Source organism: Arvicola amphibius, chromosome 18 (genome assembly GCF_903992535.2).
Source record: "Arvicola amphibius chromosome 18, mArvAmp1.2, whole genome shotgun sequence".
Lineage (NCBI taxonomy): Eukaryota > Metazoa > Chordata > Mammalia > Rodentia > Cricetidae > Arvicola > Arvicola amphibius.
Window position 1 is genome coordinate 1,407,316 of NC_052064.1, and position 144,179 is coordinate 1,551,494.

Here is a 144,179-nt window from a genome sequence, read left to right on the forward strand (position 1 = left end):
TGATAGACTTTGCCATCACAAAGCAGAACAGATTTTTGAAGTTCCTGCTTTGTGGGAAAGTCTGCCAGATACTATGGGCCAGTAGGCTGAAGATGGGTGCCTGCAATGTTACTGAATAACTTTGGGCGATTGTCCAGGCAGTGAGATGTCTCTGTCAATTCAAAAGTTTTGGAAGTTGCTTACAATGCACTTTCTGTCAACTTAGGTTATATTATATCCTTCTGGGGTCTTTGATGGAGTTGAAGAATAGATAGCTATAGTTATAGTTTTCTTTAGTTATGGTAAAAGATACAGTAGATATAAATGTTGTAACTGTAATTCTTGCTTGATATCTGTTTTGTTTTATGTAATCTTGTTATGTTAAAACCATCCTTTTCATTTAGACAGGAAGGTGATATGGGACGTGATGAACACTGTGAATATGTTTTATTGCTATTGGTTAATAAAGAAGCCTCTTTTGGCCAATGGCTTAACGGAATAAAGCTAGGCTGAAAGAGATATATATATAGAGAGAGAGAGTAGGCAGAGTCAGAGAGAAGCCATGTAGCCACCTGCAGGAGATAGATGCGCCGGAACCTTGCCAGTAAGCCACAGCCTTGTGATACACAGATTAATAGAAATGGGTTAATTTAAGATATAAGAACCAGAAGTACTATATGTTTTTCTTTGGGTTTACCTTCTTATTATCTTCTCAAGGATCCCGAATTATAGGCTCGATGTCCTTTAATTATGGCTAGAAACCGATTATGAGTGAGTACATCCCATGTTCATCTTTTTGGGTCTGGGTTACCTCACTCAGAATAGTGTTTTCTATTTCCATCCATTTGCATGCAAGATTCAAGATGTCATTGTTTTTTACCGCTGAGTAGTATTCTAACATGTATATATTCCACGGTTTCTTCATCCATTCTTCCATTGAAGGGCATCTAGGTTGTTTCCAGGATCTGGCTATTACAAATAATGCTGCTATGAACATAGTTGAGCAGATGCTTTTGTAGTATGATTGGGCATCTTTTGGGTAAATTCACAAGAGTGGAATTTCTGGGTCTTGGGGCAGGTTGATCCCAAATTTCCTGAGAAACAGCCACACTGCTTTCCAAATTGGTTGCACAAGTGTGTATTCCCACCAGCAATGGATGAGTGTACCCCTTACCCCACAAACTCTCCAGCAAAGGTTATCATTGGTGTTTTGATTTTAGCCAATCTGACAGGTGTAAGATGGTATCTCAAAGTTGTTTTGATTTGCATTTCCCTGATAGCTAAGGAGGTTGAGCATAACCTTAAGTGTCTTTTGGCCATTTGAACTTCTTCTGTTGAGAATTCTCGAACATATAGTAATCAATCCTCCTGGATATTGGAAGTAGACAAGATCGCCGGGCAAAAATTGGGAATTTGGGGGTGGGGTAGAACGAGGCCAAGGACCTGGGGGGAGTTGGGAGGACCTTGGACTTAACATAGAGTAGGGAACCCTGATGGCTCCTTGGCCTGGAGAGGGAGGGAGTGGGGGTATGGGTGGAGGGGAGGGGAGGGAAGGGGGAGGAAGAAGGGAGGAGATGGAAATTTTTAATAAAAAAAATGAGAAAAAAAGAACCAGAAGTATGCTTAAGCTATCGGCCAAACAGTATTGCAAATAATAGATTTCTGTGTGGTTATTTTGAGTCAGCTTGGTCAGGGTACTAACAAGCAGCCTCTAGCAAGAAATTTTAAAAATTATTTTTACTTATTTGTGAATGTTCTCGTTTGCTGTTGTGATAAACGCTATGATCTAAAGCAACTCAGAGAGGGAAAAGACTCCAGTTTCAGAGAGAGAGAGAGAGCCCATGTTGGGAAAGTCATGTCCCCGAGTGAAAAGTGGAGTTAACACATCTCCACCAAACACAGAAAATAGAAACAACTGGAAGCTGGGAAAGACTAAAACTATCAAAGCTCTCCTCAATGATGTTCTTCCTGCAACAAGGCTTGACCACGTGAACATCTTATAACTCCTCTAAATGTCCCCAACAATGGGGGGACCAGGTATTCAAATCTGTGGGGTCCCTCTGTGGACCCCGTCCCAGAATTGAACCAGCTGCCTTGGCTCTGGCCGAGGAAGGGAAGTGCACGGCTAGCCACTCAGCCCCCTGTTCCAGGAGATATCAGACGCAGGGAGTCAAGTTAAGCAGAAATTCATTTATTTCCTTACAACATACAACTTATAAAGCAAAACTCCACGAATTCCAGAAGCTGAAGGGAAATTAAACAATCCCATCAGTAGTCACGTCTGCCTTAGCTGCAGCTCCTATGGCCTCAAGTGGGGATCGTGTGGGCATCAGGCACGAAACGTCATCTTACCCCATCTCTAACTCCAATCTTCTTCTTGGGAATAAGTCAGATCTCCTCCCACTTGCTCCCTTTCAGCTCCATCTTGGCTGGGAGTGTTCTTCACGGTCTTTGCAATGTCACCTTTTCCCGTCATGCTTTCGGTGTAGCTCTTATGCTTTTGGTGCCAACTGTGCCTTTCTTAACACTCACCTTTTTTGCGATAACTTTGACACTCCAGCCTCCTCTGTGCTCACTCTGGATTGAGCCCACATGAGGACAGCCCAAGGAGGACATTCCTCATTCAAAGGATCACAGATCTCACTCTGAGTGAGTGTGCACAACATGCAATTTAAGTGCATTATTGTTCCTTTAAATGGATATATCACAATGTATCAACTTTATGTAAGCAGATATTTGGGTTGTCAGTTTATGCTGAATAAGAAAACTAAGACATTTTAGTACAGAAAAGTGTGCTAATGTTTGCATGAAATAAATATCTGGAAATGAATTGTTGATGTACATGTTAATGGATCTTTGATTTTTTTATACAAAATTCCAATAATTTTTTCAAAACACGAGTTGTTTGATTTATTTACATGAATTTTAATGTCAGGTTTAATTTTTAATTTCCAGATGTGGCAAAACAAAATTTTGCTGGGATTTTAATGTAATGATTCTGAGGTGTTATTCATCTTTTCAATAATAGACATTTGTGTTTGGGTACCATGTTTGAAGTAATACTCACACTTCTCTGTATAGTATTTGTAATATTAACTAGAGCAGCAACACAAGGGAGATAAAGGGATTCAAACAAGAGAGGAAGAAGTCAGCATGTCCTTATTCTGTTTAAAAGTCCCTAAAGACCCACAAAAAATTCTTAAGCTAATAAACACGTATCAAAGTGCCAGGAAACAAAGTTAGCATGGGAAAATCAGTAGCCTTAGTATGAAAGGCAAACATACTGAGAACAAAATCAGAGGGGAAAAAGGGTATCTCAACATTAATCCAAATACTCTGAACCTGGCGGAGGAGAAAATGAGTAAGTTTGAACATTGGCACAGGAAAGGACTTTTTTCCTCTATTGCAGGAATTAAGAAGAGAAACTAGCTGACTGTGATCCAAGTGGTGACAGAGTTATTTTAGGGACCCATGGGTATTTACTTGCTACTTTAAAAAACAACAGATAGACATCGTCTTACCACTGAGTCTGAGATGAGGAGATGATGGGAGGACAAAGATGTTCTAGGTGAGATGCTTCATTGGTATCTGTTAAAACCATTCTATACTCCACCTTGAGCTTGCCCTGAACACTGTTCTTGTGAGACCCTGGAAGAGATGAGCTTATTTTACTGATTATAAATACAAAATATGTGTCGTTAGAAAGCATAGTCACATAGTTAAAAATGTCAATGTTTTAATAGTTTCTAGGAAGCTGTTGCTTGGTCCTCTTTCCTTGTATCTAAGGGTGTTAGGGTTATTTGACTAGAAGAATACATTAAAAGTAAATTTATATTATATCTGAGGCTCTCCTAGGAGATAAAGTGCCTTGTTTCCTGGATAAATTGCTGCTGGATTATGGATTCCTAGGTCACAATGTAACACATCTCTGCACATATCTGAGGGTACCCAAGCTGGATTAAGAGCACACATGAAACACTTGGTTGATAGTTACAGATGAACTCTTCTTAGATATGCCTATCCTCAGGAATGTGAATAAAGAAACTTTCAGATTATTTTAGCTATAGACACAGTGAAGTCCTCCTTAGCATTTGGGTCTTCTCAGTTACACTGAAACAGAGCGATTCCGAGGGGAGCTTATTTGAGCTTCAACACTGCTGGACACATGGGTAAAATTGAAAGGTGACCCTTATTTACCACTGAATTTAGATTGGTTTAGAGTAGATGACTAAAGTAGAAAATCTTGCAATCACAAACTTGTATTATTTGGAGTTAAATATAACTATAAATCTAAAACTTATTTACAACCCCAAATAAAGTAATTGAAATGCCATCTAGTTTAAGTCTATGGGTTTCTTAAAAAAATCAATAATCAAAGTATGAGTTTTACATACTTTGTCATCATTTCTAGCAATTTTATTTTCTTTAATGACTTTGCCACATATAGGGCAAAAGGTCAAGGTAATTTCATTTCATTATCTACTCTGGCTGTGGTTTGTGCCTTCCTTCTTTCCTCATTGTGACTTGTACTGCTGTATTATAATACTCACAACACCAAATGAAAAGCTTTTAAGCTCTGATTCTCTTTACTGAGAAAAGGTCTTTCATTTTTAATGTTTAGAGAAACACATGCAAGTTTAATAACATGTGTGGGGTAATTGTTTTCAAGCTTATTACCATGGTGAATGCTGTGTTCCATTTCTAACAGAGTACTAACAAGATTACGAAACCACATGTAAACATAGACATGAACTTGTGTTGATCATCCTGTAACTGGTCATTCAATATCCACAGAGCGAATGGAGACAGCTGAAGGGCTCAGATGGCAAGCCGTGCTCTAAGGACTTAGCAAGCATGGCATGAAGCCCACAGCAAGTGCATTCTCTGCATCTGGGTGCATTCTATTTTTGTGGTAGTGTTGCACAGAGCACAGCATGTGCTCAACATTGAAAGTTTTCTTTTTTAATACTTGTGAAGAGGATTTAGCCTTTGTTAAATATTGACGCCGTTCCGTATCTCTGCAGTGAAAACTTTGCATAAATTCTCGCCCTTAATTCATATATTTACCAACCCTGCTCTATAGAAGTAGAAATTAAGGCTTAGAATACTCAAACAGTTTATGCAAAACATGGAAACCATAATCATGACCCATTCTGTTGGATTTTAAGCCCCACCTCAGCAGTTTTTCATTAAATTTTCCTTTCCCATCATTTTCACTAATTTTACGTATAAAATATTGCTATTTATTGATAAACTATACATTAAATTCTAATTAACTTCCATATCTAAAGCCAAGATGATGGAATTTGCTTCATAAGCTATTGCAATTATTAACTTGTACCTGCTTTGTTTTGAATCTAGTAGTTCTCAAGATCACTGTTAATTAATATAGATTCATGAATGAATTATTGTTCACCAAGGTTGGCACCTGCCAGTGAAAATGAAATATCTTAAAAAACATGAACTTTAAGAAATTGGTAAAATTTCAAATTCAACTCCTGAGGGGTCCATGAGATGGAAAAGGGGCAGGAGAACACAATTGCAATGAAACTCTCAAGGCATGTTTACTTCTCCATGCCTCTCTGTAGTATTAATTTTCCCCAAATTACATTTACATAAACAATGCTATAAGTGAGTGAGATATTAGTCATAAAGCAACTATTGCTATCTCAAATTTCTACTCTTCGTTTATCCTCTTGCGCCTTTGTTCAGGTCTCATTTTGTACGTGTTGGATCGTAATACTTATATGTTGAATCATGAATAATTCTTTATGTTGAAAATGACAAAAAACTAACTTCTCTGAAGGCTTAAGTGAATTGTTTTAAGCACTTATTGAGGGATCGAAAGGACAAATCGTCTGGATTTAAGAACCATGGCTTTCATTCGTTTAGCATGGATTGTTCTAGGATGGCTTAACTTTCTGTAGTTATTTAGTTTGACCTCATCAAGATCTTTTGATTCGATTGTTGTGATTAGTCTCCATATGCCAGATGCTGAGCCCAAGAATCCCCAGAGCTCCATGATGTCATTTATGAAAGAAAACTTGTTTGCCGTTTTCCTCATCTCAGTCTTTTTGAACCATATATTTCAGCAACAGCTTTCTAAGTTCAATACAAAGAAATGATATCACCAAAATACTGTTAGTTGAAAGTCATAGAGCTAAGGGTCCCCTGCCCTGCATCACAGAATGTACCACCATGATTTCCAATATCTGTGCTTCAGATACCCACAGAGTTCCATTTTCAACTATAGAGAGTTAAAGTTTCAGCTGGATGTTTACGAATTCCAAGTTTTAAGGGTGCATGTGTACTTATAGAAGCGGGTTGGTGCTGTTCTAGTAAGTGCAGAAGACTCAATACCCATCTCATGTGAGTCCCGGCAAACGGCAAATGAAAACCCAAGGAAAGGTTATTGATAGGCTAGTGACTTTATGAATATTTCACTTTTAGACACATATCTAAAGCACTTAAACCAAAATATACAAAGTAAATGTTCACGATAAAGTAGCAAAAACAATAAGAGAGGAGTTACTGGTGTGAGCGCCGCTGTTCTGAAATGCAGATACAAGCAAAGCAGAAGACAACTGCATTCTCTAATGTAAAATTTTGATTATTGTTTGGAAAATAAGTTGCAAGTGCTTATTTTCCTATAGTTTTAGGAATTTGAAATTATGATTAAAACAATTATGTAATAATTGTTTTAGAATCATATTGACATATTTCACATTTAAAATAAAAAAGTGAAGATGAAAGCTTTTATATGGGAGAAGTCATTTTAATTTTATGTACTAGAAAATGTACTAGGTAGTCTCTTAAGTAGGCAAAATCATGAATAATATGCTTTAATAATATGCTTTAACTCAAGACATAGCTACTGACAGGTTTTTTTTTTTTATTTTTTCTTCAAGACAGGGTTTCTCTGTAGCTTTGGGGCCTGTCCTGGAATTAGCTCTTGTAGAGCAGGCTGGCCTCGAACTCACAGAGATCTGCCTGCCTCTGCCTCCCGAGTGCTGGGATTAAAGGCGTGCGCTACCACTGCCTGGATTACTGACAGGTTTTTTAAAAGGAAAAATTATCCTTTTGATAACAATGATGACACTTGATAATAACTATAAGATGGTAAGCTTTGAAGAAAAAGTAGGGACTGTTGGGATTTTTTAAAATTAAATGTAGCATAGATCATCATTTAGCTGAAGTGGAATAATTATATTCCCTCATTGAAAATCCCAGAATGCATGCTTCATTAACTTAGGAATATCTACAACTTTTCACTATCAACCACAAATTCAATGTAACACATACTAAAAGAAAATATAAGTGGAGAAAGGCAGCCTTTTCTTTCCCAAACAACAGTAGAGAAAATGGCCACGTCCATTTCACAATGCTTCTACAGAATGCTCCTAAATTCCTATTTCCCTGGGCCAACAGCTGGTTCTAATGGGTCATCTAAACAATCTATGACTCCACTACGTTGGAAGAATGCTGTCCAACTCTGCGGTCTGGCAGAAACCAGGCTTTGCTCGTGGAATGACGCTGGGAGAAGGCACTGGAGAGACTATCACAGAGTCAGAATCTCTCAGTGTTCAGTCTAAGTGGGATCTAAGAGAAGCCTAAATCTGTCCCAAAGGTCCCTATGGCCAAGGCCAACTTCATGAACTCATGCCTTTAAAGCAGTAAAAATGTTTGGATGGCAAAAACCTAAGGAGCTGGTGAAGAAGGAAGGGTATGGTAGAGCAGTTTTTAGAGAGGACTTTTCATTGCTGAGAATGCATTGGGAAATTCAGGACAGAAGAGAGTAGTTGGCTATCTGATAAAGATTAATGTGGGAAGAAAAGCTGGACGCCATTGTTAGGAAAACCTTCCACATAGAACGGCGTCTTAGATGAAGAGCATTTGGTAGGAAAATGGGAGCAGGGGATAGAATGGCATCTGTTTCAATTCAGTAACAAAATTAATAATCATTATAGTATTTATAGTTCCCCTTACAGGATTTGAAGTTTAAAACTAACAACCATGTATCCCAGACCATGGAAGAGTTACACACAGACTGATGGAGAGAACAGTCTTCAAGGGAAACCAATAAGAACAACAACTTTGCTGTCAACAGAGTTTTGGGATTTTTCTTATTCATTTTAATATCCTAAGGCAAAGAATAAGAATTTTAAACATTTTTAAGAAGTGTCTCACAAATCATAGATTTAAATAAAAAAAGAAAATTTTTGTTGAAGAAAACTATGTGTTTTATCAGTTAAAATGCAACTCCCAGGTTCTTAAAACAAAATGATGTAACCTATTGCCAAGATCTTGCTCGTCTTTGTCATGCACACATTGGTTTGTTCCCAAAAAGGGATGAAAATATTTTTTCTGCTCTTTTTCAAAATGTTATTTAAAATCCTTGTTACTTTTCATCTTGCCATTTTCAAGTAAATTTGATAAAACACTCCCCTCTAATAGACTCTAGATAAAATCGAAAGCATCTATTTGTAGTAGCTATTGATGGCTTACCCAGAAGCTCTGCTGTCATTCTGAATAGACCCATCAGACTTATCACTGAAGAGTCAAGATCGTTCCCTAGGATCAAACATATACAGATGTTTAAGACTTATGGTACAAATTAAAGGGGAGAAATTGTTTGAAAAGAGCCAACCTATTTAACATGCAAAGTTGTCTTTAAAAAATTCTCCTTATGGAAATGCAGCTTTCACTGAAGTTTTGTCTATGCTGGTAATCATTCTCTATGAGACTTGCCAACGTTCACTGTCTATCCCCACTGGAAAGAAAGAAAATGGATGTTTTCCATCTGCACCAAACTAGAGTCAAAACAAATGTATTTAAATTGGAAACACTTGTGGCTGAAAGAACTGTTCTCCGTGCAAACATCTGGTTGTACTTTTAAGTCATTGCCAAATAAACGCACGCTGGAAAGTCTATTTTATGCCACACATGGTCACCCGTGTAGATGTAGCCTAAACCTGTTTTCCTTTGAGGTCAGCACCCTGTTTTAGGAGGAAAAGTGCAGACTGGTGAGTGTGGAGGGAGTTTTTAACAGGGCTGCTGGAGTGGCAGTTTGAACAGGTCACCTTGCTCCCAGATGGAGACCAGACAAAGGCAGAGCCCTGGCTGGTTCTCAGGTAGATGGGGCGGAGGCTGGAGTAACAACTCTTGGGGGGCAGCGCAAGCAACTACTTACTTGTGAACAAAGTCTGCCATGGTGTCTACTTTCAGCTAGCTCTGGCTGTCGCTTTTTACCTTGTTTCTCGCCATCTCCTTTTCATAGGTCCAGGGAGATATAATCCGTTGAAAAGATGTGAGCAGATAGCATTTCAGAATGTTTGGTTGCGTACCTTAGCTATGCAAAGTAACCTCGAAATACCTGTGATGTGACTTTAGTTTCATTTCTCTCCTGTTTACAGTAGACATTTCTGGGTGGGACAGTTTTCCATATGGTCACCCCGGGACCCAGGTGTATAAGATCCTGTGGCTGTCTCAGTCCGGGGGACTTTGAGATCTCTGAAGGCTTCTCTATGTTTCTTCATCAGAGAATTCGCAGGTTCATGATGGAATTTTATTATGTACAAGGCTTGAAATCGTATACAGTAATTTCTTTCACATCTCATTGGCTGCACCTAGTGAATAAAAAAGCAAAAGGAGAAAAAAACCCAACAAAGCAAAAAGGTCAAAGATGTCTTCAAGGTGTGTATGAAGGAAAACGGGAAGTTAGTGTTGGTGAATACAACGTTACTCTTCTTTTAGTCGGGAGAGTCAGGAGTGTAGAGTGACGGTTCCATCCTGCCATTCATCCCAAAGAAGCACACAGAGGCCCATATTAATTATAAACTGTTTATCCTCTTAGCTCAGGCTTATTATTAAATAGTTCTTACAACTTAAATTAACCCATAATTTTTATTTATGTTTAGCCACCTGTCTTGGTACCTTTTCTCGGTGAGGCATTCTCATCTTGTTTCCTCTGCCATCTGGCTGCTGACTGCATCTCTCTGCCTTTCCTCTTCCCAGAATTCTTAATATGTGTGCCCAGCCTATACTTCCTGCCTAGCTACTGGCCAATCAGTGTTCATTAAACTAATACAAGTGACAGATATTTACAGTGTACAAGAGCATTGTCACACAGCACAGGAGAATGAGTAGAGAGATCTTAAAATAGAAAACATTGACATATATTTTATATTGCATATATATATACATATATATATTTGGATGTTAGAGAATTTTCTGTGTGTGTGTATGTGCACACATGTGCACACACAGCATAATCACAATTATCTTATGTGACATACTCCTGATCTTTTTTCTCTTTATCACAAAGTTACCTGTATAGTAACCTCCAAGTATCCTTCTGAAAGTGTCTTATGGGCACTTATGTACATAGCTTCTATAGTCATATTAACTTCTGTGTACTAAGCAACTATAAAGTACCACTGTCTCCCCTTACTGTATACCGCTCCCTTCCATGTTTACCCCTTTTGGAATTATCCTCAATGTGCTACTGTGTACATTTCAAGGTGAGAAAGGATACACATTTCAGATGTATAAGTCACACTAAGTAGTGCTGGGACACACCCATGAAGCTGGACGTAGGCAATGCTACTCTCCAGTTCCTGTGTGGTTCAGACTTTCTCAAAACTTCATCATCTTCTGCCTGCAGGCCCCATTCTTACTGTAATTCCCAGGAACTATTAAAAATACCTATGCATGTGTAAACATGTATGAATCCTTTCTAGTCCACTGAGCCTCAATATAAATTATACATAAACATTGTACATAAATAAATGCAAGAGTTGGATGCATATTATTGTAGCTGTATTGTCCCTGCTTCTCTAGGGAGAGGACTTAGCTCCTGTCTTTCAGTTACTAGAATCTAATAAGATTCTGTCTCAGATTTATGAACCCAGAGTTCCCATGAACACTCAATGTCCTGCAGAACTTCTTTAACATCAAGATAGAACAGGTATGTACTGGATGGTTTTGTGTGTCAACTTGACAATAGCTATAGAGTCATTAGAGGAAGAAGCCTGAGTTAAAGAAATGCCTCCTTGAGATCCATCTTTAAGGCATTTTTCTCAATTAGTGATCAACAGGGGAGGTTCAAGCCCATGGCGGGTGGTGCCATCACTGGGCTGCTGTCCTGGGTTCTATAAGAAGGTGGGCTGAGGCAAGCCAGGGGAAACAAGCCAGTAAGCAGCTCCCCCTGTTTGCCACCCCCACCCCTACCGTGTCCTCTGCATCAGCTCCTGCTCTGGGATCCTTCCCTGTTTGAGTTCCTGACTCGACTTCTTCAGGGATGGCAATGTTAAAGTGTAAATCTAATAAACCCTTTCTTCCCCAACTTACTTTTTGATCATGGTTCTTTCGTTCCAGTAATAGAAACCCTAAGACAAACTATATTCTTATTTTTTTCTAAATATTTCTTAGTTTTCCATACTTCCCCATAACATTGAAATTCCCTCTACATTGAAATGCCTACTATGTCTTTCCAGTGAGACTTTCAGCGCAGTACTACGGTGGGCGCCCATAAAACTCACCGAATCGAGGTTCAACTTCACGCACTGGAAATGAATGGTGCATTGTACATGTAAAATAATAAAGCTGAGACTGCGGTGTCTTGACTCGACAATGTCACTAGGCTGAGTTAGTGACCGTCCTGTATAAGAACTGCTTTGTTGAATCATAGGCTTCTCTGAAAGAGGTTTTAGATTGGTTTCTGCAAATTAATTATCATTATTCAACTTAATTTTCTTTAAGAAAGTGGGTTTCTCATCTGCAATGCTTGAATATTATCCTTTTTGCCATTTTATTATTTTATGGCAGAAAAATTAAGGACTGTCTTATTCATGCTGGTTATATTAATGTTTAATGACCATTAAGCATTTAATAGTTTAGTCACTTTCCTTCTCTCCCTCATTCATTCATGCAATTTACACATCCATTCATTACTTGATTATCCACCAAACTGCAAATGATGTACAAGGGCACAAACTACAGAAAATGAAAATAAAATTATTCTGATTTTTAAGGCATTTATAATTTAAGACAGGAAAGAAAAATATCAATATGCAATCAAAACTTTGATAAATACAATATACTAGTCATGTCAAAGACAAAATTGGAATAAATTGAAAGATGAGGTATGTTCCCGTTTAACTCACAAAACAGAATAAACACTTGAAATGAGACTTTGCAGAAAGCTGAGAACAAGTATAATCAACTTTGATTTTTTTTTTCATAAATGTCTGTATCAGTTTGAATCCCAGTCAAACCTTTTATTTTTCTCTTTTGGGACATACTAATTAGATGTAGTCCATACAGTAATTGGTGGCATGACGAATTCAAAATCTGAATGATATGACTTTCAAAATAGCATACAAGAAAAGCAGAGAGAGGAAAATTATCATCGGCCCTCATTTCCCCCACCCAATTCATACTTGCTAACATAGCAATAGAAAGGAAAAATAAGACTGCGGAGTGCTGGGGACTCCCTTCTCCTTCTAGCAGAGTCCAATTAGCTGTTTGTTTTTTTTAACAGGGTAGGCTCCTTGAAGTATTTTTGGACATTTCAGAATAAAAGGTAATTAAAAACACACTGCACAACTAAGGAACAAATAAATACCTGCAAGATCTCCTAATCCTGCTCAAGTAAATTGTGTGGTCCTAACTAAACACATCAAGCAGGAAATGGGATGCTTCTTATTAAACATATCTTTTCGACTGATATCTTATATGAGAGGATTCATATGATGGATGGGAATTTGTCTCAGCTGTGAGATTAAACAATAATTCAAAACTAATTATAAACTGCCATTTCCTCCAAGAGTTACTAAAGCCCTTGGTTCAAAGGGCTCGTGTCCTTCACCAAGCTCTATATTTTTTCAGGCATGTAACCAGCGACTCAGAAAAGACAGCAGAGCTGGCCTGCTTCCCTTCCCTATTTCCCCTCCTCTTCTCAGCTTGGCTTTAAAATACCCTAAGTTTCCTTATCTTTGTCTTTGACTTTTAAAGATGATTTTAAAATATTATATTCCAAAGAAACTAACAGGTAATATCGAGAGGAGAGAAGGTATTTATTTGTGCTGTTGGCATAATTTATTTTTTTAATATAGTGTCTTTATTGATTCTTTGGGAATCTCACACCACGTACTCGAGCTCCACTCCTTTTCCCCCGCCCCCATATTCTCCCTTCACCCTTGCAGTGTCTCCCAGAAAAGAAAATTTAAAAATTAAAACCAAACCAAACAGACAGCCACAACAAAAACTGCCTTCATCCTCAGCCTTTCCCGTTTCTCCAACACCTCTTCATTCCCCTTGAGAATTCTCACTGAGAGCCAAGGTCGTCGGCACACATCGTACCATTTGTCCAATCAGCTTCCCTTGCGAACGTTCATGGCAACGAGACCTTGATCTGGTTCAAGGCCACTGGACTCTTGCACATCAACAATATGGGATCCTCACAAAAACTCTCGGTCATACCATAGCTGCCCCTCAGTCATGGAGATCCTGTGGGGATCATTCCTCAGGTGATATGATATGTCCTGTCACCTTGGTACTCTGTCCCTTTAAAAGACAAGTCCCACCCTCTCCCCCTTCCTCTGAGCTCTGTCTCTCCTGTTCTTCTTCTGAAGAGGTGGCTGCCGCCTCTCTCTCCTTCCCTTCCCCACTCTCTCTGCCTCTCTCTCTTCTTCCCTCCTTTCCCTTCCCCCTTTCCCTACCATGACCCACTAAATTAACTCTATACCCAATCTCCCCCGCCCCTCTCTCTTTCTCTCTCCATGGCATGTCTGTCTGTTTCTCACCAGCCACAGTCTCCCAGCCTTTGACCAACCAAGGCCTCTGGGGACCCACCAAGTGACCCACCTCCCTCGCCCCCACAACCCCTATTTCTTTAAAAGAACAACAGGCCCAGACCCTTCACACGCTCCAACATGTCATAAATGTGGTAGATGTTAGAGTGGGTCAACCCAAGGCCTGGTTGTGGGCCTGGATGGTAGCTGAGATGCTCAATCCAGGTCACTGGGACTCCTCCCCTCAGGTGAGGGGTGGAGTCAACTCTCATATGCCCATGCTATCAGGGCCAGTTCTGCCAAGCAGTCAAGAGTGGGGCCATCCTTCCAAGTGTGGGGATGGGAGTCAGGTCTCCCATGAAGATCTGGCAAGATCTTTTGCTGCAGTGTCCAGCAAAGGGGGAAGGCCATCTTTCCCAGAGTCACTGAAGGGCAGAGTTGGCTCAGCATGGCCCTCTGATTTCTTTTTTCTTTCCTTTCCATTTCTTCTTCTTCTTCTTCTTCTTCTTCTTCTTCTTCTTCTTCTTCTTCTTCTTCTTCTTCTTCTTCTTCTTCTTCTTCTTCTTCTTCTTCTTCTTCTTCTTCCTCCTCCTCCTCCTCCTCTTCCTCCTCCTCCTCCTCCTCCTCCTCCTCTTCTCTCTCCTCCTCTTCTCCCTCCTCCTCTTCTCCCTCCTCCTCTTCTACTTCTTCCTCTTAAATAAATCTATTTATTTATTTTACATCCTGGTTGCAGTTTCCTCTCCTTTCTCTCCTCTCTCAGCCACCTGTGTTCCCACCACCTAATGTACTCCTCCTCCTGCTGTTTATAAAGGGCCTGTCTCCCATGGATGTCAACAAAACATGGCATATCAAGTTGCAATAAGTGCCTCTCCATGTATTAAGGCTGGGTAAGGTGACACAATATGAGGAGTAGGGTCCCAAAAGCCAGTTAAAGAATTGTAGACAGTCCCTGATCCTACTGTGAGGAGTCCCACAAGAGGACCAAGCTGCACAACTGTCACATATCTGCAGAGTGCCTAGTTCAGTCCTATGTAGGCTCCCTGTGACCTAGGATGAAACCAAAGAAGACCAGAGTGAAAAAATGTTAATAGAATGATGCCTAACGATATTCTGTTTTACTTATAGATTGGTGCCTAGCCCAATCGTCATCAATAGGCTTTATCCAGAAACTGTTGGAAACAGAAGCTAAGATTCACAAACATTAGGCGGAGCTCTGGCATCCTGCAGAAGAGGGGGAGGAAGGATCGTAGGAGACAGAAGGGTCAAGGACACCATAAAACTCATGAAAACCACACCACAAAATCTGGATGCATAAGGGCTCAAAGAAACTGAACCAGCCCTCTGATTTCATCATGCATGATTCCTTAGGGCTCACCATGCTAACACAGACCACAGACTTCAATATAGACCCGAGCTTCAGCAGGACCATAAACCCAGACATAGGTCCTCAGCAGCAGCACAACACTTGGACAACCACAGGTCCAGAGGTAGCAGCTGAGGTCCCTGGTTAGCACTGATCCCATCTGCTGCTGGGCCACAGATCCAGACATATTCCTCAGCAGTGGCTGGGCCTGGAGGCCATCATTGCCTCAGGTGGCAGCATAGTTCACTCAGATCTTCATGGCCTCAATGGCAGCATGGCCTTTGGAAGCCAACATGGCCCCCAGGTGGGAGCCTAGACTTCAGGCCTCCATGTGTCCTTCGATGGTAACAGGAGTCATGGACAGCAGCACAGAACCTGGCTTCAGTAGGGCCTTGAGCATAATTTATTTACTTACTAATATTTCACATTTAAAATACTAAGGAGTTCGTGTACTTTTCTACTTGGTACAAATGCTCAGAACTGCATTTCACCCCTAAAATTTAACTAACCATTTCATGGGGGTGTACAAGTAGAAGATCCATAAAATTTCAGGTTAGACCTCTGAGTTATTTAAAGATGTATCCCAAGAAACTTTTATGCCATATCAAATATTTGTTGACTGTTTTCCAGAAACCCAGATATACAAACACAACTTGTGTGTTATAATTTGGGGATGAAAGATCTCCCCTGGGCTCCCGTGTGTTGAATTCCTTATTCCCAGTTGATAGCATTATTTTGGGAAGTTTGGGAAACTTCAGGAGATAGGATCCTATCTATTGAAAATGAACCGTGGTGTCAGAACCTTGAGGACAACCTGTGTCTTGTCCTTACTGTGGCTGTAAGCATTGCAGCTAGCAGGGAAAGGTATCCTGGCAGTTGGGAACCAGTGAATACCACAAAGTCACTGTAAGCATAGCAGTTTACAGCCCCGTTCCAGGGCAAGGTTTCCCCAAATACAAGTATTTGCTCTAGGAGGGGAGAGTTTCCCCAGAGACGTTATAGCTCTGCTTCGCTCAGCTCTGCTCAGAGAAGTTACAACTCTGCTCAGATCCGGCAGAGTGTTACTAGGGGAAGGTTTCCGCAGCAATAATGTTACAGTTCTGCTCTGATCTGCTTCCCAGGGAAGGGGATTACAACGAGATTGCACTCCGGTGGGATGGGGGGGAAAGGGGGGGAATGTCACAGGGCGCCGCAAACGTCACTCAAGAGATTTCCTGGGAAGGGAGAACACAGGAGGGTGACTGCTTCCGGTGACAAGCAGCAGGAAACAGAACAGAGTACACATCTTATATGGGATTTCCAGGGTAGCTTGGGATGGGTGGATTTTGTGGTCTGATTCTGGGGCAAGGAAATGTCAAGTTTAGGGATTGGTGGCATTTTGAGCTCAGGGACCTCAGAGATTGGTGGGATTCTGCAGTCTGACTCTAGGGGGATTGGTGCAATTTCAATCCCTGGTCGTGGCAGTGAGTCAGGGTCAGGGTGTTTTCCGAGGCTTGTTTCAGCCTCTAGTGTCTTCCTGTTTGCTGTGAGAATCCTGATCTCTCACAGTTCCTGTGGCGGTAATGTTCTTCATGAGTGCATGGAGCTACATGATCACTGATGTAATCTTCCGAGGCTGGGAGGCAGATGAATATGTTTCTTTGAAGTTGTTCTTCTAAGTGTTTTGTTCACAGTGATACAAAGTATTTCTACATATTACTATAATATAAAGATAAAATATCCATGATATAAACCTACAGCCAACCTATCTATCTATTTTGTCTAGCAACTATCATCTAGCTAGGTACAGGGCATGCTGAATACATTTCAGCATCATAAATCAATTTCGTTCACATTTTCCTGAATCAATCTTTATATATGACACTGAATGCATAAGAATATGGTGTGAAAATAATGTCTATAGTTTTTCTCCCAGTAATTATTTTAAATGTTTGAAAAGCTGAGGGTTCTTTCACTTCCTAAATTTACCTTCTTGGAAAGAAGAAAAAAAAATCTCTTCTTTAAAATGATTTAAATAATAAAGATTACTCACAGACCACAGATAACAAACTTTAAGCGATCATGTAGTATGTTAAAGGACGGTGGGTAATATGAAAAAAACCTGACAGTAAGAAAAATAGAAGAAGGAATCACGTGGTCTAGGTAACTTTAAGAAAAGGATAAATGACTCATACCTGAAGGAGTTCAGGAATTAAGACTTCAACACGAAAATGTTCCGAGAAAAGAAAAAGTTCAGTTTCAAAGAACCTGAGGCACTAATTTGCTGGATATGATTTCCAGGCAGTTGTAGAATTTAATATAAGATTTTATAAGAGCCTATTTCTGTATAACCCATAGTGAGAAGTTTATTGTAATAGTATTTAATTCACAGCAACAAGGTAAGATAGAGGGCTGCTGAGAAGCAAAGGACAATGGCACTGGATTTGGATCCTACTACACATACTGGCTTTGGGGGCGGGGCTAGCCTGTTTGGATGCTCACCTTCCTAGACCTGGACGGATGGGGGAGGAACTTGTACTTCCCACAGAGCAGGGGACCCTTACTGCTCTCTGGACAGGAGAGAGAGGGGGAGTGGAGGGGGGAGGGGGAGGTAAATGGGAGGCGGGGAGAAGGCAGAAAGTTTTAATAAACTAAAAAAAAAAGAAGTTGTAATGTACTCTGGAAACAAGCCCCTTGGAGGCATAAAAATATGACATGAAATTTGAAAAACAAAACAAAACAAATAGAAAGTAAACATTTCCCTTTACAAAGACATGGAAAAAAATACGTTAGACAATAACGACTCACTACTCTATACCTATGATAGGAGGAAGACGTTGTCAATACTGTGGAATCCATACTGTTATTTTTTTGGCCCACGCCCCTTTTCACGCCCACTCCCAGTGACCTCTGGTCTCTTGGAGTCATCCTAAATTTCTTCCCTCTCTCTCTTTTCACTGCCCCCTTTTGCGTGTGCACACGCGCCCTCCCTCTCTCTCTCTCTCTCCCTCCCTCCCTCTCTCTCTCTTGCTCTCTCTCTCTCTTTCTCTCTCTATCTCTCTATCTTTCTCTCTCTTTTTCCTCCCTCCCTTGACCCGCACTGTGGAGCACCCCCTTCCCTTAATAAACAATCCTACCACGCACGTGGTCGCGTCCTGGGTCTCCCTTCCTCCGGCTCCGCGATACACCCCACGCCGAAAAAAGAAGAACATCATTGGTGCCGAACCCAAAGGCTGTGTCCCCCGGATTTCCAGACTGGGGCTCCGGGCTTGGTGCCAGCCTGGTTCCTCTGGACCGTGCCGGACCGGCTGAAGAACTGGAGACCTGAGACCTGAGGACCAGAGGCCCTATGGACTAATCCACCTGCTTCACATCTCAACACCTGCCTGTGCGCGGCTCTTCATCCAACACCGGCTTCAATCGTGAGTTAGTTCCCTTCCAGCTGGTCAAACGACCCTGGCCTACCCACTGGTCGCCACTGAGCGCTCGACAGCCTGCTGGCTGTTTCTAGGGTCGGGGGGACTTCTCTGGTCCCCTTCTCCAGCCTTCAATCCGGCTTGCATTTCCAGCTCTGACAGTGATTGAGACGGCAAGAAAGCCTCTCACTCCGCTCGGGGGCCCAGGGCTCCCAGCTCTCTTTTCTTTTCTTCCTTCCCTGCTTCTGACTCTCCACGTGATCACTACGGTGTGATCTCCCGTCAAGGACGGAGGCTTGGCCTTGCTGCACCCCTCCTGTCTGAGGAACGGTCCTCGTACACTTGTGGGTTCAGCCAGCCAAGCATAACATTCCGCGCGTGGCACCGGGAAGCTGGGTCACGTGCCTGAATGTTTGTTCCATCTGCATGCATTTCACCTGCCAGGAACGGTCCTTCAGGTTTGAAGTGCTACGGTTTTTTTTTGCGGGCGTGTTCACCGTCTAGCTATGGGAGCCAAGCAGTCCAAGCCGTTTGGTTTCAGCCTTTTGTCCCTCCCCTCTGTGGCTTCTGTTATGTCATGGCGGCTCAGCAACAGAGCAGATCATGCCTTTAGGTCCCTCTCATTAAACTTAAAGTCCTTACAGCTCAAAAATTGTAACTTTTTTCCCGCAACATGTGGCTGCCGCCATCTTGGCTGAGGGCCAGGTGGATCAGGTGACTCGTCGCCATCTTGGCTGAGAGCCAGGTCAGGTGACCAAGCTCTCCCAATTTCACCCTGCCTCTTCACCAGGTCTTCACTAAAATTCTCCTGTTAACTCTGCTACATGTGTTTTGTGCAAATGGTATGTCTCTGATAGGGCCCATCGGAGTCATCCACGTTGCTCAATTCCTGTTCACTCTATGTATAATAATTGTTCATTACATCTCATTTCAGATTACAAAATCCTAAATCTCATATTTTAAACTGGTATGTACTTTTAAGTCTCTTACAAAAATGCCTTAAGCTGTTCTCTACCATTGTCAATTCTGACATTAACCTTCCATTGCCAACAGTTTCTTTCTGCCTTTTTACGAGTCTGGATCTTACCTGTTAAGAGCCAATATACTGCAGCTATATATTTAATCCAGCCCTCAACTGTTCAGAGATCTGGGAAATGTGATATTTAAATATTTAATTATTAAAAACTTTTCATAGCAAAAAGAGACAGGTTGGCTCCTAGCAGCAGCTCTCTGCTCCCTCCAAAAAAGACAGACGCGCGCAGAACAACGTCCTGCAGTTTGCTTCAACTGCCGAGCGCTGACCATTAGGCAAAACTGCCTTTCACCCAAAGACCTCCAGACGTGGACAAAATCACTAAAATTGACAGCCTAGCTGCTCAGGTCAAGGTAGGCCTGTCTTCCTACAGATTTCTTAGCCCACAGAGTCTTCTAAAACCTGGCAGGACTGCGCTAAATAAAAAAGGTCAAGCACAACCTTCAGCGACCATGGAGGACCTAAAAAGAGTAGCTCTGGGTGCCAACCAAGTAAGTTCTCTGTCATTTTTAATCGGTAACTCAAGTAAAATCTTATCCTTCTCAAAGATCTCTGACAGTTTGACAGCTGAGAGGTTTTACCAGGTTGAGGTTTTACCAGGTCACCTCACCAAACAAATTTCAAAACAAATTTATCTCTTAAAACTTCTGTTTTCACAAACCCAAGGAGTTCTTGTGAGTTCCAGGGAGTCAAATTAAAAAATCCATCTTAAACAGGTCAGATACCCACTCAATTCTCTGGTCCAAAAAAATTTTTTTTCCTTCATTTAACTTTGTTCTTTGTTCTGCCAATACCTTAGAGACACCAGACATTTCCATGCCACAGACACCAGTCAGAAGCAAAGAGACCAGCTATGCCAGGATGTGACCGGCACCCAGCCTTCTCTCGGGTTCCCCCCCCAAGACAACGCCCACAATCAGCCGGAAGCAGTCTTGAGAATTCGCCGCCCCAATTCCTTCAAACTGTGATGCCTAATTTTTTGCTTTTTATTGTAAGAAATACCCAGGAATGTTATTCTTTTGGTCCCCGCCCCTTTCCACGCCCACTCCCAGCGACCTCTGGTCTCTTGGAGTCATCCTAAATTTCTTCCCTCTCTCTCTTTTCACTGCCCCCTTTTGCTTGTGCACACGCGCCCTCCCCCCCCCCTCTCTCTCTCTCTCTCTCCCTCCCTCCCTCTCTCTCTCTTGCTCTCTCTCTCTCTCTCTCTCTCTCCCTCCCTCCCTCTCTCTCTCTTTCTCTCTCTCTCTCTTTCTCTCTCTATCTCTCTATCTTTCTCTCTCTTTTTCCTCCCTCCCTTGACCCGCACTGTGGAGCACCCCCTTCCCTTAATAAACAATCCTCCCACGCACGTGGTCGCGTCCTGGGTCTCCCTTCCTCCGGCTCCGCGATACACCCCACGCCAAAAAAGAAGAACATCACATACCTTAAGGGATAAAGTGATGTTTGATCTGTTTGATCTTGTTCCTGAAAAGATGAGTAAATTTTACAGGAGAGAAATAAAAGAGAAAAGTAGCAATTCTGTAAAACGAACCACATCTGTGATGAAGTATGTATGTGTGTGTCTCTGTGTGTGTGTGTATGTATGTATGTATATATACATACATATATTTCCAGATTTTACTGGATGCATTGTGCCTGGCGAGGTAAAAGAAGAGACAAGTGAAGAGCAGAACTCTACATTCTGGGTTGTTTGGAGTGTTTTGGAAGAAGAACATTTTAATGGAAAAGTAACATAGTCAGGTTTTCAATGTAGAACTGCTTGATGGTGGGTGCAGAGGGTGGATTGCACCGTGAAGGCAGCCACCTCCAGTTCTCAGTTGTCCATAAAAGGTTCCTGCACACACTTGTATAAAGAGCTGTTCATTCTTTACGGAATCTTTATGGCATTACATAGAAATCTCACTGCTATCGTTGATATAGAGCAGAGCATAGAATAGGGTGGGTGACTTCCGAAAATATTTAAATCATGACCTCATGGGGTATACAGTATGAAGGAATACAAAACTACACTGTAGAACTTGAGATTTTTAATGAGATACTCTAAGTAGCTCCAAAGCAATAGCTTTGGGGAATGTTTGTGGAAAGATTCCTGCATACCCTGAATTGTGCTAGCTTCTTTTATCCATGAACATCGAGGACCAGCCTTGATAAAAATACAACTTACCAGGGTAGGAGCATGGGAATTTTAGAAATTTAAGTAAAAAATATGAAGCTGCATAAAAATAATAAGATAGGCACCATAGAACGTATGGGGAAGGCATTCCAGTGACTGAAATCACCCATGTTTATTTTTCCACAGTTTTTATACCCAATGTAAACAGGTGAGGGGGGAAGGTAATAAAAGGCTTTACTAACACCATACAAAGGAGAATTCACACAGCCAATCACTTTATCTCTCTGAGACAGCAAATCATTAGCATTCTGTTGTCTAGGTAGCAAGGCTACTCTAGGTTAAGTGTCCTGAAGACCGCTCCACCCTAGGTGACCTCATAGTTCCAAAAGAAGGAGCATAAGCACATTTGCATATCCTGACCACCTGTCAGCATGGCATGGTGCTCTCTTCATTTCAAAGGAACCAAGCTGGGAGGTAGAACAATGCTTGTCAATCTCCAAACTTTCCAAACTGTCCAACAAGGTGGAAATGGGCCTGCATTTTTCTGCTTCCATGCATGACATCATATTTTCTTCATAAGCACTCTGAGGCCATGGTTTTAACTTACATATACTATAAAGAGAAAAATTGACATCAAGGGAGATTAAGCAATGAGCTCATAGATGGAGCAGTGTCTTAGACTCTGGTACTTTCCACTGCCTATGAGCTGTTATGCTACTTCTATAAAAATTTAGCCCATATTGGTGTGCATAGAATTTCACCATGAAGGCATGATGCACATCTGATATTTTCCTTTCGGCATTTAGTTTTTTTTTTTATTTTCTTGAGATTATAATTTTTCCTTTCCCCTTCTCTTTCCTCCGTCCAGTGTTTCCCATACATCCACCTTTCTGTCTTTCAAATTCATTGATTTTCTTTCCCCATTAATTGTGGTTATCTACCTACAAACATACATATTCCTAAATACATATGCACAGCCTGGTCATTCTGTACGTTACTTGTTTGTTTGTTTTCAAGACTGACCCTTGAATAAACACTTGGTATCCGCCACTAGCTCTCTAATTGGAATTACAACCTGTTGAACAAGAAGGAAATTTTGTGTGATATTGAAAACCTAGCCAACTGCCCTTGACTATTGAAGCCATAAATGAACCTTGGAGGAGAACCTACAACCATTGCTTGACTAAGCTAGAATAATCCCCAGCTACATTCTAAATATTTCTACAAATGTTTACCTGGATTTTGGTTTTGTGCTGAGATAAAAGGTTCTTGTGGTTCGAAATGTACATCGGTATCTTCATGGTAAAACCCATGAAGGGTCTGATGTCTTATCCTGTTTTCCAGCTGAGAACTTAGCTTTCCTTGGGTATTGGGAGACTCTCAGGTCCTACACAAAGGACATTGTTTCCTATGGAAACCTCAGAAGTGATAATATCAGAATTTAGCTTGACTTCCATGTTGTGTCCCATGTCCCTGAAAGCAAAACAGAGAATACCAAATGATGCATTCACATGCTATGGGGTAAGCATGGGGAACCTGCACGTTTACCAGTTGTAGCTGACAATTGGAAGTATGACCGACCATGACATATGCTGGAGACTTTCCTATTCTCGCCAATGAACATCTCCTGCCACCACGGCCAGACCAGGGCATAACACTGAATCTTATAAAGCTGTCTTACAAGACTGTCTTCAAAGAGAACTAACAACCAGAGTGGACAGGTACTTAAGTTAATAAGGTTAGTAGAGATGATAGAAGCCTGGAGAATTGCCTTCCAGCATCTCACTCAAAGTTAACCTGATCAGGATAATGGACATAGAACCATCCTTAAGTGCTCTAATTCAACAGCCCAAATCTCACACAAGACTTCCTATGCAAGTGTTCCCAAGCGCTGCTCCTGGACAGCTAGCACAAAGTTTCAGCTCACCACCAGTGCCACATACAAGTTTGTTGATTTTATTCTTGCATGGTTTTGTTGTATACATTAACAAGTTGTATTTTTTTAATTTTATCATAGAGATTTTGAGATCCTGGTTGAAGTATGACTATGTTTCAAAGGACTTACAGCACCGTGACCAGCCGAGCCACCTGTACCCGTCTCAGGTCCCAGTAGAAAGACTGACTCAGCAAATTGTTTAAACCATCGAAGAACCTTGCTCATTCTGAAGTGCTCACAGGGTCTTGTATGGAAAAATGGAAAGGCTGTTTTTATTAAATATTTTGATAAACCAAGGCGTTAAGTCAATTCAACATTGATAACCTTCAGAGGAGCTTCAGCTTGGAGTGGCAGAGCAGGAGGGAATTTCCCCCTTGATAGGGAACAACGGGGTGTAGACTCCTAATCAAGGCTGTCAGGAAAAGAGCCAACACCGAATAGAAAAAGAAATCCCTCGTACTTAGATCAGAGCTCAGAAATGGAGTTTTTTAGAGTTGCTATGACTTCACCTGGAAACCCGTACATTGATAAAATCAATTGTAATTTTAACCCGAATTAGTTTTTTTTTTTTTTTGAAGTTTATAGCACAGCTGCCCCTGTCTTGAGATTGGCCAGTTCCTTGGTCTAGCTGGGGGTTTGCTACAGTGCACAAGGGGCTGTTTCCACTTCCTTTTCTCCACCCTGAGCAGCACAGTTGCCATCCTGACAGTGCATGTTGATAGAGCTCTAAAACTAGCCAAGCACAGGCAGAGAGAGAGAGATATGCCCCAGTTGGCTGGATTTATGTTTTGGCCTGCCACTTAAGTTATTGTGTGGGTTTTGCCCACCACTGAAAACATGCAGGATTCAGTATAGCAAAAGTCTGTAGGGCAAGGGACAGTCTTAATCAATACTACCCAAAGCTCTGGCAGCATAGTAGCATACTATAGTCCATTCACAGAGGGCAGGATAAGTTTCTGAACACAAGACTTGAAGCTGGCATGTAGCACTAATGCAGCAAATAAAACTGTACCCTGGGAGATCCTGACAATGACCTCTTTGCATCAGCCTGAGCCCAGGGCATCTAGGACAGCTCAAGTGTCTGTGGAAAGCACATAGCCCCTGCTGTTAGAATTTCTACTTCAGCCAGATAATTTGTACCTGGGAGCTGTGGTCTTGGAGAAAAGTCCACTTCAGTGGGAAGGTTTTAGTATGACTCCCGTGGCAGGCTCTTCTTTATAGGTTGTTGGGCCATAGTAAAACACAGCAGAGGGACACTCATGACCAGAGGCGTGATGCTGGAGCCTGGGCTTAAGTCGTGAGAACAGAGCGTCCTCTCTAGGCACGCTCCGGATTCTTTCAGGAATAAGCACAGAGAGGGCAGAGGAGAGAAACTTGGACTCGGATTGCCCTCTAGTTCTGAAACAGTGATAATGCACCTACAGAAGACATCCAGCAAATCTGAACCCAGTGCCATTCAGGGCAAGGAAGTGAGGAAAAGGTCAGAGAAAGTTAGCAACATGCTTGGAATTTGTGGCAAATAAGGCAGAAACACACACATAAAATGCCAACAGCAAAAGAAAGAGTAGAATAAATAGTTAACTCTTCAATGTCCGTAAGATGTCAAGTCTTATATTTATTATTAAACAACCTTCTTAAATGTGAATTTAAATTATATTTTATTATTTTCCATGATATGCAAGTTTCTTGTGCATGATTATAAGAAATTACTTTGTATCCGTGATTTAAAGATAAATGTGTCATTTAGGGAGGAGTGGAAAAGCAACTGTATTGTATAAGGAAACTCATATGACAAAAAGGCATATTTGAAATAATAATATATACACAAACAATCATTCTACATATATATAAATCATTCTATTTTGTTTTATTAAATATTTTACATACAATGTATTTTGACCATATTCCTCACCTCCCCCAAATCTTCCCAAGTGCTCCCCACCTCCCTTCCCACCCAATTTCATGCTTCCCCTTTGACTCCCCCTGCCTAAAAAAAAAAAATAACAAAAAAATGGCCAAAAGAAACAAAAGGAACTAGTCAAAAGATCCCAAACCAAAACCTGACAAGAAAACCATGGGTTCTGCTTTGTGTTGGCGAAATGCTTCCTGGGTACAGAGTCTGCCCTGTAATGGGGTTGGTGTTGCTATTGACACTCCATTGGAACAAAGCAATTGTCCTTTTTTCCTAGCATTCTAGCAGGTATTAGTTGTGGGAAGTATCTTACTGGGTAGGACTTTGAGTCCACCCTCCCTTGTTCACCACAGTAAATATTCTAGACACGTAGCATATCAGGAGGGGAAGTCTGAAGGAAACATGTCAGTGAATTTTAAACGTTATCACTGTTTAACAACTGTTGCTACCCAGTTCTTCTGAGTATTGTTTGCTGTGGGTCAAACACTACAAGTCTTCCATTGTGCCTGTACTTCTGAGACATGGTTGGCACTCTTTCCAAGTGTAGTAACCTCTAAGATATACAAAACCTCAATTTTTAAATATTAATTAATTACTGTGTGAACATACATGCCCTTGCACAACTGGGTACGTCATGTTTTTGCCTGCGGAGGCCCAGAAGAAAGCACTGTATGGCTCCTATATGGCTCCCTGCCTATTATGTGAAATAAGGTCTCTGCCTACCCATGAGGCTCTCCTTCTCTAGGCTAGCCTGAAAGTCTGAAAACTCCAATGATCACATAATGTCTGTACTCTGCTTGGAGTTGAAGTTATCCATGTGAAGACACCTGGCTTGCCACATGCATAGGGATCTAAGCCCTAGTACTCCATATTGCACAGCGTGCATTCTTAACTGCCAAGCCAGCTCTCTAGCTCTAGTATATGAGCTTTGGCATCAGTTATGAAAATATAAATCTATTAAACAATTAAAATAACATTCACTTACACAGAGAATAAATGACTATTGTGCATCCAACCTGAAATTGATCATTTATATTATCATCCCCACCCTAACACGAGGCTAAGCGAGAACCCTGGAAGAATTCATGAAAGCCATGTTAAGTATAGGATGACAGGGAAGACCGCAATGACATGCTGTCTTCTGGGCATGCTCCCTGCATTCATGAACTGGCAGCTATGGTTACCTGTATAAGATCAAGCCGACAAGACCAGTCAACATTCCAACAGGCAGCATTAATTGAACTCAGTGAATTATGAGAAAAATTAGAGGCCTTGGAGGAAAGGGGATATGCAAAATGTGTTTAGGGCAAGCCAGAGTGGGAGTGGAGAGTGTGCAGTGCTCATATATTCAAGGTGAATTGTTTACATGTATTAAATTGTTAAAAATAGAAGACGTTATATTAAACATAAAAATCACACTTTTATTTAGGGTGTTTATCAATTTTTCAATCTAAGTATTTTAAGGCATGAAATGCGCTGTTATAACTTTGTATTCTATATGACAAAAATATATGCAGCTAATAAATGCTTAGTAAATAAAATTCCCTTTGAACAGTTCATGGGCAAAATAGAAATACGTTTTTTTGGAATCTTTTTTCAAGCTTTTTATTAAAAATTATCTTTTCATTTTACATCCCAACCCCAGTTCCCCCTCCCTCCCCTTCTTCTGCCTCCCACCTTCCCCACTTTCCATCCCCCATTAACTCATCTGAGGGGATAAGGCCTTCCTTGGGGAGTCAACAAGATCTAGCACACAAACTTGGGGCTGGACCAAGCAGGCCCACCCCCGTATCAAGACTGAGCATGGCATCTAACCATAGGGAATGCGCTTCAAAAAATAGTTTGTACACCTGGGATAGGTCTGGGTGTGACTGCCAGGGTACTATTAAGTCACATAATTGTCACCCACATTCAGAGGGTCTAGTTTGGTCCCATGTAGGCTCCCCAGCTGTCAGTCCATAGTCCATGAGCTCCCATTAGCTCGGGTCAGCTGTCTCTGTGGTTTTCCCCATCACGCTCTTGACCTCCTTGCTCAGATGACCCCTCCTTCCTCTCTTCAGCTGAACTCCAGGAGCTCAGCCCAGTGCTTGGCTGTGGGTCACTGCCTCTGCTTCCATCAGTTACTGGTTGTAGGTTCTGTGATGGTGATTAGGGTTGTCACTAATATGATTACAGGGGAAGGCCCTTTCAGACAGCATCTCTACTATTGCTAGGCGTCTTAGCTGGGGTAATTCTTGTAGATTTCTGAGAATTCCTCTAATACCAGGTTTCTCCCAAACCCCATGATGGCTCCCTCTATCAAGATATCTCTTTCATTGCTCTCCCCCCTCAACCCTCCTGCAACTCAGTCTTCTTGGTCTCTCATTGTTCCCATCCCTTCCCTTCTTCCCTCCCCCACAGTTTACCCAGGAAAATGGTTAAGCTCTCCTAGAAATGTATTTTTACAGAAATATTATTTGCTTTTTATTTACTTCACTTTTCAGCTCATTAATATTACAAAATGGTAATGATTCACATTATAAAATACATCATTTGCCTTAGCTGAGAGACAGAAAACATTTTAGCATGCCATATTTACATCATTTTCAATGTATTTATGGTCATAAGTGTGTAACAGTGTAATGTAATACTCGAATAATTATATAACTCTTTTACATTTATTCTAGCTTGTGTGGATAATTCTAAATTATGACAAATTGTGTATGAATAATTAAAAATATGTAAACGCTATTACTAGGACGTGTAAGTGATCCTTTTTCTAACAAGATATTACGAGTCTGTTGTTAAGTAGTGCCATCTCTCTGGGTTTTTTTTTTAAGTGTTTCTTTCTGACCTGAACTTTCATGCTTTTTTTATGAACCCCTATTTTTTCTCTGGGAGGTACAGTTATTTTTATCCATCCTTTTTGTTTTATCAGTTATGAGCTACCTAAGTATAGATCTTGTTCCTCCTAGCAACTACTCAGCAGCCATAAGTACGGAAGTGATTCTACAGCCAAGGCCGGCTGCAATGTCTCAGGCAGAGTTCAAAAGAATGCATAGCGTTTCTAGATCGTAAGGATTAACAAAGAGATCACCTGGCTTCTCACCAAAAATTCTCCTTAGGAAACCACCCCTCAACTGGAAAGGTGTACATTAAATGCGTGGCACACAACAATCCTGGCTTTGCAGATAATCTTACCAGATTTGTGTGGGAACAAACACAGGAGCTGAAATATGACCTGTGCACATAGTTACTCAGACAAACAAAGTAAAACTACTGTCATCATGGCTGAGTAACAGGTGACTGACCTGCTGGATTAACTTGTATGAAGACTGAATTTGTATAAATAGTCGGAGTTGTGCATTTGTTAGTAGCTCTTGCTGTAGACGTTGGAGAAGCTAGCATGAGCATGAATCCCTTCAAGACTGTGTTAATATGTGGAGGTGAGTTTAAGTTTGCTAACTGTTTGCCTTTAGAAGACTCTAGATATGAAGTCTTGGATCTGTGTGGGCATCCTTTTAGATCTGTCAACATTCCTTGACTTCTTACTTATTCTTGTGTACCTATGTGTGCATGAGTAAGGAGAAGAACTTCATATGGCCTTGGGTTATTGCAAGCAGAACTCCATTTGGTATTTTCCAGACTCCGCTTTTTGCCGCGGTATTTCCTTTACCCTCACGTCTACTATGTGACAGTATCGTAGGATGCATTTCTTAAGTTTATGACTAATTTTCACACTAGGCTATTTCATTGGATACTGTATATGCTCATATATTATCCTTTGTGTTGTATTTCACAATTTGGGAGTGAGTTTACAATATTTTATTTCTGCTTTTTGCTGAGGAGGAGTGTGGAGTTATGAATCTATAGTGAGTCACATGGAAAGCAAAATGGAGTCTATCTTTCTCGATGAAGAAAAACACTGAAGATAAGAAAGCAAATAAAACCAGAAAAGACATTACAATGATGTCTTGAAGTGGTGTTTCAAATAAAAATCAATACACTTTCTATTAAAATGTAATTTAAGTGAAGACACACAATTCTTTGACGGAATGATCAATAACAAGAAAGAAATTGGTGAAATTTCCTTTGGATAAGAAAAGTCATTGCGCTCGGCAATAGTTCAACAGTCGTGTTGAATGGAGATGAAATTAAAGATGAATTAAAGATGAAATAAGGCTTGAACGTCAACTTGTTCTTTAGTCAAAATAGGTTGTGCAAGGCCCAAGAGAAAAAGTGTATTAAAATCTCATGTAAAGGGAAGACCAACGCCAGTTTGGTTTTACACACGAACTTTCCTCAATTGATGCACTGCTGAGTAGAAACCGACAGAATGACCACTGGTAAAATGTTCCCGTGTCTTGCTTTCACTCAGGTCCTTCTGTCTTACAGCTCTGGTGTTTTCCAATATCGCGGCGGAAATTCAGATATTAGTCAACCCTGTGAATTTGCCTGAAAATAAGCTTCCTGGGACAGAACTAAGCCGGGCTTATGACAAAGACGTGGTTGGAAAACCAAACGCCTATCGCTTTCTGAATAAAACGAAACATTTTGTCATCGATGCAAGTAAATCAGCATTTTATGCAATTTTATTTATTTTATCATTGGTACTTTTAAGTAAGACTCTGAAGATAATGACTTAGTTCTACTTCGATGGTGCATTAGAAGGTTTGCTCAAACTTTGCTTCAGATAATTACAGTTTCCCTCTGTCTTACTCCACTTTCAAATGAGACATTGCCCCAAGTGTTCTTCCCTGAGGAAATTAAGTTCTGTCCATTAATTAGCTGGAGAGCTGCTTCTCTTTCTTCCTTTTCAGAGCAAAAAGTGAAGGGTGGAACTGGCTCAGCATGGCCCTCTGATTTCTTTTTTTTTTTTCCTTTTCTTTCTATTTTTTAAAAATAAATCTATTTACTTATTTTACATCCTGGCTGCAGTTTCCCCTCCTTTCTTGGGATAAATATAGACTTGGGATCTATATTTTGAGCCAATTTCAAGGAAAACATTTTGAACAATAATTTGAAAGTGTCTCCATGAAGAGTATTGAAGCATTGGTTAAGGCAGGGAGCACATATTGCTTCCCACACTTACAGCAACGCCCAGCTAGGTAGATTGTGTGCTTGGTAACTTGGTAATAGGAAGAGATTCTCTGTTAAACCACTGAAGAAGTAAGCAAAGTTCCTTCCTTCCGCAATTAGCCTGTGATCCAGGTCCCTAGGAATACAGGTGACATGATCCAGGTCATTGAGATAGAGGTGACGTGATCCAGGTCACGGGGATGCAGGTGACATGATCCAGGCCCCTGGGAATACAGGTGACATGCTCCAGGCCTCTGGGAAATACGCGATCCTAGTGATGATTGCTAAAAGATTATCAGCCTGTTTTTATTTATGATGCTTTTTGCTCAAAATGTGATTTTTTCGTAATTATATGATTTTATAATTATATATAAAGTAAACTTAGCGTTAATTTTAAACTGAGTTGTATCTTAGCGTAGCTCTTATTTATATTTCAGACAGTTATTAAAGTTCATGTACACATTTATTTGTACATTATACTCAAGAAACGTCGAAGCATTGCCCTAGCATAATTTTCATAATTGTAAGAAAACTGGTTTTAAAAATAGAAATTGCATTATGTCTCAGCTGCCGGCCATGTGTCTTCTTTGGAATGTTCTACTGAGACCAGCGCATGTTCTACACTGTTTAACAGCCCCATTTGCACAGAGGTCGTTCCCAACTTCTGTTCATCAGACCCTCTTTTTCTACCCAGTTTCTGAGCCTCTACATTAAACATCAAATTTAGAGTTAATTTATTCTGACTACAGTATGTCTAGAAATCTTTCTGTGGCAATAGGACCTCTGATTTACTTATTTACTTTTTTTGATCATTTGTGTGGCATTTGTAAATGTCCTTGTATAAGCCAAAGACTGACATGAGGAGTCTTTTTCAACTGCTCCCTACTTTATTCCTTTGAGATAGGCTCTCTCATTAAGTCTGGAGCTCATCTGTTTGACTAGGTTAACTGTCCAGAAAGCTCCAAGGATCCTCCTGCCTCTGCCTCTTCAGCTCTGCAATTACGAGACATGAGGCTCTGCTCATCTTTGATGTTAATCTAAATCCAGATCCTCAGGTTAGCGGAGGAAACACTTTACAGAGCCATTTTCCCAGGTGGTCTTTGACTTTTCCTAGTCAGATTGCAAGACCCTCTCCTAAGCCTCTTCAGCTGCCTGCTACTCTTTCTTATTGGACCTCTGACATTTGACCCAAGACATTCTTTTTTCCTATTTGACCTCTGCTACAGGGAGAGTGTAAATCTTGACTTGAATGACTGATGATCCCTCCCTATTTTTGTGCTCACCATTTCTTTATAACATGAATCTACCCGAATCTAATTATCAAAAACATGCACGTGTAATCTCTCATCTCCTGGTCCCTGCTATTGCCTAAGTTGGAAGTTCTTGCAAACAAGCATTTATCCTCACCCCCATGCTGGTCAGCATCCCACCCAGCTTCTTCATTAAGTTAATGCCATGCAGTCTTGTGTACCCAGATCTTTCACTTCTGCCCCCGATGTGTTCCTCTTATGAAAAGATCAATTTGGAAAAAGGAATCTTTCTTTTCTTAACCTAATCTGATGTTTTTCTGCCTCTCATCTTACCCCTAAATTTTCATTTTCAGGGACAGACGTAGCATGTCCCCTGCTGATATTACTCATACTCCCCCAGATCTGAAATCTCTGGGTCAGGAAGTGTGGCATCAGCAAACTTCTCTGGGTGGAAAACTGATGCTTGAGTGTGGCAGCAGTCCTCTTTGGAATTTCCCCTACTTATTTTCAGCTCCGGATATTTTACTTCATCCCACACCCTAGTAGTCATTTCTCTGGGGACCTGATGAAGTCACTCATACTGCTTCTTTCTACTTCATGTTCTGCCACAGCATTTCTTCTCTTTCTTTGATCTTCGGGCTATATCCTACCCAGTGTCCCAAGTGTTCAATCCCTTATGTGAGCCGGTGTAAAACCCTGTATAACTTTAAAATAAATTGCCATCCACACATCCCTGTGGTTGTAGCCAGAACATCATTAACACCCAGAACAATTTCATTTTTGAGTATATGTATGTTCACATGTTTATAGATGCACATATATATGCAACTATATGTGTTGCATATGCATAGATGCTCATGCACATGTGTTGGTGGGGGTAAGAGTTGATAGTGAGTATCTTTTTGCACTGCTTTTGACCTATTTATTGGGGGCAAAGTCTTTCACTTGAACTCATAGCTAACCAATATTGCTTATCTAGCTAACCAGTGTCTGCCAGGAAACCCTTGTATTTACTTTCCAAGACTGCGAATCTAGGGGGGCTATGTCTGCCCAGATTTAATGTGGGTTCTGGGAATCTGAACTCTGATGTTTGAGCTTGAACAAGTTATTTAACCATGGAGCAATCTTCCAGTCTTTCTTTTTTAATTTTAATTTCAGAATCTCAAACTCAAGTTATTTTTCAAACTCTTTATGCAGAATTATTAATCACTAATGCCAAAATCTATTGATTTGTGTTCTTTCTTTCTGTAAATTATCCTTTTGCTCTCTGTAGTCATTATAATCCCTCTATCCATCCCTCCCTAACCATGCAGGCATGTAGTTCTTGGAAATCATATTTGAGAGAATTCATCCATTTGACTGCCCAGTTGTTGTTGTTCTGCTGTTCCTGGGCCAAGCAATATTTGGGAAAGATCACATGAACCATCATATCAATCCTGAATTGTCCTTAGCTCAAAGGGTGTGTAGGCGATCATCCAAAATGGCACAGTCAGATCCATTTTCATTGGCTACCATGTTTCTTTCTCAGTCTTTCAAACCTCAGATATACCTACAATTTTTATTGTCAACTTAATTCACATTAAGTTGAATATAAGGGTAAAGAATATAAGTGATCAGTAGAATCCCTTGGTTCATTATAGGCAGGTGTCCTTCTCTGTTTTCTTGTCCCAGGTGTACTTTCTTTAACCTGTTACCATTCCTTTCAAATTCCTCTGTGTTCCCCTTATGTTTTTATCCCTTTCTCAGTAATTACCCTGACTGCAATTTTTTTATACTTTCTTTATCTAATCAATCTTTTCTTGTATTTTCTTTTTATATCATTCTGATCAACCTTTTCTTCTATGTTTTTTATTCTGCTTCTTCACTTTGATAAATTTCAGTCATCATTTCAGCCATTCTGAGTAAAGCCCGTGTCTCCATGAACCATCTCATACTCATTAAATTATTCAGTGTCTGTAAAGAATTCTCTCCAGCATTGTTCTGAACTCTTGCATCTGTCATATATGGTGAACAAAGTTCAGTTTGAAGCATGATTCCATCAAAATATATCATTCTACTTTAATGATAGTTTCAAGGATATAGTTTGGTTCTTACCTCATATAATCTTATTTTTGTTGTTGTAAGTAAAAGTTACCATTTGCTTTTGGAAGCACACTTATCTCTCTTTTTTTTTTCTTTTAGTTTTTCAAGATAGAGTTTCTCTGTAGCTTTGGGGCCTGTTCTGAATCTAGCTCTTGTAGACCAGACTGGCCTTGAACTCACAGAGATCCGCCTACCTCTCCCTCCTGAGTGCTGGGATTAAAGGCGTGTCCCACAACTGCCTGACTCGCACACTTATCTTTTTACAATTGCGTTTATTTTTGTTTTATGTGTATGGGTCCTTTGCCTACATATTTGTCTATGCACCATATGTGCATGTTGTGTCTAGAATCCAGAAGAAGTTGTTGGATCTTTCAGATCTGGAGTTGCAGGTGGTCGTTATGGTCATCTATTCCCATATGGATGCTAGGACTCAATTTGGGTCTTCTGGATAGTTAGTACTCTTAACTGCTGTGCTACCTCTCCTTCTTCATCTTTTCATTCCTATAACACTGGAGTCTATGGATTACCCCTACTACACTTTTTCCTCCACCTCATCTTCTTCTGCACAACCCCAGTGTTTTTCTTGCTTATTTTGTACATTGTGGTTTTTTGGTACTATATTGGTTTATGTCTACTTATTCAACTTTGTATGCATCTCTTGTCTAAAACCTCACCTATTTATCACTTTATCGCAGTTGTAGAGTATATTTGAATGATCACAGAACACACATAGAGTCCAAACATTCTCAAACATTAGATGGCTATCAAAATCAGTGTCCTCTAGATCAGCATGTCTACCACAAAGAGGTACGCAGAAACACCTGAAATTTAATTATTTAAATATGGTTTGAATAGCTTTTTCCAAAACCCACTTCTCCTTTAACCTTTGTGTGAGTTCTGTATATAATACATTACTCTCTTGAGATAAAATGATTCTGTTCAGGACCATAGAACCTTCAATGACCCTGTGGCCAGCATCGTCTGTTGCTTTTCAGAACATCACACACACGATGTGTGCAAGACTTGCTCCTGTGCACCCTTCAGAAAATGTGTGAGAACTGTGGATTGCACACTTCCCCCACAGCTTCTGTCTTCTGGCTGATTGAATCAATCTCAAATTGTTTAGATTCTAATTTTTTGGGTACATAATCTTTGTCTTTAAAATCACCGTTTCAAGCCATGCCCTGTCATATCTGATCTAATATTTATACCAATATCCACAACAGCTTTCTTGTTTCCAGATTTCTTTCACTATTATCCTGTTATTGACAGACCTTTTATTAAAAAGCAAGTGTGGTCATTTAGTACAAAATTTGGTTACATATCTATGTTATACCACATCATTATTTATAGGTTCCTATTTTCTCAAGATAAAAAGAAAAACTCCTTAAACCATTTCAGAAGTATAATTAAAATGTGGCTCCTTTTTTTAAAAAAAAAATTCTGCTTTTAAAAGATAACACTCTTGGTTGCATGTTTTATATATGAGTCAAAATCTTCTATGCACAGCCTTTGCTCTGGGCCTTTGCTCCTATCATGTCACTGGTTTTTGTTTTTCTCCTAAACAATTCTTTCACATTTTTGATTTTTCAGCTGAGAAAAAAGTAAAGGACATCAGTTTAGAATGCATTCTGATCTCAATTTTAGAAAAAAAAATGCTCCCTTATCTGTCAACTCCCCTCCCGTTCTCTCTCCTCCCTCTCCTTCTCCTCTATTTCCTTCCACTTTCCCCCATAGATAGTCTCTCTAAGTAGTCCAAGCTGTCCTTAAATTGGAACACTTTCCCTTAGGGAATATTAACATCACGGTGGTGGGACATCGTGCCCCACTCTCCACATGTGCTGTAAGTCTTTACCGTCCTCTATCTGATTGCATTTCTTAAGGATAAGTGCCTTGCTTCTGATTCTTTAGTGTATATACCTATACTAGCGTGCTCATGTCTCTGTTTCTCATTCTTAACCCAATTCTTTAGATCTGCATGCTTCTTCTATTTCATTGTGCTGCATAACAAGTCATTTCAAAAGAGTCTTGAGCTGTTGTAGGAGGCCACTTGTTCATTTCCTGGCTGCCCAGACTCCCAAAATGACCACATAGAAACTGTATTAATTAAATCACTGCTTAGCCTTTTAGCTCTAACTTCTTATTGGCTAACTTTTACATATTAATTTACCCTATTTCCATTATTTTATATTTTTCCACGAGGCTTGTGGCCTACCAGCAAGGTTCCAACATGTCTGTCTCTGGCAGCTCCCTGACTCTGCCTCCCTAATCACAACATTCAGTTTAGTTTTCCCTGCCTAGCTCTATTCTACCCTATCACAGGCTCAAGACAGTTTCTTCATTAACCAATGGTATTCACAGCATCCAGAGGGGAAGCCCACATTGTGGGACTATGCTTGTTCACTTCCTACAGTTCTGAGAGTTGGCTGAGTGAATTTTCTAGTACTCTCGTGATCCTTCAGGAGTTATGTATTCTGAAAATTTATTCAAATCTTTCTCAAAGAGTTTGATCAATCCATGGAACAAGTCTATCCATATTATCTAAACATTCTATCTTAGTCAAAGTTCTATGGCTGTGAAGAGACGCAATAACCTTAGCAACTCTTATAAAATAAAAATTTTAATTGGGATTGGCTTACAGGCTCAGAGGTTTAGTTCATTATTATCAGGGCAGGAAGTGTGACAGCATGTAAGCAGACATGGTGTTGGAGTAAGAACATCATGATAGGCAAGTAGAAAAAGAAAGAGAGCCACTGGACATGGCTGGAACATTTGAAACCTCAATACACACTAGTCTTCAGTGACACACTCCTTCTAACAAAGGTACACCTAAGGTCTTACCTCCTAATAGTGCTACTTCCTGGTCACCAAGCATTCAAGTCTACGAGGCTGTGGAGACTATTCTTATTCAAACTACCCTGTCTTATTTACTTTCTCTAACATGCTCAGGATTTTGAAGGTTATAGTTCATGATAGGTTGGTTCTATTGCTATTAAACCCGGAAACTCTTAGACAAAGTAGGAAGGCATGACAAGGAAACACAGTCAACTTCATAGACAGAGAGAGAAAGAGGAAGGTGGTGAGAGAAGATAGGAAAGGAGAGGGAAAAAAAGACTGAGATCACAAAATTTTGTTATAAGACACTTCCTGGTAACACAAAGACCGCCCACTACTTCGCAACTTTTGAAGAATTCACCAGTTTTTAATATAACTGAGATGGAACTTAGCTATTAACACATAAAACTGTATAGAACATTTTAGATTCACAGTAGACCAGATCCTGGAGCTACTCCTGGGGACTCATCAGCAAGCGTGTGGTACTACAGCAGTAATGAAGTATGAGCTATTAGGAATCTACTTCTTTTGGTAGTTGGGCCTTTAAACACAAGATGCACCCTGATTTTACATTTTATCTACACAGATACAGGTAATATCACATTATATCCTTAACCCCAAAATCATTATAGGGAGTTAGAGAAGACCGATAGGGTTATTCAGTCAAGTTTAGTTCATAAAATCGAACAAAATGAGATCCATTAGGAGACACCATAGTAAATAAATCCTGTGCTTTTGCTGTTCCCTCAAGGATGGATCTAGCACTATACTTTGAAATTATTTCTTGACTAGTTAGAAATAATAACAAGCTCCATTTCATTTTAAGTGATATTCAATTAGGGTTATGATTGTCTCCTGCTATGACTTGAGTTTATCTGGTACTTAGCATTCCATAAAATTGAAAAGGAAATCTCTAAGAACATATAGGAAGTTTGCATCAGGAAAACTTACTAGTTATCCTTTTTTAACTCACAAGCTAGTACCACTAAGTGTCTTTCTTTTAAAAGGTAGTAAAAGATAGTCTGTTGATAATAGTGAATTTCTCAGAATATATAACCATTTTTCTCTCTATTCAATAAATTTCTTTAAATGATAGCAGCATATTTACTTTCAAGAAACTTATTTGTTGAAACTTGTTTCTAGTTTCTTTTAAAATATCCAGACTTAATAAAACTGATATGCCTAATAATTAAAGAAATGTTTAAAATGTCTATATTTTTCCTCATTTTGTCTCTACTGTCTCTATTCATCTTGATTTAACTGATCAGGTTAGTCATGAGAATCAGATTAGTCTAGCAGGAGCGATATATCTCCTCCTGCAACATAGAGTTCTTGGTAACAAATTTTATCTTAGTTTCAGGTCAAAAGTCTACAAAACCCAGACCATAGGGACTAAAGAAATGGTTCTGTTGATAACTACTTGCCATATAAACATGAATGTTTTGAGATCAGATCCTTAGCACCCATGTAAAAACTGGGCATAGCATTGGATTTCTGTAATCCAGGAGAGGTGGGAAAGGGTAAAGACAGAGAGACCCACGGTGCATGCTGGCCAGCCAGTGTATCCAGTCAGTTAACTCAAATGGTGAGATACCCTGCCCCAACACAAGGTAATAAATGACTGAGGAAGGCGCAACATCAATTTCATGTAACCACTGCACCACACCCACATTATCAAATGCATAAAGACCTTATATCCTGGTTTTAGGCTCAACTTATTGTAATTAGTGAGGCTTTATATAAATAAACAATTTACTTTTTCTTGGTTAATAGCAAGTGATTATGAGGGTAATAAAATCTCCGCCACTAATACCTCTGTGATTTCAGAAATAATTTTCAATGAAATGTTTTAGTAAAAACACAACTTATTAGACCAATAAATGTGAATCATTTATATATACTTGTCTATATTTTTTCTTTGTAAGTAATGTTTTTGTACCTATTTTCTTTTCTGTTCTTCATGAAAAGTTCATAGAATGACAATTAGTTCTTCTAGTTTGGTTAGATCATATCATTTTAAATTTAATTCATTTATATAACAATTACAGTTTCCAATTCTAACATGTTTTCTAGACATTTCAGGTATATTTTTATAGATAGATATCTTACGAGCTAGGTTGACAGACAGTATTTATGATTTTAATTGTCTCTTTGTTAGATTCTGGTGTCATCACGGCTACAAAAATTTTTAATTATGAAACTGATCCAACCAGGTTTCTGTTTATAGTTGATACTGGAGGGGTCATGAGACATGTTTTGACCATTAATATAATCGATGTCCCAGAACCCCCGGACTGTACTGCTGACCCCCTCTTTTCTTCAGGTTCAGGTATGACTCTTATTTTTTCCTATTATTTAGTTTCAATGGAAGTGTACAGTGAAAAAATGAGACATCCTTACTGTTTAATATTTAAATATTTGATAACATTATCAGACAAAGAATGTAGTAGGTACAAGGATACAAAAACATGTCAATATATATGTATATAAAAAATACACAAATGCTAAATAAAAATAAGTTGAAAATGTATTTGCTAAGGAGAAATTTTCATTTACATTAATGAGGTTAAAAAGTAAACATACTAAAATTAGTAAAGTAATTCTTAAAGACATTTATAAGAGACATAAGATAAGAAGGCAGAAGAGAGATGTGATTTTATTAGTGAATGACTTCTTTCTTGGCTAATGGCTCAGAATTCTGCTTTGGGTATATTCTTATTTTTATTTCTTTTTATGAATAAAACCTGTCATTATAAAATATTTCATCTAAAGTATGCTTTTTCTGACAATGATTTTCCAATTAAACTCAGTGATCAGTGTTTAGTCTGTGTTCAATGTCATGGATCCGATTCTTTCAACCATAGAACTATTGTCTAATAAATACCTTCCTTAAAAATATTTTTCAACAACAAAATAGTTCACCTTCCCTAAAAGCATGTCAGTCATTGTACCTTCTTATTTCTGATTACAAGAAAGAGATGTGGGAAGGAAAAATGGTAAGGTATTGAGAATCGGATGCTTTGAGCTGGCGAGTTCGCCATTAACCAGCTCTCCTCCTGCAGCAGCAATGCAGCAGTTCACAGCTGACAGCAAGCAGGTGTTTCGCTGTTATTAGGAATGCTGGAACATCAGCTTCATACAGCCTTTCTGGTCTCACAATGTATCATCTCTCTTCTTTGTCTGTTTCAATACTTTTATTTTATAGGGACTCTTGATTTTGTTTTAGTTCATAGACCACAGAAACACAGACATACTAAAGCTGTAACCCATATGAATAATTTTAACAATATAGAAAACTGATAGAAGAAGGCCAGCCAGCAGTCTGATGTCATAACCCAGGGAGGGTATGGAGCATTTTGGCTGGGGATGTGACAGAGATAAGTGTAAGGCATTATCTTGATATGGTTAAATAACAAATAAACCCAACGACAAACAAAATAAAACAGAAAGAAGGAAAGCACTCTACTGAGGTAGAGGCCCTCAAGCATAAAAGGGAAACTGAGAAACAGACACCATTTGAATAGAATTGTAAGATCACTTTGAACATGCTATTTGATTGTGTTTGGGTGGGGGGGGGCTAGGCAATAAATAGAGTCTAAGCATGACATGCGAGCAATCTTGCATAACATGTTGTTTTTGATATGCCCTTGTTACATGTATCAAAGTAGGGATTTAAGTCAGCAGTTGAGCTCAGAGGTCATGTATAGGGCTATGCATGTTTTGTAATTGAAACCATGGATTTGGATGAAATTGCTCAATCACAGTGGGGAATTGGAGTGAAGGGAGGCAGAGGGCCAACTCTTGAAGAACAACGTTTAATGATGTGGGGATGAAAGTTAGTCTGCCAAGGAAAGAAAGAGGACTCGAAGTAGTGATAGACAAAGGAAACGTTGTGCCATGAACGACAGGAAAAAGAACATCCCAGAAGAATGTCAGAGGCTTGCTTAGTAGAATTGCATTGTACAGTTAACTCAAATGGGGAATTGCAGTGCCCATTGCTTTCTCACACACAACATGAGGAAATGTAACTAATGAGTCTAGGGACTATTTTACTACATCCCAAAGCAGAAGCCAGAGTGTTGCAGGTTGATTAGCGAGTCTGAGAAAAGAAAACATTTCTATAGACATCTCAATATGAAATTGGAGAGAAGGCAGTGACTGGTTTATATGGAATTGCAAGGCTCCTGTCTGGTTTATTTCTTTTTAAAGAAGAAGACATGGGGGTAATTTCACAAACAAACAGAGAGAATTCATTTAAATGGAAGATTGAGCACACACGACGGGAAGGACAAATGGGTGGGATAAAAAGCACAGCTGGAATTAATGAAACATCTATCACTGTTCGCATCTCTCTTTTAAACATTTATATGTCTTTATTTATCATTTTAGTTTATTTTCTGTTTATCAAATCAAGAAGTGCCTTGAAATTTTATATTTTCTCCTTTCAAATTATACTTGTACTCTACATTCTGAGAACATTACTAGTGACCCGAGTGTGTCAGTTTGAGTATCTACTTGGAAGACATCTTTATCACTGCAATTAAAGTGTAGGTTCATGAAAAGATGATTTACTACACCTCTATTTTGAAGATCATGAATTTGAACTCTAATTTTTTGGAAACATAAAGTAATTTTTGAATATACCATTTTAAGGTTTGAAGTATACAAAGCAAAATCAAGTGTTCAATTTACTAAAGGAGCCATATTAAATTTTTAAAAAATGATCATACAATAAATCAGGATTTTGTATATGAAAGTACCTGTATTATATTGCCCTCAGATATTGCCTTTACTTCATTAGGAAGTCTGACTACATGGAGAAATGTAATGCACGCTTTGACTTTTTTTTACTGTTATGAAAAATGCTTTCTGGCATTTATGTGCAGTTTGGTTTGGTTTCAAACAAACACACACATACACTCGTTCACTGGCATTGACTGTATAGTTAATGAATTAACCGTGTTCTTTTTGTGTTTCAATTTCACTTCCTATAGCAGTCAAGAAGTGAGGTATCAGATTATCCCTCCTGATCTCTCCCCACCTCCTACCCCGAGTTCCTGGGCCATTTCTGAATCTCAAACTCCTATGACTCTTGAGCATGATGACTACCCACTTCTTACTTTGGGTTCCCTTCTTGCCTATAAGATGTGTGCCTGACGATGCCAGAATAAGGGAGATAGTTATTAGATACCATGGGTTGATAATTCACTGTTGGACACCATTTAAAAATATGTGCCAGCACTTTACCTTATCAAAGAACTTAATAGCTATTCATAAGATTGCCAACTTTGATTTTCCCAGGAGATGTTTTCCATAGATGCTGGAGTTTTGGAGCAACTCCTTCCTCGTGGTGCTCTAGCATCAGCCAAGTGATTAAAGAATCACTTGAATAAAACTCGATGGAAATTTAATAACATGGACACCATGCTTGGTCCATTTTTCAGGCAAGCATGGGCATACACATTTTGGGGCAATTGTTTCTGCTGTAGAATGGATTTAAGATTGAGTAGGAGAGGAAAAGATCATATAAACCTGACAACAAAGGGTAGGAAAGAGTTGGGGCCACAGGCAATCAGTGCTTGCTCAGGAATGCGTGTGTTTGTGTGCTATAGAGGAGTAAGCAGAGGTGAGAGAGTGATTGACAATGAGTGGTAACCTAGTCAGAACAATGAAGAGCAAGCGAGGTGTGGGACAGTGGAGAAGTGGTTTCCCTTCCTGTAGGACAGAATTGACAGCTGTAGCAGTTGTGCAGAGGCCCTGGGGAAAGCTCAGATCCTACTAGCCTAAGTGGCTGTTTACTCTGTGATACCTTGATAGTTCTTCTCTAGACTTCAAGATAGATGATAGGGGCTTAACGGTGTACAGGGAAAAGACAGTTTGAAGTAATGTAGAAAGTGAAAGTGGGCACTAATGAAGAATTGCTTCAGAGCATTGAGGGTCCAGTACAGTTAAGCCTTTAATAATTCTTTTGCCGATAATAGTTTGGACTCATAAAGATTCAAAAAAATCTGACAATTGGCCAACATTTGGATAATTCAAAAGGACATTAAGTCCAGTGTTCTGATCATTTGAACCAAGCTGAGTTCTAGATGTCTGTATCTGTCTAACTAGAACACTAGCTACTTTATTTTATTCATCTCTTTTACATCTGAACTATTATCTAAAAGTAACTTTGTTATCATTTATTTGACTTTAAGTGAAAAACAAGCTTTCAGATGTTTTTTTTTAAAAGTATTTCTCTTCTTGACTTCTGTACACTCATTATACTTTAACAGATTTTCCGTTTTGCACTTTCAATAGATTTAATTATTGTGGTAACAGCCTCACAGAATAATCAGACCTGGTGTAAGTGTTTTTTTTTTTATTTATTTTTTTTTTTGTTCCCTCTAACTGACAGTTTTTCTCTGCATTATTTTTTTCTTGGCATATGTCATCATAGGGAAGTGAAAACTTACGACATAAATTTTTAAGGTTATTAAGATTTTATTCTTTAGCCAGGCGGTGGTGGCATGCGCCTTTAATCCCAGCACTCGAGAGGTAGAGGCAGGCAGGCAGATCTCTGTGAGTTCGAGGCCAGCCTGGCCTACAAGAGTTAGTCCTTGGACAGGCGCCAAAGCTACAGAGAAACCTTGTCTTGAAAAAAAAAAGAAAAGATTTTATTCTTCATATTTTTAATTTACCTATCCCTTTGAAATTGGGTGATGATATGGCTTTAAATTATGCTAAAGTCGTTCTTCGTGTATTGATATTTATTTACTTCTTCTTTCTCCTTTTTGTTTTGCTTCTGGAGAACATATGAGAGATGTTCTTCAGAGTAGCAGCATTACCCTCAGCTATGTCAAAATCTCTTAAAAGTTTACTTTAAACTTTACAAAATTTAAATTTAGTTGAACAGTTTGGTAAAGTTTAATTTTATTATAATTTCAATTTAGCCTATTACATATATAAGAATTAGCAAATTTAAAAAGGCCTTGTCACTGTTCCAGTTTCAATAAGTTCTAGTGGATCAGCACACAGACACACAACCCTCATAATGCACATGCACACGCACACACAAACACACACACACACATGTGTGTGTGTGTGCACAGGTGTATTCCTTTCAGAAATGAAGAAAGCAATTCATTTAACCTGTCTTTTCCTGAGCCCTCTCCATCCATCCCATCAAATGCCACATTTTTAGTAAGTTTTCTGCATTATTTGAAACCTGTGTTTTAAAGCGATGTTATAAAGTTTGTGAGAGTGCCCACCTACTTCTGGAAGAAACAGACCCTAGCTTACATAGAAATCCTTTGTGGCACCCTACTGGATCCTCAGGCCGTGTTCTTTCTTACTAATCTATAGTTGCTGCCAATAGTACTATGGAGTAAGGAAAAGCACTCTGTGGGACAGGAAAGATGACAAGAAGCCAAAGAGAAAAAGATAAAAAGGAGAAAGAAAAACTAGCTGTCTTTAATCGTTAGCCCAATCCCACAATAATCCAAAATTCACATGAACATAATTAATATTTCACTATTGCTATAATATTCTTGATTTTTGCTTCACAGCTACATTTGAAATTGCTGAGGACCATCCACTCTTTCGACCCATTTATAAAGTGAAGGCTACAGATGAAGACATTGCACATGGTGACAGGTTGACTGTAGGTGGACTTTATCGTGAGAAAAAGTTTTCTGAAGCTGACACACAGGGCCAAGTATCTGAGACTGTTTAGAAGAGTAGACAATGTAGCCTAACGAAAAAAGCCAATCATTCTTTGCAATATTAGTGTTAAAGTTGAAAAAACATTTTAATAGTTTTTAATGTAATTATGCAATAAAATGTGTGTGTATATACATACACTACTATAAATCAGCATATATGTACGTATGTGCCTGTGTGTGATGTTGATGCTTTGCCTTTCTAATTCATAGCCTTTAGCATAATTTAAAGACATATCATCACCCAATTTCAAAGGAATAGGTAAATTAATCTAAAGAGATAGATTTTCTCGTAATTGATTCATGGTTATACAGTTTCTCATAAACTTGTCAAGAGGAAAAATAAAGCCTAAAGTTCTCTCTGGAGAGGGTGCTGGCATTTACATTCTTAAACTCAGCGTGATATCCTGACAACTGTTCTTTTTTTTTTTTTTTTTTTTTTTTTTTTTTTTTTTGTTATTTTTGTTTTTCAAGACAAGATTTCTCTGTGGCTTTGGAGCCTGTTCTGGAGCTAGCTCTTCTAGATCAGGTTGTCCTTGAACTCACAAAGATTCACCTGCTTCTGCCTCCTGAGTGCTGTGATTAAAGACCTGCAACACCACCGCCCGGCAACTGTTCCTTTTGAACACAGCGTGACAACCCTTACTCCTAATTCAGTAGTTCTCATGGTGAGGTACTGGAGCCGCAATGGCTGCTGGGTTGTCAAGTGACCTGGGTTGTTCTGGCTTTTTCCCAGACCATTGGGATAGTCATATAATCTTTCCTGCCTTTGATATCCACAATGGGAAGATACTTTTTTCTTTCCTTACCCCTAAATGATGTAAGTGCTGTTGTCAGTCAAAGTAAATGCAATTCCTTGTGAATTAGTCAAAGCCAGATTGTTATAGACTAGTCAATAAGAAATTCTTAAGAAGTTTGAGATATTTCCATTTAGATAATGTTTTTTTTCAGTAGATAAAATAAAAATAACCTATGGTACAGCTGAAGATAGTATTGCCAGTCTGCTATTTGTAGGAACATGAGGGCAACCAGTGGGTGATAGTCTCAAAATATAGTGTTTTGAGAATTAGTTAAATTGTTAGAGTATAGAATTCAGATCAATTTAAAAACAACATCTAAATAATAACTGAACCTTTCCTTAATAAATTATTATCTTATTTTACTTCATTGCCAGCTACTTTTGAGAAAAGATTTACCTAATTTAGCCTCTCCTCTAATCAAAGGAGAACTTTCAGTGAAGTTTTAAAAACAAATATACAACTGTATTAATATTTGAGGTTTTAAAATGTGTGTGTGTTAATCTTGTTTTTTTAAATTTAAAAAGTAAAAATAAATTTATCCTCTATGTATATCCTCTATACATAAAATCATTTGTAGAATCAGAACTAGGCATTTTTAGATTTTTGGAGGAAAATGTGGTCTACAACTTAATTAAACTTTAGCAAAGGGAATGTATAATATCATAAGCAAGTGAATTGGTTTTCTTTTACTGCAAATGACAATATACCAGTTATTTTATAGCAGTGAGCTCATAAAAATGATAATTATGAAAAAATATGAAACGGTCTCTATGTTTGTCATTATTGTACATTAGTAACATTTCTGTGCCTTTTGATTCATTTTGGAGTAAGTAATCTCCATTTTATTTTCCAGTACAGCATTGTGACAGAGTTATCTGGACCAAAGAGGGGAGCAAACTCCTTTGGAGTACATCCTGTAAATGGTGTTGTTAGCTTAATAGGTGAAGATGCCTTGGACTATGATGCTGGCTATCATGTAATTTAAATTTATTGATTACTCTATTAAGAATGGGATAGAATTAAAAAGTAACTTTGAACTCCTCATGAAAAATTAGAGACATTGTGACATTGCAGAAAGGGTAATATTTTGCAAGATTCATTTGAAAGGATTTGTGTATCCATAAACCTTATAATTACCAAAGTGTATCGATAGTACTTTAACCACGTATAAGCTTCTAAAGACATTTAAGACAAAAATGACCAAAGATAACCCAGTTAAATGACCATTGGAATAACTGAGTGTGAAGGGCAGATGAATGTAGTTATTACTGCTGTTACTACTATAGCAAAAACTGTTCCTGTTTTAGAGACAACACAACATATGCTAATTCATGATGCAGTTGAAAGCTACTGAGTAAGAAAATGCGAGACTAGAACAGCAATTCTCAGCCTTGCTAATGTATGACCACTTCCTACAGTTCCTCATGCTGTGGTGACCACAACATGAAATTATACTGTGGCCCCTTCACAGCTGTCATTTTGCTACCGTTATGAATCATAATGTAAGTATCTGATATGTGACAGCAGGGGTCGAGACTCACAGGTTGAGAATCACTGCTCTAGAACAAAACTCAAGAAGCTCCTGATGCTATTTAAGAGGCAGATGAGTAGTTGAAGATGACTTCCCCTTTCTCATTTGAAGAAAACCGAATGCAAATGAATCTTACCTAAACTTCAGCTTGGAAATGTTGAGTGTTGCAGAATCGTAGAATAGGCAATGACAGATTTTTTTTTATTGATTTTTATTGAGCTCTACATTTTTCTCTGCTCCCCTCCCTGCTTCTCCCGTCCCCTTCAACTCTCTCCCAAGATCACCATGCTCCCAATTTACTCAGGAGATCTTGGACAATGGCAGATTTTATGGGTACTGTACTAGATTAAAGTAGGATGGAAAAGAGTTGAAAGTTAGGAATACTACTTCAATGTGGATGTAACTAGTACAGATCTAACCTTTCTGGTGTTCCCCTGACTGTCTCCCATCTTTACTTGTACATTCCACACAACATATGCAGATTTCTAGAACTTCTTCCTTCTTTATCCCCACTATTCGCTTAGTCAACTAATTTTATGAGATTGCATGTATGGTCACGCACACAAATCAATGTCTCTCATTCAGCATGGAAGCTCATATGTTGTAGGCATTTATGGATATTTGTTCAAAGTTTTTTAAGGACCCTTTACTCCGTGAGTAGTGCTTAGTTTGTGTTCTGAAAGTAACACTTGATGATAAGAATGTATATTATCTAAGGGGTGAGAGGAGGGACAGGCCCACTAGGCACACACTCAAGTCTGGTGACATCCTCAGTCCTTCAGAAACCGCACTTTGTTCTTATCTGAAAGATTAGCTTGAGGTCCTGTGTTTACGGATCAGCCCCAAGCAGTTGGCTCTGTTAATAACTTCACTTCATTATATTTTGGGTTTATGGTTAAGTATAGAATTCATTCATGTTTTTGCTTCAATTGCTTCTATATTTAGGGAGTAGCCAAGCGACAAAGACCTCCGAGTTAAATTTTATAGGTTATAAAATAAAGCGTTTTGAAATGTATTGTGAGTGCAGTTGAGGAGTATTTATATTATTCTCATATAATGGTATATATATATATACATATATATTATATAATTTATAGTTGTTCAGAACAGTATTTTTCTTCATATATATTTGTATTGTATATGTAACAGATGTATAAAGTACATAGGTATGCCAGTTATTAAAGGATATATTATAATTTTTCAAGGTCTCTCTTCCAGACTTTTCAGCTATCAGTGAGAGCAACAGATTCAGTGGGATTATTCTGTCAAGGGACGATAATTATCAATATTCGAGACATAAATGATGAGAAGCCTCAATTTGAGTAAGCACATTCAATTAAAAGTGTAAGCATAGGGGAATGGTTAAAAAAAACCTTTTGTATATAGTACAAATGATAATAAATAGTCTGTGACAACGGAGAAAATAATAGCATTCTCTACTGAAAGCATATTGGTGTAACCCACAGCTGATGCATGCATGGATACAGAGTACAATGTGTATGAGAAAATACTCAAACCAAGTTTAGAAGTGATCAGCCTGTAATGTGATGGAAAGATTCCCAAGACTTTCAAATCCCTTCTGGTCATTCTTTCATAGCTACAGTGACCTTAAAATGTATAAAACATTTAAAGATTTTATGTTCATATTCCCAAGTACAATGTAAAAAGACATATTTGTAAACTTTTGGTATGTAATTTTCATATTCTAAATGTAGTAGTTTAATTTAATATTTTACTATAATAGGACAGCACTCAAAAACTTCTTATACTAGTAAAGAGAAAAGGTAATAGTGTTATGGTCACTCTCCTCGTGCTACTAAGCTGTATCTCCACAGATAATTATAGCGAAGAATTTATTGAGTTACTCAGTTCACCTGGATAGAGTATCTGAGAGACTGAAGCAAAATTAGGGGTTTAATATTCCCTTATATCTGACAATAATTGGTCTGAAAGTCTACCTATTGCTGTAGTAAAAGTACCATCATGATTTAAGAATAATATTCTGTTTCTCTCAGCATTTAATAAACATTAATTATTGCCTATTTAATGTAATTTATTACTAGTATATATGAGTCATGGCCAAATTATTTTAGTTTCTATTTTTTTTTATCTGAAGAGACACAGAATATTTAAGTAATAGGGAAACAGAAAAGAAAGAGATTTAAAGTGTTCCAGAATATAATTGTTATAGGACACATTGTATTTATTATGTTCGATATGAGAGAGAAGGCAAATGAAATGTGATCAAGAATGCTGTTTGGAAGCACAGCATCGTATGCTCAACTCTCTTGTCTTTGAAGCTCACATGACACCCAAGTTATCAGTTAGGTAAGCTGCCTTAAAGATGCAAAATAAAGAGACGTACATTTCAGAAATGTTCTGGATATAATCAAGGACATTGTGTGAAACTCAGACAGGTAATGAATAATGTTACAGAAATTGATGTAGTGTCTTGCTCTAAGCTATAGCTTAGGGCAGCTCTTCATCCTAGAGATTACAAGATGAGTGAATGCATTCAGTATATTATGTTCATTTGCCAACTACTCCATGCGTTCTCTACCTAGGACAATGGAGATACATTATTTCACTCTGTTTTTCATTTTCCATCTCCCTTATCCCATGGCGTTCCTGATAATCTGGCCTGATAGCAAAAACTATATAAAAGGAAAATCGTATTTTAAAAAATCTATGGAACTTTGCTTCCCAAATAAATTTTCTTAACATTTGAATCATTAGGAACTCTTAAATTTTTTGACAAGAGGCAAGGGTTTTATAAATCGAGAGGTTTCTTTACTTATAGTCAGTAATTACATTGTAAGTTGTTTTTTCATGATTTTATTCTTAGGCCATTTCCTATGGATTCAATTAATGTGACTGAAAAGAAACCCATTGGAGACTTTGTAGCGAGAGTAAAAGCAATAGACCGTGGTGAAGACAGCAGTATTACGTATTCTTTTAAAACCCAGCAGGAAATGTTCGCTTTAGATCCACGTAAGTTTTATATAAATACTTATAGAACACATTAGCTAAACATGCACCTAGCTCTACAGTCCCTTAGAGCTTGGGCTGCTAAAATTACTCTTCTAAAACTAAACACTGAGTAGAAAACATAGCAGAAACATGTGGCATTTATACTTATGACTTCCCTATTTGTTAAAAGACAGTCTCATGAAATAGAGAGCTATCTAAAACTTTGCCTCTATTGTGAGCATTGTCCTTCAGAGATAGCATGAATGCGTCTGTGGAACACATAGCTATCTCTTTGGTAATATTTAATAAAATTTGCACTTTTACAAGTAATTTAACGTTTGATTATGGATAGAGTTGTGTCTATGTGGACAGCACAGTTGTTCTGAAATATTGTTCTTGTGGAGTTTCATTACACATGATATTATCAAATATGGTAACTGAACAACAAAACAGAAGCACCAAGAATATGTCGTGGAAGCCGACTGTGTAGTTTTAGATAGCTGCAGTTGCTATCTAATTCTAGAACCTGAAATCAGGGAAGGAAGGTGGACATAGGGTGAGAAAATGCAAGGTACATTAGAACACGAACAGATAAGAGGGATTCCATCAACAAATCTTGGCCTGTGAGAGTTCTTCTTGCCTCTGATTTTGATGGTGTTCATGTCCTGCAGAATCTGGGTCTTTTCATCTCAGACTTAGTATGCACACCTAATCTAGAAGTCAACGGAAGCTGAGAGCTGTTTCAGATGTGGTCAGTCTGAGGCTGTGTGTAACTATGAATATAGCAACACAAAATTATAAACATATAAATATGGGATTTGTGTGTGTGTTTCCATTTTTATATAACTCTACTGCCTGATTCTTGAGCATGGGCTTTGTAAAGTATATTGTAGAAGGAGCGGCAGGCTGTGTCCCACCAACCGGCTAGCTTTACACCCGAAATAATTACACGGAAACTGTATTCTTTTAAACACTGCCTGGCGCATTAGTTTCAGCCTCTCATTGGCTAATTCTCTCATCTTGCTTTTAGCCATATTTATTAATCTGTGTAGCACCACGAGGGGTGGCTTACCAGGAGAGATCTTAACCTGTGTCTGTCTCCGAGAAGAGAGGCATGGGTCTGCCTGAGGCGTCTGTCTCGCTGCCTTCTTCCTCCCAGCATTCTGTTCTGTCTTCCCCACCTACCTATGTTCTAACCTATCAGCCCAAGCAGTTTTCTGTATTAATTAACCAATGAGAGTAACACATAGACAGATGACCCACCTACATCGGTATAGTGTGTTGCAACAATGTTCAAATGTTGGAAAGGTTGAGGGGAAGATAAGGTGGCTACAGATTCAGTGGTAACCAGTTCATTGCAGCAGCAAAACAGAAGAACAGCTGAAATTTACGTAGAATGCTACTTTAATGATGTAAAGATGTGTTACTTTTGTTTATGCTGTGTTTGTTTTCTTTCTTTGTTTTTGTTTTGTTTTTTCAAGATAAAATTTCTCTGTAGCTTTGGAGACTGTCCTGGAACTAACTCTTGTAGACCAGGTTGGCCTCCAACTCATAGAGACCCACCTGCCTCTGCCTCCCGAGTGCTGGGATTAAAGGCGTGCGCCACCATTGCCCAACTGTGCATTTGTTTTCTTATGTAAGGATGTGTTGCATTTGTTTTACCTTCCTGCCTAAGGCACCTGATTGGTCTAATAAAAAGTTGAATGGTCAACAGCTAGGCAGAGAGAGAGAAATATGCTGGACTGGCAGGCAGAAAGAATAAGTAGGAGGAGAAATCTAGGCTCAAGAAGAAGAAAAGAAGGAGGACTAAAGAGAGGGCCTTACCCACGGCAGGAAAACAGACAGCCACCAGATGCAGGACACAACAAACAGTGTGTAAGACATACAGAAGGAAAGAAAGATAAAAACCCCAAGGCAACAGGTAATTAAAGAGATTAGTTTAAGCTAAAAGAACGAGCCAGAAATGAACCTAAGCTAGACTGAGAATTCATAACTAATCAGAAATCTCTATGTCAGGATTTGGGAGCTTTTTTGTGACCTTAAAAGAAAAAGCCTGGTACAAAAGTCTTTACATGTTTGCAACGGATACATACTTAGCAAATATCGTCTTTCTTATACATGAAAATTGTATTTTTACATAAATTTAAATATCAGTATAAACTGACATAGGAATAAATATTTGTGCTTAATAGTTTTTTCTCCTTCCTTAGTCACTGGTATAATCACTGTTCTTCAGTCTTTGAATCTTGACAACCCAAGGAGCTCCAGGAATTATGTTTTAGAAATAGAGGCCAGGGATGATGGCAACAACACCAGCTCGTACGTGTTCACCGTTTTCGTGGAGGATGTCGATGATCCTATCTCCTGTGATCCCTATTTTTCAACAGGTGCAGGTATATTCCAAGTCCGTTTCATTTCAAAGATTCAGAAACGCTGTCCTATAAGAAGTAGAGAGGAAACATTGTAGTGATGAGGTGACGGGCTGCGTTCCTGCCGCCTGGATCCCGTCTGCCTGGCTAGATTATGTCCTGAAATAACAACACACAAATTGTATTCATTTAAACACTGCTTGGCCCATTATTTTCAGCCTCTTATTAGCTAATTCTCACATCTTTCTTTAACCCATATTTAGTAATCTGTGTAGCACCACGAGGTGCTCGCTTACGGGGAAAGATTCAGCATGTCTGACCTGGCGGCTGGCTCCATGGCGACTGTCTCAGAGAGGAGAGGCATGGCATCTGCCTGAGGCATCTGCCTCACTCCCAGCATCCTATTCTGTCTACTCCACCCACCTATGTTCTGACCTATCAGACCAAGCAGTTTCTTTATTAATTAACCAATGAAATCATCAGATAGATAGAAGACACACCTACATCAGAACCATAGCTGAGTTTACTTGATGATTTGATTTAGTGTGAAGAGTGCTAAGGATTTAACCCATGACTTTATGTATGTAGTGGTATACTCCATCACTGAGCTATGACTGCCGTTCTCGGATTTTTGAAACAAAGGTTCACTTCATGACTCAGGCTAGACATGAATTTGTGATGTTACTATATCACCATGTTCTACTGTGTCTCTCTGTATTTACTGCTGTCACTGTGTGCTACTGTGGCTCTGGGTCCCTGTATGCTACTGCGTCTCTTTGTGCTACTGTGTCCCTGCGGGATACTGTGTCTCTGTGTGCTAATATGTCACTCTCTAACTGTGTGCTACTAAGCTTGAAAAACTTTATCAACAATAATCCTTGAAGAAGAGGCTATGACCTTAAAAGCAAGGCAGGCTAGGTATATGGGAGTGTTTGAAGAGAGGAAAGGGGGTATTTTTTTAAAAAGAAATAAAAAGCCAGAAAAAAGGTGAGATAAAAGGAGAGTAAAAATAAAATAACACCTGTGTAGTTCAAATTCCAAAATTAGTTTACATGGTACACAGAGGAGAAGAATAACAGAAATAGTTTTCCAAATGAATCTATAACATATGGGTCAATATGTTCTTCACAACTTGTCAAATGTACAAAAATCTAAAGAGGAAGATATGATTCATATGTCCAGGGAGATAGTGCAATCTGTAAGTGAGTTTTGCAAGCGTGAGGATCTGCATTATATCCTCCAGAAACCATGAAAAAAAAAAAAACCAAACAAAAACTTAATTGGTGTTATGTGCTTGCCGAGTCAGCCATAGGTGGGTTTCTGGAGTAGCTTGGCCAGTCAGCCCAGGAAATTGGCACACTCCAACTTAGACAGAGAATAAATGGCAACCAAGGAATACTGAGAACAGGAGAAATAGTCTTTCCCCAGGATAAAGCACATAGGTTGGTTCCTCCATACTATGTAGTCATCACTGAAAACATATACATATAAGTAACATGGCATAGACTGTCAAGATTGTACGTATATTTAGGAACACACACACACAGGCACACACGGGTACATATGTACCCACACACTAGGAAATAATAAAAAAGAGACCGTAAATTTGATAGAGAACAATAGGGTAGGGATATATGGTGTAGCTGGAAGGAAAAAAGAGAAGAAGGAAAGTGATGTTATTAGATTAAGTGATGTTATTTAAAAATCTCAATCTAAAAAAATATGGTTAAAAAACAAAGCAAATCTTACATGGATCTTGGTGCAGACTAGCTTTCTGCTTAAGTATTCATGAAGATATTATCTTTTGGATGACTATGAAACGATTTGATGTTCTTGGTAATTTCATTTTATTGTCTCCACATTATAGTAAATCCTAAAAAGAAGAACACGGATACCAGGGTCATTATGACCTGATTTTCTCCATAGACTTGGCTGAACTGTTGGGGGCACACTTGAGATCTGGAAGACTTTGTCCCATTGCATCAATGGATCCTTGTAACTGAGACAAAGTATGAAAACCTCACTTTGAATTAAACGAAGGGTAAAATTCTGTGAATTTACCCAAAAAGTCATTAATGCAGTGTTCATCCTGCTGATTTGACATTTTGTATAATCAATCCAATTACTGCTTCTACTTGTGTAGAGGTCATAGCTCTCCAGAGTGAATCACTAAATCAGAACATCTGTCCACATACATCCAATGTGGAGCAAAGATTCAAAATGAACTGGTCCTAGTTTACCCCAAAGTTGTTCTGTTCATATCCCTAGAAATATCAAAAAAACCATGAGTATGCTGTGGGACTATAAAAATAGATTATAAACAATAGCCCCAGAACCCAAGAGAATGTTCATGTTAAGAGCACTTGCTGATCTTGCAGAAGGCCTGGATTTTGTTCCTTGAACAGACATGGTGGCTTATAACCACCTGGAACTTCAGTTTTAGAGGATCTGACCCTTCTGGCATTCTCAGGTTCAGGCATACATGTAGTGCATACATCTATATTCAGGTGCTTACACAGAAACATGAAATAAAAATAAATAGATAAATCTTTGAAAAATTCACCAGACTTGGTGTTAGACTGATGTGTATAGTAAGCAGGAATCCTCAAGTAGGGAATGCTATAACATATTTGAATATGTTATAAGACTTTGTATATAATTAGCCCTAAGCAACATAGACTAACTCATTTAATTCCTGCTGGATCTATTGGATGTCAGCAATTATATCTTTTCTGCTTGTCTCTGCATTCTTCTCCATGTGTTTCCTTTTTGCTCCTTCTTTTTATGTTTATGCATATGGTGTGACTATGTGTATGCATGCATACATGTATGTATCATATGTTTTTAAAATATGAATCAGTTTTCACCATATGAAGAAACTAACAACATTTACATACTCATGTGTGCATGTTTTTGTTTATTTGCTTGTTTGGTTTTTTGGCAGGGTGAGACCCAATCACACTTGGTTACATTAGAACCAAGATAAAGGGCAGAGTGTGCAGATAGTAGCATTTGTTGAGATGTGTGAGACTTGTTCATATTTTGCCTAATTTTGAAAACTACCTTAAGGTTTAAAGTGTACTTTGTCTATGTTGTACACATAAGAATACTATTGGAGCCTAAATTAAAACACATTTTTTTTTACTTCACTATCATCATCTTATTTAATGCATTACTGGGGAAAAATAAAAACTTCAATACTCCAGCTTGTGTGAATGTAAGCAGAAGTATTCTTGTTGACATTAATATTTCAGACACTGAGAAGGTACGTCTCATTTACCACCTCAACCAAATATTTAAACTTAAAAATGAATATCTGAATTATGTTGATTCTTTTAAATATCCAAATTTAAAAGTAGAAGATGTGTGGGTTCGGTGTTCTCAGGTTAGAGTCCAGATAGTCAGGAAGTTGAGGCAGGAGGATTGACTGGACTCAGGCATTGGAGCCCAGCCTGGAAAGCTTAGATGCTTCTTGTCCTTTCTCATAAATAAGGTGGGAAGGTGTCTGAGTGCTTCAGTGATGGGTCTGCAAGCTTGAAGACCTGGTGCTATTTCCCTATTGCATACATAAGATTTGGATGTGAAATGCCCATCAATAAACCCATTACTGAGAAGATGATATGCAATCCCAGCGGCTCACTGGCCAGAGAGCACAGCTGAAGTAGAGCTCCATGTAAGGAAGGTTATTTGTCTCAAAAAATAAGGTCATGAAATGATTGGATAACACAGGAACCTCCTCCTCTGGCCTTATATGTGTCTGTGTGGGCAATTGTACTAGTAAACATGCAATCTCCCCCACCCCAAGACATAAATACAGTTAAAGAAAAAGATTACTATTGATGTTCACATGAATAAACATTTGTAGTGTTTTCTTAGAGAAACTATCCTTAAACTTACTCACTAGAGACTTTTTACCCAGCCTGATGACTTAGAGCAGCCACATGAAGCAAAACAGGACAGAGGCATGTGCCATTTAATTACTCTTGATTACTTGTGTGATTGTGTAGGTGTTTCAGTGTCTGTTCCCGAAAATATCCCTTCCTCTGCTTTCATATATGCAATTCTTTCAAGAGATCCAGATCTGGGACAAGAAGTTGAAGTAAGTCTTTAATTGTCTTTTATGTTTTTCCCAAAATGGGAAAAGCAAAATGCATTGCTTAATTTTCAGTGAGCAAAAGTGGTTTCCTCAGGCTTTAATTAAATTAGGCTTTGTATTTTGCGATGATTACTGAAGTGGGAGGGGGAATATTTAAGCTGTGAATATAGCAGCAAAATGAAAATGCTAAGAGAAAATGGAAGTCATGGACCTAAAACGGTCTGAAAACAATGTAAGAGTGAGCCATTATTATCACTGATAATGCGTGTACACTCTAGTTCTCTCCTACTTTATTTCTTTCCATTTATATTTCTTTATGAGACTCAGGGCTTTTATAAAGGGTATTTTAGATCTTCATATTATTTTTGGTTTCAGCATGATTTGTAAATAAGAATTAATGAATAATAGATGATGAAATGGTTGCAGTTTAATGGGGGAAGAAAGAAATTTATCATTGTGTTTTCTCAAACATTTTATGGTATAATGTAACCCATAACCTAATTATGTTTCTAAGAAAAGATTTAGTTTCTTGATAGTGTAACAAATCATTTTAACAGATTGGAATATTCTTCCCTATTTTTAGTAGCTTAGTCAATGTCTTGATAGACTGGGCAAGAGTTTTCTATTTGCTCACGCTGGTAACAACTGACTTATAAACAAACTTGGGAATACTTCTAAAGCTAAAATTTAAGAGGCCAGCTCTCAGGAGACTTTATAGAGTTTCTACTCTGCTTTGATTATGAACCATTGGTAAGCATGCTCAGATTTATGTATTTTTCCTTATCAAGTTTTTAGACTGAGAAAACCACACAGGAAAATATAATTCCTTCTTGTTAGACTCAGAAGCCCCATTTATGAGAGTGTATTGTGTTGGTGGAGGGGAGAATGTAAGAATATAGTCTAGTCTTGTGTACTTGAGGCTGTGGGATATCCATTCATGTATGTATGAATGTGTGTATGTGTAAACATGTGTATTGTGTATGTAAACATGCATATTTTCTGTAAATGAAATCAAGATATTTGAGTCATGAGTAATTAAAATGAGAAAAAAACCAAATATGTTGAAGGTAATTGTTTTCATCAAACCCAGAATCACCATAATAGGAGAAGAAATAAAAGATTTTTTTCCCATAAAAATGTTTAGTGGGTTCTAATCTAAAGTAAACTGACTTTGGTTGTTGGTTCAAAAACAGCTAAAGAAAGTACCTCAATGTGTTCATCAACAAAGTAACTCAATGTGCCCATCAACATGGTTGTCATGTCATCAATCACTGCTCCTCCCAGGTTCTTTTTTTTCTTTTTACCAAAACCAGGATGTAATTTTTTTTGCTTTTGTATAGTTTAGCTTTGCATTCTATAATATTTTTTCTAAAGTCTGAGCCCCATTACTGTGTTATAAGTGTTATAATAACAATGGAGAAGACGATGCCATTACTCTTGAAAACAATCTGTTTGTTTAAAGTATTATTTTATTTTATTTTTTTTCATGCATAATGTCAATACTGGGATGAGACCGAATGCTGTTGTGTGTACCTCTTTAGATACACTTCTTCAATGTACAAGAGGGGGTGGGGTTTTATATTGGAAAAAGCTGTCAATGTAACACTAGAAAGTAAACTAATTGTGAAGCCAATGACAGCGATTTACCAAAAATGCCCTAGACCTTAAGTACAAAACAAAATATGGAAAAAGTACAGCTGAAAACGTGAAGGAATGTTTGTATTGTTTTTGAAGTCTGGATACAAAAGCAAGTTCAGATTTTATTTATGGGTACTGTCTTCACAAAATAAAGCTGAGTAGAGCTGTTGCCAAATAATAGCACCAAAAATGTCAGTTCGAAATTCATGCTTTAACAATAATATATCAGCCATGTTTGTGGTTTTTGTTCCTAGTTTTTAATATTAAATACTTCAACCAATGCCACTGCCTACTTTGCTTTGGATCCACATAGTGGTGTCATTTCTAAAACCTCAGAACCTCTTTTGGATTATGAAACAGATCCAAAGGTGAGAACAAGCAATTTTTTTAAAAAATAACAAATCCCTTTATTCATGCTTTAATAAAATTGTTTGGAATTTACTTAAAATGAAACAAAGCATAAAAAGCCATCCATTTCATCTAGATCAATAGAAATACATTTAAGAACATGCGGAGAAAGCACATTTGATGCATTTGTTACAGGGATCTTGGGATGAGGCGTGATCGTCAAGGGCTACCAGCCAGTGCGTTTTTTAGGATGGACAAAGACAGACAGAAGACCAATAGAGAGAAAGTGGAAGGGACGGAAACTGCAGATGCCAGGATGGTGAATATCAGATGTAGCTAGATGGCCTCAATGGTACGCACAGAAAACCAACAGCCATAGAGAGAAAGAATGAAGCAAACTTCCTTAGAGAAGATATCAACTCCCATGAGACCCGGAGGCCCCAGAGATGTTAGTCTGCCAGGAGTCTCTGGGTCTGACTTCAATTGGATCCCTGGGGCCTTCCCTTTTCAGGAGTCTCTTACCATCACCATCCCCGGTCCTGCCCAGGATTATCCTGTTCTGGTGGAGCACACCACTTTCCCTGTTCCTCCTCCACATTGGTACTTTAATTCTAGCTGTATTCATCTTTAAATTAAATTGAGTATAACTGACATCCATAAGCTTTTCACATTTATTTATTCTTTTACAAAAGTTTAAAAATAGATTCTTATACAATACATCCTGACCAGTTCCTCTTTCCTCCTCTCCTCCCAGCTCCCCAACACCTCCCCTCTCCCCTAGACGTCAACTCTCCCTCCCCGTCCCTTTAAAAAAGAGCAGGCCTGGCCGGGCGGTGGTGGCGCACGCCTTTAATCCCAGCACTCAGGAGGCAGAGGCAGGCGGATCTCTGTGAGTTCGAGACCAGCCTGGTCTACAAGAGCTAATTCCAGGACAGGCTCCAAAGCCACAGAGAAACCCTGTCTCGAAAAACAAAACAAAACAAAACAAAACAAAAACAAAAACAAACAAACAAAAAAAAAGAGCAGGCCTCCAAAGACAACAACCAAACTTGACAAAACAAGATACAGTAAGATAAGACAAAAGCCATCACATGTATTTATTTTGCAAAGCTTCTTTTATTTTATTTTATTTTTTTCTGTTCTTTTGATACACAGTCTGGATGTCCTGGAAGTCATGCTATAGATCAGGTTGGCCTTGAACTCAGAGAGATCTGCCTGCCTCTGCCTGTCTAGTGATGAAATCCACCCAGTGGAAGAATCCTTAGCAGCTTTCTATACAAATATTTTAAAAGGCCATTAATTTTATTTTCTTTCCCCAGATTCTCCTCTCTACTCTGCCCTCCCTTTCTTAATCCATTTAACTTTTCAAGGAAGGGGAGATAGGATACAAGGATATAAAGGAGAAAAGGAATATAGTCAAATGAGAATTTAGTGGGTTGACTTTCAATTTCTGCTTACTGATTTGAAATATTCCAGGAATAGAGGTTTCAGTAAGGGAGGTTCTCATTTAGTGCATTTTTGAGAAAAATTTTGAATACATATTTAATCTGGTTGTGCTAGAAATCATATTTTTTTAAAAAATTTTACATATTTGAAATTGGTAAAAACTTTATATGTTATCGGTATTTTCTAAAAGTGCAATATGCTTCAGAATTTTCTCTGAACAATGAGAATTAACTCACCATCTGATTTTAGTATTTTAAAAAATTGAATTCAGATATGGTGCTACAATGTAATAAAGTGAAGTTTAAAATACAATCTAAAATCCATGATCGTTAGAAGGCAACATTATTGGTGATATATATATATATATATATATATATATATATATATATATATATATGAGATAATCCTTTTAACAAATGTTAAGGTAATTAGGAACGGTAAAAGTCTGTGTTTCTAGTTTTTTTCATTTAATTTATAAAACAATATTTTTAATGTAAAGGAAGTTGTATGTTCTATGCCCTCAAAAGAGAAAAGAACTAAAAGATTCTGTCATTTGTTTTTAGCTTTTCCAGTTGGTCATCGCTGTGAGAACCAGGGACAGCCTGTCCCTGGAGTCATGTGTTGGCACCATCACTATAAATATCCAAAATGTCAATGATGAGAGTCCTGTTCTGATGTAAGCAAGGCTTAATCTAAATATTTAAATCTTCGATTAACCATTGAAACATTTTTATTGCAGAGTAAATATCAATGCCCTAGCATTTTTTCATTGCAAAATTTCTTATAATGTCAGTGTGCAAACGTCTACAGACTCTATAGCATTGCTCTTCTCTCTCGTTTGCTAAAGAGATCAACTCCATTCGTATTTTGTTCTTGAAACCACAGAAAGTGATCATTTTTTTCATAGAATAGAAATCACAATTTCCTGCTTCTGCTATTTGTGATTGATAAGAAGAGTAATATAGAAATGAACATTGATAATGGTCATCATAGGAGATCAATATGGCTACTCGAGACTGGAGTAGTAAATAGTTTTGACATGGATCTCTGTCCAAATATAAATAAAATGGAAAGCTGTTGCTGAAGTGTCTACGGCATTTTCCCTTCTGCTATGATTTATAATTTCTCTATCAGGTGAAGGATGAAATATTAAGCGCTGTGTAAAATGGCTGATGTATAGGCAGCAACTTTCAAGCCATTTGAATTCGGGGCTGTAAGTTGTCACAAAAGTGTAGCTCATGAAATTTCAAATATTTTCCCTGTAACATAGATGGAAAGAGACATTTGTTTACGTCAAGTTCTAAAAGCTTCTCCTTTGTCCTATAGATACAGACCAGATGCACCTATAAATATTAATGAAAATCTGCCTGTTGGAACAAAGTTGGCCAAGTTCACGGCAACAGACAGAGATATAGAGGATGCCGTACATTATGAATTTATAGGTACACAGAAAGCCTTTGCTATAGATGAAGGTATAATAATTTTTATAGCTAACCATTTTAGAAAGTATGCTATACGTTATTTTATTCATTAAACTAAGCTCTGAAGGCATTATAGCAGAATGAAATGATATTTAAAATATGTAGGAAAGCACTTAGCATATTTTTATGAAGGAATCAGTAATCCCTCCTTCCTTGGTAGAAGTATTTTGTGTCATTCTGCCCTGCAGACTTTTCACCCATTCAGATATGTAAGTTTGGGCTGGAAACGTATTTAATGACCTTTCTCTGAGAAACCAATTTTCCCATGGAAAACAGAATGTTAGCTCTCATAAATGAAATATCCATTTTATGTCATCCATTCTTGTAAGTACATTACATGCATAAAAGTCACTGAGTTTTTCCTGTATCAGTCTCCATCTGAAAATGCAGTCCTGGGGAGGAGCTTTTCTTTCCTTCTCCTATCACCATGGAAGAGATCAGAGGCACAGCCTTATAAATGCTCTCTCACAGAGCTGCTCAAATCCCCAACCTAAACACATACAATGAAGTTCTGTGTGGTGGATAAACTTGAGTTCAGGCTGTGAGTCCTACACTTCTGACTGTAAGTGGATCTCAGGATACACAGGATAAACTTGATATAGGCTGCGAGTCCTATACTTCTGGCTGTAAATGTTTCTTAGACACACAGCGGTTTCTGTGTCTCTGACAGTTTAGTCATGAGGTTAGAACATGGAGGAAAGAAATATTTCTCTTCATTTTAGGAGGAAACATACTGATTCACACACGAACAGAATACAATTAGACATGTACTTCCCATAATATCAATGCAAAGATTGATGGAGTGTAGAATGGATAGGAAGGTGGACCATAGAAAAGATGCAAGCAATGCAAGGCAGAGCCTATGCAGAGAGGCAGAGCATGAACAAAGGCTGGGTTCTTCTTTCTGGGATGTGCCTCATAAAAATGGAAAGTGGGAAATTTGGATGAAACATACGGCAATGAACTAAAATTGACAGCATCTGGATGAACTTAACTTTTTTTTTTTTTTTTTTTTTTTTTGGTTTTTCGAGACAGGGTTTCTCTGTGGCTTTTGGAGCCTGTCCTGGAACTAGCTCTTGTAGACCAGGCTGGCCTCGAACTCACAGAGATCCGCTTGCCTCTGCCTCCCGAGTGCTGGGATTAAAGGCATGCGCCACCACCGCCCGGCTTGAACTTAACTTTTTAATACATGCATTTAGGAAACTCAAGAGGTAAATGGATTTTTTTTAATCATCTAGGCTGACTGAAGAGACATTGCAAGGAGTGCTTCTAAACTATGTCTTTTTAAAGTAAAAACATTGAGAAAATGAATGACGTGTGTTGGAGAACACCTAGGTTTGGGAAATGCAAATTCTAGTCAGGATAAATGATTAGGTCATGTATTTAACTGCTTATTGTTTAGAAGTTTCACAAACTTCTCATTATTTACAAATAGAGCCGCTGTAAAAATAACCACAAAGGAGAGAGGGATGACAGCTTTCAAAGGCAGAGAAGGTACTTGGGTCGTATTGTAAAATTTCTGAAAAAGTCAATAAAACACAAATATAACTAATACACAAACTTCCTTCAAGAAAATAGAGCTAGAATAAAACACAGGAATTTAGGTCTTTTCTAATGGTAAGGTTCCAGTGAAAATCAGTGTAGACATTTTAGTAAACTATTACAAGTTAATTATTTTTTTTAAAAAAATATAATTGTTTTGGTCTTGGTAAAATGCCTTCTTTGTTGTAAGAGAATTGATTAGATTATGAGCATATATTCCTCCAGCGCCTATTATGTAAGAACAAAAAGTAGCATATGTAGGAAAACTGAAAACACAAAATGTTAATTCCAAAGCTTACACACGGTATCTGGGGAGAGGACTTAGAGGTTTAGAGGATTTGCTGGTCTTACAGAGGTTCTGCTCTAGCTCCCATACCAGCTGACTAACAGCCATCTATACGGGGACTCCATGTCCTCTTCTGGCCTTGCTGGACACTTACACTTACACGCTCTTCACCCCAACCTCCCCTCTCTACAACTTCACATAATTATAAACAAACAAATAAGTCCTTAAAATGTTGGTATCTGGAAAAACAATGACTCCACAGAGAAGCTGTATGAGAGAGATGTAAGGGAGAAAGAGGTCATCCTGCTGGAGATTTACCAGCACCATAGAGACATACAATCAGTTATTTACATACACATAGTTTGTAAATCAGCATCTACCCTTAAAGCTTGCATGCGCTCCAAGTACAGATGCAACACAGTAGTTAGGAAGGTAATTCCCACCTGAGACACCCTTGTGCTTTTTGTTGTTTTTTCTTTCCCAAAACCACCCTTTCCAGATCCCCCCGTTTTCTTCCTGTGTGCCCCATGTTCACTCTCCCACATTTGTTCTAAGCTTCGCTGTTTGTTTCCCACTGAAGGTGTCATGGTGTCCCATGAGATGACCCGTGTAATACAGGTGGCTTCCATCTTCTGCCATACATTCAACAGCTATTTCACACAACTGTGACTTGTGTGTGACTGCGTTAGGTTGGCCACTGACCTTTATTTTATCCCTAGGGGTACTCTATTCATGTCATGCCTTTAATGCACATCTCCTTTGTCTCGTGGATGGCAAACACATCCGTATGCCTACCTTTCAGACTTGGGAGATGTCACTGTGGCCTATCCTTTGGACTATGAAGATGAAACAACCCCGAAATCTTGGGTTTTGTATGTTAGAGCTTATGACAGTGAGCGAACACACTCAACAACTGGGACCCTCACAGTGATGCTGCAGGATATCAACGACAACCCTCCACGATGCTCACAGGACATTTACGTGTGAGTCATGTCACTGATTGTTGGGTCTTCATGTATCTGTAGAGAGAAGACATAGCACAAATGAGTGAGGGCCATCAGTTATCCTAGAAGAGAGGCAGGAGCCTCTCATTCTTTTCTTACTTTCTCCTCTCAAGTGGCACAGCCTGTGCTTTCAACTGCTTAGACAAATGTCAAAATCAATACTAAAATTCTCCAAAATCTAGAACGTCTAGAAAGCCAACATGATTCCAGATATAGAATGTATGCAGAAATCCCATGGGAAAGTCAGGAATGTGAATTTACAGTGTTTAAACAGCAAGTAAAAAATAATGCCAACTATTTACAGTGAAGGGCAAATAGTCTTATAGGCTGAAGAGTGAACACTCCTGACTCCTGGAAGTTTTTACTTTGAGGGCACAAACAATGTTTTCATACCTTGCAATGGGGTTACGGTAGTCTTCCCTTGAATAATGTGTCTCTCCCTTAAAAAAGCCCTTCGGTATGAATAATGCAGACATGTCTTGATCACTTACAAGTAATAGGACACAGTACCAGCCTCCACATAAAATGAATAAATCTGCTCTGTTGAGTTGTAAAAGTCAATGCTTGTGGTCTGACAGATGTAACTGATCGTTGCTGGAGGCCGGGGAGAGTGGCGGGGAAGAAACAGAGGTTCTGGGAGTCTAATACACAGTACAGTGCCTATAGATAACTATAACACACTGTGTTTTGCCACAACTTAAAGAGTACAGCTTGCAAGTCTTCCCTCTAAACCTGAGGAGGAACAACCTGTCATTTGTTCAGTATATTTCCTCTTGTTAAATTTGCTGTTCTGAAATCTCGCATAAGAGCAATGCCATTTCCCCCGGTCTCATCATAAATGCTAAATCATGTCTTAGGCAACTTTTCATGGCTACTATAAAATACTTATTGTCAAAATGGCTGTTTAAATTATAAGCACAACATTTCAAATGATGCATTATATTAAATTTAATCATCTGCCTAAATTGAGTTCAATGTATAACACCTTTTTCTCATTGCAGAATTGAGCTTCCTGAGAACATCCCAGTTGACACCACTTTAGTGTCCCTAACTTGTACAGATCAGGATGGAACTATCCCCAACAACAACATATCTTATCATTTGATTAAAGACACATTTTCAAATAGAACCTTTACTCTCACAAACGGTGAATTGAAAGTAAGTATCAAAAAGTCACTCTCTGACTGTGGCCCTGTGATTAAACTGAGATAGAAAAAAATGTATTTTTATTATTATAAAATTGTTAATGAATTGCAGTAGTTCAAATAGCCGATGGCAGAATTTGTTCCTGGGTTTTCAACTGAACCTTAAACTGCTGAAAGCTTAGCTTGCTTCAGGATGAGTGCTGGAATGCAATTTTCATCACCAGTACTGAACTCAGAAGGTTATTAATTTCTTAGAACAATAGTTTTAGGTTAGTATTGTGTATTCATTTGGAATGTGCTGAAATACCTTTGATAAATAAGTTAAATATGTTTTAACAAAGACTATGAATAGAACAGAGATGCCCATTTTATTATTGTATACTGTAGCATGCAGTGAAATATTTTCACTAATTAGGTGTGTGTGTGTGTGTGTGTGTGTGTGTGTGTATGTGTGTGTATGTGTGTGTGTGTGTGTGTTTTATTTCCAATACATTTTGAAGTATAAGTCAGGCTAAATATAGTTACATTCACACATTTTTAAAGTAGATTAGGCAAAGTGAGATTAGGCATTGTGCTCCAAAGTAATTAAATGCAGCTCATCATGTTCTCTGCAGGAGTAAGATGGAGGTAACTTGCATGTTTTCATCTCGTTTTGATATGGATTCCATTGCATTGACCATTCGGGATACATTTCATGCAAATCCCTATTGTACTTGTGCCTTCATGTGCTATTAATGAATTGCAGAGAATCACATTCATCATCTTAAATCAGATGTCTTTCAGTTTTGAGATTTGTACCGTGCATCAAGATAGAAAACCCACCCCTCCCTTTCTGTGCCTCCATTGCATGTACTTGTGTACAGTTTAAAAGTTTCTGGAGATGTTTCTCATATGTATCCATTTCTGACATTTCTGCCCTTTGTCACATTCACACGTTTCTCCTTGGATTTTCTCAACATTTCTTGTCTGTCACTCTGTGGCACTAGTTAAACATTTCAAATGTCCCTAGTTAGACAGTGAAAGAACACATTACAATATCAAATGAGTGTCTGGAACTTCTCTACTACTGGTTATATATCTATTAATTTTTGACAGAATTCATGATGGAGAAAACTGTAGGTGTTTGTGGGGTATTGCAACACATTTCTTCCAAAAGTCTCAAGGTGATATTTCATACCTGGAAATGTTGATGTGATCACAATATTAAAATAGATCTTAGCAATCTAAGTTGATAATGCTAGAAAAATACGATATCAATATTCTAGCAAATATGAAAATGGTGGAAGTGTTTACAGTTCTTTGAATTATTTCTGATCAAGGAATTCTAATGGGGATACAAAATATATGAACAAACAACCAAATTACTGTTTTGAGTTTTTTCTAATATTTACTAATTTTCTGAAAACAATCTTATACAATTTACAGGAGTAAAACCATTTAATCAAATATAACAAGCTAAACATTCTGATTGATTACACAATTCTTTTTTCTTTATTTTTTGCCAATTTGTATATAATTGGAATAAAAACAATAGTTCTTTCCTTAAAGGGTAATTAGGTTTGAAAAGTTATTAAAATGCCTGAATTCTTTTTTCCCAGTTTATTTATTTTTTATTAAAAATTGCCATCTCCTCCACTCCTCCTCCCCCTTTTCTCCCCTCCCCTCCCCCATACCCCCACTCCCTCCCTCTCCAGGCCAAAGAGCCATCAGGGTTCTCTACACTATGTTGAGTCCAAGGTCCTCCCAACTCCCTCAATGCCTGAATTCTTATCCTTCTCCAAGGAAGGGAAGAGAAACCAGTGAAAGAAAATGGCACAAATTTAATTTTTAATGAATTAAATATAATTATAGAAATATAGAAAGAAAATATGCATGGATTTCCAACAATACTCAACTCTTTAGCAAGAAGATCGTAATTTACATATAAAGTGTTTAAATGTAAAACTAAAATCGATTAACTGTTTGATAACCAAAAAGTGGGATATATGTTACAGAAAGATAAAAGACAATTTTATCAATTATTCAAAACTAAGCTTAAGAACACTCACTAAAATTTATATGAAAATATTAAATATGGTTTTAGTAGGAGCCAGTGAGGTCAAGGACGCCAGGAAAACACAGCCCACAGAATCAACTAAGTAGCGCTCTTAGGGGCTCACAGAGACAGAAGAGGCAACCATGAAGCCTACATGGATCTGCCTTAGGTCTTCTGCATATCTGCTGTGATTGGTTAGCTTGGGGTTCTTGTGGGACTTCTATGATTGGCTCTTGGACCCTTTTCCTCCTGCTGGTTTGCTCATTCAGTCTTGATATGCGGGTTTGTGCTTAGTTTTAATTCATCTTGCTTTGCCACATTCAGTGGATAGCCCTGGGAGAACTGCTGCTTTCTGAAGGCAAATGGAAGAAGAATGGATCTGGGAAAGAAGGGAAGTGGGTGTGGGGGACTGGTGGGAGGGGAGGAAGTGGAGACTGCTGCCAGGAAGAAGAAAGAAAAGGTAAACTTGATACAATATATTTTGATCAAATTACTTCCTTTCTTCGAACTCTTCCCATATCCTACCCCTCCCTATTCACCCAATTTCAGTCTTTTTCTTTCTCACGGAAAATCAAACAAAACAAAGTAAAAACAAACAAAAGAATAAAAATTTTATCAACAAAAACAATAAGACAGAAACAAAAACAAACAAACAAAACCCTACCCCCAAACAAAGCAACCAACAAAAAAGAAACAAAAAGTTTGCCCCAAACAAAGCTACAGATGAGGTCTGTTTAGTGTTGGTCAAGGATGCCTCTACCATGGCCCTGTCCTGGAGTACAATTGATAAATGCAACGATATCCTATAATTTTTTCTCCTTCTCAGTACATAGCAATTGCAAACAACTTGTTAGTTAGCATGGAACTTTGTATCTACGTCCCGTTCTCAATGCTGGGATTTCCTGTGGACACTTACTCGCCATCTCAACTCTGGTTATTTGGATTCAAACCAAATGTCTACAGCTTAAAAGCTATATCCACACACAACAGAAATATTCAATATTTGTCTTTGGGTGTCTTCTGGGTTACCTCATTCACAATGATTGTTTTTTAGCTTTATGTATTTATCTTCAAATTGTATAATTTAATTTTTTAGTAGGCGAATAATATTCCATAGTATGAATGTACAACATTTTTATTATTTATACTTTACTCTTTGGACATTTAGGCTGTTTGCAATTTCTGACTGTTATGATGAGAGCAGCAATGAGCATGGGTTAGCAAGTGTCTTTGTAGGAGGATGTACAGTCCTTTGAATATATGCCTGAGAGTGGCAGGATCTTGTAGTGGGCAATTTACAATGCTTTGAAGAGCTTCTACCTTGTACAATTCTGTATTCCCACCAGTAATGACAAAGTGCTATCCTGGGCTTACAACCATCTCAATGTGTTCTGTTGCTAGTTTTATTGATTCTGGCCATGCTGGCCAAGGGAAGATAAAAATCACAAAGTAGTTCTAATTTGTATTTCCATTATAGCCAAAAGTGCTGAACATTTTGAAAATCTGTCTTAGCCATTTGTGGTTCATCTTTTGAGAATTTTCTGTTTGGTTCTCTAACACGTTTTTAATTGAATAAATTCCTTGATGTACATGTTTTAAATTCTTTATATATTCTAGAAACCTTCTCTCAGATGTACAATTTGTAAAGATTTATTTCTACTCCAGTTTGCCACAAGGCTTGAATGATGGTGCCTTTGCTATACATAAGCCTTTGTATTTTAAATAAAGATTTTTAATAATTGGTCTTTCTTTTCTTTTTCTTTCTTTTTATTTATTTTTTTTTGATTTTTCTAACTAATTACTTATTGAATTTTTGAGACAAGGTTTCTCTGTAGATTTCAAGCCTGTCCTGGAACTCACTCTGTAGACTAGGCTGCCCTTGAACTCACAGAGATCTACCTGTCTCTGCTTGCCAAGTGCTTGGATTATAAAGATGACCGCACCACTGCCTAGCTATTGTTCCTTTTAATTAATTAATTCGTTTTACATTCCAGCTAAATTTTCCCCTCCCTCCTCTCCTCCTAAACCCCCACCCTATTACGTTCAGTTTTTACCTTCAATCCACCCTCCATTTCTGTTTAGGATAGGGCAGGACTACCAAGAGCATCAACAAACCGAGGCATATCAAGTCACAGTAATTCTAAGTACTTTGGACTGGAGAGACAGCTTAGCAGTTAAGTGTACTGGCAAATCTTCCAGAAAAGTGGAGTTCAATTCCCAGCAACCACTCCAAACCATCTGTAGTGGGGTTTGATGCCCTGTATTGGCATGAAGATAGAATAATGTAGTCAGAGGCTGTTCAGTCATTCCCAGTCACTCGGACCTAAAATATTACACAGAAACTACATTATTTAAAACACCGCTTGGCCTATGAGCTTATGCATTTTTTCTAGCTAGCTCTTATATCTTAAATTAATCCAATTCCATTATTTTATATTAAACCATGAGGCTTGTGGTTTACAGGCTTCTGTCTCCTTTGGTGGTGACTATATGGCTTCTCACTGACTCTGCCTACTTTCTCCCAGCATTCATCTTAGTTTTACCACCTATCTCTAATCTGCCCTATTACAGGCAAAAACAGGTTCTTTATTAATTAACCAATAAAAACAACACATATACAGAAGGACTTCCCACATCAGAGTAATCATATATGTTAAATAAATAAATAAGCTACAAAAAGCTAGCTTCTCATATTAAATGCCAAATATTAAATATATACCTTCAAAAAGCAAGTCTAGCACCTCCCTATGTATACAGCTGGGCAAAGTATCTCAGTAGGAGGAGAAATGTCCCAAAAGCCAGTAGAAATCACAGGGACAAAGCTACAGAGAAATCCAGTCTCACAAAACCAAAACAAAACAAAAAGTCAGAGATAGCCCCTGTGCCCACTGTTAAGAGTCCCACAAGAAGACCAAGCTATACAACAGTAATGTTATATGCAGATGCCTAGGTCAATCCCATGAAGTCTCCCTGGTTGTCCGTTCAGTCTCTGTGAGTCCCTATGAGCCAAGGTTAGTTGGTTCTGTGAGTTTTCTTGTGGTATCTTTGACCCCTCTGTCTCCTACAATCCTTTCTGCCCCTCTCCTGCAGGATTCTCCAAGCTCCACCTTATGTTTGACTGTGGATCTGTATCTGTATCCATCAGTTGCTGGATGAGGACTCTGAAAACAGTTGAACTAGGCATCAATCTCTGTTTAAAGCAACACATTCTTAGACATCATTACAGTGACATTGTTTTCCTCCAGTCATGTTTGGTTCTAGCCTAGGTCTCTGGTCATTCAGCTTATGGATCCTGATGCTCCAGGCAGTGTCAGGTGTGGGCTTATTCTCCTGGCATGGGTTTTAGGCTAGAGTGGTCATTGGTTGGCCACTCCCTCAAACTCTAGGCCACCCATACCCCAGAATATCCCATCAGCAGGATAGACTAAATGTCAATGATTATGTGGATAGGTTGGTTTCACACTCCCTCCACCTGAAGTCTTGCCTGGTCATGGGAGGTGACCATTCAGCCTAAATTTCTGCTGTTGCTAGAAATATTAGCTGGGATGATCCTTGTTGGTTCATAGGAGTTTCCCTTTATACCACGTTTTTACCTAACCTCCCCCCTTCCATTAAGCTCTTTGAGTCTTCTTCCCCTCTGTACCTGTTCCAACTTGATTGCTCATGTTTCCATTCCCACCTGCCTGCACTTGTAAAATCCTTTCCCAGGGAAATCTGGGCTTCCTGTCCTGATCTCTTCTTTTCACCTAGATTGTCTGGGTGTGTGAATTGTAGAACGATTGCCTTTTATTTTGCAGCTAATATCCACTTATGTGTGAGTACATACCTTGTTTGTTTTTCTGGGTTTGTGTTACCTCACTTAGGATGATTTTTTTCTAGTTCCATCCATTTGCCTTTAAACTCCCTTTTATCATTGCTTTTAACAGCTGAGTAACATTCTATTGCACAAATATGACATATTTTCTTTATCCATTCCTCAGTTGAGGAACATCTAGGTTGTTTCCAGGTTTTGGCTATTACAAATAAAGCTGCTATAAACATAGTTAAGCAAGTGTCTATGTGATATGATTAAAAATTTTTTGTTTATAAATCCAAGAGTGGTATAGCTTGGTCTTATGGTCTCAGTTATCAGAGAAACAGTTGCATTGGTTTCCAAAGCAGCTGTACAAGTATGTACTTCCATCAGCAATGGAGAAGTGTTCCCCTTGCTCTACATCCTCTCCAGCATGAGCTGACATTTGTGTTTTTGATCTTAGCCATTCAGACAGCAGCAAAATGGAATCTCAGAGTCATTTTGTGTAGCATCTGTGCTACTAAGTGTACTACAGTCCTGTGGCACCTGTACTACATGTACTATAGTACTGTGCCTGTAGCTAACACCTGCTCTAGGGGTGGTTAACAGCTGGGAAAGGGGCTGGAGATTTAAACATGTACACACACAGACTGAGACACAGGGACACAGGTCATCCTTGAATTCCCCAAGATTGCCCCCTTATTGTGTTCCAGGGCAGCTTATATAGGGATCTTTAACTGATAGCCACATCCTAGCCAAACCCACCAGAAACCACTCCACTGCCATCAGGAACTCCTGAGGGTCTCGTGCTCAGAGCAGCTGCAAACACAAGAAAACAAGCTGCTTTGCTCAGAGCAGCTGCAAGCATAATAAGTTGTTTACAAGAAATTTAGGGTCTGGGGGTCCACAACCCCCAATAATTTTGATTTGCATTCCCCTGGTGGCTAAGGCTGTTGAACATCTCCTTAAGTTTTTCTCAGTCAGTTGAGATTCTTCTGTTGGGAATTCTTTGTTTAGATTTGTACTCCATTGTTTAATTGGATTGATTTAGTTTGATGATATCTAGTTTCTTGAGTTCTTTGTATATTTTGGAAATCAGTCCTCTCTTGGATGTGAGGTTTGTGAAGGGTTTTACTCATTCCACAGGCTGCCATTTTGTTCTATTGGTGGTGTCCTTTGCCTTACAGAAACTTTTCAGTTTTATGAAGTCCCAATTAATAAGTTGTGATCTTATTGCCTGTACTAGTTGTGTCCTGTTCACAAAGTTGCTTAGTAATAAAAGCCACATAGTATTGGCATTAAAAAGCAGATGGGTGCATCAATGGAATCTAATTGAAGTCCCAGATGTAAATTCATACATTATGGACAACTGATTTTCAAGAAAGAAGTCAAAATTATACAATAGAAATAAAGAAGCAACTTTAACAAATGGTGCTGGTTTAACTGGAGGTAGTGTGTAAAGAACACAAAGAGATACATATCTCACCCTGCACAAAATTCAAGTCCAAGTGAATCAAAGATAGCAACATAAATCCAAGTACACTGAACCTGATAGAAGAGAAAGTGTGAAATAGCCTCGGGCACCTTGACCCAGGAAATGATTTTTCTTTCAATTTTACATTTTTCAAGATGTAAAGAAATGGATTTTGTAGTTTGGGGGAAAATAAAATTCTATTCTTTACTTCTTATCATTTGAGAATATTGAAATCTCAAACCTTGAATCTGAGAGTCATAATTCTCTAATGGCCTTCAGTGTTATTGCTGTCACGCATTGGATTTCTATAATGTTTGTACCAGCCTTGGTTATTTTCTTACAGTATCTATAATTCCTTTCCATGTTCATTTTATTTTTACTTTTTTGTATGATAAAACACAAATAGGCTTACCAGAGGCAATAATTTTAGTGGAGCACGACCATTATGAATTAACTGAGTTATTGATGCTACTGCCTTTGATGTTATTTCTTTCAACTGCCTTTATCTACTTAGAAGACAGACTATAAAATTTTAACAGTGGCTTCAGTTCAGATGCCACCTAATATCTTCATTAATTTCTAAAGAAACTCCTTCTCTTCCAGTTGGTTAATGTTCATAGCTTTTCATTTGTGTAAATCTTGGAAAATTTTGGAATCTTTAAAAAGCAAAGTATTTCAGTGCCAACTAATCACTTGAATGCTACACACAATTTTCCGGAATAATTAATGTTTATTGTTAGGGAAAACAGCTAGTATGGACATGACTATGGCATGGAAAGGACCTCAGATAAGCTGGAGAAGCCAGCATCAACCATGTGCTTTCCTTATGCTCTTGGAAAGTCTCAGAGGAAGTCAAGGCTGTGAGCACTGTGAGGATTATATATCTGATTGCACAAGATATGTGGACAGAAGACTTTTAGATTGCTTCGCCTGTGTATTTACTGTTATTAAACATCCTCATGACACCATGTCTGCCCTGTGCACCCATCCTACGAGAATAAAGCTATAGGACAAAAATATGACATGCTCAGACCCCTTAGTAGAGTGGACCTCAAGTTTTGTATTGGCTTGTTTTTGAAGTTTTCAGTTTAGACTTATTTTTGAGATATTATCCTCCTTAATTCTAATCAAGATTTAACTCATGTTCCAGGACAGGCTCCAAAGCCACAGAGAAACCCTGTCTCGAAAAACCAAAAAAAAAAAAAAAAAAAAAAAAAAAAGATTTAACTCATTTTTGGAAAAAAGGACATAAATTTATTGTAATGTCATTGCAACCATCTTAAATGCTTATCTGTAATTTCAGATGTCCCTCAACTTAGTATCAATAAGCTCCAATTTAACCATTTCTAAATTGAACATTTTATAAGTTGAAAATCCATTTTCTGTAAGTGATGGTTCATCGTATTTCAGCACCACAGTGTGCTGCAGAAAAGTAGCCATTTTTCTCATGATGCCATGGCTGATGGAGGCCTGGGTGCACTCTACTGTGCAGCTTCGTAGAGATAGCTAGCCAGGAACAGTTCAAACTTTCCTGTGGAAGCCAGTGTCTAAGCGCATCCTTGAACACCTGAAATATAACTTTTCTTGGTTGCACTGCAACTGTGAAGTAAGTGATAATCTCAACCAGATTATTATTAACTAATGAGTGCGTGCGTCTTCAGTATTTTTCCTCTTTGTTTCTTTTTTAAATATATCTCTTTAAAAATGCTCGCCCGAATAAAGTATTTGCCTAAAATAAAGTATTGCCTGAATAGAATAAAAGTGCATTCATTATAATTAATTACATATGTTTTTAATTTTTAGTATGGTTACTTTTTAAGCTAAGATTACATACATGGCTTGTCCTTGTAGCTCATAGGATATTCAACTAGACTGTAGTATTGTACTGTATGCTTTTATTTAATGGTTTACTATCTTCTCTCTGGATCCATAATTGGCAAAATTGACATGTACTCCAAACAAAACTAAAGGCATGTTATTTTTCATTTGTAGATTGGACCTACACATCTAGATTATGATAATACCATTTTTGCAGGAATGGACTTTAAATATACATTGTTTGTAAGAGTCTCTGATGAAGGAATTCCCGTGCTCTCAAGTAAGAAATTGTAACTTCAATATCTTAAAATAGTTTGAATTAAATAAGATACATAGCATCTTAAATATTAGTTCTTAGATATTTTATAGTTAAAATGCTCTAATCATATGTTATAATAATGCATTAAATATACTTAAATTAGCTTACTTAGTTCATGTATATCACTATTTAAAAACTGAAAGCCAACATAAAACTAGAATTAGGTGGAAATAATGCTTCTCAAATGTTAAATACAGAACTTTGCAGTCACTTGAAAACTCTTTAATATAATCTCCCTATAATATTTGCATGTTTAAAATATTGAGCAAGGAATCAGTGTATTCTACATTGGATAATATTACAAATTTGTCAATAAAGTATTTTGTGCTAAACTTAGTTTTAACTACTCTATAACTAAAAGTAAATAATTTACTAATAAAACATAAATATGTTTGTGAAATTATATACATTTAATATATAGAATAAGTTTGCTTTGAAGAAAAAATAAGAATTGTTGAAGAGGACATATCATTGTTCTATTTACTCTCATGAACTTTTTCTCCATAGCAATCATTAGAATCATATTAAGAGTGAACCGTATAAATGAATTCAATCCTATTGGAACTATGATGTCATTCACCTTCAGTGTATTTGAAAATAGCCCAATTGATACACTAGTTGGAAAAATTACATATACCGATGGAGACTGGCCATTTAACAATGTACAATATACCATTGTTGGAGGCAACTTTGGAATACTACCCAAATTTTACATTGAACCAGATACAGGTAATTGTAAAAGCAAGTTAATAACCAAAAGGAGAACAGGTTTTCTCCAGGGCCAAGCCCCTGATAGGTTTCCTAATCCTAAATGGTCAACTTTAAACACATGTACATGCAGGTAACACTAATTGGATTCAGTAGATTGTATACATACAGAGGTATTTGTGTATATATGCATATATGTATGCATATATAAATCTATATAAGTGCAATATGTAAGTATGCATTTATGCGCAACAATAATAGTTATAAAAGAAGAGGATATAAACTCGAGAGAAATATGGAAGGAGTCAGAGCAACAATGGTGAAATGTTTAAAAGACACTAACACAGTGGACTCCTGTCAGAAACTCTGAGAAGTTAAAATGAAAAATAAGCATCTCATTTGGAAGGCAGCTTATTTAGAAACATGGAATGAAAACTTTTCATCAGAAGCCTTCCCTTGAGCCAAATAGTGCTCACCTTGCTTTGTTAACTGCATCCATAATTCTTAGCTACCACAGAGGGAGCACTGAGTCTTTGATCTTTGATATATTGAAGCTCAGAAAGCCTTTGCACACATGTTCTTCCAAATGCCTAAGAAGGTGCAGTAGGTGACTAATGCATGAATTAACATCTGGCATGATTCAACTGTGGAAGCAGCGATACGAAAATGTAACCAAAATCAATTATATCATGTAAATTCCGTTTTCTACTGTAACAAAGACTTCATTTGTATGGGTTATAATGTGGCATTGATTGAGACTGTTAGGTGATACCTCGGTAACAAGCTTTCCCCTGTTTTGTTTTAGGAATCATAAAGTTGTTGGACTCCCTAGACAGGGAAGCAGTTTCTCAGTATAAGATAGCTGTGAGAATCATAGATGTGACCAACGACGCCCTTCCTGACCCTCTCAGGCAGAGAAGTGCTACTGCTCAGGTGACCGTTCATGTTCTGGTAAGGATGCATCAATGTTGGGGGCATTCTTGTCACATAAGAGACAGACGTACTCTCAAGACATGAGAAGAGGGGATAGTTGGCAATGGTTGGTAGAGTCTTTCAATGTTGACCTAAGTTCACAGAGACATGTGTGGTCCCACTACTTCTTAACTGTAATGAACAATGGTAAAATTATTAGTACGTGCAAAATACTGTGTTAATGAATCAAAAATCAGAGTTTGTATGAAGAAAGAGCCTGGTATCACAAGTTGCACTTAATTTATTAGAACTATAACTGTATAACAGAATATTTTCTGTAAACAAAGACACACTTAGAAGATTTGGGGGGCTACTCTGATGTACTTTAATTGGCTATTTGTTTATCTTAATGTTTTTTCCGTATCTTACTTTTGGTGTGGGATTACTTTCATATTTTATGTAATAGAGACTAACATATCAGTCAGACTTTCATAGCATGAAGTATAGACACAAAGACTTTTAAATAATTAGCGTGAGAATATAGTTGAGCTGATGTGTTTGAGTTTTACAACAATATAATCAAATATATCACTTTTATTGGTGGAAATGTGCAGAAAAATGAATTACTGTTTATAGATAGAGACAGACACCCTTTTTTTCAAGCTATTATATTCTTTTCGCTGCTTGAGAACTGTAAGATTTTCTACCCTGGATGGCAGAGAAAAGGCAGGAATTTCTAAACAAATGATGATTTAAAGCCGCAGACATTGAGTAGAGCCTTTGCATAATGCTTTGAGGTGAATATTTTCACATGTGCTGTGGTGAGCTGAACCTCTCAGCGGTGCCTATGGCTTCATGCTGTAATCCCCACTACAGCCTCGTTATGACTGGAAAATGCAGTAAACCAGGCCAAACTCTTTTTAGAGAGAGATTTAATGAAGTGACTTTAATGCTTTTTACCGTGACTCAGGATGTAATGAACTAACGAAACTTCTGGATGATACAGGCTTCCCGAAACATATCTTACCTCACTCATACATGCAGTTTCTCTATTGGGAGAGGACCGAAGTGAAAGCACTTCTAAACCTGCTACTGCCATTGCATTCTACAGGGCATGCCTAAGATCCAGTAGGTAGGGTTGCTATATTCTTTATTGATGCAGTACTCTTATCTCTTTCATTATTGGAATTAGAAAGATACAATCAGGTAAAAAAAAAAATTACTTGGTATCTTGAGATCAGGCAAAGCTTGTACATTTCTTAGAACTGCCAACTCTTTAAACCGAAAATATTCCAGAGGACACTGTTTGGAAGTTACTAATATTTTATTCAGAAAGTAAGTGAAGGCCAAAATTTCTAAAAGCACAGGTTTTGAAAATAGTTCCTTATTTTTAACGAGACTAAATCCCGTGATGAAGATAAATGTATTTGAGTTTTATTACTTCAATCCAAGCATAAGAATGCATCTCTACTTTGTCAGAATAAACTAACAAAAATCTATGCTTTTTGTAAACTAAAAACTTAGTGTTCTTTTGGACTGAATGGTCATACACTCCCAGGTTTCTAGGTAGAGTCATGATCTCCAGTGTGATTTGTTTGGCGTTATTTGCATTCGCACTAAGAGGTCACTGAATGAGTGAAGACAGGAAGGTGGTGCCCCCCCCCCCCCCCCCCGGTCTGAGGGTTAGTACACTCAGAGGATAATGACCTCTGCAGGGAGTATACTCTTTGTAGACATTCTGAGAAAATCCGACTACAGCAAGCGCTCGCTGGAACAGACGCCCGTACAGATCACTGTAGAAGACTGTGAGAAAGCCGATTTCAGTTATTTCAGCCAAGCAGGCTTTTGTGTTTTGTTATGGCAGCCCACAGAGGCTTGAAAAAATATTTGAAAGATATAATTTTAAATCTATATCCTTAGCAAATGTGGATAGGTAAATGAAAGGAGGTTAAGTGATGAATTAGTATATAAATAGGTAGAATAACTCAACAACTCATTTTGGAAAACTGATAGAAGGAACCTATCTTCGGAGCAATAAAATCCCTAAAAGACACTATTCCTGTCCACCCAAAGACCAAAGTTTTGTATCCCTAACACTCAAGGTAAGCAAATCAAGCTTTATACCACTAGTGTGCCTGCCAGAGTCTGAAGCAAGCCAAAGTTGAGGCTTTGACTCAAGTAAAACCAAAACAAAGTAAAAAAAATTCCCCAAGCAAAAATCATCTCATAGCATGATCATATATTGTGTATTACACCATAATGTACTTGCTGACAAGAATTTGCACACAACACTGAAGGCTTTTTTGTCTCCTGCAAAGAGCGTGATCGATTTCCTCGGAGGATCGTTTCTCAGTCGTCACTGTCTTTTTCATGATTCTTTTTGAAGGAATTGTTACCAAACATATGCCCTTTGTTTCCAGACTTAAGTACGGCGGCTCTCCCAAGGCAGATGCATGCTCCATTTCTGGAACATGCAAAGGTTTGCCATTCTCTTTACATCTCAAATAATAATTGAATAATGGATAAAAAAAAAATGAGTTCCTGGAAAGAGTAGTCACAGGCTCAAAACTCATTCTGTACGAAGCCATTAGTCTGACAGCATGCAATGTCCACACAAAATTGGTCTGGCTTTTGGGGGAGCTACCTGTTTAGAATGGGGGTTTTACTAACTTTTCTTTTAAACAGAAATGACCCTCTGAAGTGGGGAAGTTTGTACATATATTGTACATTTCTGCTAGTGAAATATAGAGAGAGATCTTTAAGTTGGATCTGTTGGCTTCGGGACCTGTGAATCTGTATGATGGGAACTATATACCCATGTTGAGTGGGAGCACACAATCTCATTTCACTTATACGCATTGTCCCTGCAAGGGGTGCAGATTTAAAAGGCGTAACTTGGGTTCGAATTCCAGCCTTCCCAGTTATTATTGTGGAAACAGGACAGGCTGTTGAAACATTTTAAACTGTTTCTTCATCACAAAATGCTGAGGATACACTATGTAATCCCTGAGCATAGCTGAATTTTAAACATAACTCTGTAAAGCACTCTGAGACTGTCCACATCTTTTGTAAACAAACAAGGAACATTCCACAGATGGAGAAACACCCCTTGACATTGTTTTTCTGTTGGCACAACATATTTTATCAGGATGAGGTTTTCATCATTTTTTCCACAAAATAAAAGCTAGAAACGACTTAGCTATGACTGATAAACACGTTTAAAATGTTCTTGATTTTACAGATTGTGGATTAAAAATAGAGCAGAAATGCTCCCCATCTTGGGTATCATTTAGAGCACACGGTTCCTTGAATTGTTTATGTTAATAGGAAACTTAAACTGTAAAAACTATCAATCAATTTCTTTCATGCGCTAAGAATGGCGGAGTTTGGGGAATTTTAAAATATAGCATAAAGAGCTAACCTACTACAGATTTTATTTATAAGTTGTGCAAGATCACATTTGGATGGGAAAAGGAATGCAAGCTGAAGGAGACAACAGAAACACCAAACATCATGGTAGATACTGAGCTGGATAGTAATCGTTCCTTTCAGTGTCCCCAGGTTTCTTCATATATATATATATATATATATATATATATATATATATATATATATATATCTTTCTGAACTAAATTATAACCGAGTAATTTTAATTTATTATGTTTTAAGCCCCTGAAGACAGAAATCTTTCTCATATATCTTTTCTCATTATCTAATTATCAAAGTAGTTCCTTAAATATTTATTTAGAAGAGTATATATTGGAAGTGTGGCAAGAAAGTGTGAGTAGAATAAATGCCTTGAACCCTAAATGTTATCACAAGAAGGAGAATATTAGAGAATATGGAACAGAAATGTATTTGTTCTCCCTTTGACATAATGGAAACTCTGACCCCCCTCGTCACTCCTCAGGAGCAACTGTCTCCAAGAAGCATTCTTTCTGATTTTCATCTTTTATTTTTAGTGAAAGACTTTCTCAAGTTATGATAGCTCAAGTTTACCATATATAATTATATTAATACAATGTGTTTCCTTGATTATATACAAAAAGCAAATGCACAAACATATATGGGGGATATTTAAGCGTGTACTTTTGTATCACTCTGTCTATCAAGTAAGACAGAATCTGGTGATTACTTCAAATAAAACCACGATACAACAATGAACATAAAAGGGTATTTCCTGGCTAGTATTTAAAATTCTGCCTAGAGTTATTTCATCAGCAAATGAAGGTTAGAATTAATCACAAACATGATTCCCTATAAAGTATTATGGAAAGGAATGAAGGATCTTTTAATTAACGTATTCTTTGACAATTTAATCCATGTAATTTTGATTACATGCCTCTCTCCATCATCTCTTACCTCTCTCCCCCACCCTCTTCTGCGCCCTGAGTCTGCTCTCATCTTAGTGTCATTTTGTTTAGTTGTTTTTGTGTGTTTGGTTCTTATTTTGTTTTTATTTTGTTTGTTTGTTTGTTTCTTCCCTTGCTTGGTTTCTGGTCCCTTGGGTTTTATCAGGGTCTCTTACGTGGGAATGTCTGCCAATGTACCTATGGAAGCAATGGCTACATCACTGAAAGCCTTGACTTCCTTTCCTCTAGTGACCCTCCATTGCCATTCATAACTCTGCACAGGACAGGGACCTAGATCCCCTCTTCTATCGATGACTGAATGTTCGCAGGCTCAGTCTTGTGAGGGCTTGTAACCGCAACTGATGCAAATTTGAGTATTCAGCCATATCATGCTCACAGAGCAGCATTTACTAGCTAAACTCCTGCTCATTTTGCCCTCTATTATTTCTGTGTCCTTTCCCAAGGTTCACCCTGCATCTTGGAGGGGGCTGTAAGGATGTCCCGTAGAGCACACAACACTTACTTGTTCTCTGTAACTTGGGCAACTATGAGCCTTTGCATTAATGACATTCTTTGCAAAGTTCCTTTGATCAAGGCTGACAGAAACACTAGTTTATAGATATAAACATAGTTATTTAGAAAGCAGTTTAGCCACGTGTCCACTTAATAAAACAGAAGTATTCAGTTCATCCCTTGCTTTTATGATTTCTGAAGCCATGGGCCCTTGGCCAGGTCCACAGTAATAGACATGAACATGTTCCTAGGAAGAATGGTCCCGATCCAATCAGAAATCAATAGGTTATTCCCACAATAGTCACCTGACTATTATGTCAGTAAGTCCCTCTTGCTTAACAAATTGTTGTAACACGCAATGTCTAAACCTTGGGAAGACCTTACTGTCTCTCCCTCGAAGCTGCCTGAATAGCAGCTTCCAGCCTTACAAAGGTTAACCAGAAAAGAGGGGACTTCCAGCTCAGATACAGAATGCATCTTTTTCTTCTGCAGTAGGGCCTTACCAGATAGTTCTAGGGAGAAACCATTGGAGATGACCCGTAATCTGTATGGTGTGGGGGAATCTCTGCACTTGATTGGCCAACTTCTTCTGTAGATGCATTCCACACCTGCCACTAGGCTTTGCCATCCAATAGCTCATGACTCCTGTAGTCAGCATTATCTACTAATTTACTGAGTATCCTTTACAGTTTTCTTTATTAAATTATAGGATTTTCAATGATGTTATGAAGTGGTACGTTTCTGTATGTTTCCTGATTTGCCTGACCCTATCTATACACCTTATTTTTTCCTCCACACTCTCTATTCGTAGAGCACGTGTTCTACCCCCAATACTCTTTATTATGTTCAAATTTCATCAAATTAAGAAAAATGAAAACATATATAATACATTTGATAACATCAACTTGGATATTTATTTTCTAAATAAAACTTATAAAATATTATTTTTTATATGTTAGTTTTAACTCTTTCAATTACATGGTGGACTTAAGGCATTGCATTTATTTTATTTATTAACTATTCTGTAATAATGCCTTGGACTTTCTATAGCTATATTGAGTTTATGCACTAATTAACTCTGATACTGAATTTAGTTGATGACTTCTGAGTTTTCTAGGGCTTCCAAAACAAAGTAACAGGAACGAGGTATATTAAAACAGCAATGTCTTCTATTTTTTGAGGCTTGACATCTCAAATTAAGGTGATAGTAAGTAGTGTTTTCTGAGAATGCTTTAGGGAATAATATATTCCAAATTTTTATTCTAACTTCTGCTGAAAGACATTAAGACTCAGTGTTATTGAGCTTTGAAACATATCATTCCATGCTTTCTCTTTTTATCTATGTTCTTTGTCTTTTTATATTTAACTTTTTCATATGATATATTCTGAGCATGATTTTTTTCCATTTCCCAACTACTCCTGGATCCCATCTATCAATCCAGTTTATGGTCTTCCCACTCCATCTCTTTATATTTCAAAAAAAGGAAAACACCAAAGACCTAAAGCAAGAAAAAAGAAAATCAAAACTAAAGAATGATATTACTTATAAGAAGAAAGGACATATTGGACTAAATTCCTACATTATTCCAACATGATTTCAGGCTAAGGACTTAAGAATACAAAATAAAATGTCTTTGGAGAGACAGAATTCAGCCTACTTATTACATATGCCATCTAAGTCAAATGTTGCATTCAAAGGGGAGTTTAAAATAATATCGAGCATGACTGATGGCCTCAGATATATAAGAATCTTTTGAACACTTTAAAAAGGCAAAGTTTGTAGAACTTGTAAAACTAGGTGACAGCCAATGTCCAAAGAAAACAATAGTGTATTCAAGTTAAAATAAAGCTTTGAATATGTATGCATTGAATGTCAAAATTATTTAAGCAATTATCTCTAGAACTTGGTGGGATATTAAAGAAATAGTTCTAAAATCTGGGATGACTAGATTTTGTTTATCCAGATCTTACACAGGAAGGAACTTGCAGAAATTTGCAAAGGAGAGAGAGAGAAAGAGAGAGAGAGAGAGAGAGAGAGAGAGAGAGAGAGAGAGAGAAACTAAGTTCAACTATATACCATCTACATCTACATATGGGTTCAATATCTACAAGAAATAAAAAATGTAAATAAACAAAAATGTGCAAATGATTAGTTTTCATTTTTTGTTATCCCATGAAACAATATTTTGATACTTAGCATTTACCTGGTGATTTGGTAAATAAATTGGAAAAATTTCTCTTATAAGTGAGAAATTAGCACCTCTCAATCTTGAAAACATATGCTCAAAGTACTATACCATCAACAAAATATTTCTGATCCTTATTGTAACCTATAGATTCAAAGACGATATACAGAAATGCTATGCCTTCATAAACCATTTCTTGCATTCAGGGCATATAGAGGCCCCTGTCATGTTTGTATTGAAAATATTATCAGCATGCATGTCTAGATATTGGACAACAGTGTCAGAAGCACTTCATAGGAATTATATGTTCTATTTATGAAAAGGAAAAAATGAACTTTTTGAATAGAGTAGCAAAATTACTTGTAAGATACAGATGAAAAAATCAGAAAAATGACAGACCACTGATTTTCATGAATGTAGATGCAAGCATCTCCAGTCAAATATAGCAAATCATTTCAAAAATTTGCAGAGATACTCATACATCATGATCATGTAATTATTCCTGGTACACAAACATATTTGAAAATTTTTTATAATCTATTATACCTATATTATAGGTATTATAAACTATATGTCTACTCTAGATAAGTCCAATTGGCATAATTACACCAGTAGATGCTGTGGTGCTTTGAATGTGTTTGAATGTTTAGCTCATGTAGAGTGGCATTATTAGGAGGTGCATCCTTGTTGGAGTAGGTGTGGCCTTGTTGGAGGAAGTGTACCAGTATGAATCAGGCTATGAGGTATAATATATGTTCAGGCCACACCCATTGTGACAGTTTTCATTTCTGCTTCCTGTGGATCAAGATATAGAACTCTCAGCTCCTTCTCCAACACCATGTCTGCCTGTATACTGCTATGTCCCACCATGATGATAATGAAGTAAGTCTTTGAAACTGTAAGCCATGCCAATTAAATGTTTTCCTTTATAATATTTGCCATGATCATGGTGTCTCTTCAAAGCAACCCTAACTAAGACAGACAAAAAAAATCTGATAAAATCAGGCCCTGCTTCATGATGAATATTCTAAACAAAGTCGTACTAGAAAACTTTATTGACATGAAGGAATATATCTAAAAAAATCTTCAAACTAATATTTTACTTAATGGCATAAAGATGCAACTTCTCATCTTAATTTTGGCATTACAGAAGAAATCCTAGTTAACACAAAGAGGGATGATACAATTGTTTTTGTTTGTGTGAGATATTTTTATATTTGGAATATATGAAAGAATAGATTAAGAGTCTTAGAGTTGGAATGTATTATAAAAGCTTGCCAGATAGTAGTATAATATTCTGAGTTGTTTTAAATAATCAACAATGAGCAAGTAGAATTTGAAATCATAAATATAATATTATTCACATAAAAATTCAAGAAAATAAAACATTAGGTATAAAGATAACAAAATAGGTCCAATGTCTATATGAAGAAAATTATAAAATTCAAATAAAAACAATAAAAGAGCTGCATGGAGAACTATTTCATGCTTACAGAGAGCAGACTCAATTGTTAGCATATCAGTTATTTATAACTTGCTCCAAAAAATCAATACAACCCAATAAAAATTTTACACACTTGCTTTAGGGATATTGACAAGGAATTTGGAAGAGTCAAAGATTCTGAATGAAACATTGAAGGATATGAACAAAATCTTTATGACAATATAGCAGGCTGTGGTGCCTCTAATTCCATCACTTGGGAGACCCAACTAGGAGAATTTCCATGAAAGCTATTGTGTGAAGTGCTGGCTCAAAAAATATATAAATCCATAGTAATGAAGATGGTGTCATATTATGAAAGAACAGAAAAATAAATAGCACAAATCCAAAGTACTCAGCAAAGACAGTGTCTACAGTAAGTAGCATTGGAGAGAGGCCGGGTGAAGGCCTCATGCTCTTGAGAGCCTGTATTCCGTGTGGTTTAACATTTAAATGTAAAACTTCTAGGAAATGTAGAAGAATTCAGGGGTACTGTTAGTACCAATTTTAAAGATACATCACGGACATGGGACACAAAGAAGTGCTGACCAGCCGAGTTTCACCAAAAGTCATTAGTTTTTCTTCTCAACGGTGATGTCCAAAAAGTTAAAGAAGAGCTACAGGCTGAGAGATAATATTTGTAAGAGACCTTCCCACTTTAAGACTATTGTTCAAAGAATTCCAAAACTGCAAAAGATAGTTGAACAAGGGATGAATGACAACAGAAACGAAAATCTTGAGCAGATATTTTACTAACAATTTGTAGGTGGAAGTAAGCATAAAACAATCTTCCGAACAGTGTGATCACACAAACTTTAATATTAAAACTATAATGAAAAACTAATAGAAATACATTTAAATGGTGAAAACTGAAACACTGGCACCACCAAATGTTGGCAAAGCTGTGGGACCTCAGGCTCTTGTGTTCCTCACTAGTGGTCAAAGCTGTGTGTCTACTCTAGAAAAGTTTAACATTTTCTAATGAAATAAAAAAATATTCAGTAGCACCACCTGGAAGGAACACTCCATAACATTTAGTTTAGTTAACAGGAGTTGCTTGGCCACCTCAAAACTGGTGTTCTGATGTCTACATGATCTCTGTTTATAACTGCTCAATTTAGAATCAAGTGGGATGCTCTTTAGTAGGTGAGTGGATGCCACTTATTTGAGAAATCGTGTTTTAGAAAAGATGCAATAGGTACATACTATCGCAAATTTTATTTTAAGGGCTAAAATCTAAGGAACTTATTCTTGAAAACCCTGGATGACTTTATTCAAGTAAATGGGGCTGTATTCTGAAAATGAAGAAACAATCTGAAGCTTCCTTTAGGAAAGCTAAGGGGACCTGCGACAGACTGGGACCAATGACGGCTGAAGAATCCCCAGTAGTGTTACTATTTTTACTTTGGTTTGATCCTTGGAAGTCTGCCAGACCATAAGAAAGCAAGTTCCAGGTTATGATTAGCAGACACTCTAGTGTTGGCTGCAGTGCCACTTCGCTGTCTGTCAACAGCCATACCATCTTGTATTAGAGCAGCGTGGCAGACATGTAACTACACTTGCCATGGAAACAAAGATTCCTCCTGAGAGTCTGAACACTGGGATGACAGCAACATTGGATGATCTACCCACACGAGAACGTTTCAGAGTCTTCTCTTTCTTCTTTGGCCAAAACAGGAAAATGCAGAAACAAATCCTGAAGGGGACTGCTTTTTATTTCTGTTATTTTTTACACTGTAAATGAGCTTAATTCCATTTCAATGTTGCTGTTGTTTAATACGAACTACTCTGCTTGTCATTTGTCCAGCCCAGAAAATCACCACAGCAACAACAAAAAGAAGGGTAGGAACTATATTAATTTGTTGTTGTTGTTGCTATTTGGCTCAGAAATGGTTAGAATGAGTTTAAAAGAAAAAAAAAAAGGCAAGAAAATCAGGTCTGTGCCCACTCAGAACGAAAGCCTTCTTGAGAAGTGAAAGCCCAGACTGAGGCTAGAGGTAGTGTGTGCTTAGACCACAGAGATAACATGAAAATGGCCCCTGGGTGTCCTCAGAGACTGAGGATGTACACTCAGAGTCCAAAAACTCAAGAACATATGTTTTACAAGGGAGAAAGCCAACATACAAACTTTCCTATAAGTACTACAAATACCATATGGGAAACTGATCCCATAAACTAAGAAGAAAAACATAATAATGGAATGAGTTTTGAATCCCACTGTGCCAGTTAAGGAATATATTCCAGTCTTTTATCCTGACTTCCAAAAAGTATGACTGAATTGACGTGGGAGATCTGACAAGTATTTCAAGGACCTTCTCTAACTTTTCTTGCAAATCTTACACAACTTCCTACATTGTCTTGTTACTTGCAAAAATGGAAAATTGAGGAGTGAGAGAAAGAGAGGGAGAGAAAGGTGGAGACCAAGAAACAGTGACAGAGAAAAAGCTAAGGCATACATTGTAGAAGGAGCTAAGGGACTGCGTCCCGCCACCTGGCTAGCTTTACACCCAAAATAATTACACGGAAACTGTATTCTTTTAAACACTGCCTGGCCCATTAGTTTCAGCCTCTTATTGGCTAATTAACACAAATTTCTGTGTAGCACCATGAGGTGGTCCTTACCAGGAGAGATCTTAACCTGCGTCCATCTCGGAGAGGAGAAGCATGGCGGCGACTGCTTATGGCGACTGCCTGAAGCGTCTCCCCGATTCGGCTTTCTTTGGCCCACAATTCTGTTCTGTCTACTCCGCCTACCTAATTTTCTGTCCTCTCAAAGGGCCAAGGCAGTTTCTTTATTAATCAATGAAAATAACACATAGACACTCCTCCATCAATACATTATTAGATTTTTGTATTATATAAAATTTTAATTTGTGTTTTCTTTTTCAAGTAATGCTGTTAGATGGTAGGAAATTTAAGTTGCAGATGGCCTCAATAGGAACATGCAAGAGAGCTTTGTTTCTGTTTGGAAAACTATCCCCTTGCAGATAAACTTTTATTTCATTAGCTAATTATTTTGTGTGTGCCTATATGCCTGATCATGGCACATGCCATCATTTCTGTGTGGAGGACAGAGGAACACTCTTAGGAGCTGGCTGTCTCCTCCCATGTGGTTCTGGGGTTTGATCTCAGATGTTCAGGCTTAGTGGCAAGTACTCTTGCCACCGAATGATCTTCTTGGCCACATAGTTTGTAGTTATTAAAGAAAATTGGATATCAATGACTTTATCATAAACTATTAGAAGTATGAACACATATGAAAGTAGCCTATGTTTCTTACTTTTTTTTGGTTTTTCAAGACAGCGTTTCTCTGTGTAGTCCTAGATGTCCTGGAACTAGCTCTTATAGACCAGGCTGGCCTCAAACTCACAAAGATCCACCTGCCTCTGCCTCCCAAGTGCTGGGATTAAAGGTGTCCAACACCACCACTGAGCTTTCTTTCTTACTCTTATTAATAGCTTATGAACTAGTTATATTTTAATCAAATCTTGAATAATTTATGTTTAAATATTTAAAATAGTACTTCATTCAGTTCAAGTATATTTATTTTTCTTTTCCTTTTCTGAAATTTTTATACTTTCTTAGAAGACCATTTGTGGTTTACAATTTTGTGTACTTACTGTTTTCAGGTTTGCCTTTTTATAATAAAAAACTATCTGGATCAGAATGAGTCAAGAATGTCAGGTAGCACAGAGGACTCAGGGAATGAGAATTCCAGATCTCACTTTACAAAGCATAAGAGACAATCATGGGTAATGATTAAAACCTTAATAAATTTCAGCATTAGCATCACTATTGAGAACTTTTCCTAACAACTTCAGTCTACTCGAGTTTATTTTCATGTGCCTCTTTAATATACACACCATCAGTACATACTTTAGCTTTGGGGATTTTAATCACACTATGGTGTTATTTTTTATTACTCAAGATTTCAAATACAGACAGAAACATGAAATTCCCAATTTCACATAATTTTTGTTTTTATCTTTATTTTTAATTGAATGAACATTTATTTATTGTATGCATTCACCTGAGTACCTGTGGACTTGAGAGGAGAGCTTTCAGGTGTCTGCTTTACTTCTATCATATAAAGTTGTTTTTTCTTTACTCTTGCTCTGTGGGTCCCACCACTCAGTTCCCAGGTAAATACATGGAGACTTAGTCTTACTTGTGAATGACCAGCCTTAGTATGGCTTGTTTCTAGTCAGCTTTTCTCACTTAACTAATTATCCTGTCTACCTTTTGCCTCTGGGTTTTACTAGTCTCTGTTATATACCTTTCTTTCCTTCTTACTTCATGACTGGTTGTGAGTTTGGGTGGCTGACCCCTGGTGTCCTTTCTCTTCTACTCTGCTTAGCAGCCCACCTGTCTCTCTCTCCTGCTTAGTTATTGGCCGCTCAGCTCTTTATTAGACCATCATGCGTTTTAGACAGGCAAGTAACACAGCCTCACAGAGTTAAACAAATGCAAGAGAAAAGAATGCAACACATCTTTACATCATTAAAGACATATTCCACAGCATAAACAAATGTAACACACCTTAAACTAGTGTTTCTCAGCAACCAGTTATAGAACACAGGTTGTCGGGATTGAAGACCCGAACCTTTACCACTGTGTCATCTTAGTCAGGCCCCTTTTATTTAATGTAAAAGTAATGTGTTGAAAAGTGTCTTAGTCACTTATTTGTTGCTGTGATAAGATTGTCTGATATATACAAGTGAAAAGAGGCAGGCTTTGTTTGGGCTCATAGTTCATCACGGACAGTTGAGTCCGTGATGGTGTGGAGTCCGAGGCAGGAGTTGACCACACTGTAGCTAATGTCAAGAAGCAGTGAGCTAAGAATTTAAAATTTCTCGCAGATGTGCCTGAAGGCCTCTTTTCTTAGAAGATTCTAGATTCCAGCAAGTGGACAATTAACAATTATTAGCTTACCATCCAGGTATGTCTATATAATGTGGTTTCCATGGCAATTTGTTTGCCAACATTCCTTCCTTATTTCAGAAGTTTACATGTGATGGTTTCTCCTCTCTTGTAATAGATACATATATTTTAAAACGCAGGAAGCTAGCAAGCCATTTTATTAGAGAACTTTCATGTTTTTAATTGCTTAAGTGTAAGTTTCTTTCGGCTCAGCTCAAGGAACCTCTCTGCCGACGCAATAATCCAAATCAGACCAAATCAAACCAAATTAGAAAAAGTCCAGGTTTAATGGATGCCAGTGCTCCCCAGTGGCCCTCCAAGAAAACACAGAGCGGGGAAGGAGAACAGGGAAGACCATGCATTTGTTCTCTGGGGGGCAGTTTAAATAGCCTGTGGGAGTGGTCTTGACCCTCTCTGGGGAGGGGTCATTGTTTGGCAGGCTTTTGCAGAGGTGGAGTCTGGACTGCAGCAACTCCAAGGGGAGGGGCCTTGTAATGAAACTTTCCACCAAACATTCCAGACTCCTTGGATATATAGATGCCAGGGGGCCTGGGGTAACACTTCGACCCAAACATTAAGATCACACTCATACAGAAAAAGTAAATATTGTTAAGGGTATAAATTCTTTTCAACATTATAAACCTGTACCACCCATGACTATTTTTACCAAGTATTTTGTCCTTTCTTCCTCTTTTTAAATTGCTTTATATTTACATTTTTAAATAATTTTTTATCATGCTTTCCCTTACCACAACTCCCCTTAGATCCTTCTTTCTTAACCACCTTACCTGGTATCTGAAATTACCTGGCATGAGTGAAAAGGAAATGCAGAACATGCAACAAACCTGCTTAGGAGTTCATTGGGGATGGGTGCACAAGCCTGGTGAGGACGGTGTGTGTGGAGAGAGAGAGAGAGAGAGAGAGAGAGAGAGAGAGAGAGAGAGAGAGAGAGGGAGGGAGGGAGAGAGAGAGAGAGAGAGAGAGAGAGAGAGAGAGAGAGAGAGAGAGAGAGAGAGAGAGAGACTGGGCATGGGGTCTGTCTTGCAGGGTGGCAGATATACCCAGTTTCCTTCACTGAAAAAATTTCCCCTCCCCCAGCAGGTATCAGTTGTAAATAGCTTCTTGGTTAGGGAAAGGACTCTTATGACCAATTCCCCTTCAGTGCTAGGGCTGATAAAATAGACCAAACCCAACTCTAATCAGAAGGTGTATGGAGGGATATTATGTCCTCATTAAGGAAAAAATCCACAAGGGTGACATCACATTATGTCCCCAACTTCATGACTGATCCACTTATTATTTCTGTTTTACTTTAAAATCTAGAGTACAAACCATATTAAGTAAATGATTCACAGCTTCCTAAGTTGTCCAAATTTACCATATTTGTATTTAAAAACTTATTGAAAGATTTACTCACTTGTGTTTTCTAGTGTATGTGCATTCATGTTTGCCTCTGTAGACACACACACCATGTGTGCCTGGGTTCCCAGTAGATCAAAAGAATGTTCTTGATTTTCTGGAACCCCAGTTATCCACTAAATCCTATAGGTGCTGGGAACTGAACCTGGGCCTTCAGGAAAATAGTGAAGGCTCTCAACTCCTGAGCCACAGCTCCACCTCCTGCAATGAAAAGCTTGGTGAGCTTCTGTGTGTGAAGACAATTGTGGAGGCCGCAAAATGTGAGCCTATTTCCACATTGACGCAAGGTCAGAGAGTTGGAACTTCCCTCTATTCCATCAAGGTTCTTGTGTTTCTACCTCAGACAAAGGTCCCACATAGATTTGGACCAGAGAGTTCTGCTCCCTCAAGGTTATTGTCAACAGGTATGGCTAACTTGTTTTTCAAGAACAGAGAAGTAGCTATGTTTCTACCTCAAACAAAAGTCTATGGATCCTACTAAGTTCCATTTCCCTTAAGGAGATAATTTGGATTCCACCCAGGGGGTGGTTTGCCTACAGAAAGCTTTGGTCTGTGGTGTGCGCAACAGAATGTTTAACTTTGGAGGTAGCCCTTCCCTCTTCAATTGGTATGTTAATTTCCTTGTAACATCTTAATGCAGGTTTTTTTTTCTTTTTGTCTTACTCCTATCTTTTGGGGTCAGGGGTATTTTAAGCAATTGGAAATTAAACACAGGCGGTGAATTCCAGTACTCACTGGATCTCCCTCTCTATACTGTTCTATATGTTTCTGCTTTATTTTTCTTTGCATCTTCATATTCTTTACTAATATCTTCTAAATTTCCATTCCTCTACACTGGAAAGAGGTATTTTTTTCAAGGCTGGTCCTCAACAGACAATGTATTCTATTCCAAGTGAAATAAAAGTGAAAAATATTGCTTAAATTATGATTTATGTGTTAAGACTACATTTTATTTATTAGGAACTAAGAAAATTTAAATAGTATGCTTTATTTAATAACCACTTTAGGTAATCATGTAACAAAACAGGGCTTGAAAATGCCTTTCTAGATTACTCGAAGATAATTGCAACTCAATTTATTTCTCTTTAATTGGGAACAGGTTTTAAAGAACTTACCAAATGTACTGGCTGTTTGTTTTTATTTATTGAAATTTAGTCAATAAATACATGTCATAAGATTTCAGAGTATGTTTGTTCCAGAATTTTGGTGATTCTAGTTTTTTAGTTGTATGAACAACTAAAGTCATGGTTTTGCTTTCTTGTGTTCTTTGTATTGGTCCAATTTCCATAAAGAATAATAACTTAGTAACACGAACACGCTATGTTCTAATGTGACAAGAGATCCAGTTACTTAAGAAAATGATGATCTTTTGCCAAAATTAATTCTGGCAAGCAAGATTGGAATGATATATTAAATTCCAAGCCATAGGAACAGCAAGCACCTCAAAATAAGAAACTGATGATTCAAGGTTGGCAGAGCCCTCTTTGCTTAATTTAAGAGAAAGCTTAAAATCTGGCCATAATGTTGGAACACTAAGGAGGTCCTTCTTCCAAAATGTTCCCAGGGCTTCAAACTGTAATGGGAATATCAAAATGATTGTGGAGAACTACAGTCCCAGCAGGCTATTTAGAGATGAGCTCTGAGTCCACCAATAAGTGTGAGCCGTGTATGATAGTAACGGCAATTGTAAAAGCATTTAGATTATTTATTTCTGAAAAATATTTGCTTGGCTCTGTATTTTTTAAAATGACATGTTTTTTATACTTGTTAATCATTTTATGCTTGCTTTTACTATGTTAAGAACATAGATTAATTTTTAAAGATAACCACAATCCTTCCAAATACATTCAAATCAACTTATTGATTCCTGTTCCTACCACTTTACTCTTCTCTAGTAACTTGGATTCTTCTGGTTATCAGTTTGTAACTTGAAATGATAATCCTTAATAAAGACAATGGTGCTCCTTAGCCCCATTATAGGGCTTTTACGCATGAGCACTTGAAAATTAAGTAGCACTGTTTCATACGTGTTATTCAGAAGGAGCAATTACTGGCTCTAACCAGTGGCATCAGCTCTCCAGTATATACGTCTTATTTTACGAGCTAGTAACTCGAGGACAAGAGAAAGGTGAGTGAGTAAACCAGTAGAAAATATGTGTTGAAATAAAGTTTTTGTGAAGAGGTACATTGGATAAAAATTGCAGAGGTGCGGAATCCTGTGGACATCACTTTGAGGACTTAAATGACCATTATTATTCTGCAATCATAGAATCAAAGTCACTATAAGTCTGTGAGTGTGTGTATGTGTGTGTGTGTATATGTGTATGTATGTGTGTGTATGTGTGTGTATATGTGTATGTGTGTGTATGTGTGTATGTATGTGTGTATATGTGTGTATGTGTGTATGTATGTGTGTGTATGTGTGTGTATGTGTATATGTTTGTGTGTATGTATGTGTGTGTATGTGTGTATGTGTGTATGTGTGTATGTGTGTATGTGTGTGCATGTGTGTATGTGTGTGTATGTGTGTATGTATGTGTGTATGTGTGTATGTGTGTGTATGTGTGTATGTGTGTATGTATGTGTGTATGTGCGTATGTGTGTGTATGTGTGTGTATGTGTGTGTATGTGTGTGTGTATGATGTATTGCTATAGTTCACTGGAAATTATCTAGGCTACCACCATACACAATAAAAGTTAGAGAACTGATTTATTATACATGGCAATAGTTGTGAAATATGATTGAATCTAAGAAAATATCCTTTTGTTGTAGAATGTGAATGATGAACCTCCTGTATGCACACCACCACACTTAGAAACTCAAATTTATGCCACCTTTAGGGGGCCTTTCGCTCGGCTCAGTTGTTTAGACAAGGACTCTCCCCAGGATCATCTCAGCTATTCCATCGTGGCAGGTAAAGCGTCACCTCCATGCTGTCTATCAGAGTCTCACGTCAGATGTTTTGCAACTGTTGAGGACATACCATAAAATATAGTTTAAACGAAAACTTAAGAAAGCAAATGAAAATGAGCTTTCATAATACAGTTCCCTTTGTTTTGTTAACTCACCATTCTTAGGAAACACAAACAATCAGTTCACGCTTTGGAGAGAAGGTGCCGAGTCTCCATTTCTGGCCACCAGGCAGGATTTCCCGTATGATCTCTTTCAAGGAGCTCAAGATGCAGTGACCTTCCAGTTGCTTATTGAAGTCACCGATGAATTGGGTGAGAGCGCAGCTAGTCAGCTGACGGCCACCGCTACGGTCATCATTCACGTGCTTCCCTGGACCACAGCACAGCCAGCTTCTTCCAGAAACACGGCTCCGACTACAGTAAGTAACAGTGGTGACCTGTAATTCTGAAGGCCTTTGAATGAGTCACAACGGGAAGTTCTGGAGCACAGTCATAGGAGTTATCCTGTTGTTTTGTCATTTGAAAGACTCGAAACATTTACATTAATTCAGTTGCATTCGCATCCTCACAGTAGAGGCAAACTATTGTAGCTGTTAGCCCTCTGTGTTGAAGTGAGACAAATATATTAAAACATGATCATTTTTGTAGTCTTTGCTGTTTAGAATTCTTAGTAGTTCTGGTCAATCTTTTTTTTTTCAGATTTATTTATTTGTTTAGTGTACATTGCAGCTCTGCCTACATGTATGAGGGTGTCAGGTCCCTCATACAACTATTACAAACAACTGTAAACTGCCACGTAGGTGCTGGGAATTGAACCCAGGTCCTTTTGAAGAGCAGCCAGTGCTCTTAACCACCGAGCCGTCTCTCCAGCCCCAGTGTTGTTTATTCATACCATAGTGTGTCTTTTCTGTTTGAATCAGTACTCTGGAATCATTTGTTGTGGTAAAAGTGTCATTTTATGCTTAGAAAAGGCTTTTGGCAGCTTCCTCTTTTAAGAAGCATTGCTAGTTAGGATTGTTACATAGCATTTTGAAGAAACACAAGCATCAGTCCTCAACACATTGAAGTTAGTAATTTTAATATAGTTTGTAAAAACTACACACTGTCAAATTATGGTATACCTGTTTCAATAGTTGAGGCTGAAAATAAAGTAAGTTTTCCTGGGAAGTCTTTAGTTCTCCATTTAGAGGAAAATTAAAAATGTAGTTCTTTTTTTTTAAAAAAAAATATAATTCATATTTCCACATAAAGAGGAAAAAAACTTTTCAAGAAATAGGCATCAATTGTCCAGGAAGAATACACTAAATCCCAAGGCAGTGATGGTATTAGCTATTTTCTCTTCCAGGACTAAGAGGGTTGAGCATACAGCTTAGTGAGAAAGAAGAAGATCATGCTTGGCATATATGTAAACTATTGGAACAAGGGAGGTCTTGAGGCTGAGAGGGTTGGAATTAGAAAAGACCTGAAATTTCAACCATTTCATAGCAGAGAAGATAAATCCATAGTGTTTAGTGGACTTTAATAATATTCAAAGAAAAAGGTCAATGTGGTAGAATTGATTTTTGTATGAGTTCAGACAAGTCAAGTTACAACAGCCAAGTCCCTTTGTATAGCTATGACCTTACTAGCATGTCTTTGATGCTGTTATGTAAGAATACTAACACAAAGAGAAACACTTGAAATAAAATAGCCGTTTGTTGAGTTTAGAAAATATTTCTTGATTTTATAATTAAGTTTTGTGTTAGCTGTAGAAAAAAGTAGTAATCCAAATTTTACTATTCTAAATTTAAAGAAAATAAATGAAATTTTGATGGAATAGTGCTGACTGTTCTCCCAAGTGTTTAATGAAATGGGGTACATTATTATAAAGTATTAGTATTTAAGACCTTGAGTTTCCTTCCCATGCAGCCTCCATAAATGAACTGATTTTACTCATTAATTGAAGCTCCGTCTTCTGCTTCAGGGATTCTAGTCAGACATTTTATTCAGTTAAACTCCATCATTTACTACTTTAAATATGAATATTCCCCTGGTCATCACCAATTAGTTTTTAGTCTCTCTTCTCACTCCAGGCTATTCGTTCATAGAATTTCCACAAATATGGAGTCATTTTACAACTCAGGCAAACATTGCCAAAAGCCTGTCTTGTTGGCAATGTGGTCAGACGTTAGAGTAGCATTCAAAGGGTTAAAATGCATTGTTTCTCCTCCCTGGGTCAATGTGAACCTCACCTCTTTGTTCTGAATCATTCTACTCTAATGGATCCTGCTCTTCTCTGAGAGATTATTTTAGTCTACATTGCTATTGGGGATAAATACATACATCCAAACTTATTTTTATACACACATTTCTGCCACTCAAGAGGCTGAAAACAAAATCTAGCGAAGCAGAAGCCATTATAGTAAAATATATTAGATACAATAAAGATGTTCTGCATGAAAAAGTACAAAGATTTTTTTTTTTTTTTTTGCAGTAGAGCTAAGTGGTATTGTAATCTATACACTTCCCTTGGTGATACACATTAGGCTTTCTAAGAAAGGTAGGGCAATTAAAGCTGTCTGGAAGTGATTACCAACTTGTAACCTACGAAGTCATTTCCACTAAGTAAGTGTTTTCCACGCAAGCCATATCAGTGTTAATGTTTGTATGTGCACTTACATAATACACAGATCTCCACAGGGAGATTATATGTACTTTCTTTTTGCAGAAAAATTTTACCAAACCAGAAATAACCTTACAAGTTTTGTAGTCCAACTTGTTTATTATAGAGGAAGAAAATAAATGCTGCTCAAACAATTCTACTTCCATATCCTAGCTTAAGAGTGGGTAGACACATATGCAAAATCAACTACATATTATAAAATAGTTTTAAAATAGAATATTTCTGAAGTTTCATTAAAAGGATCACCAGCTAGCTACTATTTAATTTAAAGATAATATAAAATTATCAGATAAAATCACCCATGCCTTTAGCTGTTTGCTTATTTACTTCTTCGGCAGACTTTGGAAAAGCTGTTAGTATACAATGTTGAGTATGTTAAAGAAAAATAGATAACAAAAGATGTGACTAGATATGACTTCAATAATAGTGTTATGTTCAGCATTGTAGCTGACTCCCACGGAAGCGTTTTGAAACACGTGGCAGCCTAAGGAATATTGACTTTATTTTCCATTATGGAGGGTCTGCAGAGAGATGAGGAGATACTTGTGCCAAACACAATGTTTTTAAGTTTGGTAGGGTTTAATAAGGGTACATAAAAGACTAAGTGAATATTGGCAGATTGTGGAAGAAATACCCACAATAGTGATTAGTCATTTAGGGTAATGAACTAGATACAGGAGACTGGAAGATAAGACCTTTGTCTTTTCTTTGCATTGCTACATCAAAAACATATTTATGAAATAGTTTTTCATGCATTTTATAGAAACAAGTCAAAGAATATGAATATATGTCATCGGAAAGAGGATTTCTCTAAATAGCAATAAGCTATATCTTTATTATTACTATTATAAAGCAGATCTTTTTACTTAGTATGTTGACTTAGATATGAAAACTTACAAACATTTCTAAGTGGTCAAAGCACACTGCCAGAATTTTATCTGCTTCTAAAATACAAAACTTCAACAACAAGTTATAAAAATAGAACTTTCTTAAAACCAGATTGCTAACAATGTCTGCCTGTAAGTTCTAGAGAAATGAAGTTCTGATGATAAAAGCTTAAAGGAATTAAATTTTGTTGAATTATGTTATAAGTACTATAGAGTGCATCTTCAGTCTGAAACTCATTGTAAATGCAGAGAGAGAAGGACAAATGTTTCTTGCATCTTTTGGAAAACAGATAGAGGGTATCTCAGGATTGCAGTGTACTGAGGACACTCCACAGACTTCTGCGTATTTTACAGTGCTGAGTATGGTACAAGTAAAGTCAAAGGACCAATGCTATATGTTACAAGGAAAGCATGTGGCACTTTCTAGTTGAGAAAGGTGGTGGTGCATGAACTGTTGAAGAATTAGATGAAATCTTTGCTCCCTTTATGCAGAAAAGACGCCTGCATATGCATAATTTTATATTTTATTCCAGAGACTTGTAAAAGATCATCCTTGGAACCCAGATTAAAAACCCCTGAATGAAAGCCACATCACAGCATTCCCTGCCTCTGAATTTGTGAAAAAAAGTTTCAATGAACAAATATATGTCCCTTGGTACAAAGTAAACAAAGAAGACAGGCTACAGAGCCCCTGAGAACACTATAAAACACTCCTAAAAGGTGATAACACTTGTCAAGATAGACATTAGAATAAGTAACATGATTCCAGAAGGGAAGAAAGCAAGATTGAATGGCTTCAACTACAGAGCAAGCTAGATAAAAGGTTGATAGCAAACGATCCCGAACATGGACTGATGAAAATAAACAGAACCATTGTAAAGGGTCCCCTGATCACCCCAAACCTCACTCAGACTTTTGCGAGAAGGTAGAGAAGAGAGACACTAAGTCATCTTTCAAGAAGTGAATAAAATTCTTCAGCTTAAATGTATGTTGTCTAAAGAGACAATGAGGTAATCGGCTAGACACTGTTTCCTGCAAATACAATTCCCCAAAGGAATCATGAATCAAATTTCCAGAGACTGTGTGCAGCAAATTGAGACCATAATAAAAATTCCAGGACTAATGTCTATTTTGACAGAAGGGATGATGGTAGAGACTTTAAATCATCCTCATTTGTAACTATAATCTTTATTCTTCTTTCATAGACTAGAGAAAGTCCGTGCACGACTGTCCGGTCTTGTCATCAGCTCTGGGTAGCACATCCACACTTCCTGGTGCACATCAGTATAACGAAAAGGCTTTTATCCTGTCAGGGAAAAAATGAGAAAAGATATTAGTGTACAAAGTAGCAAAAACTGTGAATCTTTATGGCCTTTACTGAATCTGAACTTTAAAAATGAATACTGAGTCTTTCCTGCACACATGTAGCTCTGTGTTCTGCTTCCCTGCAGTGCTCACCTGCACACTATGTTTCCAAGAGTGATTCCCTATCACCAGAAAAGCAATACTTATTAATATGGACCCCATAAGTCAATTGCAATTAATGTCCTTCTCCTGATATGTTTCTGGTATAAACTGAAATTAATAAACTCATCGGGGTGGAGAAGCTTATACTGCAGCAGTGGACAAATGCCACCTCTTAGGATTTTGCTTTTTTTGATTTTTTTAGAGTTGCTTTTATAAGCCTGCTCTCAAACCCATCCATTGTATTCTCTATTTGTTTTTTGTTTGTTGGTTTTGGTTTTCAAAGCAGGGCTTCTCTGTGTTGCCCTGGCTATCCTGGAACTTGCTCCGTGGGTGAGCCTAACCTAGAAACCACAGAGATCTGTTGTGGGATAACCCTTCTGTACTCTGTGACTATCTATTCCACTCATTGGTTAATAAAGAAGATGCTTCGGCCAATAGTAAGACAAAATAAGGCCAGGTGGGAAAATCAAACTGAAAATTCAGAGAGGAGAAGGGCAGAGTCTTGGGGAGACACCATCCAGCTGCCCAAAAAGCAAGATGCCAGTAATCTGGTAATGTCATGACACACGGCAATACAAAGATTAATAAAAATGGGTTAATTTAAATGTAAGAACTAGTTAGTAATAAGCCTGAACTATAAGCCAAACAGTTTGTAATTAATATTAATTCTTGTCAAGGACCAGCCTTGGTAAAATCACCTCTTACCATGGTAGGGGCATGGGAATTTTAGAAATATAAGTAAAGAATATGAAGATGCATAAAATTAGTAAGACAGGAAACATAGAATAACACCAGGATGGTAATCCGGTGAAATCCCCAAATCACCCATGTTTATTGTTCCATACGTGGAGAGAAGGTAACAAAAGACTTTATTAATATGATTCAAAGGATAACTCACACAGTCAATTGCTTTTTCACTCTGAAACATCAAATCATTAGCATTCTATTGTCTAGGTAGCAAAGCTGACTTAGATCATATATCCCTAAGGCCCCCCTACCCCAGGTGACTTCAGAGTTACAAAAGGAGGAAAAGTACATTTGCATACCCTGACAACCTATCAGGATGGGATGGGCCTACTTGAATGAGCAATTTTAATGTTAAAAGAACCAAGCAATCACATCCCGAGTTGGGAAGTGTAACTTTGCTTGTCAAACGTTTGAGTAACCACTAAACTCTCTGACAATAAGTCAAAGCGAAAATGGGTCTATATTTCTTGGCCTCCACAAACTCTCTGAGTAATTATTTAGAAGTGACCGTAGGACAGGGCAGGACAGAGAAACCTCCATTTACAGAGATCTGCCTGCCTCTGCCTCTGCCTCTGCCTCCCAAGTGCCGGGATTAGAAGGGTGAGCTACCACTGCCTTGCTTATTCTTTAGGGAACTAAAACATAAGAAAGCACTCAAAGTAAGTGGGATTCACACTTATAAATAGCAAGCAAAGTACCAAAAAAAGGTCACCAAAATAGATGAGAGCATGTGTTTTACATTCTTATTTCTTCTTTTAAACAATGATGCATCACTAAGGCTAACTTTGAAAGACAGTGTGTGCATAGAAGCCACTGGCAACACCGCTCTCATCATTTTTCTTTTATGGCTTTTGGTTTGGTTTAATTTGATTTTTTTTGGTCATTATCTTTCTGTCTTTTTTTATTGAAAATTTCCATCTCCTCCCCTCCTTCTCCCCCTTCCCTCCCCTCCCCTCCACCCATAACCCCACTCCTAACTCACTGACCTTGACCCCCATATATGACTGGATCTTGCCTTCCGCTCACCATCTTCCTCCTGCTTCATAAATGCAGAAATCCCAGAACAGACAAGTGCCACTTTACCCTGCCTTTTTTAAAATTTGGAAAAAGGGTCTTACTAAATGGCACAGGCACACTGATAATGCCCCTGCCTCTGAAGATGGAGTACTGAGATTACAAATGTGTTTTCAAGGGTAAATCTAAGATAAGAGAGATGCAAGACTTGCTGTTAGCTGTGCCTCAGACACCCTGTGTCTTAGCTTAGGAAGTGGTGCTCTCTGTGGTGCTTGTTTGAGCACTGGCTATCTCTACCTTTTGAACTAAATTTTTCTTGTTCTATTTTGCTAACTTAGAGACTCAACTATGAACATTAGAAAAGTAGTAATAAGTGGTTACATATTGATTGCCCAGGGACTGGGACAAACATGTAAAATACTCATGTTCTTCATTACAACCCTACTAATAATATGCATCACGTCCCTAATACAGGCAGGTTTACCCAAATAGACAGGCATAAGTCCAGTCATATCTAGTTCCAGAGTCCTTGTCTGTCTGGTGGGTTTTTTTTTTTTGTTTTTTTTTTTTTTTTTTTGGCTAATTTTGAATTTCTTAAACTTCATTAGTTTACACACATTAAAAAAAATCCTCCAGACACCAAGCATTGGTTAGCATTTTTTATGAAAGATAAATAAAAACATTTAAAATTATAATGTACTTTTGTGGCACAGGAATATTTATCTAACTCTCATAAAAAATGAATACAGAATGACTGAGGAAATGTATGAAAGGTACTATTTGGAAAAGCACTGACAATATTGGAAAAAAAAACCCAACCAGGGACCTCCACAGAGGCAGGCCTGAGCCAGCGATCTCCACAGGAGCTGGCTGGTACAAGGGAGTGACCACAGAGGGAGCAGGCCCAAACCAGAAACCTCTGTGGGACTGGGCACAAGTCAGGAACCGCAGAGGGAGCAGGCGCGAGCCAGAGACCTCTGTGGGACTGGGACTTACGTGGGAACAGGCCCAAGCCAGCAACCTCAGCTGGAGCAGGCCAGAGGCAATGAGCTCCGCAGGAGCAGGTACAAGTCAGCCACTGCTGAGAGCACAGGACTGAGTTAGAGACCTCTGTGGGACTGGCACTAATCAGCAAACTCCAAAGGAGCAAGCCCTAGCCAGCAACCTCCTCAGGACCAGGCCCAAGTCAATGACCTCCACCGGAACATGCCTGAGTCAGCCACCTCTACTGGAGCAAACCAAAGGCAGCAACTTCAGTGGGAGCAGCCTCAATCAAGCAACCTCCATGGGAGCAGGGCCAAACAGTACCCGGGATTGCAGACTAGACCCCAGGAGTGCTAAGTGACCTCTGGGAACACCAAGTGACCTCCAGGATGACTGGAACCATGGCCCTATTGCACCATGAGGAATAGCCATCTGAGCCTTGGATCCACTGGCACTTGGAAAACTGATCACCAGAGACACAGCCCCAGCTGCACCAATCATAGGAAAAGATGGATAGATAAGGTGAGAACACACTCACCAACACAAAGAGCAACATGACACCAACAAAAACTAGTAGTCCTACAACATTAAGACTTGAACATCCAAATACAGATGAAACAGAAGAAAATGACCTAAAAAATAACTTTTGGAGAATGTTTGAGGCCTTTAAAGAGGAAATAAAAAATTCCCTCAAAGAAATGGAGGAAAAGACAAACAAAAAATAAGAAATCATCAAATCCTTTAAAGAAAACCAAGAAAAAGAAGTATTCAAGACTTGAAAACTGAAATAGAGACAAGAAAGAAAACACACGCCTTTAATCCCAGCACTTGGGAGGCAGAGGCAGGCGGATCTCTGTGAGTTCGAGACCAGCCTGGTCTACAAGAGCTAGTTCCAGGACAGGCTCCAAAGCCACAGAGAAACCTTGTCTCGAAAAACCAAAAAAAAAAAAAAAAAAAAAAAAAAAAAAAAAAAAAAAAAAAAAAAAAAGAAAGAAAACACAGAGGGATTTATAGAAATGGAAATTATGAGAAAATGAGTAGAAATTACAAATACAAGTATAAACAGCAGAATCCAAGAGATGGAAGAAAGAATCTCAAGCACTGAAGATATAGTAGAGGATATAGACTCATTAATCAAAGAAAACATTAAATATAGCATGAGCTTAACACAAAATATCCGGGAAATATGGGACACTATGAATATACCAAGCCTAAGAATGATAGGGATAGAAAAAGTCCTATTCAAAAGGACAGAAAATATATTCAACAAAATCATAAGAAAACTTTCTCAACCTAAAGTAAGGTATGCATATGAAGATACAAGAAGCTTAGAGAACACCAATTAGACTGGATCAAAAAAATAGTACCATCTCCATGTAATAATGAAAACACTAAACAAACAGAATAAAGACAGAATATTAAATGTGGTGAGGAAAAAGGTAAAGAAACATATAAAGGTAGACCTATCAGAATTACACTTGACTTCTCAATGGAATCAATGAAAGCCAGAAGGTCCTGGTCAAATATCATGCAGACATTAAGAGACCTCGGATACCATCCCAGACTACTATACCCGGCAAAATTTTCAATCACCGTAGACAGATAAAACAAGATTCCATGACAGAACCAGATTTAATCAATACCTAGCCACAAACCCAGCCCTACACAAATAACTAGAAGGAAAACTCCAACCCAAGGAAGTTAGCTGCATCTACAAAAACACAGACAATTGATGATCTCACAGCAGTAAATCCCAAAGAAGGGAAAAACACACAAAAGAACATCACCAACAATGAAAATTAAATAACAGAAACTAACAATTACTGGTTATTAGTATCCTTTAATATGAGTGGATTCAACTCACCTATAAAAAGACATGGGTTAACAGATTGGATATGAAAACAGAATCCATCCTTCTGCTGCATACAGGAAACACCCCTTAACCTCAAAGATAGACATTGCCTCAGAGTAAAGGGTTGGAATTAAATTTTCCAATCAAATGGACCTAAGAAACAAGCTAGTGTAACTATCCTAATACCTAACAAAATAGACTTCAAACTAAAATTAATCAAAAGAGACAAAGAAGGACATTTCATATTAGTCACAGGAAAAATCCATTAAGAGGAAATCTGGACATCTATGCCCCAAATACAAAAGAATCCTCATATGTAAAAGAAACACTACTAAAGCTTAAATCACACATTAAACCCCACACACTAATAATGGGGTATTCAACAACACACTCTCTCCACTGGGCAGCTCTATCAGACAGAATTTTCATAGAGACATAAGTGAACTAATAGACGTCATGAATCAAATGGACTTAACAGACATCAATAGAACATTCCATCCAAACATAAAAGAATACACCCTCTTCTCAGCACCTCATGGAACCTTCTCAAAATTGTTCAAAAACTAGGTAACAAAGCAAACCTCCAGGGACACAAAAAATTGAAATAACCCCATGTATCTTATTGGATCATGTTGGCTTAAAATTAGAATTCAATAGCAACACTAATTCCAGGAAGCCCATAAACACATGGAAATTAAGCAATGCTCACCTGAATCACCAATGGGTCAAGGAAGAAACAAGGGAAGATATAAAAAAAAAACTTCCTGAAAGTCCATGAAAATGACAACAAAACATACCCAAATTTATGGGACACAATGAAAGTAATGTTAAGAGGAAAATTCACAGCACCAAATGCCTACTTAAAAAAGCTGGAAAATCCCACGTTAGTGAGTTAGCAGAACACCAGAAAACTCTAGAACAAAGAGAAGCAAACTCACCCAGGAGGAATAGATAGCAGGAAATAATCAAATTAAAAACTGAAATCAACAAAATAGAAAAAAGAAAACAATGTAAGCATTCAATGAGAGAAAAAGTTGATTCTTTGAGAAAATCAACAAAATAGACAAACCTTTATCTAAACTAACCAAGAGATAGAGAATGAATACCCAAATTAACAAAAGCAGAAATGAAATGGGGATGTAACAACAGACATGGAGGAAATCCAGAGAATCATGGGATCATATTTTGAAAGCCTCTACTCGACAAAATTGGAAAACTTTTAGGAAATGGACAATTTTCTGGATATTCACTTACCAAAATTAACACAAGACCAAATAAGCAAATTAAATAAAGCTATAGCTACTAAAGTATTAAAAACAGTCAACAAGTGTCCCAACCAGAATAAAGGCCCAGGGCCAGATGGTTTCATCCCAGAATTCTACAAGACTTTTAATGAAGAACTAATACCAATACTCTTCAAATTGCTTCACAGAATAGAAACAGAAGGAACATTGCCAAACTCTTTTTATGAGGCTACAATTACCCTGGTACCCAAACCTCACAAAGACATTACTAAGAAAGAAAACTACATACCAATCACACTCATGAACATTGATTAATAAAAAACTACTCCAAGAAAATACTGACAAATTGAATGCAAGAACACATCAGAAATATAATCAACCACGATCCAGTTGACTTCATCACAGAGAAGCAGGGAGGGTTCAACATACAAAAATCTGTCAATGTAATGCACCATATAAAGAAACTGAAACATAATAAAAATGAAAAAACACCACATGACCATCTCATTAGATGCTGAAAAAGCCTTCAACAAAATACAACATCTCTTCATGATAAAGGTTTTGGAGAGAGCAGGGATACATGAAACATATCTAAACATAATAAAGGCAACATATGGCAAGCCAACAACCAACATCAAGCAAAATAGAGAGAAATTCAAAGCAATCCTACTGAAATCAGAAACAAGACAAGGCTATCCACTCTCTCTCCATATTTATTCAATATAGTATTTGCGGTTCTAGTTAGGGCAATAAGACAACAAAAGGAAATCCAGAGGATACAAAGAAGAAGTCAAACTCTCACTATTTGCTGATGATATGATAGTTTGCATAAGTGACCCCAAAAATTCTACCAAGGAACTACTACAACTCATAAACATCTTCAGTATTGTAGTAGGATACAAGATTAACTCAAAAAATTAGTAGCCCTCCTTTACACAGATGATAAATGGTCTGAGAAAGAAATCAGAGAAACGTCACCCTTCTCAATAGCCACAAATAATGTAAAATATCTTGGAGTAACTCTAACCAAACAAATAGAAGACCTGTATGACAAGAACTTTAAATATTTGAAGAAAGAAATTGAAGAAGACAACAGAAAATGGAAAGATCTTCCGTGCTCATTGGTAGGTAGAATTAACATAGTAAAAATGGCACTTACTGAAAGCAGTCTACAGATTCAATGCAATGCCCATCAAAATCCCAGTAAAATCCTTCACAGACGGCAAAAGAACAATACTCAACTTCATATGGAAAAAAAACCAGGATAGCCAAAACAATCTTTACAATAAAGGAACTTCTGGAGGCATCACAATCTCTAACTTCCAACTCCACTACAAAGCTATAGTAGTAAAAACAGCCTAGTATTGTCATAAAAACAGACACTAGGACCAATACAACTAAAGTAAAGACCTAGATATCAATCCACACACCTACACACACCTGATTTTTGACAAAGAAGCTCAAAGTATAAAATGGGAAAAAGAAAGCATATTCAGTAAATGGTGCTGGCATAACTGGACATCAACATGTAAAAGAATGAAAATATACCCAAAACTATCACCATGCACAAAACTCAAGTCCAAAAGGATCAAAGACCTCAACATAAAGCCAGCTACACTAAACCTCATAGAACAGAAAGTGGGAAGTACACATGAATGCATTGGCATAGGAGACAACTTCTTAAATATAACCCTAGTAGCACAGACACTGAGAGAAACAATTAATAAATGGGACATACTGAAACTGAGAAGCTTCTTAAAACAAAGGAGGCAGTCAACAAACAAAATGACAGCCAACAGAATGGGAAAAGATCTTCACCAACCCCACATTGGACAGAGGTCTGATCTCCAAAATTTACAAAGAATTCAAGAAACTTGACATCAAAAGACCAAATAACCCAATAATAAATGGTGTATAGACCTAAATAGAGAACTTTCAACAGACAGATCTCAAATGACTGAAAGACATTTAAGGAAATGCTCAATATCCTTAGTCATCAGAGAAATGCAAATCAAAACAACTCTGAGATTCCCTGTCAGAATGGCCAAGATAAAAAACACTGATGATAGCTTTTTTTTTGGAGAGGATATGAGGTAAGGAGAATGCTCCGCCATTGCTGGTGGGAGTGCAAACTTGTACAGCTGCTTTGGAAATCAATATGGTGATTTCTCCAAAAATTAGAAAACAATCTACCTCGAGATCCAGCAATGTCACTTTTAGGTATATACTCCAAAGACACTCAATCTTACCACAAGGAAATATGCTCAACTTTGTTTATAGGAGCATTGTTTGTAATTGCCTGGAAACAACCTAGATGCCCCTAAACCAAAGAATGGATAAAGAAAATGTGGTACAATTACACAATGGGGTACTACACAGTGATAAAAAAAATGACATTTTGAAATTTATAGGCAAATGGATGGATCTAGTAAGACCATATTGAATGAAGTAAACGAGACCCAGAAAGACAAATATAATATGGATTCACTCATAAGTGACTTTTAGACATAAAACAGAAAAAGCAGCCTACAGGCCATAACCACAGAGAAACTAGACAACAAAAAGGACCCCAAGAGATACATACATGAATCTACATAGGAAGGTGAAAAAGCCAAGGTCTCCTGAGTGAACTGGGAGTGTGGGAACCATGGGAGAAGGTAAAATGGGAGGGGGGAGAAAGGGAGGGGAGTTGAGAAAAATGTGTAACTCAATAAAAATGATTTTAAAAAGAATAAAATCAGCCAAAAATCAGGTATATATCTGTCATATCTGTTTTTCATAAGTGAACTACATTCTAGAGAAAAGATATCTAATTTTCTTTTTAATAATTGTACTTGATTACTCCTATGTCTAAAAGTACAAATTAAATCCCACTGGGCTTATCATTACAAAAAAAATTCCAGCTAGTTTTTTAAGGAAAGTAGAGTCTTCCCTAACAAAGAAAGAGAGAGAGAACATTCATTATGTTAATCTTTTATATGTTGTTCTAACTGCTTTAAATGTTTTAAATTTAGAGAATAATTTTGAATTTGAAAGAAATTGGTATTGGCATATATAGAAGAGGTTGTTTGGGAGAGAGGTAAAGGAAAAATGATGTAATTATTTTATAATCTCAAAAAATAAAAAGAATAATAAAAATAAAATCATTTATTGAAGAAATTAAAGAAAAAATAGTATCCTCACCCAGTAAGATTGTGTCTGGTTACATCAACTGAACTTAGCAGTGTTTAATATTAATATGTACATAGTGCATAGGACAAGATCACATGATTTTCAGTGAGGACTATGTGAGCAGCTATGGTGATTTAAATAACAATGGCCCTCCCAGGTTCATATACTTGAACTCTAGTCATCAAAAAATGGTACTATTTGAGAAGGATTAGGAGGTGTGGCCTTGTTGGAGTATGTGTGGCATTTTGAGGGAACTGTTTCTATGGAGGTGGACTTTGAAGTTTCTCCTGACAGGTCCAGTTTCTGTCTCTGTCTCTGTCTCTCTCTTTCTCTCTTTCTCTCTCTCCCTCCCCCTCCCTTTCTGTCATGTCTTTGTCTCTGTCTCTATCTCTGCTCTGTCTTTTTTTCTTTCTCTTGCTCCTACTGCATGTGGATGAGGATGTGGTTCTTAGCTGCTTCTCTAGCACCCTGTTTGTGTGCCTGCCACCTTGCTCCTCGCCAGTGTGATAGTCCAGTAAGCATCTGAAACTGTAAACAAGCCCCAGGTAGATGTGTTCTTTTATAAGCATCACCTTGGCCATGTCTCTTCACAGCAATAGACTAAGACAGCCACCAAAGTGAGACAAATCAGTGACTAGAGAACTAAAAGAAATTAATTCATTTTACATCATTTTGATTATACTTTTTAAACACTATCTTCCTGTCCTTTTTTTTTCCATGGTAGAAAAAGAAGACAGGTGATTAATTGCTTTAAATTTTTGTTCTCTGTTTTATTTTAGACAGTCTTGTTATGTAGTTCAGGCTTGCTTCAAACTTTCATTTTAGTTTTTTTTCTTTTCTTCTTCTTTGTTTTTAAGATTTAGTTGGGACAGGGTGTGTATGTATGTGGATGACATACATACCTGATACACACAGAAGTCAGGGGACATTGGATCTTCTGGAAATGGACTTAGGATGGATTTGAGACATCATGGGAATGCTGGGAATTGAACCCAGATCTTGCAAGATAACAAGCGTTCTAAATGGCTACAAACTCTACGTGGGGTGGGCTGCCTTGAATCCATCTCGGCCTCTCAGGTGCTAGGATTTCAGGTGCACACTCCGACCACTGCAAGAAATGTCTGTCTTTACGTTTTAAAGCTCTTTGCTTCCTTCTTTTCATGCATTATTGGAATGTATTAATTTAATTAGGACCTAAAATACAAGGGTAGATAAGATGGATTGAATACCATTATTATTATTAAAAGATGTAAAATCTATGTGGCAGGTTTCTTTGAATTATAAGAATTCTCAGCAAACACCTGTAACTTTAAATTTGAAAATGTTCTCCATAGCCGTTCATTCATATTATGGCCAGGTTCCCATTGCTAAGGGAAAATAAAGTTTGAAATGAAAGACTATGTAATGATCTCAGGTCATGCAGATTCAGCTAAAATAGTTTTCACACTGACGGTAAACAATCTTAGGTCCAAATGGAGGGGCAGAGGGTGGCCCTAGTGATGAGGCGGGTCCTGACTTGACTCTTATCTCGTCTTCTCCAACACTGTGTAAACCTGTGCTGAGTCATTTAACATACTGCACCTCAGTTTCCAGTTGGTCAATAGGGATTATTAACAGAGATTTCATCAACCTTTCCCAGTGCATTGGCCCGAACATACGATGTAATTAATACGTAGCATGCTTTATAATATATTTTATTAACTGAAAACATACAGAAATAGATTGTTTCTTGTTTTGAAGTATTAGGCACAAACCACTTAGTTCTCATTTCCAGCTCCCATTAAGAAAAAATAGTTTCTATGTTTTCTTTATAATACTAAAATTTTCTAAAATTAATTTCACAACTTTTACTATTTGTGGTAAGTTTCTAAGGAAGTGGAAGAAACAGTTTCTGCTCTAATCAGCAGTTTTATTATTAAATGTTACTTGACATTTTCAGTAGACATCTAATTTGAATTTAATAAAACATTTGAGAATAAAAAGTTAATAAAAATTTCTTATTGACATCTTTTTCACAATGTGTTGTTCAGTGAGACTTACGTGGAATAATATGAAAGGTGGTAGACCAGGCAGCCTTGGACATCTCTTGTGCCTCTGATCCTGAACACTGGTGAAAGATTCCATGACAGGAAAGACCATTATTATTGTCCTTTCTGTAAAGTAATTAAGGTTAAGAAACAAAATTAATTAGCCGCATGTAGCAGCGAGAAGTTTAGAGCATAGCCGAGTGACAGATGGGATTCTTTTGTTTTCACCAGTGATTTACCTGTGGGTGAGATAAATATTTGATGATACACATGGTCTGCCAGTCCTGAGCAGTTTGTGTCCTCAGCCTTTACCTTCTTCACCAGAAGGAGACACCACTCCAGTGTCTGAGTTTAGAAGTGCCTTTGTGTTGTCTGCTTAGACAAACGTGGAAGCATTTGAAAATCTCCCACCCTACCTTTCTAAACAAACATAGAAACCATGCACTTTGTACAGCAATGAATGCACAATTTAAAATGAGTTCTGTGAAGTTTGGAATTTAATAATTAAAGTCAATTTTCTTAGGATAACATTGTATAACTAATATTTGAATAAGTCTTCTTACCTACTAATGAGATTTATGTTTCTAAATACAGCCATATTGAGTTTTCACGTTTAGAAAGTGATTTGATTTAATCAAACTCAGCATCTGGTGTTTGTCTCTTTACAAAGATAAAAACTGAGATAATGAAAGTCCGAATTCTTTTCTGGAAGTTAAATTATTTTCTAAAGGTCACAGACTTACTAAATGATAGAACCAGGGAGATCATTAGCAACCCTTAAAGAAACAGCGAAGCTTGAAGTTTGAGGAATCATGTGACCAGTGTCTCAACTGAGGTATAAAGTAGAAGAAAGTGGTCTTAGCATACAAGGTCTGAGACTTTCCCGTGAGTCCAGAGGGTGGTTTCCAGCAAATTAAGTTACAAGTCATTTTGACAAGCACTCTAAACAAACGTAGGGCAGACATCATATCAAATTCTGGACTGAAGGATCTGAGAAAGTCCCAGAAGAGACAGTGGAATTTTAGGTAGGTCTTGATGGACAGAATGAGAAGAGCAGACACTAAGCAACAACCACAGATGAAGAAAGGTAGATGTGAGAGCCCATGGTTTATTCATAAAAGGAGAAAGAGTGATCAAGTGTGTCTTGAGATGGAGAGCGAGGTTGGCCTGATACAGAGATAGTGAAGATATTAGGCAGATCGACAAAGCTTGGAGAGCAGCAAAATGCAAAATGCAAAATAAAGGAAGAAAAAGAAAAAGAAAAAAGAACAGAGACAAGAACGTTAGATGCCACAACGAAAGATCAAGCAAGCACTGGTCTCTGTGTGACCCTTGTTCTCTGGTGTCGCCAACAGACTTGAAAACATCTAAAACATAAAGTGATAGCTTAAAATGCCTTGTGAGAGGGCAATAAGAATATAAAATCCTACATCCAGTAATTTCAAGTTTGTTTTGAGTCACACAAAGGGAAGGGTGTAGCAAGGGTGTCCAGACAACACAAAATACACTTCTAAATATTTACTGAGTGTACAGGGATTACTAGATGGATTAGAATAATTCTATGTGTTGTACAAAGGGTTTTATAAGTATCAAATGAAGCCAGAGAAATAAAAGGTCTTGTAATAAACATGTTATGTAAATGCAATTCATTGACATTGTATTAATAACTGTAGAAAGATTTTGCTCTTTTTACACCACATCTCGGTACGATCCTGACTCACCTTAGAAGACTGACATGTTTCACAACGAAGCATGGCATTTTGCAAACAGAAAGCATTATATAAATTTTATGTTAGCACATGAGAAAATAAAAACCGCTTCAGAAATCTTTGCTTGTTGTCAAGTAAGTAAGCTTGACACACACCAGGTGTCAAGAGCTGTCAACTTCCTACAGATGGCTGTGTGTAAGAGGGAGCTATAACAGCTCTTGAGATATTGTAATTTAGTGCCTTGCTATGGGGTGGACTTTTTAAAATTAAAACTGTTAAGTTTGAGAGTATGCAGCATAAGGCACATGTTTGAGAATGTGTAAAAAGCTTGTGGTCTTTGGAGAAATGCAGACGTGTGTGTACTCCATTGCTGCCATCTTGAACTTGGCCCGGTACCACTCACCTCAGCTCCTCCTCTGCAGATTGCCCAAGGTGAGCCCCACTCCTTTGCGATGGGAATTAGGAGAAATAACTAACTCAAGTGTTTTGATGAATCATGGTCCACAGTGGTTGGTAAATAAATGTTGTGTCTGGGATTCAGATTGTGTATGATTGTTAATTCCCAGAGCAAGGCAAATATTCAACAAGTCCTTGTTAGAAGGAAAGAGAGGGAGAAAGGGCAGTAGGGAGAAAGAATGAACAAGTAAAGGTTAGGATCTATTTTTTTTTATATTGTGGCAAATATATTTGAGAGAGTATTATTATTCTGAACTCGAACTCCTTGGTGCTAGTAATCCTTGAGCCTCTGCCTCCAGAGTAGTTGGGACTCTAAGGGTGTGGTGCCACACAAAGCTATTTCTTAATGACCTGAAAATAAAGTTATATGTCTAAGTGACTAGCAAATTGTCAACCTTTCAACCTATTTATTCATAAAAATTGGATCACAGCATTTTAATGGGCATCTCTTAAGCTTAATCTGTTTTCCCCATCTTCCTTTGTTCGGACATGCCCACACTTGTGTATTGTAGAGCAGAATGGCTAGTCATATGATGCTTAATCTTAACAACTACCAATGTTCAACACAGCTAGGATTCCTTTCACTCAACTGGATAAGCAATGAGACTTCTTTCACCTCTCCTGTTGACAGATCCTCTCTGGCAAAGGTCTCCCTTAATTCCATTTTTGGCGTTCCCTATTTCCATGCCATCTTTGTGAAATTAGCTTTATATATCTTATTTATGATCATTTCAAAAAATCAAATGGCTCTAAGGTAGAATTATTTCAGCATCAATTTTGGTAGCAGATATTGGCTTTCAGGCCAATATCTTTACCTTAAATGTCACACCTAATGTGGGTGTTTGCAACCTTACCCTATCTTACACTGCCATCTGCTGGATGCCACTGTTCCCTAGGCAAGGGCAATAGTCAAACCTGCTTCTTAGCGGTTTCTTAATGGTCATAGTTGAGATAATAATGGGAATTTATATGCTGGGAGGAAAAACATTCTGAGATTTTTGGCAGGAGGCAGAAAAGGCCAATAATGCTGAGGTTCATTCTGAAATAATACTTGCTGACTCACACTTTATGTCGTTTAGCCAACAGTCATTAATTTGTTCCTGCCAAGATTTTCATAGACTCCACAAAGACATATTTTTTCTTCAAAAAGAGTTCATTCCGTAGCAGGAATAATCATAAAGAAAACGAATATAAAGAAATCCTTTCAGTATACACTGTATTTTATATCTTTGACAATTGCACTGCCAATGCTTAATATCTTTTTGTCTCATTCCCTCAGATTACTACCTCCATCTTAAGGAAGATTTCACACTACTGGAGGCCCGACAGCTGGTTTCCTGCGGCCCTCACTCTAATGGGAGTGCTCTTCGTGATGTGTCTGTATGCAGTTGCATGGTGCCTCTTCAAAGAGTAAGATTTTCCTTGTTGCTTCCCTTTGAATTAGTTTATAATGAAATCTATCAGGTATGCCTTCAAAAAGGGATGAAAATGGAGACAAAGACTTGGGAGAAATTTCTGTGTTGTTTTTGTTTTTTTCTTGCTTCATCACGACAACTGCCTTACATGTGGAACTTGAGTGCTAAGGAAAACCTTCCGGCCTGAAAGCCAATATCTGCTACCAAAATTGTTGATGAAATGATTCTAGCTTAGAGCCATTTGATTTTTTGAAATGATCATAAATGAGATTTTAATGGTCCATATGCATAATCAAGGTCAGGATCTCTGGTTATATTTGCTTATCAAAGGGTAGACAACAGTCACAAAGAGACCAAAGCAACTGAAGGGTAATCAGAGAACGCTTGAAATAACCCAGTAAGCATCTTGTGATCTCTCATGGTTGGGCTGGGGAGAGGTGAGCAGAACACAGACACAGTAACAGATAATGTGTGCTTTGCACAAGCACATCCTTTAACAGAGAAAGAATCAGATCACAGAGCAGCATGATAAGGGTGTGGCCAAAACGCAAGCATCTTTCTATGAAACTGGCCAGAGAAAGTTTTACTGAGAAAGGGCCAGCACAATGGTCTTTTGAAGAGTAATTGGAAGCAAAAATAAAGGAAAGATGCTGAAAACACTTTATCTACACCAAGGGCTATTTGGTCTCCTTTTCATAAGTATAACAATGGAACTGGGTTCATACGAATCTATTCTTTCCAACCATGGGCCTTATACTGAAAAGTTGACTATATATTCCGAAAGACAAAATGACATGATCCAAAGGGGAAGGAAGGGTTAACAAGAAGGTTTGAAGAAAGAAAAAAAGAAAAAAAAGAGGACAGCTGAAAGAAATGTAAGAATCCTTTGATGGGCATGGGAGGGCCATCGCATGCATGCATTCACAACATCGGAGACACGCATGCACTCACAGCATCGGAGACGGCATGGGTAACACCTGCACAAGACCAAGCCAGCCAGAATCGCAGCGGTGCAGGGCAGGCGTTTCCCATCTCTAACTGATAAGCTACTGGCAATTCCCTGCTGTTGGTGTTGGGGTGGGGAAGTCAGTTTCTTCAGGGATGCAGTCCTTGAAAGGCCACACATGCTCCGTAGATTTTTCTTCATTCTTATACGTACAAGTAATAGTAAGTAAACTGAATGGTATAAGAAGAGAACTCACAGTAGGGGACTGGGAAGAAGAAAAGTGAACACTAAAGTCCCCTTGCACCAACACTCCCTGTATTTGGTTCCTTCCTTCCAGTGTGCCTGCCTGCTCCCGACTGTTTCCTCACTGTTACAGACAGCAGAGCCAACCACGTCTCAGTGAAAAGGAAGTTGCACGGGTACCAAGGTAAAGCAGATTCAGTGATTTAGAGAAAGAAGTTTGAGGTTCTACAAGTTGAATCTTAAGTGATTCAATCTATTTTAAGTTTAGATATAGGTGATGTCCGTTGGTGCTTTGAAATGTTAAATCTTACCTGTAAATTTTACATTGATTTTTAAAGTAGCCTTGTTCATCAATGTTTATTGACCACACAATACCCTTCTAGGTCTTGGATCATAGCCGAGAACAAAGTTAGATTTGAAATGGGAATTATAATATAGTCCTGGTATCTTACTACTTGTAATATCACTGTACTTTATAAATCATTTTGTTTGTTCAATGACAAGGGGAATTCAGGTTAGAAGAATAAGAATACAGTATTTTATAGAAATTTTTCTTAGCATACCATCAAAACACATTACTTATTTATGTAAGAGATAATATAAAACACTAAGAATAGGTACCACAGTCTGAACTTCAAACACAACCAGTCTATGAATTATAACATGTCAGAGGCTATTCCAGCTACTTTTAACACTGTCTAATTGTTGCATATGTAGGGTAGGTGAAATTATTGATTTATAAAGTAGACTGTTATATCATTCATTATTTTCTCACATTAGCATGGGAAAACGTATTTTGTGTTAAAGAGTAAATTAAATGTTTCAAATATGTTCTGTAATAGGTATGAAAACGCACTGAGTGTTGGTTTCAGACTGAATACAAGACCAAACTTGCTGCCTGGAAATGATAAAGTAAGGAGAAAAAGAAAAAAAAAAATAAGCTGTGTGTTCAGAGTGTTTATTTTCTTCCGTTTCATAGACTCTAGATGACAGAAGAGCACTTGGGAGTAAGAGCTGGTGAATAGGAACTCATAAACAGAATAGAGAGTTTAGTCAATTCAATTCAAAGGGGAAGCAAAACTTGGAGGGAGTAGAGTTCCCACCCACTTTTCAATGATTTGAAGCTCATGATGTCAACGAGGAGACAAGGAACAGTGCTGATACATTTGTAGAGGTCAAATTGATCTTGGGTGTAGCTTTCAGGTCCCCCTTTTTTCATTCTTTAGGTGAAATTAAATTACATAGATAATCTAGTGGGGTCATTGCTAAGGGTAACTGTAGTGCCTGTTCATCTTTATGCAGCTCAGTTATTCACTGAATACGGGTCACGTGTCAAACTGTCTTACGAGAGGGTTTCTAATGGTATATTCACTGAGTATATGCTCTTTTTGTTGCATTTTTTATTATTTAAGTAAGAACTTTATACATGCATGCGATGTGATTTTATCAAGCCCACCCTTCCCATTCTTCCTGCTACAAATCCCCCTCTGGCTCCTTTCCCTGGGAATATCAGTATTTCTTCTCAAACTAAGGTGATTTCTTCTCAGACTGTGCTGACAGTATGTGTATAAGAAGGGTTATCTACTGCGGCATGATTAGCCCCCTCTTTGTCCACAGAGAAAACTACCTTTCCCTCTCCTAGAGACCACTGATTGTCAATAGGGGTGGACTGCATGACCACTTTCCCTCTCCATGCTGGGAACTGGTCTGGCTTTATCATGTGCAGCACTTGTATGTGCTTTGCCAATTATTGTGACTTTATATGCGAAGCTGTTGTGTGGTGTCTCATAAACACTGTCCTGTAGTCATCCACTGGCTTTTACAGACTTTCTGTCCCTCTTTCCCTTAGGAAGAGGAGATGTGACGTAAATTGCCATTAAAAGAATAACTTTAAACCATGATGCTACTGAAATAGATTTGTCTAAAACTATACACAGTTCAGTATCTTTGACAAGTAAAACATTTTCAAATCAACACCAAGACAATCAATAATATTAACTCAATGGACCACTATTCAATATTTAACTATAAGGGTCATTTTAGAGTAAATGACAAGTTTTAAGGAGATATTGAACATGAATTTCACTGTTTCTAAGCCGATACTTCAGCGAGGAGAAAAATAAATAAAATATTGGAAGGAATAATGCTGGCACTTCATACATTCCCAATTGCCTACGGCATGTAGCAAGTTCCATAGAATTTCAGAGATCTACAAAGTTCCTGTGCAGTAGAACATCTAGGAAAGCCGCACAGGAATTAGCATGAGTGTTCACACGAAGGAGTTGCATTGCTTCTAGATGGGAAATGGAGAAACATCACACATGTTTATCTTGGCACAGAACTTGGTTTACAAACTCCGAGATGTTTCACAACCTTTCCTTCCACTTGGCCAGCGTTCCTCGCTTTTGCCTTTCTCAAACTCTAGGACTCTGCGAGCATATTCACAGTGCCACAGTCCCTTAGTTTCTGTCCCTATTAGTCTAAGTTAAATACGTCCACAGAAGCCTACACATTCTTCACTCTTGCTCTGTCATGTTGTTGGCACAGGCACGTGTTCATAGCCCACGTGATTTCTTCTGCCTTCTTCACTGATACAAAGGGTTTTTTTTCACTTGAAGAGCACTACATCCTAATATCTTAAAGATTGTAGAGACAACCACTAACTTAGTTTTAAATCCTTTTTCCTCTTCCTGTGTGCATTTCCTTCCTTCTCCAAATTACTATATTTTGACATAGGTACCGTTTTACAGACACTATCCATGTTCAAGTTACCACTGAACTAATTGAACACTTTGCTCTCTGGCTCCAACATGTCTTTACCTGTGTGTCTTCTGGCATCTTCCATGGAATATTAAACTTTCTCAAAAATTGTCCAACATATATCATGACCAATCAGTCCTTTAATTCCTTTGTTCTTCCTCTTGAGTCATTCTCTTCAGTCTAGACAAGTTTTCCTATGGCTACCCTTAAGACTTTACTGCAATGAAAATATTTAACACTTTCAAAACTACAGATTAAAATATATCTTCCCTGGTTCTTTTCCAATTTGATTTAAAAAATATTCAGGTGTTTATCAATTCACCCCTCTCATTTATGTTGTCATATTTCTTTATTGTTTTCTTTGTTGTGTGTGGTGCATTTTTCTATCTCTCCTTTCTGTCGCCCCCCGCCCGTGTGTGTGTGTGTGTGTGTGTGTGTGTGTGTGTGTGCATGTGAGCATATGAAAGACAGAGGTCATGTTAGGTATCTTTCTGAATCACCTTTTGTCGTAGTTTTGGAGACCAGCACTCAATGGCTAGGCTGGCTGACTAGTTAACATTGGGATTCCTCTGAGCTATGTGTCCTCCACCCCATGTCTACGATTAGAGACATGCTTGACCATGGCCAGCATTTAACTGTGTGCAAGAGACTCAAACGGTATAATACTGTGGGCTCACCACAATACAGTGGCCCTTACCTTGGAGCCGTCTCCAGAACCCCATGCATTTTCTTTCCTTATCACTCATCTAATGGTGCACTTTCCTTCTATCTGTCTTGGGATCTACTTTCTAGCATCTTGACTCCACCAACAAACATTTCACTTTTTTCTTTTACCATCTTATTTAAACTCGTTTAGGGAAACTCTTCAATCCTGATGAAACCCACATATCAGTTTATATTGTGGCAATATTAAGCTGTCTGTGTTTCCTAGGAAAATAACGTAGTTCTGTCTTTTGAACTCAATACAACTTAAGACAATGCTTTCAAATGACAACTCAACATAACCACACTAACTATAAGATTCATAATAAATTAACTTTCCTACTTTGAATGATGCCATTTCACAGTCCTTCCTTCTCTCCTAATTTCTAGCACATCTCTGTCTTCTCACTTTGAACTGTGATATCACTGCATACTTCTCAAATGATAAAACAAAGACGATTAGATTTACAACTCTCTCAGACATGCTTGGAGAGTTGCCTCAGTCGTTCACACAACATATCGCTCTTATAGAGGACACAAGTTTGGTTTCCAACACCTACAACCATTAGCTTAAGACTGTCTGTAACTCCAACTCTCGAGAGTCAAATACCTCTGGTCTTAATGGATACCTGTAAACACACACACATGCACACCCCCCTCACACACACACATTAAATAAAAAAAGTAAAGCTTTTAAAAGCTCTCATGGGCTCTTAAAAAGCCACCTCAGTACCTTCTGCTCTACCCTCTAGGTGCTGAGATGTCACCTCTGCCCATCACCTCCTTTTATGCTAAGTCCTCTCCATGCTGATCTCATCAAAAACATTTTTTTGCCCTGTTTCTGCTGCCTAATTGCATAGCCTGGGATGGTAGTGATTGTTTTTTTTTCTCACTATTCTCTCAAGGTCTTCTCCCGACTTCATTCATCCTTTTAGGGATATTACAAACCTTAGGAAGGAGACTGACTGTCTACTGAGGCTAACCTCCAAATATCCACTCAATTCAAAAATACTCCTCACATGATCAATATTCTATTTATATCCCTTACTCAGGTTCCTATGACACACAGTTTAAAAAAGAATTGGACCAATTTTGATTTCTCTAAGCCTGTTGTTAGAAATCCAACAGGAAGGTAGCACTACGTGCTCCTTCTAGGAGTCCTGGCAACACTGTGTAATCAGTAATCAGTGAACTGATGTTTTAACCTGCAAATTGCTTTGAAACTGCAAGGAAGCCTTCTGAATGTTATAAATAATTATTTAATAATGGTAAATAGTATTAAGTTAAGGGTGTTGTCAGATTTCTTGACGTATAAAGGACTCTGGGACAATAGAATATATTGTAAAGCATTTTTCTTATTAACATTTATGAGGTGGTTAATAAGATCAACAACTGTATATAGTGATAAAAATTTGGAATAAAATAGTTATAAATTTATTTCTTCCATCAGTAGTTTATGATGGACATACAATGGATACTGGTAAGAAGCTCCTGATTTTAAAACATGGCAATATTCATAACAGTGCATTATTGGGTGATTCGGTCAAGTTTTCTTTATGTTAAAGATACTAATTAAGGAAACTCTAGGTGCTCATTTATGCTAAAAGATCCATGTACATTATAAGTTATTTTACTCTTTAATAACCATTGCTTCCTTTTGTGATCACATTTTTCTTGAAATGTATGTTTCAAAAATTCACAGACCTCATTATTGATTTAAGTAGTTTTGAGTACTATTATCTCCCATTAATCTCCATTTTCACCTGAACAGCCTTAATTAATCATTTTTTTCAGGCCTAGAAATTACCCCTAATTTGCCTCACTCTTTTCTTTTTGTATTTTTAACAGTTCAAATACTATATCCATTTCTATTGCATATTGACACAAGCTATTCATGAATAACAGCAGAAAAACCTGCCCACATGAGCAAAAAAGCATTCCAATGTTCGTTTCTTATCAGTTTACAAAGAGAGAAGTAATCATATTCCAGCTTTTCCTACAAGACATAAAGGTTTGAGGCAAAGAACATACTGCCAAACTCACTGGGTGACAGAGATGAAAATGTCTTAAATGTCTTTGCTGTCCTTAAGCATCGAGAGCCCCAAATATATCCCCTCACTTCTGATACTGTCGTGACATTTGCAGTTCGTAACTCTGTCACAATGTGAAAGGTCCTTGTTCTTTGGTAAAGGACATCTTTAAATACATGCTGGTTATGTAGTTTTCAAAATTTAGATTTCTCTGACCCATTTAACTTTCTCAAATATCTAAAAAAAAAAAAAAAGCAGGATAGAATTCATAGCCTCTGGATAAACTCTATTGAATGTACGTGTCTCCACTGTGCTTAGAAAATAATTACCAGCATATATAGTAACACTGTTCTCTGCTAACCTTATTACAAACATCTTTGAAGACAGTATGAGATGCCAGTTAAACTATTATGCCTTGTGTTAAATAAATACTAAACATTCAAATTGTGTTTGCATAAAGGGGGTTTTCTATTTAAGATATTATTGGTAACCTTTAAGAAAGTAAATTTCATAGTTTAAAGGATTAATCACAACAATATGTGCAATCAGGTACAACCTATCTTTTCCATAGATTTTTAAAAAATATTTATTTTATTTATTATGTATACAATATTCTGTCTGTGTGTATGCCTACAGGCCAGAAAGGGGCACCAGACCCCATTACAGATGGTTGTGAGCCACCATGTGGTTGCTGGGAATTGAACTCAGGACCTTTGGAAGAGCAGACAGTGCTCTTAACCTCTGAGTCATCTCTCCAGCCCCCATAGATTTTTTAAAAGCATAATTTATGAGAGAGGAGAGTAAAACAGCATAGAGGACATCACGTGATAACTTATCTTTGTCCTAAGATAGCATAAGGCTCTACATCTGGACTCTATTTCCATGCGTCTCTATCTCTGTCTTACCTGTAATGATAAGCTATGGGGATGTTTTATTGAAATAGGGAGTGAGGTTAACAATATGTACTGTTTGATACATATGTGGAAGGTGTAGAGAGGTTGGAGTTTGAGAATACTTTGGAGTCATAATTTCATTGTTTAATTCCCACACATTACTAGTCTGTCCTTTTATCTGTAATCGGTAGCTGTCATTATTGTCAGGAGTTACTGGCACTTTTGCTCAAAACAAAAGTTTGGATTGATGAGGGTGGAATAAAGCAACAACCACTTTATGCCTCTAATGATTCAGATGTGTATTATAAGCTTTACTCTCCATCTCCATAAGCAACCATGATTTTATCCTTCAAGTTAATAAATTGCCATCCATAACATATTGTTATGGTTATATGAATATTTGTTGAGTGAAGGAAGTCCTGAGTACATGTCTAAGAAACATATGAAGTCCTAAGTGAATGTGTATTATTGACAAGGACCCCAATGTTACACACCAAGAGGAATTTACGAAGCCATTTTAGAATCATCTTTGAGGATTTGGAAAGCCACCCTTTGGTCAGCATACAATAGTTTACCAATGATTGACCAGTGTGGTCCAAAACTAGCAGCACAGCTTCCTTCTGTCTGGTAACTGAACCCTGAGACTGTGCACCTATGGAGGCTAGCTGGATCCTCCCCTCTGCTGAACACGATAAATGTGCTGGATCATCAGGTTGCTCTATAGCTGGTGTCTCCCCAGCAGGGCCAACTGATCCCAGCTTCTGTGCATGTGTGCTTGTGTGTCCAACCTTTCTTCACTCTCACATCACCATCGTCAGGTTCTGGGGCCCAAGACATGGAGCACGTGATGTGAACACACTTTGACGAAGGGCTAAATGAAATTCAAGCATGGCATTTATTTGCTTTCTTGTTATATTCCACACATTTCCCATTTTGTCATGGAATACATAACCATTTCCAGGAACATGTTTGATGCCTCTTTGCATCACACATGAGTGTGTATGTGTGAATTACTATGCTATTTTGACTTCTACGTCAAAGTACAAGAAAAGATGTGAACTTCAAAACTGTGAAAACAAATCACAGAAAACTACCTATGGCCACTGAATTATCATGTGTGTGCATATTTGGAAGCCATTATTTTACAAGTGCAGGGTAGTAGACCCCAGGAAGGGGACCATGGTTTTATTATCAACATCCAATTATTAGTTTCATGCTTTTTATTCATTTTTGTGTTTAAGTAATGATTTGATATGCTTCTTATTTGAAATAGTTAATTTTTATTGACTAAAAGCTAATACAGTTTCGCCAATTTCTCAAGTTGATTTTGTTTCTAATTGTTTCTGTTATATGGAATCCAAGTACCATGGCATTACCTTTATCTCCCATCAAAGATTTCCCTTTCAAAGCTCTTCCTTATCACTCTGTGCAACTTTGAACAAGAGTTGCAAGAATGCCTTCTTCTCCAGACATTCCATATGGAGTGCTACTGCTTCATGAAAGATCAATGATTGCTTTTATATGCGTTTGTACATACATGCATATGTATTTACACATGCAAACCTTACAGGAAGGTTTACCTACAGTTTGTTTTGCTTGTTTTTTTTTATAGTCAGTATTGAGTACTCTGAGATAGCCAGGGTCAACTCCACACACTGTCTTTTTCAAGGGTAGAAAACAACTTACTCATATTTATTCACCATGGTCTCCCTTCCATTGCCTCATGATTTTTTCATTGATTTTTTATTGAGCTCTACATTTTTTCTGCTTCCCCTCTTTGCCTCTCCCCTCCCCTTCAACCCTTTCCTAAGGTCCTAATTTACTCAGATCTTGAATTTTTCTACTTACCATGTAGATTAGATCCATGTATGTCTCTCTTACGGTCCTCATTGTTGTCAAGGTTCTTTGGGATTGTGATTTGTGGGATGGTTTTCTTTGCTTTATGTTTAAAAATTTTCAGGCCTAATGATTCTGTAAGTGATTATAACCTTTATCTTAAAAACAAGATGAGATGAAGCAAAATAATATTAGGTAACTGTGTTTACTATCAAATATATCATTCAGTTCTTCTTATTTCAAGAAAAGGTGATGTGGGACTCCCCTCTGTATGCTGTGATTGCCAGTGATTAATAAAGAACTGCTTTGAGCCTACAGCAGAGCAGGGAAGAACAGAGCTAGGTGAGGGAAACTAAACTGAATGCAGGGAGAAAGGAGTCAGAGATAGGAGAAGCCTTGTAGTCCTGCCAGAGACAGACACTGGATTTCTTTCCCGGTAAGCCACAACTTCGTGGCAAAACACAGACTAATAGAAATGGGTTAAATTAATATGTAAGAGTTAGCCCATAAGAAGCTAGAGCTAATGGGCCAAGCAGTGTTTTAAATAATATAGTTTCTGTGTGATTATACTTTGGGTCTGAGCTAGGAAACAAACTAACGGCCTCCTTACAACAAATAGGAATAAAAGCAATGCCTGATAATGAATCCCAAAGAACATTTCATGTGGCAGCTGAGTCCCCTCAACCCTAACCTCGTTTAGTGTTTATTTGATAACTACATAAAGGCTGTTGATTCTAGGACTGCACTTCACATACTATATTCTAAATTCATTATTAGAGAGGACAAGAAGAGAGAACATCTTATTTATTTATTATTTATTATTTATTATTTATTTATTTATTTATTTATTTATTTATTTATTATGTATACAATATTCTGTCTGTGTGTATGCCTACAGGCCAGAAGAGGGCACCAGACCCCATTACAGATGGTTGTGAGCCACCATGTGGTTGCTGGGAATTGAACTCAGGACCTTTGGAAGAGCAGGCAATGCTCTTAACCTCTGAGCCATCTCTCCAGCCCCAACATCCTACCTTTCTATCAGGAATTACCTACAAGAATCCCCAGAGTTTTCAGGAATTTATAGAAAGGCATACATGCATAAACTTATTTAAGTTTCAGCCATCTTAGGAGTTAAGTACTGCTTTACCAGTTCTACTTTGAAGATATGATACAGAGAAAAGTCAAGAAACTTATATGGGGAAGGGAGCTGTGGAAATGCTCAATGGTTAAGAGCACTGGTTGCTATTCCAGAGGACCTGGATTCAATTCCCAACACTTATGCGGCAGCTCCTAACTGTCTATGACTCCAGTTCTAAAGTGTGGGAAGTTACTTTAAACTTCCGTACTTGCTGTTTTCAGGAAACGATACACATGCATTACTTTGGGTCAGAAGCATGGGGTAGTATATAACTAAAGGTTGCAGCTTTAGGTTGCAAAAGTCGATACATGGGATGTCCAATGCAAGTAAAGCTGGCTGTTACAATGTTCTCTTAAAGGCAGGTTAAGCAAATATTTCCATTACACAGTAGGCTGGCAGTCTTAAATCTTTTTTTTTTTCTCATGGTTTATTTTTTTTTATATTTAAAAATTTCCATCTCCTTCCCTCCTCCTCCCCCTCCCTCCGCTCCTCCTCCCCCTTCCCGCCCCTCCTTCTCCCCCTTCCCTCCCCTCCCCTCCACCCATACCTCCCCTCCCTCCCTCTCAAGGCCAAGGAGCCATCAGGGTTCCCCACTCTATGCTAAGTCCAAGGTCCTCCCAACTCCCCCCAGGTCCAGGAAGGTGATCGACCAAGCTGAGAAGGCTCCCACAGAGCCCGTCCATGCAGAAGAATCAGAGCCCAGCGCCAATGTCCTTTGCTTCTCAGTCAGCCCCCGCTGTTGGCCACATTCAGAGAGACGGGTTTGGTGGCATGATCCATCAGTCCCATTCCAACTGGAGTTGGTGATCTCCCTTTAGTTCTGTCCCACCGTCTCCATGAGTGAACGCACCCCTCACGTTCCTGACTTTCTCCCTCATGTTCTCGCTCCTTCTGCTCCTCATCAGGACCTTGGGAGCTCAGTCCAGTGCTCCAATGTGGGGCTCAGTCACCTTCCCCATCTGTCGCCAGCTGGAGGTTCCCTCACGGTCCTGACTTTCTTTCTCATGTTCTCCCTCCTTCTGGCAGTCTTAAATCTTAAGTGACTTCAAGGCATATTATTAACTTCAGTTGTGAGCTCCAGCGATGGTTATGGTTATTTAGGATGTAAAAGAGATTTTCCAAATACTGCGTTGTTAATATTCATTGTTAGTCTCTCAATGAAAATGCTCCTTAGGACTTAGAAAATGGAGTCAGCACGATGTTAGTGATAGTGGAGTGAAGGGTTCCCGAAGGGCCCAGGAGGCTTCATGCGGTTTAATAAGAGAGAGTGAAGGAATTTCATTGGCAGAATGCAATGATAAGAAGAAATTAATATATGCTTATGATTTTTAAGGCAATTAAATTTAATCTAAATCCCTTATCTTTATTCTTTCTCATACATTATACATAATCCAATGGATATTCATTTGAGATTATTTGGTTAATTATTGGTGGATCTGGTATCATGGGGTGCATTATCATTTTTACTAAAATTAAGTTTTGAAACGTGTGGCAATAGTAGCAATAACAATAATTGTAATATTATTCAATATTTCCATTGGTGTTTTCTTTATTATTAATCAAGCTATATTTTAATAATTAATATTCAAATGTTTACTAAGGTTTTAATCCAGTGTTTTTCTTTTCGTCAGTGACAGAAATGTAATATCTATTCAACGGCCAGACAGGGGATGTCAAGATGTTGAACTATTAAGAAGAGAAAATAATCTTAACAGAAGACATTTTGACTTTAACTAGAAGAAAGGTCACTATATCCTCATGTCACTTGCTCTATTTGAAAAGGTCTTTGAAAACATGGCTTTTTCACAATAAAACAGCACCAGGGTCTTCAACATATCCAAGTACTTTTGTGTAACCTGTCACATGCTTTCATGCATCAGATTTTTACTGCTTCATCTGTGCTAAGGTTTATATGTCATAAAGATCTGCTTGTGTGCCTTTAAGAAAGTTATTGCGACATCCTAATAAGTAGGCCAAAAATAGACTGAAGTTGTACTCAGATTATAATGATATCTCAATTACTCTCTTAATGTATTTAAAAATGGTGATCATTGTATGAATCAATTTAGAAAATAAAATATATGTTATAATACTGAATTCTTCATTAGGCCTCTAGGAAATGTTTATTTTTGAAAGACAAGGTCAAACGTGTGTGACAATTTCTTATCTGTCAACAATCCACTTTTCTGATTAACTTGTTTTTACTTGTGTATATGGGTGTTGTCTTCTTGTCTATATGTTAACCATGTGTGTACACATGCCTTTTTTACTGAAGGAGACAGTGTTCCATTACCTGGAACTAGAGTTACAGACAGTTGTGAGCTACCTGCTTTGGGTGATGGGAAGAAAATCTGGGTCCTCAACAAGATCAGTCAGCAAGTTCTTTTAACTCTTTAGACATATTTCCAGTCCCTATTTGAGAACTCTTCCATGGGGACTATTAGTCCTACATACTAAGAAAATTTGGTTATCTTTTGTGTTCTGAAAATTCCTGCTTTTATTATCAGCTGCAATGCAAGGAAAGGTAATTTTCACTTACGTGAGTTTTGTATACATAGGTATGTCTTAAGTCAAATAGGATTATCCTAGGTCAAATTTTCTGAAAATTCAATTCTTTTTTATTTTTTCCTTATTTAAAATAAAAATCAAATATTACTTTCTGATTGTGATTTCTCTTCCCTTAATTCTTTCCAGACGTTCTTACCTCCCCAACCCACCCAACTTTATTCTCTCTTTCCCTTAAACAACAGGCAAACAAACAGAAACAAATCAACAAATCAGAATTTAAAAAATATAAGAAAAACCCAAACAAAAAACTAACACACACACATATTTTATGAATAGAAACAATACCTGGCATAAACCTTAGACTGGATACTGTAGGGCTAGTAGAAAACCAAATATTATTATTCTGTTATAGGGACAAAGAAATAAAATGACCCCTAAGAACATTCTGCTATACTCATAGATCAATGCCTTGCTCAGCCATTATTAGAGAAGCTTCCTCCTATAATAGATGGAAAATTATAATTCTTTAGCATATATTCACTGCTTACTGACTGGTACTTGGAGGATAAATATTGAAAACAGATAGAATGTTTGGATGAAAGCAGAATTTTCAAAAAGTTGCAGTAGAGCTTCTATCCAAGAGAGAAAATAATGTAAAATGGATATCAAGAAAGAGAAATATCAAATGGTTGTTGTGGCTTTCTCACCAACTGTGCCAACAATAATCAACTTTCTGTTGACATCCACATACCAAGAAAGATCAGCCAATAAACAGACTTAGACTTTTCTCTTCTCTTACACCCAAGACACCTATGTAACTGAAAATAGACTATTACTAGATAGTGTACAGGCCATGGACACACCAAAGCCTGAAGCTAACTTGGGTCCTCTGATGCTAACATGGCTGATTGAGACATATTTATACTTTTTGTTTCTCTGTGCTGTTGTTAACATCAACCAGTTTTTGCTTCAGTTGGCCTGTGAGAACTAGCATGATATGGCCACATAGCCATTTAATAAATTTCACATATGGATACTTTATTATTATCTCTTCAGAAATAACATGTTTGTTCTGTTTCCTGGCTTTTTTTTTCTTTTTCTTTTTTAATGTTGTAGGACTTTCTACTGACGATGGTTTGGATCTGCAATTCATCCCTATGAACACACCTAGATATTAAGTCAGTCTAGTATTTAAAGGTGCTGGATTTTTGTTTGTTTGTTTTCTTGGTGAATAGGGACTATAAGGTGGAATGATTTTTCTTGGCTATTTTAAGGTAGTATCACAATATATCAAAATGCATGGAGACAAAACATAAAGCACCTGAGGTAACTGTTCTCAGAAGTGTGTGGATTTTACTCTTCCTGAGCTTTTATGCATGTATCTTATCAAGTCCTGCAACATCCTTACCTTATATAACTGCATGATCAGCGTGGCACTGCAGATACAATGGGAGAGTATACCTCCATATCCCAACAGCCATAGTTCCCTTGGACTTACTATGACAGAAATATGGGACCACAAACATTTACTATTGTCTATATTTTTTCTTTAAAAAGTTTTTTATTATTTTTTTTTCATTTATTTTGCATACTGACCACAGTTTCCCCTTCCTCCCCGCCTTCTGTTCCTCCTTCCCCTCACTTCCCATCTAGTCCCTTCCCATCCACTCCTCTTCCATCTCTGTTTTGGAAGGGCCAGGCCTCCCAGGGGAGTCAACAAAACATGGCACATCAAGTGGAGGCAGGACCAAACTTCTCCCTATGGCACATCAAGTTCAGATAACTGGGACCAAACCCCTCCTCTTACAAAGCTAGGGAAGGCAATCAAGCATGGATAGTAGGTTGCAAAAAGCCAGTTCAAGCACTAGGGACAGATCCTGACCCCACCTATTGTCTTTTTTTGATCAGGAAGCTTTTCTCAGATGGGTATAATGAACACTGTTCAAATCCTCATTCTCATGATATGCACCCAAGGCAAAGCTGCTCTCTCTAGTACATCTGCTGTACTCTGCCCAGCTGTTGACAGTGTGGCTATTTCTGCACAGAGTTTGAGGTTACTTCCTCTCATTCTGATTTTTGTAGTGAAAAGTCTTGTAACAGAACCCACACCACCCTCTAAGTATGTTGAGTAGCACTAATCTAGGTTATACTTCATCAGTCTGCAACTCATGATGTCTTTAATATACTGTCTTGTCATGGAGGGGGTAGCTTCAAAGCTTTTGACCTTTGCTACAGGCTAGGATACTAACACCATTTTGTGCTTGAAAGCTCACATTCTAAGTGATTATGGGTCTAGGTGTTAGACATGTTTGGCAAGGGGAAATGAACTACTCGCCATTGCTTTGGACTTGGCTTAAGCTGGAGTTGGCCAGAGACTGTTTATTTCACCTGACCTCCAGGATCTGATTTCTGAAGTCAGGGTGATGCCACCAACTCTAAAAACTATATTCAGCTTGAACCTTGTGTTAGGTGATAGTTAGAGTGACTGATATTCCTCATTTAAAATCATCGCTTGCAGGAAAGAAACAAAAGCAAACAAAAAAGACCCGATTTCCCCCTTGGAGAAAGGCCTGTGCGGAAGTACTACGGAAGCAGGTTTCCTTCGACTGCGAACTGAGCTGCTCTTCTCGTGATAAATTTTGCAAATTACCTCAGTTCTGGGTCGTGGCCATGAGCACTTGTGTTCTCATCGGAGTATCTGCTTTAAACTTCAAGTTGAGAGATCTTTAATTTATTTCACTGTAGAAGTATTCCACAAATTCTGTGTGGAGCAGAGAACCCCACCCTAGTGAGAATCCTCATCCTGCATTGCGAAAGACTCTCCCAGCTCTCAATGTCACCACGCTGCTTCTAATGGCTTGTTCTAGATCTTGACTCTTCGTGTGGATGGTTTCTGTCTTATTAGCATGCTTTCATCCCCACTGCAATTGTGATGAGGCTGCCAATGTTGGCTTGAAGAAGGCAGCTCCCACTGGGATTCTCAGCAGGGACACTGCGCATTAGGAATTCTTTACTGATATATTGAATAACGCAGTAATTTGGGGTTCCCTTATAGAGCATGGGCAGCAGATAACTTTTGTTTTTTATATTTTTTATTTATAATCACATTTTAAGAAATCATTTTGTTGCTTTCGTCTATTTTCTGCGAAAAAAACCCTATTTTTACTTAATTTTATGAGGCCCTTTCATTTTCCCATCTTAAAGGAAAATTTAGTAGTAAAATGTTGTCCCTGTGATTTGTGTTAGGTTCATAGTTTCTGCTCTTACACTGATGAATTCCCTTATCAGTTTTTTTTTTTTGTAACAAAACTGTAAATCTGTCAAGCTCACCATCCTCAGGAGTTAATCTCACGTGTCCCCTTGAAGCTCCTACTAGTCTGTGCTTGCTCCATTTTGCAACTCAACTGAAATGCATTTTTTCTTCTATGGAAAAATCAACTTTACCCCCTGAGGATGTATGTCTGCTGGACCTTAGTTAATAGTCTGGTTACCAGTTGAGAACATGAAAGTTAGTCACTTACCTGCAAAGAAAATTTCAAGGGATTGCCTTCCAGTTAGTGGAGATGGTTAGTCATTTACAGAGTGGGCTGGGCCATTTCCACAGAGCTAATGGGTTCAGAAAAGACTGCATTTCAAGCAGAATGCCTTCTAGATGTCTTAATTCCAAGTTTCACTTCTTTCCAAATAAGGTCTTGACCTTGGTAGAAGAGATTTGCCACAGCTGAGAACTGAGGTTTTACTGGAACCCCACACCCCAGAGTTATGTGCAGAGCCAGCTTGTTTATTTCCTGGCCTTTAAAGGCTATAGATGAGAGCGCAAGGCAAAAAGAAACGCAGGCCCCATCTTACTTCCTGCTGTCTTTCATCTCTCTCTGTATACATGTCTCGGGCTGTTGGGGGGGTGGGGGTGGGGGAATGAGAATGCCTCCTTGCCACAGGCATGCACTCCAGTAATCATTATTGAGATAGTCCCCTCGAAGACATAGTGGCTTTTCACTTGTGCTATTCAATAGAAAATAGATTCATTCGACATCAGTATTCATGAAGATTTCTTGTTGGTTAGTACCCAAGTAACTGCTTTTCAATCATTGATATCCAAATAGTAACACGTTTCTCTTTGGAAGAATGCCTATTGAAGTCAATCATTGTGTTTTGCAGTTGTCAGAGGGATAACGGTTCACTCCTCTTCCCCTCAGTCTGTAGGTTGACCTTTCACTCTGTTGATTGCTGTACAGAATGTTTTAGTTTGATATAGTTCCATTTATACATTTTTGCTTTATTTTATTATTATCATTCTTGATATGACATCACTGTATACCACTGACTATTCTGAAAAGAGTTATTTGCGCCAGGTTGGTCTTGAACTCACAGAATTTCATTTGAATCTTTATCCCAAGTGTTGGAATTTAAGGTGTGTCCCACAAAGCCCAGATCTATTTCTTGTTATGTGTTTTTAGTATAGAATACTGTTACTAGAAATTTTGGGGAGTCTCAGCAAAGTGTCATATAATACCAGGAAAACTGGGATCTGTTCTTAGATCATTAGTCTCATTAGAAAAAAAATTTTAAGGAGCTGGAAAGACAGAGAGCACTTTCTGATCTTCGAAGGGATCTGGGTTCAATTCTCAGACCCCACACAGTAGATATTAATTTTCAGTAACTCCAGCTTCAGGGGATCCAACACCCTCATCAGGCTTTAGTGGGTACCATGCACATACATGCTACACAGACATGCATGCAGCAAAACACCCACAGACATAAAATAAAAATAAATAAATCTATAAAAATGTAAAAGAATTCAAGAATGGGCTCAGAAACTCAAAGACAATTAGTATTCAAAAAAAACCTTAGGGAAGATAAGATGTAATTCTTGGCAGTTTCCTAGAGGAGAATGGAGAAGAGAAAGAAAGAAAGAAAAAAGTTAATTTGCTTGAGTTAAGTCAGCATAGACTCAGTTACATGGCAGACAAGTAGGCCACATGATATCAAGGGGAGAGTTAGAGGAATAGTAAGGAAGCCCAAAGACTAGGTAGGGAACACATACTCGGGTCTTTGGCTACCTTCTGAAAGAAGAGGACAGAAGAGGAAAATAGGTAATACATTCATGAGTTAGGACTCAGGAAGAAAGGCAGACACAGCTGACCCCCAGGGTAGCTCTCAGGAGCACTGAGGGGTGAGGGGCAGGAGCCCTAAGGAGAAAAAGTACATTATCTCAAGGATAAACTTGTCTTCCTAAGGGAAGCCCTACTTTTCTGTGGGACAGTACCTTGGTTGGGTCCCTGACCAGCCAGTCATACCCTAAGGTCTAGCAAAGACATGGCTCCACCTAGAGGTAGAGACCACTCTTTACTGTTACGGTGCTAGCATTTTATCCTGAGAAATAATGTGAGAAATAAAGCTATAGTAATCAGATTGGAAGAAAAGAAGTTAAATGCAGGCTTTCTGTTTTTTTTTCTATTGCTCCTATTAGTTGTAATGCATCTTTATTTCCTTATTTGGTAGTTGTGTGAACAGAAACGGAAAGGACTTTTTGTGTTAATTTTCTGACTTGAACTTTTACTAAACTGGTTTACTTTTAACAACAGCTTTCTGGAGTCTTGTTATCTTTAGGACACGTTCTTAATGATCATGGCATTTGAAGTCAGCACACAAATAAACAAAACCAACAGCTGTTTTTCTGAAGGGTAAGTACAATTGACAAATCTTTAGTCTGATAAAGAAAACTGAAGATAAAGTGCATGTAAACTCAAAAAATGGAAGAGAAGACAGTGCCACTGATAAAAGCCAAAAGCATTGTCAGAAATCATAAACAATCACCACAAATTATGTAACTTAGAAGAAATGGGTAAATTCCCAGAAACATACAATCTACTACGATTCGTAGTCATAAAACGAAAACCTATGCTGTTCAGTATCAAGTAGAATATTGGATCAGAAGAAAAACAAACCAAAACAACTTATGAAAGAACAACCAAGGATCAAATGGTTTACTGCTGAATTCTACCAAACAGCTAAAGAATTAATATCATTCCTGTCTAAGCTCTTTGAAACATTGATGAGGACACTTCTTAGAGTTCTGAGAGAAGCGTTGCATTGACTCTGTAGCATCTCAAAGACACCATGAGATGTGAAAACCCTAGGTTGATCCATGACAAATTTTATGCAAAAATCCTCAATAGGAACAAGAAGGTTGTTTCAGAGATTAAAAGCGCGTACTGTATAACCATGAAGACTAAATATTCAGACTCCAGCACCCATCAAACAGGTCTGGCTTCCCACATTCACATGGATACCCAGTTCTAGGCTCACTAGTTCCCAGCTTAAACTAGTAAATCTGAGTCCCAGATTTAAAAGTAGATCCTACCTTAGAGTTGTAACTAGAGATTGCTCGTTCATTCCCAGCCTCCCAGACCTGAATAATCACACAGAAACTGTATTAATTGCAACACTGATTAGGTCAGGTTTCTTATTAACTAATGCTTACATCTTAAATTTGCCCATTTCTATTAATCTATGCATCACAATGAGGCTGTGGCCTTCTGGTAAGGTTCCAACATCTGTCTCCTTTGGCAGCTACATAATGTCTCCCTGACTCCACATATTCTCTCTCTATATTGGCTATATTCTGTCATGCCATAGGCCCAAACAATTTCTTTATTGGCTAATGGTAGTAAAACATATTCACAGCATACAGAGGGGATCCCACATTATCTGCCCTGTTTGGTCTAAATAAAATGAAGGTTTTAAATTTAACATAATAAAATTACATATAACAAAACAGGTATCAAGCAAGAATTACAGTTACAATATTTCTTTATGAGTCTAAAGTTTAATATCTAAATTGTCTTTTATCATAACTAAGGAAATCTATAACTATTTGTCTTCAACTCTATCAAAGACTCCAGAATGATACAATATTACCTAAGTAAAAAGGAAGTGCATTGCTAGCATCTTTCAAAACTCTAGAATTGATGAGACATCTTGCTGCCTGGACAAACACCCAAAGTTCTTATGTAACATTGTGACATCCATCTTCAGCCTACAGGCCTATAGTATCCGGCAAACTTTTCTATGATTCAGGAAATTTGAAAGACTATTTTGCCTATATTTGCAGTCTGTCAGTTACTTTATTCTAGGTCCTGCAGGATGAAGACTCTTTCATGAAGCAGGAACCCTGAGGGAATGTCTCACCTTCTTTAGGCAAGGTCAGCAGTCATTTTTCTATGGGTCCTGCATGTCCAGTTCAAGCAGCATATAGTCAAGCATTCTGGGCAAGACCATTTTCTTGTCCATATGGCTAGCCTTGTCACAATGAAGGCAAATTCCATAACAAGTTTCTTCAATGCCCATCAAACTCTCTAAAGTAATTGGATTGGTGCTATCAGAAAAATACATGTCTCACAGTAGAGAAAAGTCTAAATTAAAAATTTTAAATGCCATATTCTGTAGGTCTTTGAAGTCTTTCAAAGTTACCTACCAAACTGAAATATGTCTCTGTGTATCTAGAAAACTTAATTAACATGATGACTATCTATTAATCTGTATTTAATTATCCATTACATTTTTAATGAGCTGCACAAAACAATGCCTTAAACAAGAGCAAAACTACACATACACAGTGTAACACAATTTACCTTAAATTTGTATCAATAGACCAAGATCCTTACCAATGTAAAATATTCGTTTCCATATCATATGCCTTTAAATTAAAACAGACATTTATAAACAATCATTTTGGGAAATTGGGTTTAGTTTTCTCCAAACTACTTCCTGCTGTTTATTGGGCAAAGTAATTTTAGGGTTCATGGAGACCTTTCGGGGAATGAGGAATCTTGTTCCATCAAACTATATTAGCCTGGAAGGATCCGTTGGTTCTCATCTGTGGAAACAAAAGCAGAACATCTTTTCCAAAGTAATGTATCCTTAGCTTCAAATTTTGAAGTCAAGATACCTTTAAAATATATGTCAGTTTAACTTAGCAGCCTCCAGAATCAAATGTCTCTCTGCATTTAAAATATTCAAAGAAAACACCATAATATGCATAATCCAGACTATGTGTATTTTTCATCTTTACATGGCCTCTTAAACTTATTACTTTGTAATATTTATCTTTACTCCTTTAACCTATGACTTTTTGTACTCTTTCTTCTCTCTTATAAGTCCATGTACATTTATCCAACATTGAGACCCATTCAGAGGTATTTTTGTCTGAATCTGTCTTTTTGTGTATATGTAATCATTCTTTGTCCAGGAGTGTCTTTTTCTTTGTTGTTTTTAAATGCTAAGTGGGTGAGGCTAGGACCAACTCTATGACTCTTTTTGTTGGCTCCATCCCACCCAACATGGTGGAGATACGTCACTTCCTATGCTAGCCGTACTCACCACCCCAGCTTGAGGGATGCAGCAGGTCTAGGTTGCAATTAAGGTTCTTGTAGTACATTGCTCAATAACCTTATTTAGGTGAAGGACCTCCCAAAAGAGCCAATGTTTGTGCTGTCAGCATGAACCAGGAAGCCACCATTTCTTTAAGAAGTCATGTAGTTTTGTTGCTAATGCTGAGTCAGGAAGCCTTCTCTTAAAGGAGCTGCACCTCTGTTCACCATCAGCAAAACAGAAGCTATCTAAAAAAATGTGGCTACCAAGAAACTGTGCTTGGCTCCTGCTTTTGTGGGTCTAGAAATCCCTTTTTAAAAGCTTTTTTAAAGGTCTTATGTGGATCCATGTCCCAGATGGTGAGTGACATTTTGTAGACTCCCAAAAGAGCCAGAATCAGATGATGCTGTGAATATATCTTATTACCATTGGTTAATAAAGAAGTGTTTCTGGTCTCCAGGGAAAAAGCAGGTGTGATGGCTCAGGTCATGGAGCTCATATCAGAAACTCTCAACATCTCCTGGACAATGGGAATCATCAAACAACAACTAACCAAGCTCTCCCTTGAACTCAGGTTATCTTGACCCTCCCTTCTCCCCATTGCCCTGACTCATCTCAGGGCCATCCCACTCTCCCCTATGGGCCTGAGCCCTTTTGAGTTGCTTTATGGCATGCCCTTTCTCCTTATCCATCACCTCCCACTTCAAACTCCTCCACTGGCGGGGTACCTACCCTACCTCTCTTAAGGTCCCTTCTTCATTCACAGACTGACAGTTGTCTCCCTGCCCCCACATCAGTGGACTCTAATGCCCCTAAACCTGCTCGGCTCTCCCCAGGGGACAGAGTACTCCTCAAACAGTTAACTCCTAGATATCTCCAGCCTTGATGGATAGGACCTCACACGGTAATCCTCACCACCTCCTCGTCTGCGAAGCTCTTGGGACACCCATGCTGGTACCATCTCTCCAGGCTCAAGTGGGCTCCTACTCAAGACACTTGGTCTGTACAGCAGCAGGACCTTCCACCCTCCGGTTTTCCTGGATGCCATAATGAAGGGCCTACCTGTTCCTCATTCTGGCACACCCATCTTTAGCAATAACAATTTTTTTTCTAGACACGTGCCTTCTCGTCTTCCCCAAAGAACAGATGCCTGCCTTCTCCGGGATGACAGTTCATGGAATGCCTTTCCAGCCACACCTCTCACTAAATGTGAACACCTGCCTCTCTCTTTCCCTATGCCGCCCCATGCCCGCAGGAAGTAGCCAGATTTGAGTCTATGCCCTTTTATTCCCCAAAGAGAGCCTAAATGTTTGTTATAATTAAAATTCCAATTTTCTGTCACCCCTATATCCAAAGAGTCTGGAATGTCAAGTTGGGAACGTAGGCCCCAGCCCCTCACATCTATCCCAGCCCCCAGGCCTGGTCTGGACTCCAAATCCCAGCAGGCCAGGTCATGCCCCTCCCTAGTGGTGGGGTCAGGACCACTCCCCAGAGTATTTAAGTGATCCCCCAAAAGAGGAACATGTGATCTCCCTTTCTTCCTCCCAGGCTTTGCGTTCCTGCGGCTTCTTAGTTTCCCCCTTGGAGCCACCCGAGAGTGCAGAACTCCCATTAAACCTCGATATTTCTTAATTTGGCTTGTTTTGATTTGGCTTGATTGGAAATTTTGCATTGGCAGGGAGATCATGTTAGGTACTAGAAATACTGTCCAGGAGAATCAGATAAGAAAAATATATAAAATGTACCCAAATTAGAAGAGAGGATAAGAAATTATCTATGTATGAATGAAATGAACCCTCTTTATTTTAACTCAATATAGAAATAATCTATATTATCCAATTTTATTTCAATTTGAGAATAATTGTTGCCTAATCTGCTATTTTTGAGAAACTAAATTTTGTTACCATTTAAAAAATGATACAATTAGAAAAAATGGAATCTACTGAGTGCATACATTTGATATGTAGGAGAAAGAATGTATCTTTTTGCTTTTATTTATTACTGTGTATTTATTGAGCGCTATGCGTGGAAGCCACTGAATATGCCAGAAAGAATATTTTAGAAAGGATCGTGTCACAGTATTGATGTTTTTTCAATTTTATGTTTCTGTATTTAAAATATTTGTTTTGAATATATATATGTATATTAAATACATTTGAATATTTGTATATACATATACAAATATGTATATATATACATATTTGAATATGTATATGTATATTAAATTTATATACATATATAAATTAAAAACAAATATTTTATGTGTTTCAAAACACACATATATATGTGTGTGTTATTTTAATTAGCAATATTTTGAGATTTTTGGGATGCAGTGAATTAAGAACATTATTTAATATGAGATCTCAGCTCTTTTCTGCCATCTAGTGGCAGCAGACAATGTTTTATGAATAAGCTTAAATAAATTCTTTTATTTTGAGATTATAATTACATAATCTTATCCTTCCTTTTCTTTAATCAAAAGCCTCTCATGAATACTCTCCTCTTTTTAATATTAATTTTTTAATATTAATCTTTTATCATCAATTCTTGTGTGAAACACACACATACACATCCTAATAACATAAGTACAACCTACTCTGTCTGTATGTTACTTAGGTTTCAAGATTGACCATCTGATAACTCATAACAAAGTTCTCTTCCCTTGTCCAGAAAATTTTTACTGCTCTTAGCATTTCTTAGCTGCCTGTGGTTTGCTTTGTAGCATTAAGGCCTCCTGGGTTTCCTCTATGCTTCCCCAAGGAACACAATCCCCAATTATACTCTAAATATTTGTCATTATATCCATATGTAAGTGTAGTCCTTACCTGGAACGAAGAAAACTTTAATTCCAACACAAACTATTACAGAAAACCATAACTAACCAAAATGCAGAGCTGTACCAGTCACAGTGGATACACCTACAGAACACTGTACCTATGGCTCAGGGATCATTGAAGAAGAGGGGTTTGAAGAATTATAAGAGCCAGAGGATCAGGGAGTTTTCTGGGAGACTGTGTCTCTTAGGAATGTCAGTAGCTACACCTATAAAGTCTTATCAAGATGAGCTGAGCAAAGGCAATACCAATAGACATACTAATGAATAAAGTCATGATTGCATCTTCTCCTCCTTGTAGAATGCCCCTTAATAGTTTATTCTTTTGATTCTTTATGTTTCTCATTTCTATAGAGCAGAATATTCTATTTAAATGAAATCCCATGGTTTTGTCTTCTTTAGACATCTTACAATCACTTTTCAAGTAAAGCTAAAGGGAAGCATCATTTCTAATTGGGTTTTAGTTCTTCCAGCCAGTACTAAACACTGATGATAAAGAAATAATGAAGTACTTATAAATTGTTGTTGAGATGTATGTTATTTTTTATAAGTATCTTATTTTTAACATTTACTTTAACCAGTTAGAGATCTGAAACCATTTATAGTTGCTGTCTCAGGAGCAAGCCATGGACTAGCTGTGTGTGCAGGAAGCGATGCTTGCCTAAAGCACCAAACTGAAACAACAACCCCAGAGAGTTCTAAATTTGAAGCACAGTAGAATAGCACTTCTCTGTACCGTGAATATTATCTACAAACAATAGCTCTAATGAAATACCACAGGAAACCTCTTCCAATTTCTATGACATGAGTTTTTTATTATCATAATTAATATAACATAAACATTGAACACAAGAAGCAGATACATAGCCTGTTTTGCCATTTTGGTGCTTAGAAACTATAACTAAAACCACAAAAGTTCTAAAAGTTCAGTAAATATACGAATACTTTCATTCATCCATGTTAGAAATTATACCAACGTAACCGTTCTTACCAAAATTATAAGCAGTATTCCAAATTGCCGTAAAATAATGTTTTTTGAAAAGCAGCTTGCTAACGAATCCAGTAGAATTTCTCAATATTTGCAAAAGTGAATTATGAAAGTATCACTGAAAACTAATGGCAACAATATTGGAAACAGAATAAGCATAAGCAAGCAGCATAAGACTTGTATAAAGGCAGTGAGAATCCCCAACATTTTACAAAAGGTAATAGTTTATGGAGTTATATCATAGACAGTATAATTTAATATTTGTAAAATAAAAATGTCAATGAAAATATAAAATATGTGCTTAGATCATAATTAAAATCAAATGCTTAAAATAGTTTTGCTTATATTTCTCCATTTTATCAATTTTGTGCAAAAGATGTGTTATTTGGACACTTTGAAATTGATTTTTTTTTGTAGATTAAAATTGAAAGGAAACTTTAAACCACTCAAACTCATGTTTTACAGTATATTTTAATTCAAAAGTGGTCACTTCTATGGGTTTTTTCTTATTATACACACATATTAGCAATTTTACATAAACAGAAACCAAAAACAAATAGAAAATAATAATTTGTATGTAGCAGTGGCAATCACTGTAAAAGTCAAAGGAAATATGCTCCCTAATTATAGATTCACCTTTAGAGGAACTTCACTGTTATTTATAAAACCACCTCTGGTATTTGAATCTCCCAAGATTCCCTTCTCAGGCAAGCAAACCTTTAAGCATGAATTTGATTTACATTGACTTCTATCCCACTCATGGGATTTCCATTATTATCTTCTTCCAACAATAGAATTTAATTGTTGTAAGTCTGTGTTTGAAGCTAATTATCACATTAGCATAAAAATAATTGAAAAGAGAGACATAGAGAATTTCTACTAAGCTCAAGATTAGGCTACTGCCATGACAGAATCTGCTTTGATGAGATAGTCCAAAGGTTAAAAAATTCTAATAATAACAGTTCAGCCTTTTACGAGGAGACTTAGCTAGGACCTTCATTGCTGATCCCTGGGAGTTTCCGTTGTACCAGGTTTTTACCTGTCCCTGAAATAACTCCCTTTCCTGTCAATTCTTTCAGTACTCTCCTCCAACCCGCCCCCATCTTACCCCTCATGTTCCCATCCCCACCTGCCCCCTGTCAACCCCCCCCAAATCTCTATTTCCCCTTCTCAGGAAGTTCCAAGTGTCCTCTTTGAGCCCATCCTGATCTCTAGCCTCTCTGGGCTTTGTAGATTGTAACATGGTTATCATTACAGCTAATATCCACTTATAAGTGGGTACATACCATGTTTATTTTTCCGGATCTGGGTTACCTCACTTGGGATGATTTTTTTCAAGTTCCATCTGCTTGACTTTGAATGTCCTGTGTCATTTCTTTTAACAGCTGAGTAATTCTCCATTGTGTAAATGGAGTATTATTTTATCTGTTCTTCAGTTGAGCGACATCTAGGTTGTTTCCACATTCTGGCTATTATGAATAAAGCTGCTATGAACGTAGTTGAGCAAGTGTCCTTGAAGAGTATCCTTTGCAAATATGCCCAAGAATGGTATTGCTGGGTATTGAGGTAGATTGATTCTCAATTTTAGGAGTAACACCATATTGATTCCCTTAGTGGGTACAGAACTTTACACTCCCTCAAGCAATGGAGGAATGTTGCTTTTGCTCCCTATCCTTGCCAGCATGAGCTGTCACTTATGTTTTTGATCTTAGCCATTCTGACAGGTGTAAGGTGGAATCTCAAGTTGTTTTGATTTGCATGTGCTAAGAATGTTGAGCATTTCTGTAAGTGCATCTCAGTCATTTGAGATTCTTCTGTTGAGAATTCTCTGTTTATATCTGTTTCCTTTTTAAAAATTAGGTTAGTTAGTTTTTGGTGTTTAGTTTCTTGACAGCTAAAACTACCAGTGGAGGAAATGGGACACCAACACAGCCACTTAACTTTTGACTTACAATCTGTCTGGCCTATGGGATGTGAATTGCCACTTACTACTTCTCTGACATGGCCCCCAGCAATGACAAACACCACCGGAGAAAAACAAATGTCAGTGTAATGATGTTTAATAATATTCTGCTGTACTCATCAGGTGGTACCTAGCTCAAAGTTTGTCAGGTAGGCTTTATGAAACAACTGGTGGGAATAGATTTAGAGACTCACAGTCAAACATTAGGCTGACCTCGGGGATTTCTCCAGAAAAGAGAAAGAAAGGACTGTGGGAGCCAAAGGGGTCAAGGACATCACAAGAAAACATACAGAATCAACTGACCTGGGCTATTAGGAGCTCACAAAACTGAATTGACAGCTAGGGAGCCTGCATATTATGTCGTTGTCTTACTTAGGGTTTTTATTGCTGTGAAGAGACACCATGACCATATCAAGCCCTATAAATGAAAACATTTAATTGGGACAGTTTATTTGTAGTTTCAGAGGTTCAGTCCATTATCATCATTGCAGGGAGCATGGCAACATGCAGCAGATATGGTGTCAATCTTGCAGGCAACAGGAAGTCGACTAAGACACTGGGAAGTATCGTGGTTATATGAAGACTCAGAGCCTGTTTGTACTCTATGCAGAGACTGCTCATTCATTTCCCGGCTGCCTATGTAGAATGAAGCGGCAGGGCTGCGTCCGGCCACCCGGCTGCCGGCTAGCTTTACACCCGAAATAATTACACGGAAACTGTATTCTTTTAAAACACTGCCTGGCCCATAGTTTCAGCCTCTTATTGGCTAATTCTCACATCTTCCTTTAACCCATATTTAGTAATCTGTGTAGCACCACGAGGTGTGGCTTACCAGGAGAGATCTTAACCTGCGTCCATCTCGGAGAGGAGCAGCATGGAGACTCACCATCGTGACTGCCTGAAGCGTCTCTCCAACTCCTGCTTCCCAGCATTCTGTTCTGTCTACTCCGCCTACCTAATTTTCTGTTCTCTTAAAGGGCCAAGGCAGTTTTCTTTATTAATAATGAAAGTAACACATAGACACTCCTCCATCACTTCCCCTTTTTCTGTTTAAACAAAAAAAGAAAGGCTTTAACATAGTAAAATTACATGTAACAAAACAGTTATCAAGCAAGTATTACAGTTACAATATTTAAATCTATTTTATCTTTTATCATAACTAAGGAAAGCTATAACTATCTATTTATTCTTCAACTCCATCAAAGACTCCAGAAGGATATAATGCTACCTAAGTAAACAAGAAATAAGTAACTTATAAAACTCTAGAAATGACAGAGACAACTCGCTGCCTGGACAGTCACCCAAAGTTCCTCTGTACCGTTGGGGCATCCATCTTCGGGCTTCAGGCCCACAGTATCCAGCAGACATTTCCATGAAGCAGAAAAATTCCAAAGACAGTTCAATCACTTTCTGCTGTGTCCTGCAGAACGTCTCGCAGACTCTTTCACGAATCAGGAACCCTGAGAGACCATCTCACCTTTAAGCAAGTTTAGCAGTCCTCTTTCTGTGGGTTCCTTGTGTCCAGTTTATGCAACAGTCCAGGCAAGAGCAGTTTCTTGCCCAAATGGCTAACAAACTCCATAAGTAGCCTCTTCGATGCCCATCTTCCTCTTGAAGTAGATTGGTGCTGCCAGGAGCAGACGTGTCTCATTGTCATGAAAAACCCTAAGTTATTAAAACATTAAATGCCATATTCTGCAGTCTTTGAAAGATATGAAGAATATCTATCTAACTGAAATATATCTCTACATATCTAGAAAATCTAATAACATGACTACAAGCCTAACTATTATCAATGATTATCCATTAACAACCTATATTTCCTAATTATACATTACAATTTTTAAAATGAACTACAATCACAATAGCTTAATCAAGATCAGAAATACATATACATATAACAAATTGACCTTAAAATCCATACCAATGTAAATTCATATCTATATCATCTCCCCCTTTAAATGTAAAAGAACATTTATAAACAATATTTGGGAAAATGGGCGCAGTTTTTTCTCTCCAAACTGCTTCCTGCTGAATGGGGGCGCTGTTATTTAGGTCTTTCATGGTATAACCTGTCTGCTAGGTTCATCCCAGTCGGCAGTTGAGCGAAGTAATTTTTTGAGGGTGTTCACAGCAACCTTTCAGGAGGGCGTGGTCTATCATACCATATTGGGATAGAAGTAATCCACAGAGTCTCATCCTCTGTGAAAACAAAAGAAGAAACTCTTTTCCAAAGCATCATGTCCTTAGATCCAAATCCTGAAGTCATACCATTAAGATGTCCATTCTGGTCTAGACTGGCAGCCCATATAATGAAATGTCTCTCTGTATTTAGCTCCTTTACAGTCAAAAATTTCAAAGAAAACACAATAAAATACATAATCCAAACTCTCTGTGAATTTTCCATTTTTACGTGGCTTATTTTTACTCTATCACTTTACTTCTTTTAATCTATAACTATCTGTACTCTGTCTCTTTAAAGACTTTACCCCTTTTTAAGGCATTAACTTTATTTTTTATATTTTTTTTCTCTCTCAAGCCTACATACATTTATCCAACATTGTGACTCATTTAAAAGTCTTTTCTGTCTGAATCTGTCCTATTGTGAATCTGTAATTTTTTTACTGTCCAGAAACATGTTTGATTTGTGCCTTTATATCGTTAAGCGCTTAAGACTCTAAGCTGTGACATTCCTGGATCAAAAACAGGTACTGCGGGCTTGCCCTACCCAGTCCAACATGGCTGAGCCGCTTGTGACTCTTAATCGGTTGTACCTCTGAGCTGCAGAGCCGCTGGGCTGTTCTAGATGTTGGCTCCACCTCTCTCCAATTTCAAAATGGAGGATGTACCATTTTCTGTTAGCTCTGGGGCTGCCAGGTAGGAGCCGCACTCAGCACTTTAACTCTGAGACTGAGCATGCGGCACAGAAATTCTTTTCATCAAAGTTACAGCCAAATCTGATGCGCAGAGCACTGTGCAGCCTGGAAACATCTCTCTGTGGCGGCAGAAATCCGCCATGTTCTCCCGCTCGCCTAAGCCTGATTCCGCCATCTGCCCAGGTGCAGGCAGGGAGCAGGGAGCCATTGGCACGGTCTCAGCAAACTCTCCTTCCTATCCCAAGTGGGAACACAAAATATCCAGGCCCATAAAAGCCACTGAAACGCTTTATAGCCAGAGTCTGCACTGGCGGCACAGCACCAGGAAGCCGCGTTTTAAAATGACTCAGCTTTTTCTCTGCCGCTATTGCCGAAACAGGAAATCTCTCTATGGCACGTCCAGGCAAACAGCAAAAAGCTGTGTTAAACTCTCTCCCTCCTTTATTTAAAGCCCTCTTGAGTTTTTAAGTGGATTTAGTCACCACGTTGGAGCGCCAATATGCAG

The 144,179-nt window shown here is 37.9% G+C and overlaps 1 protein-coding gene across 1 annotated transcript; it reads left to right on the top strand.

Annotated features, from left to right (window-relative positions):
* The first annotated feature begins 15,079 nt into the window (after positions 1 to 15,079).
* LOC119804037 (cadherin EGF LAG seven-pass G-type receptor 2-like) lies at positions 15,080 to 114,959 on the top strand. Its single transcript, XM_042054295.1, has 20 exons — positions 15,080 to 15,278; positions 29,899 to 30,072; positions 38,908 to 39,078; positions 44,297 to 44,391; positions 46,103 to 46,225; positions 47,999 to 48,102; positions 49,626 to 49,771; positions 51,961 to 52,143; positions 56,127 to 56,218; positions 60,211 to 60,323; positions 60,974 to 61,119; positions 63,759 to 63,939; positions 64,962 to 65,118; positions 74,400 to 74,505; positions 75,052 to 75,273; positions 76,058 to 76,203; positions 93,808 to 93,949; positions 94,113 to 94,366; positions 113,447 to 113,577; positions 114,866 to 114,959. The coding sequence occupies exons 1-20, from the start codon at positions 15,080 to 15,082 to the stop codon at positions 114,957 to 114,959; spliced, it is 2,979 nt and encodes a 992-aa protein (XP_041910229.1).
* Positions 114,960 to 144,179: the final 29,220 nt, after the last annotated feature.

Bases quoted from the DNA above. Each gene is read 5' to 3' on its own strand.
- LOC119804037 (XM_042054295.1), top strand. From the start codon at position 15,080: ATGCATAAGGGCTCAAAGAAACTGAACCAGCCCTCTGATTTCATCATG. The intron at 46,226-47,998 runs GTAATTTAAATT...TCTCTCTTCCAG, and splicing joins ACTATGATGCTGGCTATCAT to ACTTTTCAGCTATCAGTGAG. The intron at 93,950-94,112 runs GTAAAGCGTCAC...CACCATTCTTAG, and splicing joins CAGCTATTCCATCGTGGCAG to GAAACACAAACAATCAGTTC.